Raw genomic sequence first — 144,179 nt, forward strand, 5'->3', positions numbered from 1 at the left:
ATGATACAAAACTACTCAAGATAGTTAAGTCCCAGGCAGACTGCGAAGAGCTGCAAAAGGATCTCTTAAAACTGGGTGACTGGGCAACAAAATGGCAGATGAAATTCAATGTTGATAAATGCAAAGTAATGCCCATTGGAAAACATAATCCCAACTGTACATACAAAATGATGGGGTCTAAGTTAGCTGTTACCACTCAAGAAAGAGATCTTGGAGTCATTGTGGATAGTTCTCTGAAAACATCCACTTAATGTGCAGCGGCAGTCAAAAAAGTGAACAGAATGTTGGGAATCATTAAGAAAGGGATAGATAATAAGACAGAAAATATCATATTGTCTCTATATAAATCCATGGTATGCCCACATCTTGAATACTGTGTGCAGATATGATCGCCCCATCTCAAAAAAGATATATTGGAATTGGAAAAGGTTCAGAAAAGGGCAACAAAAATGATTAGGGGTATGGAATGGCTGCCATATGAGGAGAGATTAAGACTGGGATTTTTCAGCTTGGAAAAGAGACGACTAAGGGGGGATATGATAGATGTCTATAAAATCATGACGGATGTAGAGAAAGTAAATAAGGAAGTGTTATTTACTCCTTCTCATAACACAAGGACTAGGGGTCACCAAATGAAATTAATAGGCAGCAGGTTTAAAACAAACAAAAGGAAATATTTCTTCACACAACGCACAGACAACCTGTGGAAGTCCTTGCCAGAGAATGTAATGAAGGCCATGACTATAACAGGGTTAAAAAAAGAACTAGATAAATTCATGGAGGATAGGTCTATCAGTGGCTACTAGCCAGGATGGGCAGGGATGGTGTCCCTAGCCTCTGTTTGCCAGAAGCTGGGAATGGACGACAGGGGATGGATCACTTGATGATTACCTGTTCTGTTCATTCCCTCTGGGGCACCTGGCATTGGCCACTGTCAGAAGACAGGATACTGGGCAAGATGGACCTTTGGGCTGACTCAGTATGGCCATTCTTATGATCTTATATGACCTGAGTTGGTTTAGTTCCTCCACATTGTACCTACTCAGAGCTCATGTATTCCCAATGAGAAATTTCAGCATACTAAAACCACCCTGCTTTTGATGTGCAATAGGATTTTGAAACTGCTGAGGCTGAGCCAGTGGCCTTCCAGTGCTCACCTGTCATGTCTTACAGATTACTGGTTGAACAATGCGTCGGTAACACAAAACTGAACTGTGTGCGCAAAACACAGATCAGGCTGATAAACATCATAACCGCCCAAACCTTTTCTAATGTTTGGATCGTTGTGACATGGAATAACATTGTAAAGTGATTACCTGTGTGTTACATATTGAAGGTCCCATGGGAAATGAGCGAAACTATATTTGTTGCCTCCTGTGAATCAATGGTCCAGGTCTTTTTGAAGTAAACCTTACTGTTGTTCAGATGTTTGTTGTGCTCTAGATCTCAGAGGTGTTTTTTTGTTGTTTTTAATTTGAAAACTACAGCTTTCCTTGTTAGGTCTTTCTAGGTCTCTTGATATATCTCGACTTGATATCATTGTGGCAGTTATATATCCTAACGCTCAACTACCACATTGTGGTCTTACACATTTCTGTAGTCCAGGTTTGTAGAATTATTCCGGTATGTTGTAAAAAAGTGTCCAAGCAAGGCTCTGGGCTTCGGAATTGAGCCCAACACTTTGTGGTTGGCTGTATTTGAATCCTGACTATCCAATCACTGCACCTACCGCCATGTCATTTGGCAGATACTATACTTCTCATTAAAGGATTTGACTACATGTCACATCACAGAGGAAGGCTCTGATGATGTCTATTTGCTCATAGTTGTTTTGAGAGTGCTATTCCAGCAAAGACAAATAGTTACAAAATGTCTCTACCTAGAGCGAGCTAATCTACCGATATTGCGTAACTATTTCTAAAGCCCTGTCATCATGGTATCTAAATGTCTATTTGTGTCCAGACTGGATAAAACTAGGATATGCACCACATCTCTACTAAACATTTCCAATGCTTTTAACTGAGGATTTAAAACGGCAAAATCCTTCAAAAACATACCTGCTTAATTTTCAGTAAAATTGTTTTTTCCCCTTGGGATCGGAATATCCTGGGAGTAAATCGTGCATAAGTCACCCATGTGCAGCAGCTTGAGATGAACTGCTAAGCTGTATGTCTTTTTAAAACATGAGACCACTTGTTTTCTTTTTTTAAGAAATCTTGGAACTAAAGGAGCCAAGGGCTGCTTACCCTGCTGTACGCCAGGTGCAGTATGGCTGGATACAGCACAAGCCTTTTCTCCACTTCTTCCCATTCACATTCCTAAGTTCTGACGTGAAGGGGTGTCCGGTGGCTGTGAAGGTTTCCCACTCAAGCATGCTGTTAATTCTTTGGCCCCATTGAATACACTTCATACTTTGTGAAATGTCTGGTCGTTCAGTGATGTGGATCATTGGAGCAGAGAAAGTGAAACTCATTTCACTGGGGGGACTTTAACAGCCATATAAGCGGAAGGTCATGCTGATCAGACTTTGATTTGAATTGGTGAAGAGTAGTAACTAATCCAATAAGCCACCAAGGCCCTGTAGAACATAGTCTTAAATCAAGCCTTTGCATGTGTGACTGAAAAGAATTAACACTAGGAGATCATAAGGAGTGCTCTGCCATATATAATTTTACCTGACCAGTGCATCAATTAATATAATCTGGTGAATATCAAGCTCTCAGACATATACTGCACTTGCCTTCGTGCTATGAATGTGCTCGACTAAAAATAAACAATTTAAAATGGAGGTGTTTCATTTCCAATGGGAATTTGTTGTGCTGGCTGGCTGTGTCCTGCGAATCAAATGAAACAGCAGCCTCCATCAGTGAATGAATAGCATTGGGGCAGTGCTGTTGTTTATATATTTCTGAAACCAAGTAAGAGCTGTTTTTTCCACAGAAATGGGAAAATAGGACTCCCAATAAATGACTGTCCTTTACCCAGCTGCTTTCAGACACAATATTCTGTGCCTTACAACTCAGCCTAACATACTATTAATGTTAACATTATTTTCAATATAGTGTATGAGATTTAAAAATTAAATTGCTCCAGCAGGCAGTTTAAACCCAGAATGTAAGTTTTGTATAGAAAAAAAAAATCACACACAATTTAAGGTGTCTAGAAATGTTGTAATGATTCAAATAAAATCCAAGGGGCACATCTGAAAACACCCCCTGGCAGAGCTGGCTCCTCAAGGCATTCAGTCAGGGCCGGCTCCAGGCACCAGGCAACCAAGCACATGCTTGGGGCGGCACCTGGTAAGGAGTGGCCAATCTTGGAGTGGCGGGGGGCAGCGCGGCGCGGCATTCCGCGGGGGGGGGGCACTCCGGCGGCGTGGCGCTCGGCGGGGGGGCGGCGCGTGGCACGGCGCTCGGGGGGGGGTTCCGGCGGCACGGGGTGCGGCGCTTGGGGGGGGGGGCGGGCTCCGGTGGCGCGGTGCTCGGTGGGGGGGGGCTCGGCGGGGCGGCGCTTTTTTTTGCTGCTTGGGGCAGCAAAAAAGTTAGAGCCGGCCCTGCATTCAGTGAAGGGGCTTAGCGGGTTAGGTGACTCTCAATGTGTGCAGATCTGTTCAATTGTGGCAGCTGAAGGGTGAGAGGCAGCAGCTGTTGCAGGTGAGCCAAACAACAACCAGGCTGAATCCATAATGCCAGTGTCAAGGTTCTCTCAGCAAGAAGTTTTTCTGTGCATAATTTGTAGGTTTACCATCTCTGACTGCTGTAATTTTCCCCAACTGCTGAGAGAAAAATTATAGCTCTGGCTTCCAAGTCCATAAGTCTGTTGTGTTGCTTCTCATTCTCTGCTAGGATCCGGTACCATCTGCTGCAGCAGGTACCTTCTTCAAGATCCACTGTATCAAGAATGTTGTCTCAGTCACACGTGATCAAACTGTAACTAAATGCCATCAAAAACTACATCATAAACTACAAAAGTGATACCTTCTTAATACCAGCAGATCACAAAAAGAAGGCATAGCTGTAGGCTGCACTGCTACAACTGGGTCCTTGTGGGGAAACCCATATGCCCAGGCAGAGTCCCACTGAAGTCAAAAGCAAGCGTTAGTCTGCCATGCACATCCTGTTGCAGGATTGATGCCTTAAGATTTTTTTGGGAGGTACATTGTTTGATACATAATACATCTGACAAACACACTGCTGCTGAAATCTGAATCAGGCACAAATAGGATCACAGGGACAAATTAATCCATGTGTAACGCTGGCGATTTCAGTGGTGTCACCCCAAGGATGCTGGCTCTGAGTCTGCTGCTCAAAACCTCCATTTCACTCCTTCCTACTGTGCCCTGTTTGGATCCAAGTTCTTCTCCTCAAGGGACATAAAACAGCAAGATAATGGGGGTCTATTTCTTTTATTTGTGGGTTTAGATTTTTAAAGTGTGGCCTCATCAGAGCTTGAGGTCCATGTACAAAGCTGTTAAAAATACACATCCAGTGCACCCAATGGCCACATAAATAGTCCTTCCCACCAACTCAATAGTCACTCTCAATCCACTCAGCCAACCCCCCCAGAAAGAGCCTGGGAAAAGAGACAGGCCTTGTGCCACCCTCTGAAAGTCAACACTCTCTGGCTCTTTTGGACCAGTGGATTCCAAAGTTAAGAATCTTTTACTTTCGCCTTACATTTAAATCTGGGGGATGTTAGCTTGACCTCTTCTACCTCCATGGGATGCATGGTGCATCATGCATATCGATGCTCAAGTCTAAATAATAATTGCACTGCTATGATGCCTTCCTTCTGAGGATGTCAGAGCACCACACAATTATTGATGAATTATGCCACACAACACCCCATAGATGGGAAGCTTATCCCTATTTCACAGATAAGTAAACAGGCATAACTGAGGTGCCACACTGAGTGGCAGAGTCAATAACTGAATCCAGGAGTCCTGAATTCCCAGCTATAATCACTAGACAGCAATGCCTATCGTGTTTGAAAAGGGGAAATTGGCCCCTTTCAGTTAGTACCAGATTTCACATGTTGCCAGAACAAAGCTTAAGGTTGTAAAAGTAGTAGAAAGCCATAGATTGACATTATCAATGGAGGGACAGGTGAAATGTATGCCCCTGTATCACCACCCATCCTTTCTCTGTCTTGCATGTTTAGATTGTAGGCTCTTTGGGGTAGATATTATGCCTTCCATAATGGAGTCCTGATCTGAGCTGGGACCTCTAGGTGCTACCATAATACAAGTAATAAAAGATGATAATTTAATGTACATACAGAATGATCCTGCATTAGCTGAGGATGTACAAGGTGGTCTGATAGACCAGTGGTTCCCAAATTGGTCTGTAGAATCACTGCTGGCTGACAGAACACGTGTTAGTGGCTCTTGGGGAGCTGGCTATGTTACGATCTGCTTCCAGCTTTTTGCCAAAGTGTACAGGATTTTCTTTGCCAGGAACAGATTGATTCTATAGACAGTTTCCATATCTGACATCCATGTTTGTGTTTAAAAAATGTATATTGACTTTACCTCAGAAAATAGCCTTTGTAGAATTTATTTTTAGGAGGTTTTACAATGCTACAGCAGTGGGGAAAACTAGAATTATTTAGCTGTGACTGGAGAAGAGTTAGAGAAGATGGAAATGCCTCATCTTCTAAAAGGCATGATGACAATGCCTAAGTCCTTCCTTTTTACCTTGTCCCATAATGTAAGAATAAAGGAGGTCACTCAATGAAATTGATAACTAGGAAGCTTGAAAAATAGATACATGAATGTAACTATTTTTCATGCAGTTTGCAGACATCCAGTGGAATTTTCACTGCTGCAAGAGGTCATTGAGGGCCCTCCAACATTGAGCAGAGTGTTACTGTTGATGCCAATGGGAGCTGAATCAGGCCCCAAGTAAATATTGTGGCTGGATTTTAGAAGGCCGGGATAATTTTTTGACCTTTGCTGACATTGCTGGTCATGAAAACTGAGATCGGGTAGTCAAATCAGATGCTTCAGGGCGCCTAAAGTGAGTGACGGCAGTTGTTAAGCAGGAACTAGGGCTGGTCCACACTAACCCCCCAGTTCGAACTAAGATATGCAACTTCAGCTACGTGAATAACGTAGTTGAAGTCGAAGTCTCTTAGTTCGAACTACAAGGTACTTACCGCAAGTCCACATGCGGCAAGCAGGCTCCCCTGTCGACTCCGCATACTCCTCTCGCGGAGCAGGAGTGTCGACGGCGAGCACTTCCAGGATCGATTTATCGTGTCTAGACAAGACATGATAAATTGATCCCAGAAGATCGATTGCTTACTGCCGAACCCAGAGGTAAGTATAGACGTACCCCTACTTTCCCCTGCCCACTCCCAACATCCAGATGGCATTGTGTAATTGGTTATATTTATTATGCAGGATGTTCTTCTTAAGCATCAGATACTGACCACTGCCAGGAGCAAGATCCCAGACTTACTGGACCGCTGGCCTGATGTGCATGGAAAAGCCTATATTTTTCCATTTGGAGTTACTCATCTTCCAGGAATGTGACTGAGCAATGTCCAACTACAGCTAGAAGGAAAAGTCAATTTTCTCCTTCCAACAGCACCCTACCAAACACTCTGTTCTAGATTAAATAAAGTAGGCATGAAGTAAGACTAGGTAGAAGTTTAATATTTTTACCTCTAAACAGAGATTTTAAAATTAGTCTCCCCATCACTGTAATTAATCCATGAATTTTAGTGCAGTCTCTCCCATTGGATTTAAGGGATTTAAATTTAGGGATTTAAACCATGATAAACAATGGACTTTCAAATCTCAACAGAACAGCTCTGATGGTCTTTCACTAGCTGGTCCCTGTAAACAAGGAGCAGCTGCAGGGATGCTATGTGAGTTTCAGAGCAGTCCATCGTGATCATTATGGCCCTGATCCTGCAAACATTTAAACATGTGCATAACTTTATTCACAGGAGTAGACCCATTAAAGTCAGTAGGATTATTCATGTGAACAAAGTTATGCACACAGGTGTCTACAGGACTGGAGTTTATGGAGTGAAAATTGCAAAGAATAAGGATAATTGCAAAGAATAAGGATTTGTTGCTAAAATTATGGAGAGAGCGAGAGCACTGTGTCATTTAAATGTGGCTGTGAGAGGGCCTGAAATACACTGGTATTTGAGTGGAGAATTTAAAAACCTTAAAGTTATGAGCTATCCTTAGGTTCTCAATTAATATTGTGTTAACTGACATTATGTTCTCTTTTGAGAATTAGAATAGTTCCAGGCATTTTGTCTACTATAAATGAATTTCCAAAGAAGGAGAAATACTCACTGTACTCTCTCAATGCATTTACATGCATGAATGTTGTCATTTATTATTTAAAAAAAATGATTTTTAACATGAGTTGAAGCAGACTGACTTGGGTCCCTGCTGAGCAGTCTGAGTATTTAGATGAGATGGTTGGAAAGCATCTACACCCTGTTGTTGGCATGAGTAGTCCTTTGAATCTTCCTCATTAGGCCCTTAATACATGACCTAATACCTGGGTTCTGGTGGCTTAGAGAGGCTCGCAGTGCTCTTTAACACAGCAAAGGACACAGGTAAAACAACAGCTGCATGGGCCCAGGTAGTAGAACTATAACTTTACAGCTCGCTCCACCTTAATCTCCTAAGGAATAAGTAGTTCTTTGACTGGCGTCCAGCATGATGATAGGCTGGGAGTAGGGTTTTAGGCTGCTGCAGGTGATGCTTGCACATGCAAGGTTCTTCCACTAGATGGCAAGCGAAGCGTTTTGAAACTAAAACTGGCAGAGGTGGAAAACAGCTGGGATCTGGGGAAATTCCTTGACTTGCACTGTGTAAACCCAAACAACCTGATTCTGCTGTAAATATCCCAACGTGGAAGATCATAATAAATAATAACCTGGCAAAATGCTGCCCCCAGCTCCATAGATCTGAAGGGTGTCAGCAATTTCAGGGCTGAAAGCATCTCTGCGCCTGCATTTCTCCATGCGTCTGTGGCTTAGCCGTGTATTTCAGTGTGCATTTACCATCCGGCTCAGGATGATCCGAGTTGTTTCATTAAGGGTTCACGGGTGTTAGAACAGGAGACAGCTGCTGCTTTCAAAAGGGATGGCTGCTCCTGATCAGCCAGGGAGAATGTTTGTCAGGGTTTCAGGGTTCTCCGCCCTCGGGTGGTTTGACAGGTGAATTGAAGCGTGAACCGCCCGTCTGGTGAAGTTGGCCAGCGAGTGGGAATTCCTGCTGCAGCACATCTCGCAGGTGAGTGGGTCTGACACTTTCATCCCGGATAGCAAAGACAGACAGACACCGATCCACTCGCCTCCCCCTGCCCCAGATGCGCAGTGACATTATCTAACCACACAGCGCCCCCCCCCCACACACACACACTGCCCTTACACGCCGCCTTGCACTGATTGAATCGGAGTCACTTCTCATTTCCCCTCGAGCGCCTACACACGCCCGAAGGCAGGGCCTGGGCAACGACCAGAGGAGGGTGTTTTTTGCCCACGTACACAGTAACAAAATCTGGCATGAAGCAAGGGAGAGGGGGGCCTAGAAGCTGTTCTTCAGCAGCATCTTGATACCACCAACAAAGGACATGAGTCTGGGTTCTGAGGATTTCGTGTGTGTGTGTGTGTGTGTGTGTGTGTGTGTGTGTGTGTGTGTGTGTGTGAGAGAGAGAGAGAGAGAGAGAGAGAGAATTTCATTCTCCTCCCATTCCATGGCTTCACCAGTCTCTTTGCCTATTCTCGGGTGTGTTGCTTTCTGAGCACCAGTGAAACAACTTCTGTCATTCCTTTCACTCCCCAGAAGCTAAGCAGCCGCCCTGGACACAGTGGGCGCATGTGAGGTTTGGCTATCTTGGCTGGCTTGTCTAGGGATGGCAACAAAGCAACGTGCTGGATTGTTTCAGGCTGACACGTGTCTGCTGCTGTTTTCCTGAGCCTTGAGGAGCCGCGCGCTTTGCAGCACACGGGGGAGCGCTCTGGACGGCGGGTGGCTCTTTGCTAGTGGTCAGCACTAAGCTCCTGGACAGAGAAGGGGCAGAGGCGAGGGAAGCATCCGCGGAGCTGATGGGCCATCCGAAGAGAATAGTCAAGACGCAGCCGCTTGGCGTCCTAGCTCTCACCAAGAAGCCAGCCCAGGGGTGCAGGGTGGGGGAGTTGCTTGCTTGATTTTGGGGCAAGACATTCAGCCCTGATCGGGCTGCGGATTTCCCTGCCTGCTGCTGGAGCTGGGCAAGGCAGAGACGCAGGGAGGACTGAAATTGTTTCCAAACCTGTGTAGGAAGCAAGATTGAACTGTCGGAGAAAGCTGAAGGCTGTTGTTTTTGTGGGTCGGTGTGTGTGTGTGTGTGTGTGTGTGTGCGTGTGTGTCTGGTATTATTTGACACCCACTACGCATCCGGAGAGAGTTTTTTTTGGCTTTGGCATACCCACTCCCCCTTACAAAAAAAAAAAAAAGAGACTTGTCTGTTTTGTTTTTCAAAGGATGCTTCGTACCCTTTGCTGTAGGAACCTGCCCTCCGGCTTTGATCTCACGGCTCTGGATCGAGAAGGACCAGCGACTAAGCTGCCGCCACCAGATAGTTTTGTGCAGAGCTCTGGGCTCTTCTAGCTGAAGGGGACTCAACACTTGCCCTTACTGCATAATAAGCGAGGAGCTTCTTTCCCGTGTCTGCTTAGCCGGGTACTGTTTTGGGGGTAGGTGTGTTTGGTTCCCACCCATCGATCTAGAATGAACCCTTAAAAATACACCAGGACTGCCCCTGCTCGCCTGCGGATCGGGGACTCCTGCCCGAGCGCATCGCCTCTCTGAACTGCGGAGAGAAGAAGGGGGGTCAATTGTATTTATCTTGATCGCCCAGCAAGTGGAGAGATTGCTTTTTTTCTGCTGCACTGATTGGAAACACCACTGGTCGATGCTCTCCCTAGGTGGTGATGCTGAGGGAAGGAGACAGGGAGAGCAGGAAACATGAGCCTGCAAGAGAAGAGAGATCAGGGCTGAAGCCTTTGCTCCAGCATTGTGTGTGCGCGTTCCCCCGGCAGACTGACTATTAGCTGCGCAGGGTGCACATGAGAGCAAAGATCCATCCTTCCCCCCTTCTCTGACCTCTCGAGGAACCTCTCCGGCGGTGGAGGAGACCTGCGAACTACACCCTGCCATGCTCCCCCTGAAATAACCTCCCAGGCACCGAGGGATCCATCCGAAGGAAGGGGATCAGAGGGCAAACGCCAGCCATCATAACCTTAAGCAAATATTAGCTCTGCTGCTGCTGCTGTTGCGCCTCTATCTGGGGGAGCTGAATCCAGAAAAAGGCTTTATCCTCCTCGCAGGGCTGGGTCCTTAGCAAGGGGGGGGGAGACAAGGGGGGTTTATTTGCTGATGATCGGAAGTTACTGACAATAAGCACCTTCATCTCTCCAAAGGCGGAGAGAGAGAGAGGAGGAGGAGGAGGAGAGACGGGGGAAGAGGAGAGCTGATGCCTAAGGGAGCCACTCGGAGGAGGCAGACCAAGCAGTATCTCAACTTCTCATCTTTGTTTATCAGCGCGAAGCGAGATCGCTGGAAATCTGCGGGGGTTTATAACTGGATCATTCCCATGTCAAGGCTGCGGCTGGGGATTTTGCTCCATTAACTTGAAGCCACTGGCCTCCCCCCTTCCTCACTCAGCGATGTATTCACTGCTCTCAGCCTGCACTTGCTTGTAAGGATTATGACATTAAAATTTTTTTGGGGGGGTAAACTTTCATCTTTTAAGGCTCCGGTTGCATTTTCCTTGCAATCAGGTGATCATTGAGACCCGAGCCTTTCCTAACCAAAGCATCGATCTGTGTTATTAACAATAATGATGATGATAATAATAGCCATTTCACGGCATCATTTGATCTTTTGTTGCTTTTTTTCTTCTCTCCAGATGTTTACATTCCCTGCTGCTGTGCTTTCAGGTACAGGTATGTGTCCTTTCTGTCTTCTCTCCCTTTGGGTTGGAAAAAGAAACAAAGGAGGCGTGTTGATCTCTTTGAGTGTCAGGCAGTTTTGCAAAGGGGTTTCACCCCCCCTCCCCAGTTTTATAGTTTGATTAAAATGATCACCACGCCAGACAGTGGAGTGTCACTTGCTCTGGAAACCAGCTGCACCTCCGGCTAAACCTCATTTCAATGACTACTTCTGTTAATCCACTGTAGGAACAAATTATCTTTAATTTCTCTTACCTCCCCCCATCCCCTTTTCAAATGGCCACAGCTCGATTGTGGATGCCAGTAGCCTACATTAAAAGGATTCTCTGGAGTGCATTAGCCTGGCTAATGATGTGAGCGGAGTGTTGGACTCTACTACTTGCAAAATGTGGATGGATGCATGTGTAGTGGAATAGCAGGCGCTAGATCTCCTTTTCCTAGGGAACTTACACGAAGTGATACTGAAAAAACACGAGTGTCCTTAGCCAGAAAAAGGAGGCTTCTTGCTCGCCCTATCTCCCCCACCCCCCAATCATTCAGTAGAAAGCCACCCAAGCAAGATCCTGCCTTCGAGCTGCAGAAATGAAACAATTCGAAAGTCACTGGGAGCGAGACTTCTGCCGTCTCGTGAAACTGACAGACAGGCGGAATAGAGATGGGGGGGGAGTCTGAAATTCGGGGTGGAGTGAGTTGAATCACATTTTCCACGACAACAAAAATACGGTTTAAAAACAATGTGGTTTGCTTGGACATAGTTTTCGCTGGTGTAAATGCAACACGTGCGTCTGGAGAGGACACACCCGGGATCTCGAGTGTTTCAGAGTTGGCAAAGCAGGTGCTCCAGTTTTGGGAACCCTTCCGTCTTGCCCGGCCCTGCTGGTGTGCCCTGGGCTGGGTTCCCACTCGCATTCTGAGGAGCTGCCGTGTAAACCGGTGGCGGTTCCAGTCCTTCCGCACCCCTAGGGTCAGTGCCCATGCAAGATGGCCAGGAATGCACCTGTTCTTCCAGGGTTCTCTGGCAGCATTTGAGGTGGGGAGGAACGGATCCTGTGCAAACGGATTAAAGTGTCTGAAATACGACCAGTGCCTCGGGCCAAATTTGAAAACTTTGCCATATCCACTCCCCCCCCCCCGAAAATTGCAGCTACATTATAAAAACAAAAGAACTCCTTATTTCAGCACAGCAGCCTCCTAGTCAAGAGAGGGGATCTACAGCTGTAAATTACTTTGTGGTTGTTGGAAGGCGTTTGCTGTATTTCTCCAGTTCAATCCCCCCCCCCCCCCCCAAGAGGCTGGACAGGCAGGACAATCAGCGATTGCACCCTTCGCACTAAGAAGACATTTTTGAGATTGTGTGGTAACTGAAGTTAATCAACCCTTCATTCCGTCCCCCCCTCCCAGCCCCCTTGTTGCTTTTAGTGAATCAGAAGAAGTTTGGCTCACTGCCTGGAAAGCACTTGCTAAAATCTGATCTCTTACTTCAACAGCCTTAAAACTTGGGAAGTTATTGGCATTTATACAGTTGGAGCTTGCAGGCTTCCAGAGCAATAAAATAATGAAGAAAAAAAAAAGAGAAAGTTCTGTACTCTCTTACTATTAGAACCATACTTTTTAGATTTAGTGCTGATTTTGCAGCATTTTGCAAGAAGATCTGACACTGGGATTTACTCTGAGGTATCTTCTTCTACCACTTTTCTATGGTGGTGAATCAAACTGGTTGTTATAACAAGAGCCAAACTATTATGGCTTGTAGTGTGGGAAGCCAAAACGTTAGGTTAGTCATACTCAAGGGCCTGAAAGAGAGTGTTTACAATATTAATGGTAGATAAAAAGATGTGAATGCAGTGAGTTTTTATTGCCCATTTTGTTACACTTTCTCTCTAGATTTATTCATGAGATTACATGTTTAGAGCCTGAATGGGAAAGAGGGATTATAGGATTTCTTTTCTAATGATCGGTTTGGGTAAGAGTTAACCTTTGGTGAACTAAAGTAAATTAATGCATCTGTTATGCTTAATATTTGTTTTGCTTAAAAAGCTGTGTGTTGGGAGATTATAGGAATGTCCCAAATGAATTATATTCCAAGGCCTACTTTTGCCATCCTCTATAAATTAAGATCAGTGAGTTGACCTACATATTAATGATTAGAATTATGATCCATGGTTCCTGAATATTACCTGGTGGCTTAGCAGTCAGTGGTTACAGCAATTTTAGCACCTGCTAGAATGTGGTTTTTACTTTTCTACTGAACTAGTACTTAAACAGTGCAGCATATCAAAATAAGACATATGAAGCCAGATGAGATTTTAGCTCATTCCATGACTAAAATCTTCCCTCTGCAGTAAATTTCTAGACAATAGAAGCAGATTACAAATCACCATAACGATCTATAAATTACTAGCAGTGGGAAATTAGGCTCAATTTTTTGGACTGTCATATCAATGTGCTATTGCTAGTTAGTTTAGCTTCATATTGTGTGGTGTCTGAAATGGGTATCCAGTGTCTTAGAAGAGTTGGGGATCAATAAATAGAGGAATTAAGGGAGTTAAGATAACTCAATAGTTTTCAGGAGCAGGTGGGATTTATTCTGAACCCTCAGAGAAAACACTATGGACAAAGATCTGTCTTTCATCATAGTCAGCTTGCTAAGACTAGAAGGATTTATCAAGTGAAGGTATGCGTACATGGTACCAATGTTTAACAGGGACATCCTGGGTCAGCACGTGTCATTTTCAACATAAATACCATTGGGCTAGTTAGAAAAGTACCCCACTGGCAGCAACCTATTGGTACTAGAGCTGGGCCTTAAGCACAAATGAGCCCTTTGGTACCCATGATTTTGGGGACTATATGGAGAGGAGCATTTTGAGCAAACCAACCCTCCCTCTTCCCCAGCAGGCTGGAAGGAAGGCAGCTCACTGTCTAGCCTCTTCCCCTTTTGGTGGCAAGTTCATCTGGTTTCCTTGTCTAGCTTCTTGGGACCATCCCCCCTTTGCTTGGGGCCATTCAAATCCAAAATCCAGCCTTACATAGTACACACAGTAGATGCCTTCATGAATACGGAAGATAGGTTTTATTTATCCGTGGTATTTATAAGGAATCTATCTCCATGATATCTAAGATCTATGTGTATCAGTTATGTTGAGCATTCAGCACCTCCCCAGTTTACTTCCTCCCTGTCTCTCTCTATTTCCAGGAACAGTCTGAGTTGGCTAGGCTCTTCACTTTTGTGACCTTGTAGATTAGGACCAAGGTTTTGAATAGAGTCTGGAAGTCCATGGGGAGTCAGTGGAGCGCCTGGAGCAAGGCGGCTATATTTGGGCACATTGTTTAAGAGGAAGGCTTCTGCGTGCTACATGAGTTGTAGCTTCTGTTTCTCCTAAAGCTGTTCTTGTGGGCACAGTTATTGTCTGGGTTGTTGTAAAGTGAGACATAGAAAAATGTTGTTTCCACACATTCATGGGCCAGATCCTGTGGTCTGGCTGAGCTGAGCATAGCAGACATCGGAGGTACGGTTCTGCCAACATGGTGTGTAGATTAGCTTTGCAATGCCCCATTCCTGTGGTGGCTGGGTGTGGGGCTGGTCCCCAGGCATAATTTAGAGCAGGCTGCACTTACTTGTTCTGGCTACCCAAGAGGCAGGAACTGCTGCCATTGATCTGCATAGGGTCATGCTTTTCCCCTTGGCCATGCCCCCTATGCCAGGAGCAGGGTATGTGTTTTACGGAGTCTATACCCAGGCTTTAGGCCACCAGGGGGTCACTCTTGCACTGCATGATCTGGCTGAAGCTAGATATACTAGCTCTGTGGCTAGAATCTACTGCCACATCACATTAGGGGATCTAACTCATTGTGCTTGTTTTTGTCCTGGATACTGATGATGATTGTCCTTTGTCTGTACGAAGAAGCACATGTACAAACTAGGCCAACTTTACCCAATGCTTCAGCAAGTCTCTCTCCTTGCCTACATCCCCCCACCTATCCCTTCATTCCCAACCTGTGCAAACAGACACCCAGCCCTTTCCTTCTTCTCTTCCCCCCCGCCCACTCATCGCATGCACAGCTTCTACCTGAAGAGCTGGCCCTGCAGTCTGGTGTGTGCTGCTAGAGGCAGGTGGGTAGAGCTCTTAGGACTCAGCCACAGACTTCAAAACAGCCACTAAAATCAGCCTGGATTTGAAGTATGTTTATGGGTCCAGTGTCTCTCCATTCCCCAGAACAAAGCACTACATGCTATTGGAGAGGTGAGGTTACCGCTTCCCATTAATGTGTAGCAGTAGTTTCTGGAGGTGTCTGTGTTACTGGACCGTAAAATGATCACTCAGCTTGGACAGTGGAAGTAGCACGGTCAGTTTCACTCTTTGGTTCTCATGCACTGATGCAACATCCCTGTACTTGCCTCTGCCTCCAGCCTCACAGGTGTGCTCTGAAATGAGAGTAAAACACGTGGATGAAAACATCTGTATTCAGATTAGATGTCATAAACCTCCTTCCACCCCGGTTCCCTTTTCCTCCACAGTGGGACTGTGACTGTGCTTTTACTCCAGCTCAGCTCCCCCTACCCTTGTACAAATGCGCAAGGGAGAGTTGATAAAAGTGGCAGCTTGAGAGACCAGAGAGAACAAAGGGTGTGTTTGGGAAACTTCGGATCCTCATCCAAGTCATCAGTCTGGGTTCAACCCCATGCTGGGGAGTTTTCTATTTCCATTCTGTGGTTGTGCTTTCTTTTTATACATCCCTACCCCAGAGGGAAAGATCTTACTCACTGCCAGGGATTTTGTGGTCTGCTGAGTCATTCCACCTATCTACAGACAGTGACATTCTGAATCCACCTCTCTCAATCCACATAGTCCTTGGCGCTCACGATTTTATGGACAAACAGAGCGCAGGGTGCCTGTATGAAAACCTGCCATGCTCATTTGGAATTAGGGAGGTCATAAATAAGCCACTGCTGCTTGACCAATGACATCGGTCTAATTACTTTGTGCTCTGACATAGTTGTTCATTCTATTAGTGGAGGGGAGTAAGATGTGAAACTGAAATCAACATTCCTTGAATTAAGATACGTACAACATCACTTGTGTACAGATAAGAAAATAGACTTTAAAAAGGACTTGTAACTGATTTGAACAGCAGACTTATCCAGACTCATAGATCTTCCTGAGAAGTGTGGAATGGTATTTGTCCTCTGACACGTGTATCTACTTACCACTATGTAAAAAGGAGTAATGAAAGCCTCCCTCTCAGTATCTTTTTTTGATGAAGAGGCTTCCAGTTCACTCCTCAGTCTCCTTTCCCCCACCTCTTGCAGGAGCTTCTGCATTTGCAGGTTGCCAGTTTTGACCAAAGGCTCCAAAGTTGATGTACCTTGTGGCTAATGTGATCTCAAATGTATGTGACACAGCAATGTTTTCACAGCTCTCAGGGGGTCAGTGCGCCATCTTCTTTCACTTTCTGATTCAAAATGAATCATATTTTTCTTTGTACATTTAAGATGTTGGGGTAAAGACTGTTCCAAACATGGCACAAAGCATGGTCAGCACAGACACCTCATTTTCTTGCAAAGAAATTAGTTGCCACCCAAATTCTTGTTCCAGGCGTCTTGAAAGAAACACGCACTTAAATTCATTCAGGATTTTGTAACTGGTTATTTTCGATATTGCAAGTGCTGACACTGCTGTACGGCTCTGGCCAGAAAAGCAGAACTGCCGTGCTCATGCTCGAATTTTTGAAGGATCTGCTATGCTTATATCATTGTGGTTATTATTTATCATTATTTTCAAGTGTCGGAAGTGTGCTAGGTGCCTCAGAAACAAGGAAAGACTCAGCCCTGCCCTGAGCTTGCAATTGAAATTGGGTGAGACACAATAAGGGTAAAATTCACCCCATGCAGGGTCAGGCACAAAGTCTGTGTACCAAGTGATGCATAGGCCTTGCAACGGCCATCTGCACAGTGGTGACTATCACCCTGATAGAAAAGGGGGAAGGAGAAGGAAGAGAAGGGTTACAATAATACCATCTTGATGGTTCAGTTGAATGAGTGTTTTTGCCTTCACCTCTCACAGGGCAAAGTGAGGTGTTAGAAGTCATTTAAATGAGGGGAGAGAGGTACCTTATTGAACAAGTGTGAGGTGGGTATTCTATTCATAAGGGTAGCATAGAAGAATGGACAGGGATAAGAACAAATGAAAAAGGGGGGTATCCAGGCTGGCACCCTTGGTGGAATGGAGGGGGGCTGGCACCCTTGGTGGAATGACAGCTTGTCACTTCATGCCTACTGCAAGTCCAGTCTTAATTTACTCAGTAGCTGCCTCACATACTGTGGAACAAGCTAAGAATGTGCTTCCCACACAATGCCTGACGTGTGAACGTGCACACCCTGGAACAGCCTCTTGCCAAGATTTGACTAAACTACATTGGAAGCATTTGGAAGGGTGCAGGGTCAGGTAAGGGGCTGGCCAGACAGATCATAAGGCAGTATGTTCCTGGGGGTTCCCTTGCAGGTACAGATAAATAACATTAAAGAGCTAATCCAATATGTAAAGTATAAACAATGTAAATTTCTCCTGATGTTTCCCTCAGACCATTCCTCAGTGGTTTGTTTAATTGTATGGTGAGATAGACGGCTACAGCACAACTTAATAATTATCGCAGAATCCCACCAATTAGTGCTAATGACCAGGAGACTCATTGCTAATTAAAAAAGTTTGCATATTAATAAGTAAGTGTGTTTATGGGGAGGGGGGAACAACATGAAAATCAAGGAAACTGTGTCACTATAATTGCTTATTCATGTTGTGACAGGAGCATTTTGGTTTTAATTATGATAATTCTTCCTGGTACCCTAAAAATGTACTGTAGTGAAGATTGTAAAAGTAATGGCATTTCAATAACATGAGTCCGCATGACACCATTGTCTATTAAATCTTTGCTGCTAAGACTGCCATCATCATGGCAGTAAAGGTGGTTTTTGGGAGGCCTGTGAAGCACAAAAAGGACCAAATTTGCAGATTGACAACATAAGATCGAGCCAGGCTGTGATCTAAAATATTTTATTTTCGAGGAACAGTTGATGTTGCAAAGCTTCCATCCTTACTGCAGCATCGCAGTGTGGCCTTTTCAGTCTTCTGGAGTGTAATTCTGGCATGTGAGCAAAAGAGATGGACACTCCCATCAGCACTGGGGAACTGAAGTTAGGGGAAAGACTCCCATTGAGCTGAAAGTCATTGTAGGTGCTACACCTGCTCCTGATCCCCTCTGCACATTTTTGTTGGTTTACAATCACATTTTCTTCTTGTAGTTTTTTTTAAATTGCTTTTTCTTCTCCCTTGTTCCTTCCTGAAAGACCCACAAAAGCAACAAGGAAACTGATTATACAAGGGAAACAGTGAAACTGACTATATACAACTTGCTGTCAAATGCACAAAGTAAAGTAACCGGGCCCCTTCCCCCAAGAAAAAACATTTTTTTGCTCTCATCTCTTCCAGCGATAGGAACCATACATGTTACTTCCAGGAACAATAGATTTAAAAATGTTCAGATAGTAGTGTGATTTTTAAGTTGATGTTGTCCCTTTAAAACATAGGCTACTGCGCACTACATGTGTGAAGATAAATACACGTATCAAGAGCTTCTGATATGATCACTCCAAACTGTCTACTTGATTCGGCAAACACCTGTGTAAGTAACTGTAGGCATGGTACTCACATGTGTAAAGTTACTCACATGCATGTGTTTGCAGGATTGGAGCCTTTGGGCATAAAGTATGGTTCAACTTTGAAATGTGACTGTGAAAATGGCATTTTTCAGATCTGCTCTAGGCATGTGTTCAGAGTTGTAACTGCATCAGTTTATTTAAAAACTTATAAAACTTGTTTATACAATCTTATTTTTGTCACAGCTTTTTGCTCTTGCTAGCTCTGTAGAACTAACATGACTATGCAATAGCGAATTGCATACTATGGTATAATTGGTTAGGTGAAGGGAATGGGACAAGTGTCACTGAGGGCATAATTTGCCTGGCAGAACCTTTTTACTGGTTATAATGCACAAGAAGGAAAGAACCCAGGTCATCTGTGTGATTCCTGGTAGAGTTTGCAGGGTTAACAATTAGTCAAAAAGAATAAAAATGCTTTTTGCTTGTAAATTGAGCACAATGGACACTGAACTCATTGACAGAGGACAAACAGAAACCACTGGTGCTCTTTTTACTGTGTCCCTGCTTAGAGTAGAAGCTTGCTTAAGGTCTGATCCTGGCTCTTCAAGCAGCACTCCCCCTGAAGTCACTAGGAATTTGCAATGCTGATCAGTAGCTATAAAAGGCCTTTTTTTCTTTTCTCCTGTGTTGGATTTTATATCGTTGATTGATCACACAGTAACACCAGGTCCAGCCAGAATTTACGCAGGTCTGGGACTAACTCAGCCTACCTGGTACCAGTTAATATAAATACTGAGGATTAGGCATCCAAAGAAATGACTGGAAAAAAGACAGTCTAAGTCTGCCAAAGTACTTTCCTATTGGCATTCAGTGGCCTCGCTATAGCATGAAGAGGGAAATAAAGGAGACCAGTGAGAGGAAAGACTAGACTTACTGTCATGGTCTGCATCTTTTCCTTTGTAATAGTTCCTTCCAGTGATCAGAGTCTGCACTGCGTGGGAGCAGACATGCCAATCATCCTGGTTTGGGAAGGGGAGGTTCACAAATTTGTGAACTCCTGGAGCCGTCCCACCTGCTTGCCTTCGCTGCTGTCATTTCTCCCACTTGGCATGCTGCTGTCGATGCCTGAGAGCAGAACTCTGCTGGCACACAGAACAGGTAGGCACCTAACTGCCTGATTTTCCCATGCAAACTGGAATTGAAACTAAAATTAAAAAATTATGCAGCAGATATAGTCAAATTAGAAAAAGCATCTCCTGAATAGATGTAGTAATACTCTTTAGCGTACTTGGTAATATGCCTTGTTTATTATGGAGATTTTATTATGATCAGATGCAAAGTTCCATTCTTTTCAAATGGAAGATGTGTTACTGTGACACCAGTATACTAGGAAATGCATTGTATTTCTTTAGTACATTAGCTACAGTGTCATTATAGTTGTTACCAAGTCTCACAACATCCTAGAATAGAAGGCTACATACTATGTTCTGTGCAGATTTTGCCCAGTGTCTTTAAAGCTCATTCATGATGGTGATCTTTGTGAATAGTTACGCAGGCAAACTTTCCTTAGTGAGCAGGTATGAATTTCAAAGTTAAGCAAAGGAGATTTTAGGCTGAGTCTGGTGAAATCTTCTGAGCTGTGGGATGTATTAGATTGTGGAGGAGTCTCATTGTGCAGGAGACATTTAAAACTGTACTGGACAAAGCAAAGCACAATAAAATACACTGTAGGGAACAATCCTGCTTTGGAAGGGGAACAGAGCAGATGATCTAATAGGTCTTTCTCTTCTCTATGAATGTTGTCCAACAATTTCTAGGAAAAGAGAGAGTCCAACTCCCAATCTTTCTCAGGAATCATTGGCTCAGACATTAGAGACGAGAGGTCAGTTTCTTTGCTAAACATACTGTGACAAATTTTCAGAAAGTTGAGGCTCGCTTGAAAGTGCAACAAATGAGCATCTACTTGCAGGTATGTGAGCAGAACCCACTGTGGGACACAGAAAGGACCAGATTGTATCTGGACAGGTGCACCCAGGGAGGTGAGCGCAGTTCTGACCAAAAGCCAGACACAGTCCCAGTCTTTGCATTGGGGGGCACATGGAGTGTTCCAGGTTAGTGTTGATAGTGTCACTAACCTCTCAAAAGGAGGCAGTTGGGCTATGGCCCATTTCTCTCTGTCCCTGCTAATGCCCACTGCAAAGGTGCATGTCTGCTGCTTTCAAAGGGGGTAACAGCAGCTGTGCCTCCCCTCCCTTCTCCTATCCCCCCCACATCATGTCTGCTGGGACTCTGACTGGGGCAGTGCTGCTCCATGCAACCCCCTACTAAGGGCTGTGCCTTAAAGGGATTGTTCATCTGAGACAGGGCAATTTGGGAGGCAGTGCTGTCTTATGGTTAGAGCAAGAGACCAGGGTTCTGTTCCAGACTCTGCCCCTGACTTGCGGTCTGACTTTAATTAAGTCATTTAAAGGCCTATTCTGGGAGGAGGTGAGCCTGCTGTACTCTACTGATTTCAGCGGGAGTTGAAGGGGCTCAGCACATGTCAAGTTTGGGTCACTTCACCTTTCTGTGCCTCAGTTTCCTGATATGTAAAGGGACCTGGCTTTATACACATATATAGCATTACTGTGAGGCTCATTATGTCTGGGGACATGTGTATCTAGTTGTCATCCAGGGGAAACCTCCAGCTCCACTTCTTGAACATTGCTTTTTTGTTTTGTGGTGAAATGCACTCTATAGAAACATCAGATTACAGGAGCAATTTTAAACCAAAAATTGCGCCTAGTGCCAATGACAGGATAAGAAGCAGCTGAGGAAAAACATGCTTAAAAATGAACATCAGGAAGTACTTTACCACAGCAAAAACCATCTCTGCATGGAATGGGCTACTGGGGACTGTTGATAAGACCAAGATTCAAGGGTCATTCAATAAACAATTAGATGACATCATAGAGAGGAAGCAGCATTTAAAATGGAAAGGATCCTAATGTGCTAAATGATTCTTCTGATAACCACGTTATAATAAAAGGGATACTGAGATTAATTAATGCTAAATCTCTGTGGAATTCCAATGGAATTGCATAAAGCAGCTATAGAAATACCAGAACGAAGGAATTAATAATGGTTTGCACTTCCTACATGGCATTACCATCACTGCTTATTCCTCTGAGATCTCTTCCTTCTATTGTAAATCGCAACTGTCTTCTCCTCTTCCCCAAGTCCCATTGTTGGCTTCTTTCTTAAGATCAGTTTGTTGGTGTTTCCAGTGTCCTTTGGGATATCCTGTACATTTCTTAGGCAAAGTCCTAAATCCTTCTTAGTCCTGCTTTGAGCGGGGGATTGGACTAGATGTCCTCCTGAGGTCTCTTCCAACCCTAATCTTCTATGATTCAATGAGTCTATGAAAGACAGATTTACATTAAAATATGGGGAGGAATTAAGGCATTATTAGATAGAAAGAAATGTATGGGTACATGCATGCTGGATGGCCTGAAGGAGTGATAATGGGATATAGAAGAGGGTCTCAGATACCATGCTGTTGGGTGCAACCTGCATGATGGGTGAAGTGATAGAAGAATCTTTTACCACCAACCTATTGATCTGAATCCTGCCCAGGTTGGTAGTGACCTCCTAGTTGGTGGTTTATGTGAAATTAACTGCACATGGGGAAGGGGTTTCTCAGCATATTTTGTATTCAACAGGTGTGATAAAAACACGAATCCCTAACTGTTGGCACTGATTGTTTCGCTTTCTCTGCCTGGATGAATGTAACATCAGACTTTTGGGGTGAATACTTGCATTTATGAGTTCAAAACTCAGTTTACATTAGCATTATCTGATAGTCACTTAAAATGTGTTGTTGCCATAAGCATAGGAACCTGTGAACTTGTTTGTGGAATATTAGCTGAAAGTAAAAATGAAAGGGGTAAAGAAAACACCCAGTCAAAAAGAATTACATTTTTTATTTGAGTTAATATTCACAGACTTTGTGTTGAGTTATTTGTCTAGCCGTAAGTGTTATATTTTCATCTGTACAGCTGCTTGGTATGTTGTTTATTGCTCCATCTATGATAGGTATGCACATAAACCTTTCAGTAATATGTTAACCCTGATACTAGTTGGGGTAGCACAATTCTAAAAAAATTGCTCCACAGTGAGATGTGAAACTAAAGAATTAGCAAAACCCTTTTAATGTATATTCAAACCGCGTCCCAGTTCTGCTCTCAGGTACATCAGTGTAAATCTGATAGCAAATGGTGTTCCTCCACATTTACACCAGTGTAACTGAAAGCAGAAATTAACCCTTTAAACTGCATAGGAAAGGTCTTAAGGAGAAAGTACCGTATGGGTGGCTTTAGACACTAAATGTGATGTTGTACTGTAAATTGCATGGTGCAATTTGGTATTGACTATCTGTAAAATAAATTATGATGTATGTAGTGCAGGCTTCTGACCCTGTGGTCGTGACCTTATGTTGATTGGCAAGACTTCCTACCAGCTGAGATCAGAATAGTAAACAGCCCCATAGCAATCAATATATAGATAAACCTGAAATTCTAATTGTTGGTGCCTTTGATAGGAATACAGTTTTAGGTTGTGTACACACAACATTTTATCCAAAAGAGCAGGCAGTTTTGTTATTAACGTATGTTGGAATGACGTGTAAAATTCAGGATCTAATTTTCCATTGTGTTACTACTAGTTTTTTGCCAGTAAAACTCCATTGAAATTGCTGACAAAAACTGGTGTAATGCAGTGGAAAACGAGGCACTTAAATGTTATTAAAATAATTGTATCTGTCAACACAAATCACATATTTCAAATTTACAAAGAACATCACAGGTGCAGGTCTAGCCAGTATCATGACACAACACCAATGGTATACTGGGATGTAAATCACAATCTCTAAAGACCAGACATTCAGAATTTCCAGTAGCTATACTGTACATTTAGTGAGGCTGAAATAGCACTATCTCTGACCTGGAATTCAAAAAAACTTTTGCTGTACTGTAGGCCCAAGTTACTGATTTTCATTAGAGAGATCACTTTAGGGCCAGAGTTTCAAAGGTATTTTGGTACATAAAGATGCAGATAGGCGTATAGTGTGATATTCAAAGCACATTGAAATCAATGGGAGTTAGGCACTAACCTACTTAGCACTTTTGAAAATCCCACTAGGTGTCTAAATATCTTTGAAAATCTGGTCCCAAATGCCAGCCAGCTCTCTGAAGATCACAGCTTGGTAAGGGCTGAGTTAGGTTCTGGTCTAAAGTCTCATTGTCCCTCCTTGTATCATTACTTAACATGGATTGTATGTTATTATTAGTGCTTTTATTTGTGTTACATGAGCACCCCAACTGACACTGGGGTTCCTTTGTGCCAGGCACTGTACAAATACTTGGTAATGAACAATTTTTGTCACCACCAGCTTAACATCTAAATAGATAAGGCAGGCAAAGGGTGGGAGGGGAAATGGAGGCCCCAAGATTTGCCATCAGTTGCACAGCAGGTCAGGAGCAGATCTAGGGGCAGAACTCAGGTATCCTGATTCCCAGTCTAGTGCTCTATCCACTCACTGGCCAACACTGCCTGTCAACTATTCAGTGCAAGGATCTTGTCTTCTACATAAGGTTTATATACCACATATCCTATGGGGCTGTAGCAATAAAATGTAACAAAACAAACAGTTAACACTGAAACTCCACCACACAGGCAACCATTGGTGGAAACTAATGCAACAGAACATAACATGAGGAAATGTTAGGATCTATACTGTCTGCCTATAGGATTTAGTTGTGCCAAATAACATATAAATATATACTACAACTACTTGTGGCCTTCAGGGATAAAGTGATTAGAATAACATGCACTTAGGAGATGCAGTGTGTATAGGGAATTAAGAAGCTCAGAATAATGGAAAATCCATCTCCAGGTCAGCTCACAGTAGCTGGTTCAAAGCCAATTCAGAGCCATAAGCACCTGGTATTTTGAAACTAGACAAGTAAACAGAGGATGCCCTTTCTTTCCATGCTCTGCTTCTGCCTCAATCGGTTACAGGTAGTGACAAACTGCCTATTCTTTTACATGTCTCGACTTACTTGCAACCCAAGGTTCAGATTCTGGTTGGCCATGCAAGGATACTCAGCACTGTGATGAGTATGGTAGAAATGCCTAGATAGATAGACTCCCTTCCCCTTGCAATCCTAGTCCTTGTGCTCCCCCAGTGGAAGGGACAGGGAGAATATAGCACTGAGTAAAACCCTCCAAGGCTGTGGTCTTGCCCTCTTCTGCACTGGTCAGCACAGCAGGGCTGGCACAGGTGGTAGGAGAGAGAGCTCATGTTGTCCCCGCTTAGTGTGCACTGAGCCAATGTCCATGGAGGATCTTTGGCTGAGTCACCCAGAAGAACACAGGTAACTCCGGGTGAGGTGATGTGCCTCCATCCCCACCTCGTCCAGCCTGCATTGCCCTGAATATTAGGTAGCAATGATCAGTCTGACACTGTTTTGCAAGTCATGAGCCTATGAAAAATGTTGAAGGGGATAACCATGATGTGATTTTAAATTGGTCTAATGCTTTCCATTGTTTGTAACCCCTTCTCATAGGCTTGAAAATAACAGGTTCCACTGGCAGTCTGGTTTTTAATTAACTGGTGTTCCCTCTGGTGACTGTGCAGGGAGGATGGTCAGAGATAAACAGTTGCTTTTGCATTTTTGTTAGATTTACCCATTTTATTTTTCAGTTACTGAGTGACTTGTTCCATAAATGAAAACTAGTTGTTTAGGATCCATTCTCTATCAGATTTATCAGTTAGACATTTGACAATTGAGCTTAATCTGCTTGAGTGTGGGGGACTAGATGGTCCAGGCAATTGGTAAAGGTCTATGGTGCCTTTAACCACCTGTCAGTTTCAATCAAGCCCAAGTTGGCAAGGACTGAAAGTTGTTACCATCTGATGGCTGTTTGGGGAGCACATGAAATGAGCATGTGAAATCAGTCCAGTTTCTAGTGGTCAAGTGCCAATACCACAAAAACACACCTTGCAGTCCTCTTGGCAGCTTCATCAGACACCAGTGACTGATGGGACAATGGAGACAGAAATCCTCTCTCCTCCCTGGAACTGCCCCTCCAGGGCACGGTTTAGTTACGCTGACAATGTAGGGGAAATTTCCATTGCTACTGTGCCTATTCTGTGGACAGAGAACTCCAGTCTCCAGCCTGTGCCATGCCAGCAGCTTTTCTGGCAGTGAACCCACCCCCCCCCCCAAATCTTTAATCTTCTTGAGTGTGTCTCCTCTAGTAGCTATGCTGTCTTGCCCAAAGTTGTCCCCTGAGCCTGTCGTCACAAAACGTTAGATACGTGTTCCATTTAACTATTTCTTTTGAAATAAAGCATCCTCTGAAGAATATCGTTATCTTTTTCCTATAAAGTAGCTTCTGCTGAAGGTTTGACTATGTTCCCTGGGTCTGATAGGGAGTTCACTTGCCAGAGGACAATGACATTTCTTCAGCCATCCAGTTTTGCATTTGAATATCAAGTTTCTGATAATAGTGTATGAAGCTCTATAGGACAGAACGAAGCTAAGGATAGACGTAATCAAATCTCGTGCTTACAAGTGAAAGCTGATCGCCGGCTGGAGTCAGCAAGGAATTTTCTACACTGTCAGCAGCCCCGTGCCATTGGCAAGTTTTTGCTTTCCTCTGAATAATCAGGTATTGGGTGTGTCAGGAAGCCAGATACTGGGCTCGAAGGACATGATCCATTATGGTGTATCTGGTATTCTGCACACGTCCTGAGCTTCCTATACCCTTTCTTAGCTGTTTCAAATCTGTATTGAGTTTATTTTCTAATTCCCACTGATGGTTTTTGGATCGTGTTGACCACATAGGAATGGCATTAGAAATATTCTTTGCTTTACCTACTCAGCTCGGCTAGGGGCTGGGCGACATTTTCTATTTCATGAGATGTTTATATTTACTCATTAAATTTCCTAGTTACTGTCTATGAGGGAGGGATACAAGCAGCTTGTTATTTCAGAAAGGCTCTGAAGTTGGCATAATTACAGCTCTGTGTTTCTGTGGCAAGCTCACTATTGAAATTGCTTAATGATGACTTGTGCTCCATGCCATCCATCCGTCCATCTATCTCCATATCCGCCATTCTCAGCCCACTGGAGGGCAAAGGCCTTTTCAGCTCAGCTTTCCTCCATCTTGTTGAAAGCTCTGGCGGGAGTCTGGCCACACTTGGCCAGCGCGGGTTGGCGAGGGGTAGATGTGGATAGCCAAGTCCGCCTTCATCACCGACTTTACCATCATGATTAAACATGCCAGGGATTGTTGTCCCGGATGGCATCGCTTAGAGGTTCTTTGTTGGACTTGTTGCCACTGACCCATTGACTATGAGGTAGTGTCTCTAGCTTCTGGGTCACTTGTGCTTTATTACTGTGATCAAAATCTTTTGAGAGGAGTTAAATAGATAAAATAATGTGCGATGTCGGCAAAGAACTTGCTTTTATGTCATTTAAGTTGAATAAATAGCTTATGAGAGTTTAATCTACATTTGGATTTATACAAAAATGTAATTTACTTGTGAAGTTTTTATTTCTTTCCGGGAGTCCGATTTCCCCAGCGTGCACCAAAATCCATTCCTGCCAAGAAGTTGAATAACACCCAAGTTAGGTAATGGGTTTTCACTTCTAAAGAAATATGTGTTAACTATGACACAGAGTCCGTGCTGGCTTCAGCTAGCTGAGCTGCTACATTAGTTTAGCAGCAAGTGTGGATAGATGGAGATCAACATGCATTCCCAGACCGACCGGTGAATTTTTCTTCTTGTCTAATTGTGCATATCACTGTTCACCTAGGGAGATCCTGTACTAGGCTCTGGTATGCATATGTAAGTAGAATTTGTCTCACCTAACAGACATCTTAGATAAGAAGTGGGATATGGGTCTGTGACCAAAGGCGAGGTATACTACAAAGTCCAGAAAAGACAGTCACAGGTACAAGTATTCCAGGAAGAAGTGGTTGTGATGGAAACTTTGTGAACCCTCTTAGATACTCTGGGTCAAATTCAGAGCCAGCATAATAAGTTGCACCTTTGCCATGCTGTCACATCTGCTCACAGTTTGTCTGAATTTAACTCCCAGGGGAAAGTAAGTTAATTAGCAAGAATCCACTTGCAATGCCTGGAAGAGCAGTGGCTAGTGACAGAGAAAGCAAAGCAGGTTATGTGGGTTTCAGACTACCCTGAATATTGGCAAGCAAAAATTAAATATATTGGCCAAGATTTTTAAAAGTGGCTAGTGATTTTGGGGGACACTATATAGAAATTGCCTTCTGAAAATCAGGCCCCTTTAAGATGCCTGAAGTTGGGTGTCCAAACAACGAGACACCCCAAATCACTAGTCACTAAAATCTTGCCCCCCAATGTGAAAGATGTGAAATTCCATTTGTCCAGCATTTGTGGCGCAAAAGTTTCTATGCGATCATACAGCCAATAGCAATCGTTACAAACCTGAATAAGACACAAACCATGGTTTTCACGGGTTTCATTAGCTAGTCTCATGCACTCGTTTCAGATCCAGAATGCAGACTGCAAGTTCAGTTTGGATTAAACACAACCGACAGTTTTATACCGTGCCTTTGATAGGGCTTAATATTAGTCAGTGTTTTGGCACAGTCTTTAGAACATTAATGGGATAAAGGGAGAATAGTCCATTCCGATGAGTATCATCACAGCTTAACAACTCAGGATTTTACTTCTGGAGTGTAGACTTTATTACTGACTTTAAAACTTTATAAACCCCAATGATCATTGAAGCCTATTAACTTCAGGGGAGGCAATAAACTTGACATGATGCTGTCAGATTTAAAGCTATTTTGTTAACTGATACAGAGAGCTTTTACCTTTACTTTGTTTCATTAGCAAGGCAGTCGTGTGAAATAGCCTGGATTACACAGAGAGTTTGGAAGTAGGTTTTAATGCTTTTCCCACTAGTTCACTGCCCGAATTCACAGTTATCTTTTTACAACTGTCCAGTGGCTGGTATGAAAAGAGTTGGTGATCACAGTTCACTTCCCAGAAGTTATCAGGACAGCTGCATCACTTGGTTCCCTTTATGACAATCTCCATAGAAATGAACTACCTTTAGAGTAGGCCTCTGGCTAAGGCATATTGGCTGGGCAATGCAGGGGAACTTGCCCTGTATTTGTTGTGTGGATGAATGGAGGGCTTCATTCTCCAGAGCTTTTAATCTAGCACCTTTCACCAGCACTAATTGCACTGAAAGGAAAGAAAGGAATGGAACAGTAGAGGAGAAAAGAAAAGGAGTGCATACGTAAAGGAGGAGCTGCTAGGTGTATTTTGTTCAAACTACCAAGTATGGGACTCGGCAGAGGTCTTGGTGAGAATGTGGATGTAAAGCTGTTGAGCTGAATCCTTGCATAGAAAACTAAACTCTCAGAAACAGTGACTTGTTGTGGCTGGAATTTCAGAACCCCTTAAACGTGCACACACAGGGCCAAATCTGTTCCTGATGCAGCTGCAGAAACATCAGTGGTGTTTTCATCAGGGATGAACTTGGTTATTGGCTGAAAATAAATGGAACTGGCAGGATGTAAGTCTGCCGAGTGTCCGTGTATTTTTGAAACATTGGAATTGGGAGTCTGAATGGCACTGATGTGAAGGCAGCAGCTAGATCAGCTGAGATACCACTCTGACTTTATAGACGAGGAGAGGATACGTCCTGGTAGGAGATGAGGAGGAGCATAATGGGTAGAAAATCAGCAGCTCTGCCCAGGTCATGAAAAGAGTGTTAATCTGAAGTTGTCTAATTTATTTGTCTTCCTTGAAGGTCTCTAGGTGAGATCTGAGTTAGGGAGATTGTTTTAGAGCAAGGGACTTTTCTGTAGTGTTTAGGATGTACCTAGTCTCTGGTAAGACTGTGTAAGTGGTCTGTATCGATACTGAGTTAGCCAGAAATCGCCATACTGAAACGGAACATGGTGAGCCTCTGTTTGCACAATTAACAAGGTCCCTTCCCTCCTGAAAGCTGAACAGTTTATTGATTTCTTTGGCCGGCCCACCCCTGCCTATTCAGAAATAATGACCCTTTCAGCCCAACTCTAAATCATCTCAGCCTGACTCATCCGTAAGCCCTCTTATCTTTTTGGGTTGTTGTTGATATTTACGCTTGTGAAGGTTTATGATCTGTGTCAGCACTGGCTGCTGAAATGCTTTATTTATCCGTACACTGGGCCACACAAGGAGCTTCCTTATTCTAGTGTCATGTTCAGGATGCTGTAGTTAAGGTTGTGTCAGTACTCCTGTGTAAAACCTTGCTATTCAGGGGTTTGCAACTCAGTGGGAAAAAAAAGCCATAACCTGGCACATTTCCAAAACCCCAACAACCCCACTGGCCATTTATGTGTAATTAGATGGGCTATGTGCTTCTGCCAGGGAAGAAAGAAGACATCACCCTCTTTGGATTTGACTGTTAAGGTGCTTATTAATGTCCTTATATCTATATTAGGAGATGAAAGATTTGCAGGTCAGGTATAATGTGGACTGGGAGTCTTTCCTAATGGTAAAAATGTCTGTTCAAAGCAAAACAGTCCTTTTACCGTGAATGGATCATGCACAGGGATTTCTGAAAACTGCATCAGATTTGGAAGATCACAGTCGTATAGAACATACACAGCACGTATCTGCGCTGGCTCACGGTGTACACCTGCACTGGTCCAAAAGACTACCGGCTCTGTCCATAGAACTCAAACCACAGAGCTGCAATTGTCAATAAAAGACTGTAGCTAGTTTGTTTATGTAGCAGCCTGTTTAAAAAAAAGTCTAATCTTGATAGACCCGAGCAGCCTCAGTGGAGCTTTTACAGTCTGTTGGGTTCATTATACATGGTTTCAAAAACACCTTCACATAGTCCCCTCTGGACTTGGCTAGTTAGAATATTCTAATCAGTGTTGTATTTAGCTCGCAGGAGACGATGTGGAGTCTGTAGTAGTACAGATGAGAATGCCAGCTGGGTTTCTGTTCTCAGCCCTGCCTTGCTTCTTTCTATGGGCTGTCCTGACAAGTAGTGCCCCGTGGGAGGAATCTTGGAGAGGGGTCATTACCGTGCTATGGACAGTAGGTGATGTGGTATATAAATGAGATCTATTATCCTCTTATGCAGGAGCTTGTGAGCTTATAAACTGGAGATTTCTTGATAACAAAGGGAGTGTGGGATAAACAGGAGAGAGGTTTTAAATGGATTTCAGAATAACTTCTTTGCAGGAGAAAAACTTTCTCAGCTGCTTTGCTTGCAGCTGTGAGGAAAGGGTTGGATACAATGAGAAAGGAAAGTGCTTAGGGAACACTGAAGTTGGGAGATTTTTTTATTGCCATGGCTTTGCTGCTGGTCAGTTTGCCAGGGAGTCAGTGGTACTGTGAGATTAAAGGTTGACAAGCGAAAATGAGAATGCTCATGTATCACATTATTCCAGGACACTGGGTTTGCATTCATCTCAGGTGATCTTTGTTTAAGCAAAGTTTATTGAGGCTGCCGGCTATGCCACTCATCGCTGGGGCTCAGATCCTCAAAAGGATTTAGGAGCTCTGAGAGTTTGAGGATCTAAGAGCTGCATTGAACAGCACTACAATATTGCCTGGTTGAACCCTTTGATTTAAGGATGCTGCAGGACATACTATTATCCCATTATGGAACCAGGGGCCTTTAAAGAAGAAATGTGAACCTAGAAAGAAAACTGAAAAAGTGCTGAGGTACAGGGTGGAGGGGGGTGGGTCAGCATTCCATGTTAAGTAACTGTTCTAAAATTCTTTTTCTCCTTGGTGAAATCCTCTCCTAGGTAACGGGCATTCCAGAATGCATCTTTCTTTGCCATCACTGATACCATTCTCCTCATGGGCTGCTGATAATACCAGCGATGTCACAGATCAGCTCTGCTTCCAACTCTGACTGGATAGAGGGGTCAAATAAACTAGCCAGGATTACTTAGTGGGATTCCCAATCCAAGCAATCAGTGTCATGGGTGAACTTGCCACTTGACCAAACTTGAAGTAAATGGCTAACTGAAGTTATATCAAGTCCTGCTAGAGTGATTAGAAGCAGAATAAAAGAGGTAGATATCAGCACTGCCCAGATAGGTAACCATGCTAATTTGTAGTGGACCGCCTACTCTCTACACCTGCAGACCACTAACCAGCGGGATTAATAACACCAGGCATATCACAGAATGATGCTTTTGGGGGGATGTCATTAGAGGGTTTCACAGAAAGGAAAAATGTCTTTAAGGAGATAAGTGAAAACTAACTTTTGGGCTGAATGCCGCTCCCTCCATGTCAAAGCTCGTTAGTGAGGCCATTCAGCGCAGATTTCTGGACTTACCTCCATTTCCTTTTTAGTTTTGAAGTTCCCCTCTGACAGTGCAAGGCAGGGGGAAGAGAGGGGCATGAGATCTCAACAGAAGGTGGTTTGTGAGTTGGCGAGGTTCAAGGCTTGGGCTCAGTAACTTTTTCTATCAGATGGAGAGACTCTTAGGTGCTGTGTTTGAAATAGAGACTTTGGGTACGGTATACCAAGCCAATTTCACGGATCTTACATGGAATTGTGTGGGCTCAGAACTTTTGAAAACTGGGCCCATTTTTAGATGCCTTAATGTGGATTTAGGGGCCCAAATTTAAGGTATGTTGGAAAATCTTGGCCATACAGTGAAAATGTGTTTTCACCACCCAAAAATTGGGTGGTGAAATTTTGCTCTTCTTGGCCCCTGGCAGCCTGTTGAATCTGTCATACCTGGTCACCCCAGTGGCCTCATTCACCAATAGCCACTGCTTTATATTCTGTTAAACATCCATCTCTAGTTCTTTTACTCTTTGGCCCTGGCTTCCAAGTGGGATTGTATTAAGGAACCCAACTCAAAACAAAGAGAATATTATTAACTTCTAGTACATTTCAGTTTTGCTAAATGCAACATCCCCAGGTAAGTTGATATGAAGAGATTTATTTGAAAAAGTAGGTAGTCTCTCTCAAATGGAAACCAAATCTATCCATCTCCTACTTCACCAGGGTTACCTTGGTGAGATACTGGGATGTATAGAGCAGTCCGGAGAGCATCTTCAGCCTTTGGGTTTCATAGAGGACGTTGTGAAAAGCAAACTAAACAAAGCATAAAAAAAGTAGAAAATATTCATTTTCAGGGATGGGAGGGAGGAAGTTTTGCATCTTATGCTTCAAAAACCGTCTCTGAAATTCCATGTCCTAGGAGTAGCATGTAGAGCTGGGCCAGGGAAAGGTGTTTCCCCATGTCACTGTTAGAGTGCCCATTGGAGTGATGTATGGGACATAACTGTTATGGTCGAGGATGCTCCGTGGGGACAGAGTGGAGTGAACTGAGCCTGAAGGGGACAATGTTTTGGAAGGAAACACACTGGACATTGACAAAGCATGTGGCTGAAAGGGATGAATGCTGACGAACATCACAGGGGATGCCCACCTCTTTGGCTATGCAGCAGGCTGCACACACTGAAAGGCAAGAGCTTCTGATAAATTATGGTACGTATCTCTTTATACGTTGCCTCTTCATTCCTGGCAGTTTTCACCCCGGCTTCTTTCTATTCAGTTGTCTGCCCCATGGGACCTTTCCTCTGCCAGACGGTAGTACCTCCTGGGTTTGGGGAGGGAGGCGGTATCTGGTGTCTGCTGTTCCTGGGAGCTGACTTTCGGCAGGGTCCCTTTGGAGGAGACTGATTCTGCTGTGCCCCCATCCTCCACGCATTAAGGACGGGGGGAGTGAGCATCTCAAAGTTATTCCCAACCCTTAACCTCCCATGTCTGCTCAGTGCTATGCCACTGAACCATGGGCCGGATTTTTGCTGGGTGGAGAGCAGGGCAGATGCATGCCTTGCCCCCTTCATTCCTCCTTAAATGCCCCTCACTGAGGTGAGCCTAGTTTACACTTGTCAGGAACTTTATTTTTATTTATTTAGTTTTTCCTTTAATTGAAAAGTTTGGAGCATTTTGGGTCACTTAAACCACATCCTTTCCTTCTCCAGCAATACCCAGTCACTGATTTATTGATAGAATTATTAGAGTTGAGGGAAAGCCAAAGGATCTTGAAGTTTTTCTGGGTGGTACCGCGTAGTGTGTTGCAGATACAGTGAACAAATGAAAATTAGAAGGAGAAGAAAATACAGGCTGTGTCTGGGAAGTTATTTGGCATTTAAAGGCAGGGAATAGGTTGACTGTGGTTTGCCATGCATTCCCGCTACAGATAAATCTAGTTGTGAGTCTGCTGGATCTTCTTTGGGTATGGTTCTGTTCCCTTCCTTCTGTCAAAGGCTTTGTTTTCCCTTTCCCCTCGCTCAGCTATTGTATGATCTCCCTTTTGTTTTCTGATTCTGGCCCCAGGCAGATTTCACAACATCCTCATAAAAGTTGTACCACTGGCCCTGAAAGGCGGTACCAAGTCCAACCCCAGTTAGTCACATATGAGGAGGGCATTGTGGGAGCAAGCTGAAGGGCAGGTACTGTCTTTTGCTGTGTATTTGTACAGCGCCTAGCACGTTGCAGCCTTGATTTTCACTAGGGCCTCTAGGATCTACTGTTATATAAACAAAAGTGCTTTGCTGGGAGTCAAGGGTGCATACCTCTTTTAACAACCGGGCCCAAGAGGAACAAGCATAGCTTCATGACCATCTAACAGAGAGGGAAGGAGTTTCTTCTGTTGTTACCTGGTTCTTGAGGAGCCAGGACGAATCTAATAAGACCATGAGGCCATCTCACAGTCAGATGGAAGACACTTTTAGGGCAAGGTCAGAGCTATGGCCTCAGTGTTTCCATCTCCTTTCCACCATCTCTTCTCTGGACTGAACTTCAGCTAATTGTTTTTCATCCAGGTGCTTATCTCTCACAGAGACTAATGTTTATGTGCTGGTGATGGTAGTATCAGCAGAAGATGAGGACATCTGGGTGTCTTCAGTGTATCGGCAGTTCTGGAGCCACCAGATTAGTTTAGAGTACTGAATCAGAATGAGATTGATTTGGGGGATAAAAGTGAGAGCAGCAGCTCAACTAGATTAGCCTTTGGCCAAGGTTAAATACACTGAGTGTGTGTGTGTGTGTGTGTGTGTGTACTTCTCTCAGCAGATTATATATACAATTGCAGGAGTCTGCATCGAAAATCTCCCTGCTGCTGGCTCACTTGGAAATTCATGTTCAGGGACCCATCTGCAGTATAGATCATATGTTATACACTTTATTTAGCTGGATTGAGTTGAGAGGAAGAGTCATTAAAGAGTGCGCCTATGGCCCAGTAAGCAGCTGTATTCTCACTCGTCTCCTTTAGTTTCCTTTTGCTCTCTCTCCAGGATTGGTTCCTCCTTTACTCTCCATTATCCCATGGTGCTGATGTTTAATGTTAAAGGGAGAGTCTACTCAGGGTCATGTCTGTGCACGGGGACTTCCCCTTTTGCTCCATATCACTCATACCATAAGCACATTGCCTAACCACAGCTTTACCAATGAACCGGGGGCCTTCCTCAGGCATATTTCACAACATCCTCATAAAAGTTGTACCACTGTCCCTGAAAGACGGTACCAAGTCCAACTCCAGATAGTCACATATGGGGAAGGCATTGTGTGAGCAAGCTGAAGGACAGGCACTGGCTTGTGCTGTGTATTTGTACTGTGCCTAGCATATTGCAGCCTTGATCTTGACTAGGGCCTCTAGGATCTACTATTATATATACAAAAGTAATAAATAAATAACCAGCAGGTTGAGAAACCCCCTATCAATTGATAATTGGGTGATATAACTTTGAGAGAGGAAGGATGGCCTAGTGGCTAGTGGACTGGCTAAGGACATGCGATTCAAGTCTCTGCTCCTCCATGGATTTCCTGTGTGACCTTGGTCAAATCACCTAGCCTCTCTGCCTCATTTCCCCACCTGGGGGATAACAGCACTGCCCTGCCTCCCCAGGGATGTTGTGAGGAGAAATACATTAAGAGATACTGATGAAATACATTAAGAGATCTACTGATGAAATACTCGGTATAAGCAATAGGCAGGATAATGGCTGAGAATCCAGAATTCAGGTAACCACAGTCATGAATATTAAATACTTCGGAAAAATGTGAAACAGAATTAACCTAAAATTAAGAGCGGACCAAAAGTATTTGCTAGCATTTCTTTGCCATGCAAGTCATCATCGTCTTTTTTTTTTTTAAAGCTACCAGATACTGCAGCATACTGCTGTCAAAATGCACGTATAATTTGCAGTTATTTAATATTATTGTTTAATATTTGTATTACGCTGGCACCATGATCCACACCCAAGGTCAGGGTCCCATTGTGCTAGGCACTGAACGTACACATGCAAAGAGACAGACCCTGTTGCAAAGAACTCATCTAAATAGGTAAGACAAAGAGTGAGGCAGTGGTATTTTTGGTGAGGGACTGAGCCACAGGGAGATCAAGTGTCACATAGCGGCTGTGACAGAGCGATGATTTGAATGGAAGAGTGCCTTACCAACACGAGTATTTTTCCTCCCACAAATAAAGAGTACGAATATACTTGGGTTCAGAGTGACCCAAACTGACGGCATTATTATTTATTTATCCCCAAAATGCGTCAGGCGCTTTACAGTGATAAAATGAAATAACTCCTTGCCCCCAAAGAGTTTACAATCCAGGGTCCTGATCCTGTAAATGCTTGCTGTGTAGAGCAGTGCTAACTAGCATGAGTAGTTTAAGTCAATGGAACTGCTCTCAGTAGTCAGGTAAATGTTCAGTAGGAAGTGTTGGTAGGTCCTATGCGATGGAGAAGACACACAAGCGAGGCTATAACATGAACCAAGGAGGGGAGGGGTGAGAAAATGTTGCTGGTTATAGAAAGGATTTTAATACTACTGTTTCAGAGTTTAAATGATTAAGGGCAGGCAATCCTAAAAGTAGATTTAAAAGAATCAATAATGGAGACAGGGGGGTGGGGGTCGGAGAAATAAGGGATGGGAATGACAATTGAATTATCAGTGGAATAATTGTAAATTAATAGTTGCATGAAATTGTTCCTGCACTTTCAAGAAGTCCCCTAAGCTGCCTGCAGGTTTTGTTAAATGGATTAACACTCCTGTTTCTGGTCACAGCCATTTCCTCATATTTTTGCATTAGGCAAATTTTATTGAACCCTTGATTGAATGAATGACACCTGAAATAAACTCCTATTGGTTGTGCTCTCAGATGTACCTGCTTAAGTTGTAATGCAGTCAGGTCTCCAAGCTAAGTAGGGTTGGGTTTGGTCAGGATTTGAACAGGAGGCTTCCAGGGGAAAGTAAGTGCTGTCAGAGGATTACAATCTGATGCTCTAACAGCTTGTGACTAAAGACTTGAAGAGTAAGACTAGTAACCTCCATGTTCTGGCCCAATTCTTCTTGGGGTAATTACCTACATGAATTTCCCCTGCAATTTCAGCTGGAAATAGTGTTCTTAAATTCATGCCCCAAACTGGTCTGTAATATTGCTGTGCATTGCTAAACAATTGCAATGTTTTATGCTAGAGGTGGCTGCATTTCAATGGTGGGTGCAATTTCTGTGTATACTTTGGAAAGCACTGAAAGATTCTGTGGGATGAAAGAAGCCTAGATATGCAAGTGTAAGATTACAGTCGTTGTGCCTCTACTGCAGATGTCCACTTTTGTGGAAGGAAATTGGTATCTTATGGCTCTCTCTTGTTCTTTCTCTTCTCTGTTTTTGTGGTTGTTTCTTGAGTATTTCTTAAATCCCATCTTCCCACATTTCTTGTTTTTGCTCTCCTCCTCGCAAAGATTGTGTGCTGTGGCATTAATCGTTTCCTCTGAGAAGGAAGCCATCAATGTTGCTTATGATTTAGCTAGAGAGAGTTGATCTAGTATAGTAAATGACACAGAGAGAGTGAAGGACCTGGTTTAAGCATGAAACTTCTGAACTTCCATCCTGGTAATACATGGTGCTACTGTACTAGCAGCAGGTCGATGATAATTAAGAGGTCGTTGTAGAATATGGGCCCAAATACTCTCTTGTTCCAAGACCCACTTGGCATGGAGCTGTCAGAGAGCCAGTTATGATTCTTTAACTCTCTGGGCTGATTTGCCTTAGCATAGGCCAGAGCAGTCTAGAGGCTGCTCTAATGTACAGCCCCCAAATGACCTTACAGTACCTGAGGATTGTTGAAGTACACTGTGCTCCAGCCACAGCTGCTCCTCCCCCACAAACACATCCCTTATGAGGGCTTCTGGGTGCTGGCATAGGAGCCAGCTAGAAACACTCCAGTGCTGGTCCTAAATGCTAAGCTTTTAGAGTGGTCGTTACAGCACCTGTCCCAGATGAGTGACCGCCAGTTGGAAAAGTCATCTTTGCTGAAACGGAATGAAAAAGGCAAATTATTAGCCTGTTGTGTCCCTGAACAATGGGAAATCATGTATTAAATTGGAATAATATTAGTTTTACCATTTGGTGCAGATATTTCATTTTAATTTGGTTCCTTTTGTAACTATATCTGATTACAATTCACTTAGCACATATTGTTCCCTTGCTCTGAAAAAGCAGGGGAGCTCAGCTGCAATATGAACAAGTGACTGGGAATCAGGAGATGATCTGCCTAAGGTCACACACCTCTCTGTGCCTCAGTTTCTCCATCTATAAAGAGTGGGGATAATGATACTCTGATATTTACCCACCTTCATAAAATGGTCTGAGATGCATGGACAGTGCTATGGGAGGTATTTTGATTGTGAACATTCACTGTTTAGGAAAAGAGTTTGTGCTGAGGCTAGGTCTCATAAGGGCGGCACAGTTTTGTTTTCCCTTGTACGTTATTGTTTTCCATTATACATGTGTGTATGTGCTGAGATAGGGATAAACCATTCTCATGCTTCAGGCTTTCAGCTGATTGCCATGGAGATCAGGAAGGGGAATCACAATTCTCCCTCCCATCCCTAAACAAACAGCTCGGAACAATTGGCTGAGTGCACTGTGGGGTTCCACTTCCCTGAAGCATCAGGCAGTGGCAGAGAATTTTGGATTTTGAGAGTCAATGCTTTAACTGGCCTGGTAATTCCTAGGAGTGAATGATTCCTCAGATTGTTCAGCAAGGGAATATGAATCCTCTCTTAGGGTAATGGGTTAGGATTTTCTGAACTAGATTATTAATATAACTGAACAGATTCAAATCCAGAGAACCTGAGTCTGGAAGTAATTTAGTGCTGAAGCACAGGAGGGGAGGGAAGGGGTAATAGTATTTAGAATTCGGGCATGTTCCGTTTTCTCAGTGAATACTTCACTTAGTCCTAATATGCAGAAACACAGATGGGTGGTTTGTACAGAAGTGTCTTTTCTGGAGTAAACTTTGCTGTGGTTCCATGGCCCAGCCTGCTGTGAGCATGTTGTGGTGTCATCCGGACCCCCATTAGTGTAGCAGTCACGTAGGTCTCATTACGATTTATCCGTTATGGCTTGTGTGTGGAACAAGGCTGAACAGCTGTGAACAGAACAGACATTTGGCATGTCCCCTTGTGCACTGCTGCTGTTAGAGCAGTCCATAGCCAGAACGCACACTGGTAAGTGGCTCCTAGACAGCATGCCCTAATAGGGGTCCAGTTCACCCCACCAGCCCCTGCCCCAAACTCATGGAAATGATCTTTGTATGGGAAACTCATTGGGGCTCAGAGGGAGGGGAATCCCTCCCCCAGTTCGTGGGCCTGGCATAGGACCGCTGTGGAGCTCCTTAGTGCAGATATTCCAGAGCCTCCCTAAGCCCTGTGCATCCTGTATGTGTGAGTCTGTGGCCTTCGCATATGGGTCTGGCAACAAGGTGTCACCTCCCAGAGGGTCCTCATCTTTCAGGGCATGCTACACCTCTCACCTTTTCCCTTCAGCTTTTGGAGAGGGGAGGGCCATGCGTGTTTGGACATGGCTGGTGTTACTACTTATTTGGGGCCAGTTTTGTTCTAGGTGGATGGTTTGGGTTGGGTAGATCTTACATTTTGTGTTTTATTATGGAGTTATTTTTGTCTGTGTCCATTTTAATTATTGTAAAGCACCTAGAGCTCCGGATAGATGCTTGCAAAGTATATTTGTGAACTAGGCCTCTGTAGTCTTTATGTCAGTTGGCCCATTTCACTCATAGGAAATATTCTCCCCTCTCCCCCCCCCACACACAATAAAAAGAAACAAAATTATTTTAAGATGGCGCAGGTACTCAAAGAGGGTGAAATCCCAGCCCCATTGAAGTCAATGGGAGTTTTGTCACTGACTTCAGCAGAGCCAGGATTTCACTGGGAATTGGGCACATATGTATCTTAAATTCGTAGCTGACTTGTTATCATCACGAGTCACCGCTGATTTGGTTTGAAGAAGACCATTAGAATTTTGGACAGTACTAATACCATGAGGAGGAGACCCTAGAGCAGGAATTGAAGACGACAGCCCTACAGCTGCCTTTCCAGAGCCCTTCACAAGCCCTCTAGTATAAAAGGTGCGTTGGGGGTCAGGTGGCAGTACCTAGCCCTGCAGAGATAGGCAGGCAGGGACATGCTGTGTAACTTAAACAGGCCCTCAAGGCAGTCTAAATTACACCAGGAGGTATAATTGGGGGGACAAAGGCAGCTCAGAGCCCCCTGTGCTGTGAGTTCTGTGCTGTGCCTCTCAGAGCACAGTGTCTCTCTCTCTCTCTCGGTCTTTACAATAGCTGCTTTCAGAAGAAGTTTTGTGCTGCTTACGTAAATCAATCTTACTTTCTTAACCTCACTGGATTATACGAACCAGAGCAGAGGCATGGCAGCATTGTTCAGTTATCTAGGCAAAACAGAACTCATTGCTGGAAATGTACAAACAGGTGGCAAATCGGTGTGAATTGAAACCTCTTAAAAGAAGATCTCATCCATTCAGGAAGGTGTAATTTTTTTTCTCCCTCACAAAACTCCTAAGCACCTGAAGGAATTTTGCTACATTGTTATTAAATATATAATAACAATAGTAAATAACTTAGATCTTATATAACCAAATTAATTGAGCAGGGACCAAGCATTGAAAAATTTCAGCCCTAATGGGGAATGTTTTGGAAAGTTCTGGTCATATAAAAACAGGGGGTTATAATGGAAACTGTTGCACAACCTTAATGATAGAGGGAGCTTGCAATAAAATAGGCATGTGTGATAGATCTTCAGAGCTGCAGAAAAATCACATGCTTTCTCTTACTGTGTGTTTTTGATCAGCTATCACAATCCAGATTTGATTTGCCTGGCAAATGTTTTGATTCTTGGAGGAGAAAATTGGAGGTAACCTTCTATTTTTGAGCTGGCATGTACTACATGGTCACTATTTGGCACCAATAGCAGCAGGCCTAAGAAGCTTAGACCCATGTGGGTGGCTGTATAGACACTAGTGTGGAGGGGCCATAGTACGCGGTGGATGACCATCCCATCTCTTCACTGCAGAAGAGAGGACCAGGGTGAGCTGCAGAACTAAATAAACACTTTGACTCTTTCAGTCCAGTTTATTCTTACGTACTTTCCAGTAAAAAAAAAAAAAAAAAAAGAAATATTAGTGCAGTAGTAAATAGGTACTTTGTACATTGTGGAGAATTCAGTGCAGAGCATTGGAGCGATCTTGGAGCTCTTAAAACTAGACTATTCAAATTCTGTCTGGCCAGTTTAACAGCTACAGACTTAACTCTTTGCAATATCTTGTAGTTCGAGGCAGACACACACATAAGCACTGGATAAGCCTGAAATGACCTTGTGAAACCAACATGGGAATTTAATCCATTTCAGTAAACAAGAGGGAATTCTGCTTTTTTTTTTTTTTTTTTTTTTCCTTTTTGAAATCTCTTCTATCTTTTCCTGCTTACCATCTGTTCTTATTCTGATGTTCTTTATTATCTTGGAAACATTTCTCTTTTGCTTTTTATATAATCCTATTTTATTTGAGCTAACTTTTTTTAATTAAATGAGAGGTATTGATTTAATTTCTCAAGAAACACAGGACAAATCCCGTGAGATGGATTTTCAGGTGATGTAAATCAGCCTAGTTGCATTGTAGTCAATGAATCTACATTGATTTACACCTGTTGAGGATTTGGGATCACATATTTTTCTGGCTAGATAAACTTAGATTAGAGCTTGGTGAATGTTTTTGAGCAAATACTTTATTCACTGATAAACGCAGTTTTGGATTTGACCCAAACTATCGGAGTGGGACACAAATTTGCTGAATAGTTTTGGCCTCACACTCCAAAAAATGTTGGGGGCTAATTTCACAAAGGGACTTAGGTACAATTTGCAAGACAAGAGAAGGAGGTCAGACTAGATCAGGGGTTGACAACATTTGGCACGTGGCTCGCCAGGGTAAGCACCCTGGCGGGCCGGGCTAGTTTATTTACCTGCTGACGCGGCAGGTTCGGCCGATCGTGGCCCCCACTCGCCGCGGTTTGCCGGCCCGGGCCAATGGGGGCAGCGGGAAGCGGCGCGAGCGAGGGATGTACTGGCCGCGGCTTTTCGCTGCCCCCATTGGCCTGGGACAGCGAACTGCGGCCAGTGGGGGTCACGATCGGCCGAACCTGCCGCGTCAGCAGGTAAATAAACTGGCCCATCCCATCAGGGTGCTTACCCTGGCGAGCCATGTGCCAAACGTTGCCGACCCCTGGACTAGATGATCACAATGGTCCCGTCTGGCCTTGGAATTTATGAAGGTACTGGTGGGTGCCCCCTCCCCCCATACCCTATAGCACCATGTTTAGAGTATTCACCTGGGATGTGGGTTGGAGACCCAGGTTCAAGTCCCCATTCAGCCTGATTTAGAGCAGGGACTTGAACTTGGGTCTCCCACATGGCAAGTGAATGCCCTAATTGCTGGAGGGAGGAAGTGTCTCTGTCTCCTGTTGAAGTTGTTCCACTCTGTATAAAACATTTAAATAATCTTTGGGCCAGAGAGAGAGACTCTATAGCTCAGTGGTAGGCGGACACCTGGGTTCCAGTCCCTGCTTCAGTGGACTATTTATTAATTTTAGGTGTCTCACTTTGGGTTTCAAAAATGGACATACTCAAAATTAGTTGACACTTCTGTGGCTTAGGTTCCCCATTTGCCACTTTTGAGATATAAATACTTCCCTATGTAATCACCGGGGTGTTGTAAAAGTTAAGGGACAGATATGCAGGAGAGCTGTGACACCCACAGTTCCATTTGAAGCCAAAAGGAGCTGCAGGTGCTAAGCACCTCTGCAAGATCGGGCCCTGAATTCATTAATGATGACTCCAAGGTGCTCAGCTATCACAGCAAGGATTATAATTACAATAACATACCAATGTCTTGTGAAAATAAATATCTTATTGCTAATACCTTCAGGAGGAGACGCAAAGCCAAAGAAACTGCAGGATTAAATTGGAATTATAATGGATGTCAGTGTAGGGTTAAGTCATTGGTAGAAAAATGTACAGGGGAAATGGATTTGGGTGCCACTTTAAGCTTAGATTTTGCAGTGGGCTACAAGAAACCATCCTAAAATAAAGCTGCCTGCATTAAGATTTAATCCGTGAGCACTAAGCCAGTTGCCACAATAGACAACTTGATCCCAATCTTGCTTCCCTTAACATTAATGGCAAAAATTCTCATTGACTGCAGTGGGCAGGATCAAGCCCTCACAGGCCAGGTGATGAAGGCCATATAAGTACCTTGCTAGAGAGGTGGATGCTTATTGCACTGGGTGCATAAGTGCAGCAGAGAGGAAAAGAATGCACTTGTAAAAGTAGCCAACCAAATGCTACCAATTGAACTTTCAAGGGCAGAACATGTGCCAAAGTTTATGTAGCATCAGAAAGCTGTTATGAATGACCTTATGCCACTGAGCTAATTCACGGTGCTGGATCTGTTGTGAATATTGGCTGGGGGCCATTGCAAGGAAGTTTTTGCCAGTAACAGTGAATGTCAGCGGGACCACCCAGTTCTAGCGGGGACGACTTAAAAAAGGAAAGAGGATTGTGAAAGGGAAAAAAAGGAAGCTAAAATCAAGACTCTACCACTGAACTCTCTGCATGTGGAGCCCATGTGCAGGGGAGGGCTTGATTATGCCCTTCCTAATCTGGAGCCAACCAGTATTGTATTAACAGCTTCAGCACAATAAAACAAATTAACCCCTGATGTAAATGAAGTCGGTGAGGTCTCACAATAGGTGAGCTTGACCCAATGGGCTAGAAAAAGAAAAGTATTGGAATGAAGTCACTAGTCTGTTAGAGCATCTGTACTTCAGCCTGGGAAACAAAGGGCAAGCAAATCCAATGAATAAGTGGTCCTTGTTGTACACCTTTAAAAGTTGGTTTGATAATCATTGAGCCATGAAGGAGCATTGCTGAGAGGTCACATCCAGCTGGAGGAGAAATACCGATGAAAGGCACAACAAGCCCTGAAACAAATAGTCATTTGTTGTCCAGTGATTTTTTTTCAGTATTCTCCCCCTGTAAAATCATTTTAGCCCTAACTATCCCTTAATGAAAGTCACATTTTACTTCATAAACTTTCTCTTTTGCTTGACTGAATTTAGTGCTTGTGAGTTCCTGGGTTGAAACCCTGGAGAATCAAATTTGTCTACAGGACAGGGAGCAGGGGTGCAAGCTGCACATCTTCTCCTGACCCACAGAGACCACCTATGTAGCTAAGATGGTAGGGCCATCTCTATGTCCTTACAGTCCTTGACCCAGCTACTGAGACTATCAACAACTCTGTAGATTAGTAATACAGGTGTAATGGACACCTGTTCTCTAGGCTCATTTTCTATAGACTTCAACAGGCAAGATATAGTGACAATTTCATTAATAGCTTGGATTCAAACCAGTGACTTAAAGATGGAAGCCTTTGTAACGTTTTGGCATCATGCAATGTTTTGTTTGCATGGTTATAATCTGTAGGCAGCATGATTTTCAACCTGTGACACAGAAAGAGAGAGACTCAGGCAGAGAGATGTAGGCATAGAGAACTGACTTTACTGGTAATATGATCCGCACACAAAGAGAACTGCATCACAGCTGACAATAAGCATTTATCTGAGATTTAACTCCTGTATATTCAGATAAACAGAACAAGCAAAATAATCTGTAATAATTCTATCTGATAACTTCCCAAAATATTAGAAGCTGCTTGTCTGAACACAAGTTATGTAAACCATCTAGGCCCTGTTTTTTCACAATTTTCATATGAAAAACATTTTTTTTAAAATATGTGAATTCATTCAAGAGTAAAATCTTGCTCTTTCTATTGCTGAACCTTTTCCTTGTATTAAAGGGTTACAGTTAAAATTTCACCCTGTAACAAACACTGCATTTTCACATGCTTGTCTCTGCTGACAAGTAATCCCATTCAAAGAGAAACTACCTTTTCATCTGCAACAATTGCCTCTTTTTTTTTTTGTGTGGAAAAGGGCAAAATAATTGGAGTTCAAATCACAAAACATTTCAATTTCCTCAAAACTGGCACAAATGTCATTTTTGGGCATCAGTTGGGCATTTTATATCTGACACCTTCTGATCTCATTTTGACATGATGCTTAATATATCATGGTGTGTGAAATGAACACAGAAGGACATATTGCTTTAACAGAAATAGGATGTAAAGTGCTGCATGGCTTGGAAAGTCACCTCAAGTAGATGCTGGGCTATTTGGCCAAATGCTAACCACATTTCTAAAAAAAATTGCCTAATTCAGGGAGACCCAGAGTGTGTCCTGAAGGCCACATACAGCCCATAGTGTTCTGATATGCAGCCACTCCTAACTTTGAATGAGAAGGGGAGATGCACTTAGAATGCAGGTCCCATCATGCAAAGCAACATCTTAATCCAAGTGTGTGTTATGTGGCTGAGTTGTGTCTCACCTCTTCTGAACCCTAGAATATCCATCACTGGGGTATTTCTGAGGGGAGACAGGTTTGACCCTATAGTCATCCTTCTTCCTTCTCTCTTTCAGCTCCAGCTCTAAATTCATTTTAGTTAGAATGCATTAGCAAAGAGTTTTTCAGTGAACATCACTGAATTTCGCCTCGTGCAGCAACTCAAAGCACTCCAATCAATTCTGTAACTGGTAAGCTGAAAAAGAAATTAGATTGCAACTGTACTTAATTTCAGAAAGCATCAACGTAAGAGCTGTAAAAGCTTGAGCGAGAGGTACATTGCATAGCTGAGCTTCCTCTAGGCTTGTTGTGTAGAAGGCAGCTTGGGCAGCACCCCCAAGGCAGATATACTGGGATTCTTCCCAGTGAAGCCGAGTGCTACGATAGGCCATATAAAGTGCAGTGCTCACTGTAAGTGGCCTGAGGTTGCAGTGACAGCAGTTCCTGTTCCTGTGGCAGGTGAGGCGCAGAGCTGTGCCAGCATTTTGCATAGAAGCTCACCAAAATAGCGCTTGGTGCTATCTGAATGGTCCTTGAACGCAGACTGAGCTTTGGTTCCCAAAGCTACTCTCCTCCCCCATCATCACAGCACCTCCTCCATACCGCAGTTCTCTCCTCTCTCCACAAGCCCCTGGTCCCCTGCCCCAATACTGCCTTGCATGTCTCTGGTTGCCAGGATGCCTGCTTCTGCTGCCTTAGTTCTGAGTAGCTGCCTCTGTGCCTTCAGGAGGTGTCTGGCAGCCTCTCCTGCAGCAGGTTCTTATGGGGACTTCTAGTTCTTAAATGGGCTTATATGTAGGAAAGGAGACCAGGATGTGCCTCTCCTTCCAAATAGCCTAGTGGGAGCAGGGCAACACGTTAGTTCCATCCATTGTCTCCTGAATTCAGAAAGGGATTGACCATATTCCCTGCAGATGAGACTAGACTAGGGAACCTCGGGAGGCATGGATAGAGCACCTCTCTTCCAAGCATCTCCAAACACCCTGCAAAGGTGGGCAAGCAGCACTATTATCCCTGGTTGCAAAGATGGGGACCTTGAGGCATAGCGAGATTAAGTGACTTATCTAAAATCATGAGGCAAGTGGCACCAAGAGTCAGGAAGAGAAGCCAGGACTTCTGATGACCAGTCTTGCTCTGAACTGCATGTTTTCTACCTTGGTTTGTTCTACACCTAGAATATTTTGGACCATTCACCTCATAATCTGTTCCATCAGTGGAACTAAAAATTACTAGAAAGGTTTGGAAGAATAGAGTCTCAGAAAGATTTGAACGAGTGTCTTTAAAATATAAGGCAGATACATTAGCCACCATGCTACACAGTCTTTGAACAACAGCCCTGGGAATCCACAGGTATTCTTTTAGCCACCAGAGGGCACCATAAATGTGCTAAACCTACCTTATATGAATGACTATGGCTTTTATTCTAAATGCTATAATGCTTTTAAGGCCAAATAAATGTTCCCCAGTTCAGACCAAGTCCTAGCTGGAAGATACATTTAGTGAAAATGAGACTTTGTTTGCGGTGTGTTTTTGCTTCTTCAACAGCAGCTGTTGTTGGTGGGAGGGCTGTATGGGGATGGGGAGGGGTTATTGTTCTGTTTGCAGGTGGGATAGGAGGAGACCAAAGTAGGAATGGGCATGGGAAGAGAGAGGAGGAGAGCCACTGGAACTCTGCTCATCCACAAAGTTTGATGGGTTAAAATGACCCTGGGGTTTCAGTGAGTAGGGTCTGTGCAAAAGCACTAGAAAAAGAATATCCCACTGCATGGCATTGTCAGAGTAATTTAGCAGTCTGCATTTGTATAGAGGAGGCAGGGCTGCCTGTTGGCTAGAGTAGGCGGTCTGAGAGTGGACTTCTGGGGCTGGTTTCTCAGTTGTACTTGAGGAATGCTGGCTAAGCCTTGTGAGTGTGTGTGCGCGTAGGAACCCTTTGTGTATTCCTGATGCTGGACCTGACTGTACTGGCCTGATGGCCAGCATAAATTAAAGCAAACTCAGGGCTGCTTTTATACCGTGTCAGCTCGACATGGCTGTTGGAGGTAGGGATGCAATGACCTTGCCCCCTTTCCCTTGACTTGCACCCACCCCCTTGGCCAGGAGCCGGGTTTGAAGGATTTCCCAACAGAATGAGAATTCACTGGGTGGAGCCACAGGCTTCTCAGGGCAGATTTGCACTGGCATAGCAGTACACAGCTTCCCTAATAGACCTGAGAACTGGACCCTATGGCTGTGTTCATAGGTCTACCATTGACTCATTTGGGCAAATAGTTCATCCCTTCTGTGCCTTTGGTTTTTTCCTTTTATCCAATGCTCCTAATCTGTGGCACTACTAGACATAGGGCATGCCTATGCTTCGAGCTGGAGGTGTGATTTCCAGCTCCAGGAGACATGCCTGCACTAGTTCTGATCGAGTCAGCATGTGTAACCATGGTGGCATGGGCAGCAATAAGGGCCAGCTGCCCGGTGTACGTCCCTAGCATCTTGAATGGGTACGTACTTGGGGATGCCAACCCCTCCTGCCATTTGTGCTGCCATGGCAACATTTCTATTTTAGGGCACTAGCTCGCTCAGAGCTAGTTGTGAGTGTTTCCTTGATCTGGAAATTATGCCTCTAGCTTGAAGTGCAGACATACCCTTAGTTAGCTGATATTTGTGAAGAGCTGTGAAATTCTCAGAGGAAAATGCCCCAAATGCTTTTATCAACACACAAGTTGTATTGGTAAAATAAGTTCTAAATAGAGCTGGTTGGATTTTTTTTCCCCCAAGGACAATGTTGGCTTTTTGGTGGGGAAAAAAATCAAAACCACCAAAATATTTCAGATGAAAAAATGAAATAGTTTGATTTGAAAATGCCTCATGGGAGTTGGAGTTTGGGTGTCTCATGCTACTTATTAGGCTGGACTCCCTGATATAACTTCATCACTCATGATGCACCATGTTCTACCCTCTTGGAGAGGAGAGGCAGTGCATTGTGGGAATATCATGGATGTGACATGTCATGCAAGATGAAGTCTGGCTGGGGACTGGCTGATACAGGAGAATGGGGACATGAGTTCACCACAGCAGTCTATCCAAATAGAAATATGACAGGCTTTGGCTGAAAATGCCTCTGTTTTGGCTGTTCAGTTTTTTAACCCGAAAAATAGAAATTCTCCATGGAAAGCAGATATTTTCACTAAAACAGCATAGCCTCATCAGAAACCCAGTTTTCCATTGACAAACAGTTTTGATGGCAGATTTTTGACCAGCCTTGGTTTTTAAATAGATTTACTAAGTGGGTGCAGTTGAGGTACAGCCACCCCATACTTACTGTGCAGTATAGACCTGCATAGAGAGTTGCTGAGCAGTGCTCTCGTCTCTGAGCCCCTGCTGTGATTTTGAATACATTTGCTTCTTTCTGTCACATTAATTTCCCAATGTGCTTCCAAGCACAAAGAAGCGAATATGTCATTGTTAGCTCAAGACACATCCAATCCAGTCCCACTTCTAACTAGGTTGTATAACCTGAACCTAACAACATCCTGGCTGGCAATTGACTTTGCAATAAAGAAGAGGAAACAGCAGCAAATAAATGGTGCACTATGTTTCAACATATGCCTAAAATATCCACTCTGGAGGTGGTCTTGCAAATATTTCTAATTGTAATTGACATAGGGGAATTTTGCCAAAACCATGGAAGCAAAGGACCTATTATTAGCTACCTTTACAAACCTGGGAAAGAGCCATCTTGGATATCCTCTTGTTGACCTTATTAACTTTCATGTCTTTAGAAGGTCACAGAGAAAATCATTAATATTCAGTTGGTTCAGTGGATGAAAGGTAATAAGTATTTCCTGCTTATCAGAGTGGGTTTTGAAAGGACTTTGAATCACTTGATTTGTTTATCTTTTGAAATCAATAAGGCCCTTACTAAGAGGGATTTTGTATTTTTATTTTAAATTTGGGAAAGGCGTATGATCTGTTATCTAATGAGGTTTGGGGCCTCTGTTAAACTGTATGATACAAAGCAAAAAGTCAGGAAATTCCAAAGTCCAGCTTCCAACAGCAGTGTTAATTTGGCCATGTTGGGGTCTCGTATATCTCCTAACACTTCATGACACCAACAATAGCATTAAACGGAAAATTAAAAATAGAAAATTCAATATTTGTAGAAAATACAGGGTGCTGGATTAAAGACCAGATCTTGTACACGATTGGGCATAATTATTAGGACTTCAGTGGCATTACTTACCTGCTTAAACATGTGCATAGGTGTTTGCAGACTCATGACATAAATGTGTGCAGGACTGAGCCCCAGTGTTGCAATCAGAATGGTGATTTTGTTGCACTTCTTGGCTATTTCCTTGATTTTTCTTAACTGTGAAACTTTAACGTTGCATTAACACAGATTTTTTTCATTTAATATGAACATGATCTAATCCTTAAAATTCTTCTTAAAATTAATTACTAATTCTAAAAGCTACTTTAAAAAAAAAAGGATTTTTATTTAAGTGGACTGCACAAAGCATGTGAGAAGATACTGTAGTGTACAATCCCTTGTTGTCTGGAGATGGATAAGATGTCATCTCTAGTTTCTGTGATTGTTTGCTTGAAATCAGGTTTGGGTTGAGTGGCCACAGTCTGGGTCTTTAGACAGGTAAAACAAAAGAAGCAGCTCTACTCATGGGTGAAGAGAGACATTTCCCATGTTCAGAAATGCACACATTTCTGGTGGAGCATTTGGGATACATCACTCATTTAAAATGCTCACTGGTTTTCTAGCAGGGATATTATTTAATCCCACACATAAACTTTTATACTGCTAGTTGTATTTTTACAATGGCTTTGTAGCTGTATATCATTACATCTTTCAGTAATAATAGGACTGTTAAATATGTATGGGACTGCTTAAAAAGAAAAATAATGCAACAATAAAATATGAAATCTGAACTTGATACTGTCCTTTAGTTACTAAGATTTTATTGAATATAAACAATTATTGACAATACAGTTGGTTGGAAGGACATACTGCTAGTTACTATGAGTGGCTGAAGTTCCCCTTCATGGAGAGCATATTAGTAGAAAACTATTATTAGACAGTTTTGCACCCTAATCATGCAAAATGAAATAAACACAAAATTCACAACACAATGGTGGAGGGTATATACTGTGGCTACATATTCCCTATGTCATAGGGAATCATCTTCCAGTCTTCTGGGATTGTCCCAAATTGAAAGGTTTCTGGCCTGATGTTAGAAAATGATGTAAGAGTAATTTCAGTCGCTATCTCCCCATTCATTCCTATTATTACAATGTTAGGAAAATGTCCTGATTTGCCAAAATTAAACAAGGGTTTAGAATTTTTTGTCACTGCAGACAATAGTGCAGTTTGGCCTGATCCTTCAAACACTTACACGTGAACTTACCTTTATGCACGTGAGCAGCCCTACTGAGGGGTCTGCTCATTTAACTTTGGGCCTGAGCCAAAGTCCAAAGTGGGAAAGGATCCCACTGATACCATGGGGTTAAGAACAAGCCCTATACATGTTAGCAGGCACAGGGCCTATGGTTGCCAAACCAAATAACATTTGTGGAAATGTGGTTGATGAGAAGAAAAGAAAAGAGAAACATTCTTTTAAATGTGATGTTTCAATATACAGCAATAATAGATATTAATTAAAATGCTTATGTTTTCAAGAGTAGCTGGTAACACAGAGATATGTTTCCATTCTCCTGTTTGTTTGTAACTGCAATAAGTATACTTCCCCCCCCCCCCCCCCCCCAAAAAAAAAAAAAAAAGACACTTGTCTTTAGGTGACCCGCGGGACTGAGCTTTGGTTACCATACATCAGCAGGCCAATATTACTGATTCACTCTTCTGGAGACTTATGCAATGGAATCTCTAGTATGGTATGCGAGTATAGGTTTCATTTGATTAAATGAACAATATGTGACATATTGATTGTTGATTATATTGCTATTCAGTGCTATGGATTCAACCTAAACTGGCACAGCTAATTCACCCTGGCCTTGATTCAGCAAAGCATCCCTTTTCAATAAAGCAATTAGGCACACGCTTATCTGTAAACTGATGCTTAAATTCCAGTGATTTCAGTGATTAAGTGCTTTGCTGAATCAGGGCCCGTGTGTCCAAGGGGGAGAGCAGGTAGGGCTATCTCTGCTTACTCTCTGACAGGGCTTCTGCCCCAGGAGAGCAGTTTTAAAGGTATGTCTTCACTGCACTTAACTCGAGTTATCTACGGTCAAATCAACTCCTCTTGAATTAGCTCATGTGAGAATGCCCCTCTGGGAAGCAACACTTCAGCTGCACAGAGTGTGTGTAAGCTGCTGTAAATTGTGTAGCCCCCTCCCTGAGATGTGGCTCAAGCCTCCTGCCTGGGGCTGGCTGTGTTTATGGGGAGCGTCTTCTCTCCGCACATGTCTTGAGTCCTCGTCAGTTCTCTTCAGTGACACCTGGTACCTGCACCCAAGGTACCTTTTCACTGAGACCATGACACACAATGTGCTGTCCCTTAGGAAAATGAATAGTGCTACCACTGCCAGCAAGGAATATAAATCCCTGTACACAAGAAACAATGAGGTACATCACCACAAACCCCAGCAAAGAAATGTAACACCCAAAAATAACAATATGACAAAGGGGGACTTTACCGGGACCATGAAAATAGGCTCCGGGGAGGAAAGGGTTAGGATTAACTAATCTTTAACCTCAACAACTCAATATGTTTCCCACCTCCCAACACGCTCAGCACTTTCCAACCCCTAGCTACCTCCCGGGCACCTTGCCAGCAGATGGCACGCTGAGATTGAGTGCATTGGCCAGCTTACACAAAAAGGGCCCCCTTAAGTGTCTTGGCCCCTGGGTGGGGCAGAATTCCTCCCTGGCCTGCAGTCCCTGGAGGGCACAGCTGGCTCTCAGTAACTGGTACGAGATTGGATCTCTGTCATTCTTGATGCTGGTTTCTGCAGGGCTGGCACTGCCTGACCCATGCACTAGATCCCCCAGCAGTTCAAAGATCCCCTTTGTGGGGAATGGGAGTTAATCAGAGACTCCCTTAGCTGTTCTGCTTCTCTTGCAGTTCCCAAGATCAAAACTAAAACTAAATCTACACTATCTGTCTGTATCAGGCTGAGCCATGTCACCCATGAGGAAGCCTTCCTATTGGCCTCATACGGAGTATTTAGTCCATTCTGTCCCCACCCCGGACTCTAGCAAGCATGAAATGGTAATCCACAGAGTAGGACCCCTCCTAGAGGCTCAGCCCAAATAGGGGTTACAGTTGTACTATACCCTGCTGTAGCCTATACCCACTGATGGGCAGGCCAACTCAAGATAAAAGCACCAGCCTGCTCAGATTAAGGATTTGTATGGATGGATGGGACTCAAATTAATTCTGCAATGAAGATAAGCCCTAAATTGTGGGAAGCCCTGCTGAAGGAGGCTACACCAGAGGCAAGCCACTTAACTTCTTTTGGTTGCGGTTTTCAGGGGTGGCAGGTTTGTATATTTTATGGTGGTGCCCAGAATGAGTCCCAGTCTCACCCTCCACATCTGATATTGGTACACATAACAGAATTAATGGGGTAGGGCCGAGGGGTTTGGACTATGGGAGGGGGCTCAGGGCTGGGGCAGTAGGTTGAGGTGTGGGGGGTATGAGGGCTCGGGCTGGGGATGAAGGGTTGTGGGTGTAGGAGGGGCTCAGGGCTGGGGCAGAGGGTCTCTGTGTGGGGGGTGAGGGCTCTGGCTGATGCTGGGATGAGGGGTTTGGGGTGTGGGAGGGGCTGGGGCAGTGGGTTGGGGTGCTGGGTGAGGGCTGCGGGGTAGGTTGTGGATGAGGGGTTCACAGTGCAGGAGGGGGCTCAGGGCTAGGGCAGAGGGTTAGGGTATGGGGGTGAGGGCTCTGGCTGGGGTGTAGGCTCTGGGGATGAGGAGTTCAGGATGCAGGCAGGCTGCCCAGGGGCTGGAGCCAGAGAGGAGGACTCCCCAGTCCCCCCCAGCGCACTCCCCAGCAGCAGCACACTCACCTGGCACCGTTAGGGCACGTGCTCCTAGGGGCCAGGCCCTTCTCAGGTCCAGGAAGCCCCCTCGCCTCCCCTGTGGTGGGTGCCGGGGTGGGAAGGAAGGGCTGCCATCATGTGTGCGCCTCCTCCCTCCGCAGGTGGTGGCTGCTGCCGGCACTGCTCCCTTTTGTAGCCGGCAGCGGCCGACAAGGGAGCGCAGCGTGGAGCAGCAGGGCAGACACCCACTGCCCAGGGTGAAGACAGGGATGTTCCCAGGGAGGTGCGTGGGGGCGGTAGGCAGGGCCAAGGGAGAGACCCGGGCCCAAATATTGGTGGAGCTGGGCCCCCAGACTCTGAATTTGCTAGAGCATGGGCACCACGGGACCATATAACTCACTGCCCCTGGCAGTTTCCCCATCATTCCAGGAGTGCCATGAAGGTTAATTAGCTGAAGAGTACTATGAAAATATTAATTTAAAACCCAATTTTGCACTCTACTAATATGCAGACTGATCCTTACACCCATGCAGAGTCTTATTACAACCAATATGACTCCATACATGCACAAGGGTCTGCCCCTGCAGTTCAGATTGCAGGGACAGTGCCCAAGTATTGTCGTCATTAGGCATATAGATGACCTTAAATCTGGATTTAATTCATCTGGTATTTTGTATTTATTAGACACATCTCCTAGCTTCCTCTTCTAAATTTGAGAGAAGAACTCTGCTCTAAGGGGATAACAACAGAGGCCCTAATCCTTCAAAGATTTATGCATGTACTTTAATTTTAAACTCACTGACTAATCCCATTGATTATAGGACTATCAATACGACTACCCACAGTGCATAAAATAACTCATATGTGCAAGTCTCTGCAGGATCAGGGCCTATAATACTCCCAGTGAGCTGTACACATAGTTCAAGGAGACTGGGAAGGAGTTATGGTCCTTCTGGACATGTGAGTTTGTGGGCTAGTGAATAGGGGGAAACACTACTTATGTAGAAATCAAACTTAGCCAGGGTAAAGCAGGGGTGAGACTATGCCAATATAATAGGTATTTTTGTGTGATGGTACAGTCCAAGTGAGGCTTGGCAAATCTGTGGCCTTTGTGACTGGAAGCCTCCCTCCAAAAACCCCCAAATCCCACCTTTTTATTTTTTCTAGAAAAATCTGCAACTCATTAACATGTGGTGAAAGCAATGCAATCTTGATTGCAAAATCTCTTTTAAATCTTAATATTATGGAGTCAAAGTCTTAACTGCAAAGCCCCTTGTTTTTGTGGTGTGAGGCAGAGCGTCAACATTATTTGAACATCTCTTTTTTGGTACACCTCTACCCCGATATAACGCTGTCCTCGGGAGCCAAAAAATCTTACCGCGTTATAGGTGAAACCGCGTTATATCGAACTTCCTTTGATCAGCTGGAGTGCGCAGCTCCCTCCTCTTCCATCCCTCCCCCCCGGAGCACTGCTTTACCGCGTTATATCTGAATTCATGTTATATTGGGTCGCGTTATATCTGGGTAGAGGTAGTTTAATTTCCTTTGTTAGAAGTTTCATTTGGGTGAGTGGGGTGGGGAAGAATAATAAGAAGGGGAAATTGGCTATTGACAGTGCAGGTCTAATCTTGCTCATTTTTACTCTCACACGTAGCCCCAATGATTTGGGTGAGTATGATTAGCAGGACTTGATTAGTTCAGGGTGGGAAGCTGCTTTAACCTTGTGTACTGTATAGCATGTGGATGAGCCTGCTATTTCTGCTGTTAGTCTTTAATCTGCAGGACGTTGCTTCTTGCTGTTCCATTTTCTGAGAGTGGGAATTATTGCTATTGTAGTTGAATAATTCCTTCATTGAGTTTGTCACCTTGAATGTGTTGATAGACAATCACTATGTCTCCTTGAGTCTTCTCTTCTGCAGTCTGTATACGTTAAACGTCCCCAATCTCTTCTTGGTTCTCTTATCTGAACACTTGGGATACAAATATCATGATTCCAATGTTTAACAAGGGCTGTAAAGTCGATCCTGCATTCTATAGACCCATGACCTTCATTGATGTGGCAGCTACATTGAATAAAAGTTTTTGTTGATTAAGTTGCTCAGTGAGGGGCTGAGTTTTGAGGACGGATGGACTATTTTAAAATTTTTTCCCTCCTGCTTACTGATCAGTGTCTTGTGTCTTTTCACCAACTTGATAGATGCGCAAGTATTTGAAAGTAAATGCTCTTTTCAGGTTCTGACTTTCCGGTAGCATTTGACTCTACAGCGAGAAACCTGCATTGTTGCAAGATGATGGAAGAAGGGACTGAAGTGGTCTGGGTTTGCTTTGTGTGGCCATCCATTCCTGTATGTGTCCCAGATTGGAATGGGACAGAATTGGGGCTTACCTACCCCTTTTCCTTTGTGAGTGGCATCCCTCTGTGCATACTTGCTCCTTTTCTCTTTGATTTATACATGAATTCTACTGTTTCCAAGCTAGAAGGACCAGAATTTTATGGCCCAAATATATTAGGCACAGAAGTAGCATTTCCCCTTTGGCTGAAAATCACCCCATTGTAGAAGTGCAGCACAGTGCCTGATCATCACTAACATCCCACTTGTGTCCTCTTTTGCTGTGACTCTCACCCCACATGTAGATGGTCCACAGTTTAGTTCATTAGATCCCACCGACACCAGAGAATTTAGCCAATAAACATTGTTTGCCTTGGCCAAACTAAAACTGCACCAATGTAAAGTAGGGTTTTTTAGTAGCTCAAGAGTTCTATGTGTCTTTTGCTTGGTGGATGACAATATGCCAGACTCTCTTAATTTATTATCATTTGAGGGTAATCTGCCATTGAAATATAGTCTAAGTCTCATGGGTAGAATCAAACAAAAGGTAAAAAAGGCTCCTCTGAGTATCATTAGATTTAGATACCAGATTGATTTCTATTTTTTGCCAGCTACTTCTCAGGTATTTGAAACTTGAATTAATACAGGTAATTAATGTCTGGGGCTGAAGTTTTAAAGGGGCCTTGATGATACTTCCACTCTGAAACCCATTCAGAAAGGCCTACTAAAGAAAGTTCTTGGTTGACTAGTCGTCTGATTTATACTGAGTTGGGATGTCTCTAACTGGGGGCAGAAATTGGTCTGTGCTTTGGCAAATATGGGAAAATGTAAGCTAAAGCTGGATGCTAGATCTCCAGAAAGGTGTCTGCTGCCAAAGGGAGTTGTTAGTTCTTTAAAGCTTCAGTTAACTAAAGTTAATTCTGCTCAAAGAGCCAAAGGCCATAAAAATAGTGGAAAATGGCGAAGCAGAGGAACCCTGCTGATAATCGTTCATTCTGGAAAGCCTGCTCTTGCCCTCTGGTCCACGTGGCCTTGTTCTCAGATGGCCAGCTCAGGCAGATACACAGGAATAGACCTTATGCAATCAACTGACTCTGCTACTCAGAAAAGCAGATTTTTCTAACTCAACAGATTTTTCTCTGAGTGTGTATTTAGAGCCAGATCTATTGACTGTAGTGACAAAAATAGGGTTTTTCTTCCTTTTTAATGAAGTTGGCAGAACCAGCACAGCTATTGGAGCTGGAGCTGGGATTCTTCCTTCTGCATTATCAGAGTTGTTTACTGTGTTCCAATTACAGACCCAATCACTCAGACTTGTGTAAGCCTTTTGGCAGTGGTGGAGCCTACCCAGGTGTCAGTGAGCGCATCATTTGAAGACCGTGGCATTGTGCAGGTTTAAATCAGGACAGAATTGAGCCTGCAGGAGCTTTTATTACTGAGAATGATACATGAGAAGAATGAAACCCAGTTTCTTTGTCAGCACCTAGGTAGAACTTTTCTTGGAGCACTTGAACCTGCAGCCTTTATCCACATGACCACCAGTGAAGTCAAGCCACAGTAGACTATTACTGTGTGATTCGCTCTTTGGCAGGCTTGGTTTGTTGTTTTCGTAGGCAAGATGCTGTATCTGTTTCATGGTCTATTGTCTCTCTCTTTTCATCAGATGTTCCTTGCCGAGGAGAATGTGGATTTTCGGATACACGTGGAGAATCAGACACGAGCAAGGGACGATGTGAGCAGGAAGCAGCTTAGACTCTACCAGCTGTACAGCAGGACGAGTGGGAAACACATCCAAGTTCTAGGCAGGAGGATCAGTGCTAAGGGGGAAGATGGAGACAAATATGGTAAGAATATTAACCATAACCCATCCAGGGTCAATATAGAGGTTTGAAATGAATTTGTGAGAACAAATGGAAAGATGGATCACAGCCTTGCACTAGAACAGGCTTCCTGTATCTTAGCTTATGCAAGGGGCGCATCAGAAAAATGAAGCTGTGAAATTGAATTGGAAAACCTGTTTGTTCCTGAAACCCTCTGAGATGTCCTTGGCAAAGATGCTTTCGATCAACTTGATGCAGACCCCTCACTAGCAGGGATTTAGAATTGGATACTGTAAGGTACTGAGTGCCTCTCTCACTCAAATAAATTGGAGTCAACAGACATTTCAGCGTCTTGCAGGATGAGATCCAGGGAATCAAAGAGCCCATCATTTTAGTTTCCTGTGAGTGCACCACTCAGTCTAGCAAAATACACAACTGCATCCTATCAAAAGGAAGATAGAAGTGTTTTATGAAACTTCATCTGTGTAATCCTATTTCTTTCTCTTTTCTGAACACTGCATGTTGTGCCTCATTGACTGTTGCCCTATGGTTTGGCCCATTGGTTGATATTCACTGCAGAAATTCATGAACATATATTGTCTCTGACTGTGTATGATGTACATACGAGCATTGGAATGTGGGGTGAAGGGGAAACTTTTTTGAAAATAATTCTCTCAGGGAACTGCAAACATTAACGTGCAGTACATGCCTGGCATAGAGGTGTGCACACAGGGACGGCCTCTGCCAGTGTGCAAGGAGCATGTAAAGCGGGGCAGGTTAAGGCCTGTGTGCCACTGGAGAAATAGTTCAGAAATAGCTGATCTTTGTGAAAATGACCCTTCTGGTATTGCCAAAGCCCTAGTTAGTTCTACAGCATGCCCTTTACATAGCTAAGAAAGGCCAGGTGGGTCGGCTTCTGGATGCTGCCTTTGCTTTTCCAACATTTCTAAGTAATGTGGGGTGGAGAAGACCATTTGGTTGCTGATTTTAGGCCATTAGGCTGCTTTTGTCATGCTGTCCCTTTTGTGCCTGCACAGTCATCACAAGTGTCCTCCTAGGCCCCAGGATGGGAAATACATTCCAGAAGAGGAGGATGCTGAGGTCCCATAGGGAACAGTGCAGTGGCCAGGAGGGCCAAACCTGGACCTGCACCAAGTGACTGGCAGCATGGAGCCCTGCCTTTTGGGGGGTCCCCCCCTGTCATGCGCTGAGGTGCTCCTCCCTCAATGATCTGCTGCAGCCCACCCACCTTGGAAGCCCAGTCCACTCCCTACCACCCTTGTTGTGACCCACTCCCAGTAATGACAGCCCCCCCAACCCATCTATTCCAGTTACTAAAACCCTCTTGCATCATCCTAATAACAAGCCTCCCTGACCAGCTGCAAACCCCTCCCACCTCTAGATGGGCTGTAAGGGTTGTGGAAACCTGCTCACCATCACACATGGCACAGGGACACTCAAAGCATGATAATCCATGTGGCAGTGAGTGGGGGCCTTAGATGCAGGATGTGGCCCCTGTGATAATGGAGCGGAGATATGTCAGAGTCAGGGATGTGAAGAACCATCTGTGCAACAGCCAACGCTGACTACCAAGGCGACGGCATAGAATGAATTATTTTCCAGAAATGCCTCCAGAGGCTTTGTTAAGGTGTCACCTCTGATCAGGATCCGGGATAGACCTAACGCAGGACCCTGGATCTGAACACTCTTGAACTTTGGATCCAGATCTGAAAGTTGTTGGTTAGGTGTATCTCTAACACAGAGTCTGGAGGACATCTTTGTCTCACACCTGTTGGTTGACCCTTTCTCCTGCTCCACATCCTCTCTTCTTCCTCCTTTTGGAGTATAATTTTCATCATTTCTGAATCTGGCCCACTGAGTCAGTCAGGATTAGATTTTTGGGAATCCCTGATTCCCAATCCCATGCTTGTTCCTCTGGAGCATGCTGCCTGTCTTGGACTATGCTGCCTTTCATAGGGTGAAACTCTCTTCCACCTGATCCATTGGTCAACACAGAAAGAGGCAATAACATTGGCAATGGATGTAAAAGAGAGTCACAGTGTTGCAGGGAGAGTGGGAGCCTGTCTGAGAAATTGCAACAAAGAAAAAGGTGCCCGAGCGTATGAAATAGCTCCAAAGGCTTCTGGCACAAGTCTAGAGAAGAAGGAAGTGTGTGGGAATCACAACTGGAACAAGGTATAATATAGTGTGTTTTCCACAGGCACCTCCAAACACTGAAGAATTACTTAAAAGAGGATGCAGGCTGGTGGGTAGGTGGGGGCAGTCTTCCCTAACCTGGGAGTTTGAACCCTTTCATCTGCCTCTTCCAGATGACACTCGAACTCCTCAGCTGCTGTGTCACTCTTTAGATGGGAGGGTGGTTTAGGGCTTAGTCTTCAAGTGAAGAGATGACCTTTCTTTCTGAATATCCAGCATCCAACTAATTCATTACAAGGATGGAGAGGGTTTTATTTGGGTTTTCAGGGAAGGGAGAGTTGGCTGATTTATTGCAGGCCTTACTGACTTGTGCAAACTTTCTTTGCCTCTTGGCTAAAGAGGATGCACAGAAATGGAGTCAAAATGAGGTCCCAGGCAGTGCTGTGGTGATTTCAGAGCTCATAGACTCATAGATCACTACAGCACAATTTCATGCAGCTTCAGATCAGTAAAATAACAAACTGTAATGTGTATTAGACCAGTGGTTCTCAAAGCCGGTCCCCTGCTTGTTCAGGGAAAGCCCCTGGTGGACCGGGCTGGTTTGTTTACCTGCCGTGTCCACAGGTTCAGCCGATCGCAGCTCCCACTGGCCGCGGTTTGCTGCTCCAGGCCAATGGGGGCTGCGGGAAGGGTGACCAGCACATCCCTCAGCCCGCGCCCCTTCCCGCAGCCTCCACTGGCCTGGAGCGGCGAACCGCGGCCAGTGGGAGCTGCGATCGGCCGAACCTGAGGACACGACAGGCAAACAAACTGGCCCGGCCAGCCAGGAACTTTCCTTGAACAAGCGGCGGACCGGCTTTGAGAACCACTGCATTAGACAGCTGCTGTAGGAAGAAACCAAGATCTAAACAGAGGAAGTATGGCAGCTTAACCACCTGATATGGGTGTACATATGCCATTTGTAAGGACAAATACAAGTTCTGAGGTCCATAAAATAGCTAATATAATAATCTGGGGATTCAATTTTGGGTTTGTGCAAAGCAGCCTTTGCTCTGAGGCCAGGATCTGGCCCCAGGTGTCTGATTTATTAAACAGAAAATTAAGTCTGTTAATAGAATTAATTGAGTCAGTTTAATCCTTTTAGTCAGATGGATTTTATCCCTTCTCAAACATATGAAAATCCATTTGAACAGAAGTCAATTATCAGACTAAATTAAATCTAATAACAATGCCTACTGCTTTCAGAAACACTAATTAATCTAAATATACTTACCTATCTCACTAGGGGGATGGTGAGACTTAATTGCTGTTCCTAAATTGGTCTGATATCCTCAGATAAAAGGCGATATATGCAAAAATACTGTCTCTTAACCTATTTAATGAAAAGACTGACAATCTATTTACAGATTACACGTTTATTTTGGACCTTTTAATCTATTCTGATGTAGTTTGCTCTGGCCCAGAAAAAAACAATATTCTTGTTACAAACTTATTACTACTTTACCAGGTGTCTAAGTGGTTCTTTTCATTCACAAAATGAAATGGGCTGGAAGGGGGTGGGGGGAGGGAAGAAGGACTTAGAATAAAAAGGTTCCATCTCAGATAAATGGTACAGATAGGCGAGATAGAGATCAGTGACCTGAAACACTAGAGCCTTTCATTTATTTTCATTTCACAAAAGGCAGAAGACATTCTATACTGTTTGTTCACTATCTTTGTGTCCGGTTCACTTGGTTGGATGTAGCTCTCTAGGATGGGTGAAGGCACTTTGGCTCATTTGTACTTCACAGCTGTGTGGTTTTGTTCTAAAGTATATTTGTCACAGTCTAAGGTTGTACCGCAGGGTGTGTGTGTGTGTTTAAAGTTATATCCAGGAGAAGTGATTTCCCTGCCCTTCACTGTTGTGTGGCATGCTTTGCACCAGTTGACCCCTTGGCTGGTGCGTTCCTCCCCAGAGATGGCAGTATTTCAGTGGTGGGTGACTTATGGCCGGATCAAAGCCTTGCACCACTTAAGCCATAAAAATAGAGGCTTAAGTGAGACCTTGTGTTGGCCCTCTGTCCTGGGATTAATTTTACCCATAGTGAGTAAATTGCTTTGGGATTCTTACGGATGGAAGGTGTTATATATAGGTTTATTATTATTATTTTATTATAATTTGTTATTAGAGGGTATTTTTCTCTAAAGCACAATCATGCCAGTATTGCATTAGTGTGACCCTTGTCAAAATTTTCCACAGGAATGACCCCAACACTCCAGTTTACAATAGTGTTTTGGGCTAGTGTGGTAATCTCCTTTATAATTGGGGACAGCATCAAAAGTGAGGAGCCCCCCATCCTAAACTGTCTTTCAGTTTCAAAGCCCTTCATCTTTAGACTTCCAGCCTCTCTGAGGACCTGATCCCAAGCCCATTAAAGTCCATTGAAAGACTCTCGCTGACCTTCTTGGGTTTTGGATCAAGCCCTAGTTGCCTGTGAGAAAAGATGGGCTATACATTGTTGACAGAATATTAACAAGTCTGGGCCCTGGCAGATCCTGGCGGGAAATTCCAGAGACAAGGAGAATATCCTGTGTCAGTAGCTCCCCCTGCTTATCAAGGAGGATCATCTCTAGTGTCTCCACTCACATCAGCTATGGCATTATGACCCAGGGAGAGAGTCAGTCTCTCCGGTAGTCAGGTCTTGAACCTTAAAGGTTAAATCTGGCACTGGTATACCACCTGGAATCTTATGGGGAGCCAGAGCAACTCTGAGTATCGGTGCTATGTCCCCTGTGTGATGGACCACTCAGCTGTGATCACTGCATTCAGTACTAGCTTGAGCTTCCAGTTGGTGCTGGTGTACAAGCCCATGTAGAGCATTTTATATCAGTATAGACATCAGACACAATCCTTCCCTGATGGAGACTTCCATTTGTGGAGTAGGTGGGCTCAGTGCTGGGGGGTGGGAAGGGTATGGAAATAGCCTCCTGTATTTGCTGAATTCCTTCTTAGGTTTTAGTCAGCCTGTGCTTTCTGAAATTAACGAGCTAATGTAGCAGTTCTTTGGGCTTGGCAGGCTGACAGCTAGCCTAGAACTCTCTCAACTCATTTCACTAATGACTCCCATTTGTTCTCTCTCAAAGCCTGGAAACAATGCAAAATACCAGTGCCATTGTTCCATGTCTAGCAAGTCATTCCTTCCCCTCCATATCTCTGGTACCTTAAAAGCAAGTTGCCTTGGGAAAACCCATTAACCCTTTCCCTTCCTACTGTAGAGTATACTGATTGTGGTTCCCTTGGGAAGGGGAGGAAGAAAAACAAACCTCCTTTCAGTGCCCGGAAGGCACAGAGTAAAAGTGTTTACCTATAAGCAAGGGGGAGATATTCCAAGCAGTTACTGTGGCTAGTTAAACATAGACATCTTTCCACAAGCATCAGTTACAAGCATGATATTTAGAAATCTGCTTTGTTTCCCAGGTACATGCAAAAGGACCTGTCTATCACGGTACAGATCCTCAGAAACCCCGAATGAATTGTGATTTGCTCTGTAATTTATTCAGTCAAAACATCAGGATGGCTGTTTCCTATTTAAACTACGTATTGCTGCCCCCAGTCTCTTGCCATTACAGTTTTGACACGACAACAAGACAAATAATTTTTCAAAAAGACCTTTTATCTTCGAAACCATTTATTTTCGCTTACTTGGCCTGGGGGCAGAGCTGACCTCAGCGTAGCGATGATCATTCACCATGGCAGCTGTACAGTCATACAGGGCTGTGTGATTGGGCTAAGCCAGGGACGCCTTCGCTGTCCAGCTGCTGTGTTGTCTCCCCCCCCATACCCCCCAACATCTCCTTATCATTCTCTGTGTGTGATTGTCTCCCCTTCTAATTTGGGTGGAGCAGGCGTCCAGTGGCAAAGTTTTCCTTTGAAAGCAGGCAAGGATACGCCACGAGTGACAGAGCAGCTGGATGAATTAGAAACATTGTGAACAGACTGGCTGCTTTGTTGAACCACTAATAGTAACTCTGTAGCCAAGCCTCCCAGGGTTCTGTGGGCTATGAGAGAGCTGGGTGATAGTCACCTTAGATTCTATTCTGGAAGGTTCAGCAACTATTTTAAATATATTGTAATTGTCTTATTTGAGCCATCTGTACATTTAAGGGGTGTGTGTGTGTGTGTGTGGGTGTACGCATGTGTTTGCTGTGATCTGCATTTGTGCCCAGGTGGTGGGAGCTCTATTCAGGAAAGATGAGGAATAAAAAAACCAAAACCAAGGCTATGAAAATCTGTTTCAACCAGTGAATTTTCAGCAGGCCCTTCCACATACATACACAATATTTGTGACTCCAAAGTCTAGCATACAATGAGTGAACAATGGTTAATTGTATTTCTGACTGCCCAGGTGCAGTCCACCTGTTTTGTGTGCAAATGTAGATGTGAGCCTTGATTTTTCCCTTCCTCCCCTCCCCCCAAAAGTGGGTTCCTCACTTCTGAGCTCAACTGGAGAAACTTTAAACAGTCCTGCTTTTCAAAGTGCGGGTGCTCAGTGCTTTCTGAAAATCAGAAACCCTTTTAAGGTGTCTCTAGTTGGATAGCCAAAAATGGAGGCACACAAAATTGGTAGTCATTTTTGAAAATGTACCTACAGATATATTAGGTCACCACAAATAGTGAAAGTGCAGTGTTTAGAGATCCCCCTGAGAATTTGGCCTGTAAAGTTTTAACATGGGGAGTGCCAATGAAAGATCTTTATTTTCATACAAGTTATTAAAGGGTTTTCCTGTTGGTTAACTCTGTGTGTGTGTGTGTGTGTGTGTTTATAATTCTATACTGTGATTTAAGTGTTCCCATTAGAAATGTAGAATAGGAAATAGGATCCCATCTGTGAGCAATTTAAGAGGAAGTGAGACAATGGAGTCAATTGCTATTCCAGTTTAGATAATCAATACAAATATTATTAGTATAGTGATTTATCTTTCCAGGCACTTTATGAAAATGTGAATGCCAGACCCTGAAGACAAGGCAATATAACATTATCTGTTCCTGCTTTCCTGTGATTAGGCCTTCCTTCCACAAAGCTTGTGCAGCTGCCTTTCTACATGTTCTTCTCTAGCTGTGGTGAAACATCGGAGAAACAAAGTTAGGGTTCTTTCTCTTTTTTCTGATTCTGAGAGGAGGTCTTGGTAGATACTGTGTGTGTTGGTACAAAAGTGACGTTATCATTTTATGCAAGAGCTGTACAGTGGCGTATCAGCCAATTAATGGGAGCCTCCAAAATCTTGGGGACAATCTTTTTCATTGTTTTAAGCTTTGGTATTTTCAGGGTCACAAAAGAATGATTCTCCAGTATAAAGGCAGAGAGCACTTAAATCTTGTGTTTATTGAGTTCTGGTGAGTCTTTCTACCTAGGTATTTATATCAAGCCTAGAACTGTGGTATCTGACTGATTTTCTTTATGCTAAATCATTTGAGACAGTGCAGAATTGAAGTAGGTTCTTGTAATTGCTGGGACATGGCTAAACGTGCCCTGAAAATAGAGCTGGCCAACATTTGTGGAATGAGAAGGTTTTAGCCCCCAAATGGCCTTTTTTCCAAAAATGATTTTTTTCTAAATAAATGATTGAGGTCAACATTTTTTACTTTTGTGAAACTTGTAGTGCCTTTTTTCTGGAAAAAAAAGAAAAGGGGGGCGGGGCAGGGAGATTTGTATCAAAATAATACCTAACAAGTTATTAAAATGTTCCTTTTACCAGAAACCTGCTCTTCCCTAAATGAAAAATGTCATTGATTATTTGGATAACGGTTTCAATAAAAAATTTCCCCTACAATTTTTAAAAATTTTTAAAAAAATGAAAAATTGTTTCAAATCCTTTTGAAATGAAAACAACTTTGAAAAATGTTGGAATTTCATGGAAACAGATTTTCATGTTTTAAGAGAGGAAGGATGAGCAGTGGCTAGGATGGTATGTGGGATCCAAGAGTCCTAAGTTTAATTCCAAGCTTTGAAACAGACTTCCTGTGTGACCTTGGGCAAGTCACTTACTCTTGCTGTATCTCAATTCCCCATCTGTACAGTTATCCTCATTGTGAAGATAAATATAAAAAATTATAAGGTGGTCAGATACTCTGGTAATGGGGGATGTGTCATAGTTTAGGCAGAACTAGCTATTTGCTGTTTCTGATGCTGAGAGATCAGTCCTATTTGTAGGCCATGATAGTAATAATATCTTATACTCACAGTGCCTTTCATTCCATAGAATCTCACAGCATTTAATGTGGGAATCTCTACAGCCACCTCTTGTATGAAACTCAGCCAATATTTTAACAATGCACAGCAACAGTGCACAGCAGTTTGGGACAGGAAGTTAAAAAGAATACTGTCCCCTCTTGGAACTGCAAAACTGATTTATCTAGGCAGAAAGGTAAAAAGCATGAAGCCATTCACTGCATCTCTTAAGGGGAGGAATAACCAATGTGTGTTTCTTAGAAATTTGGAAGAATTCAAAAAGGGAGTTGAAAATATCCCCTCTGCGCCCCCTCCCCATGACTGTCTGTGGTTTGAACTAAATATTGTCCTATAAGCATTCAGCAACCACTAGCTTCACGTCCTTCCAATGCTGGCATTCCAGACTGCCTGCCAAGGAGGACACGTGTAGGATGTCTGCAGTCTCCAAAGAGTTCCCAAGATATAGAAGGCAAATCAGAAACAAAGGGGCTAAGAGGGCCTAGAGAACGAACATTCATTTCTTGCAGCACACGAAGAGGGTCTGAGGGATGGAAGGAGATGACAGCATGGTCTGTGGCTTGCTCTGCAGGAACATCCATCTAATGATCTACGTCAGCTGTAGGGGGAAAATACGCTCCAGCCATAATGTGTTTTCAGAACTCTTGCACTAGACAGTGTGTGCTTTGATCCTGACACGCAAGCTGGTAGCCTCTGAACATGTCTCTAACTGAATGCTCCCAACTCTGGTTGCAAATGGGTCTCTACTCTGTGTACACTATGGGCGAGATCCTCAAAGGCATTTAGGTGTCTAACTCCATTGAAATCAATGGGAGTTAGGTGCCTAATACCTGACTAATAGATACTCTGTAATACAGTACGTAACTAAGCAGAATCCCCACATAATGCATTAGGGGATGGTGCAACTTAGTTTGCAGAATGGCTCTGTATTGCACTAATCTTCTCCTGGTATCCTTTACAACTAGGAGACTGGAATTAGTGTCAACAAAACTTTCTGCTCCTCTGCATTCCCAGGTGCCAGAAAATACGGGTACTCCTACCTCTCTAATAAAAAGAGGGTTTATGCTATAGACACATACATATTGTCATGCAGCCCTACCTCACTGTAATTGTAATGAGCTCAGCTGTGTCCGCCTCAGAATCTTCTTTCAGGAAGCAATTCTCAGTATATCACAACTGGCTGGCAGTTGTTTTGGCTGGAAGGGGATGGGACCAGGTGGTGCATCATCCTACAGCCTTTTTAGTTCTTTGTCACCTGTCCAGCAGTGTTTGTTCTTGATCTTAGAACTGGGATTGGGCAAAGGAAGTGGAAGGGATGTTGGGCCCCCAAGGTTGTGGATCAGTATTATGGGTTGATCTAGACAGGAGTTTTGCTTAGATGTATGTCCAATGAATATAGCAAATGGGAGGTGAATAAACTTGGGATCCAGGCTTCAAGATGGCATAGTTGTGTTTTGTTTTGTCTTTAATGGCTTTCAGGAATGGATGGGAGAGGAAATCAGCAGCAGCTGGAGAAGAGTTAGGGTAGGGGAGTTGAAGGAGCAGGTGAGAATCAGCCAGACCTGCCTGTGATCCCATTGAAGATTGGAGAGTAGGTGAGGAACCCTGAGCATGGCAAAGCAGAGGGGAATGGCTAAGTGTCGAACTGGAAGCATGCACAGATAAGGGTTAGGAATGAAATCAAGATATAAAAAAGCCTTACTTTTTGGCAGTGTGTCTGCTTGTGCACCAGTGGTGTTGTGAGACCTGTACTGTGCTGTGGTTCTCACTCCTGAAATATGGGTGTGAGGGGGCATATTGCCACGAGCCACAGAACAGCAGACGCTGATATACTGTTCTTGTACTGTCTATACACAGAGTTTGGGAAATGTTCCAAAAGATTCCATTTACCGCAGCCTACACTGCAACCCAGACCTCCACTTACTTAAAGAAAAAGGTTTCAAAATAGTTGTGGTGAATTATGAAGCAATTCAGAGGCATTTTTAATTCTTAGTTTAAAATGATGTACCCAAATACAGGCAGTGGGTCAGATCCCCAGCTAGTGTGAATCGGCCTGGTTCCATTGACTCCAGTGGATCTGTACCAGTTTACACCAGGTGAGACTCTCACCCAAGCTTTCTTTGCCTATGAAACCATAGTTCTAACAGTAACAGCAGCGTGGCAGCTCCAAAGAAGAGCATGTGCGAGTTAAAGGCCTTTGGATGCACCTTTTTATCACAACTGAGGTCTGGTTCTCCTCTGACCTCCACCAGTGAAACTTCATTGACTTCAGTGGTGCAGCTCCTGATTTACACCCAGGTGGGTGAGAGAAGAGTCAGGCCCCAAATGCCTGATAGCAGTGATACTTCTTGTATCTTACACCTTCAATAAGACCTTGCATTTCAGACCATTTTAGCCAGTGGGAAGCAAAGCAACACTATTAAATTTTAGCCTGTGGTATAACTCATTGTAGTGGGGTCGCTGTGATTTAGTGCTGGCTTTTAGTTGCCCAGTGACACCTGATCAGGAGTTGCCTTTATTTTATTTGCTTCTCCATCTACATTTTTAATTGATTGTTACAGGTTACATTTTCACTGGTGACCCATTAGCAGACAGCTAGCCAAAAACATATTGATTTTACACCTATTAATTTGGGGATACCGACAATGAAATCTAAAAGCCTTGTAGCCCCTAGGAAAATCAATCCAACTGGGAGGGGGGCATGGCACTGGGAGGTAATTGTGCTTATTTCTCTAGTTGCCTGCCTTGTATGTTATACTTGTCACCCTGAAGCACTAAAAGCTTTGCCATTACCTGTCAACAAATAAACGACTACAGCCTGTTTATAAGCCCCTGTAGTGAGAAAATGTTCATTTTCTGGCCTCCAAATCTTGCTCCTTGGTTTTTATGGCATTTTATTGGGAAATCCGGCCAAGTCACGGTGGCACAAGGTGTGATCCCTGACCGACATAGCTGTGTTGGCAAAAGTCCCCCGGTAGATGCAGTTAGATCGGCAAACTGAGCTTTTGCCAGGATAGCGTTGCTTGTGGGTGACAGAATATCCTATGCCAGCAAAAAATGTAGTTTTGCTGGTATAAGCTGTGTCCTCACTGGGAGTGCTTTGCTGGTATCGTATACCTGTATACTAGTATAGAGTACTGGCCAAGCACTCCCACTGTAGACCTCGGTCTCTGGAACAGAAATCTTTAGCTTGTACTTAAGTAGACCTTGTCCCAGCATAGGGCCCAAGCCTGCTGCCTTTACGCGCATGAGTAGCTCCATTGACTTCAAGCTTTAAGGAGCTGACGCCAATTTATGAACTGTTTTGTTGATATTGTCTGGGATTTTGTTTTGTCTTTTTTTTTTTATTATTATTATTACCAGAGGTGCCTTTCCCCCAAAGCAAGACTTCATCAGCTCCTCCCTGTGGGTTCTACTTGGAGGAAGCAGTTTTAAGCTGTGGCAGAGGGTCTGTAGGAACTTCTCTGGCAAGGCTTCCCTAAGTAAGCGCTACAAATTGGCACATGCCAGGGTGTCCTGGCTATGTCCACTCCCTGCCCAGCACTGTCCATCTTGTTGCTTCTCTGCCTAACCTTGAATCTCTTATTTCATCTTAAAGCCCTTTGCAGTGAGGGCTTGTACACATTACCACTTATGTCGGTATAACCTATGTCGCTCAGGGGTGTGAATTAGCCACCTCCCTGAATGACATAAGTTACACTTAGTGTAAGTTACACTTACACTAAGTGCTGGTGTGGAAGCACTATGTTGGTGGGAGAGCTACTTCCGCTGACATAGCTACTGTCTCACACAGAATGGTTTTACTGTGCCGATAGGAGAGAGCTGTAGCACTTTTAGTGTAGACTAGCCCTGAATGAGAAATCTGTGAGGTCTCACAACACCTTGTGAGGTAGGTAGGGCTGTGTATTCAGGGTTCATAGGCACCCGAATAAATATGAAAATCTTGTTTCTATGTGTTTGTTCTTCCTGGACTATATTTTTCCTCAGAGATCAAAATAATGAGTTTCTGGTCTTAAATATTTCCACCACCTAGGAACTGAAATACCATGAGAAGGTCAGCTCTCGTGTTCTCTTGATCCACACATAGCCCCCTGAGGCATAGAACCTGAAAATCATAAACCGATACTTGAAGAAAACAATTGCAAACCTAATTTAGACTGCAAACTGTAGAAGAAGGGACTTGGTCACCTTCCTTGTCTGTAAAACAGTTAGTGTAGCATATCAGTGTATGCTGATCTATAAGAATACCTGCATGCACCCGTACCGCGAACTATGTAGGTAGGTATCGGTATCTCATTTTACTGATGGCTATAGACGAAGGCCCAATGAGAGAAGTGACTTGCCTAAAGCTTTGTCTGCATGAGAATGTTGGGAAGAAACAGACTTGAGCTAAATCAATATAGCACACTTTAACCAATACAAAGGAGCAACTTTCTTGTGTAGACAAGACACACAGTCATATAGTTGTTGGCCATACCGCCTTGGAGTGATGCTTTGCTCCCTCTAGTGGTGACTAGGCCAACTAGAGTTTGATGAGCCTGCTATAGCCTGGGCTAACAGAGGGGAATCTTTTAGCTCAGGCAGCAGAGGTTCATGTGTTAAGATTGAGACGTTGCAGGTTTGAGCCCGACTGCTGATATCCCCCTTCCATTCCCCCGTGGTGTTGGTGTTTCAGTCACTGGCAGGGCTGGAAATAAGGCTGAGGGCTCGCATTCCTCTTCTAACCACCCTGATCCAGTGTCTGTTTTCCACCTCTGACTACTATAAGCCTAGGATTCTATTGTCCTAAATTGTCAGCAATACTGTTCCTGCTCCCACTGAAGTCAATGGTGAAACTTTGGCTGACTTAATTGGGGCCACTAGTAGCACTATTATGTTGGTCTGTCCTTTTTTTGCAGCGGTTTGTAACTTCCTACCGATTTTGCATTTTGTAAAAATAGAGGGGGAAAAAGGGAAAATTCTCCACTTTGTCCTGCACATCTCTGCTGAACATTTTGCCTTTTGCCTGAGCATGGGGTGTGCATTCAAGTCGGTAGACGCTCTTCATGGAAAATGAGTATATAGTCTGTAGTATAAGTGCATCTCCAGTAGGGGTAAAAGGTCTGCAATGTGGATTAGAGAGGCACATTTTACTCACAGGCACAGTGACTGATGCTTTATAATCTTCATTCATTCCTCAAGGACTTAACTCCTCTACATGGCCCTTTGGGTGACAGACATTTCTTGGCCTGATTGAAACTCTTTGGATCCCTCCCCAAACTCTCTGGGTTGCCTTAGAATTTCCGCTGTGTCTCCTATTGATCCTGTTCTCTCAGAGCTAACTTTGCAAATGTGACTTTCAGCTACAAACCATCTTCTTGCAGTTTGACCCAGCTAAAACCGATATCTGTCTCTCAGTCTCTCAGCAGGAAGAGACTGAGGGGAGACAGCAAATTTCGGCTCCTAGAGCTAAATTGCTGTGCTCTTTAGCTGCAACCTGCGTTAAACTAATTGACGACCGGCTTTAAATATAACCCCTGATCAATCAGATTCATTGATTTATTTCCCCCCTCCCCCTTACCAAGTGCTAAGCAGCTTCCAACCTGGCTCCCTCCCCAAGAATTGCAAACCCCATCCACTGTGTAATAAAAAGGATGGGATATTTTGACAGTGCTACAATCTTATCAGCATGCTGGGGAGGAAGGAATCTCCTATATTCATATGAATGTTTGGCAACTAAGAAAAGCCTCACTCAACAACAACAACAACAACAAAAGCTGATCCATTTTCTCCGGATGTCTTTGAAAGAGGCTTACCTTAGAGACAGACTAGAGAAAGGCTATTGATTTTGTTTGACCTCCAAACAGACTGCGGTCAGTATGATATTTTCCCTGTTGGAAATGAAGCAGGGCTGTGAATTTCAGTGTCAGCGTTTGTATTGTAGCTGTGCTTTGGAGCTTTGGGTTCTTTCTCAATAAATGTCAAGTGGTGAGGAAAAGTAACACTGGAATACTCTCTGGATCTACCTCTCCTTCCTCTCTCTCCGCCAAATTGCTAGTTAAATATGACACATGTTGGGACTAGAATAACATTTAGCGGTCCCATCCACTGAGTCCCAATGCAGGTTAGCGGGTTGAGCCATGAACATGAGTGACATTTTTAATTCCCGTCTTGCTTTTTCCAGGGCCATGCCAGGCTCCTTTTCAAGCTATTAATTTCTCTTCTGCACCAGTGCTCATTATAACACCTGGTGTTAGGAAAGATGCTGCAGATTTACTGATCAGGAGGATGCAACCCTGCTGCAATCTTTATTTTTTCCCTTCGGTGGAGCCTCACTAGCATTGGCCATATGGTAGATCTTGTATATTTTCCTCTCTCTCTCCCCCTCCTTTGATTATCCCCTTCCTGTATACAATAACAAACTCTCTAAGGAGCACCTTCCTGGTCTTATTAAACTCCCCCTGAGATTCTCTGCCTTTAAATGGGAAAGCCTTCCTAATTTGCACTTAGTATCCTGCAATTAAACCAAGTATCCTATTTTTACCTCCTGTGGTACAGTGTGAAAATACAGCTAGCATTATATTTGTTAAAGAATCATATGGCTTCTTGGTAGATCTTTGCCATGAGAGGTTTCATTAAATCAACATGCTTGTTCCTTGACAACAGTCTATTGAGAGGGAGTAGTTTAGAAGAATGGAAATACATCTTGGACTACAATATTGCAACAGACCATTAAGTGAAGGTTTTGGTCAACAAAACATTTAGACTTAAAGAGCAGGGCATTTTTTTTAAAGTCACAAGCTCTCGAATGTCAGTTTCAAATTCTCCTCAGACTCTCTTTGAGATGAGGTATATTAATCTACAGATCTAACTGCACCGAGTCCTTCCCTATGTTATCTCCCCAACAATAATGCCTTATGCATGTTATGTTTTTGCTACTTTCCCCAACTCTATGGCAACAGTGACGTGCATAAGTTTGCTGATTTCAGCATGGGACACAGATCAAAGAATAGCCAAGTAAACCAGTGCAGATTGAGTCAGGGTGTTGGCAGAGGGTTTGTGATAGTCAAACTTCCCCATCCTGAGGACCCCTGTTGGTACTAGCACATGAAGTTTCTAATTGCAGCACATGCCTCGGTTCCAGTTCAAGTGGACAGCAGTTCAAATCAGCTCCAAAACCTATTCTGTCTCATTTAGAAAAATGAGTAGTCCGCATTGTCAGCGCTCAGCTAGCATGCACATTTGAACTACCTTTTAGGTCAGGGTGAAGGTCGCTGATATGAAAGTGTAAGACAGCCTGCATTGTGACTGCCTGCAGCCTATGTGGTCTGCTGACAATTATATATCGGTTTCCAACTATAGTGCTTAATTTCCCAGAGTGAAATAGCCCTCCACCTCCCTAAAAAATAATGAATGATGGAATACGTATTCAGATAGCGTGAGCCAAGTTGAGCTGAGATTACAGCCTGTGTTATGTATGTAACTATAGTGACTCCCCAGAGGAGGGCTTTAAGGGTCCCACAGAATCTTTGTTTTTAGCCTCAAACTAAACTTTTTTTCATACTTCAGAATATTCAGTGACATCAACCTGATTCCTTTGCAAACACCTCCAATAGTTATGGGGAAGAGAGAGCAGGGTTGGCTGTAGCCCTTGCACAAACATACAGGAAAGCAGCCAACAGAGGGAGATTATGAGAGGTGATTGAATAGCTCTTAAAAAAAGGGCAAGTCTGCCTAAAGCTGTGCTGCTTTGCTGAACCGAACAGCATATGCCCTGAGAGATTCCATGCGCTGAGGAGTCAGTTGGGGGTGGCTTCAAGATTCACATTTCCAAACCTCCACCATTGCACAAGCAAGTTTTGGATATGAATCTCTTTGTGTGTGCAGATGGGCATTTGTATCTGAAAACTGGGTGATAGTATATCGAACTACCCAGTGTGCCCATGTAAAATCTCCAGGCACAGTTACCAAGGCCTCTTGGAAATGGGTCCCATATGGTTATATTGTCCTGTCAGACAGAACATGGGAAACACAGGCAAATAAACATATGTTTGCTGAAAGTTCACTTCCCCAAGTTGCTCTTCTGAATCCCCACATTATACAGTGCTTGGTAACTGTATTCATTGTCCATTATTCTTTGTTTACTGATAATACAGTAAAAAGTATCCATCTAGTGGGAGGAATAAGGGAAAAATTTGCAGTCCGACCTTGGCCAAGTCAGTTGACTTGTTCTTTACTCGAGGGATGTTATGAGATTTCATTAATTAACACACAGAAGCACGCTAAGATCCTTGAATGACAGGGGATGTGTCCGTACAAAGCATTATTATGAGGTTCTCTAAAACGCCAATACAGAATGTTACTATATTGCAATACCTTTCACAAGACATCCACAGTACATCAGAATGAAAAACCCGGGAATAAGATGTTCTTTTCTTTAATTTCTAAATTGAAGACTGAGCAAGTGAAAAGCCTAGATGTTCTTGTGTATTAAATGCTCATAAGCCATTTCTATAAGCTGGGTACCAAAGTCCCTTTGATTCTCAGAGGTAATTGTACTTTTTAATTAGCTGAAAAAATCCTCAGCCTAGGATCTTGCTATATAAATTATAATTAACCCCTTGGCACTGGAAGTTGAGATTTCCTGCCCCGAAGCACTAATGCAAAACGCATTAGCAGCACTTAACGTCAAGCACTCTAGACCACCAGTGCCAAAGGGTCATTTTGCTACCCAATAAATACTGCTTGCACTTGGAAGTCCAGTAGGAAAATGGCAAAGAAGCTGTGGAAACTTGAGGGAATTGCGGAAGACAGGGTTTGAGGATGTTTGACCTGCTGCTTTGAGAGCTGCAAATGCCACAGCAGGAAGGACAACATTGAAAAACCTGGTGAGGAGATGAGAGCGACTTGTCACGGAGAGTGGTTTTTCTTAGCGGACATGGCTGGTTGACTCGCCTTGAGAATGGCCCTGGGAATGCACAATTCATACACCTAGAGTGAAATAATTGTCTGTTGCCGAGACGGAGAAATTGCCAGACACACTTGGCTGTGCCTGTTGTATATAGAGCACACTAGCAGCAGGGGTTTGGCCACCCACTGTTCTCATTCACTGGCATCCTGTCTTTCTGTTTCCTGTTCATCCTTGCACATTTGGGGATGAATTTTAACTCTTCAAATTGGAGGGGGCCTGAAGCAGAGCACCACGTCTGAGGGATTGGGATAAACACCCCAAATATTCTCTGAAACCTTGAGTCTCCAGTTATAACTCTCCCTTCTGTCCCCATGCCACCCCCACCCCCAAACCACCTTTGCTCATCGCTCACTAAGAACCTTTCTTGGAGAAGGGAGAAGCCTGGTAGTCTGCTGCTCCCTCTCTCTGGTGAGTGTTCTACTGATTTAGGATGAACTGATGGCCAGTTCACTCTTCTTTCAGCATCCTAGTCTCTTCGGGAGCCAGTAATGAAGATTGTGGTTGCTGCTTCTTTCAAATTAACTGGTTCATCTGCTTCCCCTGAACATTCAGGTTGTGAAGTTGTTATTCACTTCCCCCACAAAAGCTCTTGTATAGTGCTGTTGGCATAGATTACCTGCCATGTTCCATCCCCAGAAACAGTTTCATTTCAGCGTTGGCTAAAGTGATTTTGATTCAGATTCTCTGTAAACCATGTAGGGTTCCTAGAGGAATGCATTTAAAAATATACAGACTTATTCTAAAAGGACTCACTGTTGCTCCATCCTCTGCAGGTTCAGAAGATCGTGATCCAGTTGAACCTGTGCAGTTCCATTGTGTTAAAGGCAGAGTGGGATGTGAGGACAGTTGAGTGCAGGTGGTCCACCCACTCGCCATAGACTTCAGCATGTGGGTGTGTTAGGGAAGATCTGCAGCTGTGAAAATCACCAATCATTTGACCCTGCAGAAGTCACCAGAACCAGCAGCAATAGCAGTTGCGGAGTGTCTCCACTGCTGTTACATGGCCTGGAAGGAGGATTCCTTCCCCCTGCTCTTGTGGAGAAGTCCAGTGAACAGCCCTGCTCCTTGGAATTGCAAACTAGGTCAGAGATTTGGCTGTCAGGGCTGCATTTTTAAAATACAACTCGCCTATTTATAAAACCTCCTTGGGGTGGGGAAGAGACGCACAGAGGTGAGCTGAAAGGCAGGAGGGGAGTTCCGGAGCAGGGAACCTCCCACACTGCAACCGCACAGTTTGCCAGTGTGCCCCAGCTGTGCACAATATGAGCAGGTGAAAATGTGATCATGACTCTATCTATAATGCATTCACCCCACAGTGCACTCTCACATCTGTTACAGAGATATTTTTACACTGGTAGCCTCAGCTACATTTCAGCTGCTGAGGGCATCTTCACTTGTCTCTGCTTAAAGATCACAAAAGGGGATAAAATAACTGGGGATAATGAGGTGGCACAATAAAGGAGGAGAGAACCTGCTCCAGGGCAGTACAGCAGAGTGCTGGAGAAGGCATGTATTTCTGAGGTTGCTTTTTAAAGTGAATTATCTGCTGGTGAAAGGTTTTGGGTTAAGAGCCCTGGAGTCTGAAAGAACTGTTTATCCATGGAAGGACAGGCATAGCCTGGGCCTCGGCATTGCCAGCTTCTCACACCCTGTCTCCCGTTGTTGTGCCTTCCCTTGCTTTGAGGATAATTCCCTCTGTGAGGACTCATTTAGGTTCACTTGCAACCTCCAAAGGGTCACCTTAGTACCAAAATTTTGCCGAGCAAAAGATCAATAAGCATAAATAATAATAAAACATCAATATTTACTCAAATGAAAGGGCCACATTTTGCTCTAACTTGCTGCCCATGCAATTGAATTGGTTTCAGCTGGGTCACACGGTGTGTAAATCAGGGCAGAATTTGGGCCTTTATTGAAAAATCCTTCACCTACAAGTGTCAAGTAGAGCTGAGCCCAAATCAAAACCCTGATCCAATCCCCACCCTGCCACCCAGAATGTCACGGAAGTTCAGAGGTGAAGGCAGATTTTCTCTGGTTTTGGTGGCTTTGGCCAGTCTCTGGGATAGATAGGATACATAGCAAACAACATACGCAGGTATTGTACTATCAATGTCCAGCATCTAAACCCAAAGAAAGAACCCCAGAGATCACTGAATTCTTTTACATTTTATAGAAACATTGGTCATGCCTCGATAGTTAAAGATGGGTTGACTTTTGCACTTAATAGCAGGGATTCACTCTCTATTATGTATAAAGACTACAGTATATCCTCTGCTAAATTTTAGCACTTATTATCTGAGTACTGAATTAATGTGCTGAGAATCCTTAAGATTGAGTTAAAATTAGATTTAAAAGGGGTCCTTTCAGAAATTTAGCATCCTGTATCAGACCTTTTTTGTCCCAGATGATCTCAGTAATGAAGTAATCTTCAAAATTTCCATACAATTAAAATTCATCAAAAGACACTCAAACAATCATAACTCTGTCTTGTAGTGACCCCACAAGGGCAAAAATATGAACAAAATAATGTCTTTAAAAATCAATGTTCTCTAATGTGGGACAACAGATGCTAAAATTCATTAATTGTAATTGCATGGTTATTGCACAGTGCCAGAGGGCAGAGCTAAGGTTGTTTGGGTGCCTGTTTTTGTTGTTGTTGCTGTTTTTAGTGTACTGAGAGAGAATTTATTTTTACCAGGTGAATAGAATAGAGCAGCTTCCACTAAAATAAGAATTTGATTCAGCTGGAAATACCCATAATGTTCCAAACTATGCAAGTCCCTAGAGAAGATGGACCTTATGGACCCTGGCTCTGCAGAGGGAAATCTCCTTGCTCTTCCTTTTCGGCCCTTATCCCCAAAATGAACAGAGGGTATGTTATAATTTTTTGTCTGAAGATTACTGTAGCATATGTAGCACTTCACCACTTTCACTTATAATACATTATCCTTTACACGGCAGCAGTGTGAAGGTTAAAGATCAAGGCCGAATATATTTTCATTTACTTTCACATCCATTTGTCATAACAAAGGCTGTTTTTAATTTTAAAAAGTGAAAAAATCCTCCCCACATTCAGTCCAGGCTGCATTAGATTATGTTACTGCCTTTTCTTCCCTGAGTTCCAGAGCCACAAGAATCCTGTTGAAGATACAGTAGCATAGTGCAACTTTCTTTTCAGCATACTTCTCACTTGCTGGGGGGAAAAAAGTTACAATGAGCCCTTTTGAGAAAATGTACAAACACACACATATTCCCATCCGTAAAATTAATCATCATAATTTCAACTTTTATTGGAGGGTACAGAGTAATAAAACCTGCTCACCATACAGAGAAAATAACATCTTTTTATATCAGGCACAGCTTGTCGCCTCAATCCAACCAATACTTTCAATATGCAACAGATTTCTCCTCATTAGCTTCAGTTTGGAGCCTTCACAAACACAACAGTGGGAGCTGGACAGACTGACTTTTTGGAGTATGTAAAGCCATTGTGGTGTTGGCACGCTGAAAGATTTATGTGTTTGCGACTCCTCGGTAAGAAGATATAGTGGTGCTAACATCACACCTACTTCATGGCTGGAGATGAGCAGCCAACCACCAAACTTCCAAAGATAGACAGGCAACATAGTTCAGAGAAAATCTGAGATGACATGAATCATTGGGCAGAACTAAAATCACTTTGAGGAAGAAGATTCGTGACGTTTACATAATTGTTGTTCTCTGTTTGTTTATTGTATACATCAGCATTTCTTGGTCTCAGCTGGGATTGGAAACAAAAGAGCCAAAATAGCAAGAACAAAGTTGTTCTCATGGTATTTTTCTACCCCCATGGGGAGCAAGAAGTGCTAATTTGATTTCCAACCCAAGAGATTCAAATAGCTTGCATAAGGTTCTACCAAGCATTTGGGCCCAAATTTTAAGGTCCTTATTTACTGGTCTTCACTGAGACCATGGGCATGTGTGTGAGCAAAGGACATTAGTTTTAGGTGCTTATTGAAGCATAATAGAACTTTTGAGGCTCATCCATCACTACTTCCAGACTCTGAAGCTGGCTGCTTTTCAATCAGTTTTCCTGCCTCTGTAGAAATACTGTCCACTTGAGTAGTATGTGGAGAAGCACGATGCCCTGTTGAGACTGAGGAATTTCAGTTTCTAAATCTTAAGTTTCACTTTCCAGGCCTGTTTCTTAGTCACAGGACAGTTGGAGGTGCTAAAGCTCAATCCAGAGATTGCTTGTTCCTACTTGCCATGCCGACAGATTTTTACAGCTTGTGGCCTATCGCCTCACTGCTGTTCTATTGGATCTTGCTGAAATAAGTGTGTTTAGAATTTTGACACCTGTCTGGTATATTTTTACTTTAGCTGATGGTGAATTAGGTACAAAACATCTGCACGAGTTGCAGGGCTGATTCTTTACGTACTGGCCCCATTATGGTGCACGTACACCTGTGCAAAATGGGTGCAAAAGGCTATCCACTCATAATGGCAACGTTTTGCATTCACTTTGCACGTGAGTAAATGGGTCTGGGGGCTCAAGTCAGTGGACAATCAGGCCTGTAGCATGTGGCTTATAGCTTGAGCATTATCCTCAAAAAATCACTTTTAAAATTGGACCAAATCCGAAGGGCCTTACTTAATTATTATTTTATCCTTGCTTTGGTTAAAGTAATGAGAATTTTGCTCAAGTAGGGCCTGATTAAAGGCTTCAAGTTTTAGCCCATCATGTTTAAGTTCTTCAGAAGCACTGGTGAATAGCGATAGCTTAATGGATGGGTGGAGGGATAGATCATCTGTTTGAAGATCTATGCCATCTTTTGGAAGACAGAGGGGGTGGTTCTGAAAAAGCGTACATCTTTTGGTCCATAATTTTGTAGCTCTTCTCTGTATCCTCATGCTGGGCTGAGATGACAGCTCTCTCGGGGAACACTGAGCCAGATGCATCTCTAGTCTAAGACCATTGACATCCAGTAGAGATACAAGTCAGGTTCATCCCTTGTGTATGTTCTGATATCCGTGGTGCTGACATTTGCATTCTTGTGCTTGTGTCCTTTTATGTTTGAGCCCAAGTAGGAGAGAACATGTTTGGGATTGAAGAACATACTGGTGTATGTTCATCATAGCACTTACTACAGTACTTGAAAGCGCTCCGGTACTATGGTGAAGAGGGTGGTATAAGAACCTGAATAAAATAGAATGGAAAGTCCCATGGTAGAGATAATAGCATACCTTGACACACTCCTCCAGAGAACATCTTGCCCTTGGATGAGACCCTTTGAAGACAAGTTCTTGTAAAATATGGTCAGTGGTTTTCCCTGAGATGAGTTTAGCACAGCTCTTATTGGCTTGTTCAGAGGGAAGGTACCTGTTTAATTTATCTGGGAGAGTTGCTGCCTCAGATCTCCACTGAAGCCAATAAGATGCGTTACTTGTGTGTGAAAGTGTGTGCGGGATTGGGCTCTGACTTGATAAACTCCCACACAAATACAAGTATGAAAAAGTCGAACCTCTTACTTTGCATTGGGATTATGGGTTCCTTAGGGCATCTACAAGAAAATCTCATTGAAACAGACCCTTTTTTTTAGGAATTCTACATCTGATTCAGAATTTCAGGGCCACTCCCTTTAAATTCACCCAGATACAGAACTGGACAGTATATTATTGGGTAAAGTCATGATAAAAAATATCAGCCCAAATCTTGGCGTCCGATGCACATTGTGATTGCTTTTTACCACTGGAGTGGCACAAATCAGCAGGAATGAACCAGTGGATCTGCCCCTGGTTTTCTAACTTAACGTACACTTTGTATTAATTTTATAATTTAAGAGTGCTAAATATAATGGGTGTAGGCAAGGGCTATGCACTCGGTACTTCAATCACTTGTAGCAGTTTTACGCCAGGGTCACTCCACTGACTTCACCAGAGTTATTCCTGATTTGTACTGGAGTAAGTGAGATGAGAATCGGGTCATATAGGCTTTACCATCTGGGATGATAAATTTTGAGAAATATGCAAATATACAAATACGATTTCAATATGTGCGCAGCATAGATTCTCTCACTTGTTCAGGGCCTGCAGATTTTATTGCTCCCCACAGACTTTACATAATGTTGGCATGCTTCCCTCTTCATTATGTCATAAATGTTAAGTGGAGACAGGGTCATTCTATCATATGTTGTGGTCATGTAATAGGATTCAACTTTTCTTGGGGCAAACTGTGTTTGAACAAATTTCAACTATTCTAAGCATGGATGTACATATGAATCCTTCCTTAGCAATCCTGGGTTTTTCATCAGAAGATATGGTCTTACAAGAAAGTAAATCTTATTTTCTACAGCTGTCATGAGGGAGAGCTAGACATGGTAGATGAGGTTTGTGGAAAGCACACTCCATCTTCGCTCTCTGCTTTAGATGAACTGAACTGGAAAGCTGCTCTCCCTTGCCGAAGTTGTGGTCAAAGTCAGACAGCCTCAACCTGAATTTATCTGTAAATCACTTACATTCGTTAACTGCAAAGGGTTTTGTGTGTTCTCCTCTAAAAATTGTTTCACCGAATTAGTAATAATTCAAGATGCTAACCAGAAAAATGTGAGATCAGGGGTCAGATTCTGGTCCCTGTGAGGGACTCTGCTGGTAAAGCAGGTTTAACCTGCCAGCTGAAGATATGTGTAAATCTCTGGCTTGCATAGATTGCTCCATGCTCCTCTTCCGCATGGCTCCTGATTCAGGGGTTGTTACTAGGGAAAGTGGGCATGGCTGCAGCATCCCTGCATTCTGGCCAAATCTGCCAACCCTTTGAAGGATATTGCAACAGGTGCTACTCAGAGCCACCTTGAAGCTCAAGTTGTGCTCAAGAGTCCATAAGTTAGGGAGCCACATTTGCCATCTGAACTCCAGGTGCTGATCATTTTACTGGGAGGGCCTAATAGAAGAATTGAGGTCAAAAGAGCTAATTCAATCCTAGGTTTCAAAAACAGGAGAATCTCAAGTAGGAGTAGAGAGGTTATTTTACCTCTGTATTTGGTACTGATGCAACCACGGCTGGAATCCTTTGTTCAGTTCTGGTGTCCACAGTTCAAGTAGGATGTTGATAAACTGAAGAAGGTTCAGAGAAGACCTGCAAGACTGATTAAAGGATTGGAAAATGCCTTGCAGCAATAGACTCAAAGAGCTCAGTCTATTTAGCTTAACAAAGAGAAGGTTAAGGGGTGACTTGATCACAGTCTGTAAGTACCTAGATGGGGAGCAAATATTTAATGATGGTCCCCTTCAATCTAACAGAGAAAAGTATAACATGATCCAGTGGATGGAAGTTGAAACTAGACAAATTTAGACTGAAAATAAAACATATATTTTTAACTGTGAGAGTAGTTAGTCATTGGAACAATTTACCAAGGGTCATGATGGATTCTCCATCTCTGGCACTTTTTAAATCCAAGTGGATGTTTTTCTAAAAGATCTGCTCTAGGAATTATTTTGGGGATGTTCTCTGGACTGTGATGTACAAGAGGTCAGAATAGATGGTCATAATGGTCCATTCTGGACTTAGAATTTATGAATCTATGAGAGAGACTCCTCAGACATCTGGGTTTGGGATAATCTTATTCCCATTGAAGTCAATAGCAAAATTGTTGACTTCAGTGAGCAGGTTGAGACCCTTTGTGGGTGCTTAAAGTCAGATCTTGATGAGAAACATATTTGCAAGAAGCCCAGTCCCCTCATCTCTGCTCCAACCAACTTTTCTCCCTATATTGCTAAACTTCTCTGAATCTCCTTTGCCTTCTCTTAGTGAAACTGGACAGAACTTAAGGTTTTATGATATAGGCAAGCCAAGCCTTGGCCTTTTCCATTGCCCCCTATATCTTCATTCTACCTTTCTGGCTCCCATCCTCCTACTCAAGGGAAATATTTGAAAGATAAGTTGGCATATTTTCTACCACTTTCAAATATCTCCCTGACTTAATGTTTTCTTAGCTGGAAGATAGCTTTTCAACATATATAATCCTTTTCACCTAGACATGTGAGGAATTCCACTTTCTTCCAGTGGGAGTTCTCAGGAAGGTTTAGGTTAAATGGGCCAATAAGAGAAAAGCATGTAGCAGAAGATTTTACCCTCTAAAGAATTTTTTTTTAAATATGTCAGAATATCTAACTGTCAAAGAATTTAAACAATAATACCTGATCTACAGACTGGAGTGCAGTGCTTAGTAATATAAAGATTGCAATCTCCCTACAGCGCACCTAGAGATTAATTGGGTTCAAAGCAATATGTCATGCAGGGCCGTCTAGCTGAAAAGTACAGCAGGGGAGAAACCTACAATTCTCTCTTACTGATTCCCACAGAAAATCTAGGAAAAATTCCCCTACAAATTACCTCCACCTGTTTGTGGAGACATAGAAACTTTATCCAAGAGGTATCTAAAGAAAATTTGCATTCAAGCATTTCACTGAATGTTTGTGGTGATCGAAAATTGTTACTGTCTCATGCTTGTTTGTCTGGCCTATGTGCAATGAGCTGGTAACATCAGTCCTGGTTCTGGTGGATATGTGTCCATATCACAGAAACCATCATTGTGACTGGTAGTGTCAGCAGAGAGATCAAGGCTGGAATAGGCCATCAAGACTGAATTGGCTTCTCAACTTCTAGAAATTGGGCGGCCAAATTCTGCCCTTGGTTATACCATGGGAAATCAGGAGTAGCCCCACTGACTTCCATGAGGTTACATCATTGTAACTGAGAAAAAGATTTGGCCTGGTGCCAATCATTGAGACACACGGGCAAGGCAGTGTATAGAAGTTTATGCAATTATCTGTGCTTGGTCCACATGATGGCCAAACTCCCACTGATTTCTCTGGAAGCAGGACAGAGCTTTGGTGGGTTGTCAATCCAGCATGTATCATGATCCCTAAAAAGAATACAAATAATTAAAAAACTCAAGCATGAGAAAGAATCACAGCTGTAAATCCACCTGCAGTTAGCTTCCTAAACAATAATTTGTATCTCACCCGGATAAAAGTTTAATTTCAGCTAATAACGTTTTAACAACTGAGGAGTACAAGGCCAATATTTTCAAAAGTGAGCGCCTAACGTAAGGCTTCTAAGTCCATATACCGGCACCTAAATAAACCTGACCTGACTTTTGAAACTGCTGAACACCTGTCAGCTCCCAATGAATTCAATGAGAGCGGCTGAGTGCTCAGCAATTTTGAAAATCAGGCCCCTTATTTAGGGTCCTAAATATACACTCAGGAGCCGAACTATAGGCCCCCACTTCTTAAAATCTTGGCTGAAATAACTGCTTCTAGAATTTGAGAACCCCTTTGTGGGTTTTGTTGGGGGCCTGTTTTTATTGGTATAAATGTCTCTCTTGATATTTTCCTGTCAAAGCTGCTGCTCTCAGTTTCTGTTTTGGGTACTAGTGCATGATGATGTGAGGGCACAGACATAACCTTCTGCAGCCTAGGGAGAGTAGGAGAAAAGGTAAGTTCAATTTATTTCTAAAATTATTACATTATTTTACTAGATCTTTAAACTTTATTTAAATTCTTTATTTGGCAAAAAAGAGGGGGTATCATATTTTAATTAGTAGCCGTGTCAAAGGAGAGCTAGATTAATTATTGGAAATTACTCTGTCCAGATGGTTTTAATTTTCACAGCAGGGAACCGGCCTCTTGTGAAGGTGATATTTTTCAAATTAAAATCAGCCTGGATATTACTCATACATGTTGTAGTTTGAAGGTGACATGGTGTGTCCTCTGCTTTCTAACCTACGCTGCGTTCACGTCTGTGTTCTGCCCTAGTGAAACAATCCTTTGGATTAAAAAGGTGTAGGTTGCTTATCTCCAAAATTAAAGCCATCAGAGGGGTAATAGGTGACTGAAGGAACTGGTAATGGGATATGAAGTCTTTTCATTGTTAGGTTGCCCTTTTGAATTCTCAAACCAAAGTGACCAAGAGTTGTTACCTGATGGTCAGCATCACACTTAGTAGTTTTAACAGAGGCTCCGAGAACTGAATGGACACAGAGAATGAATTACTTTCTAGCCCACAGAGGCAGTGCTTCCAGAAGAAGGTTGAGGCATGCTGTCGATGCGGAGGTATTGCTGTTGCCTATGTCCACCCTGGTCTGTAGATAAATGGAGGACTTCAGTCTCCAGAGCTTCCACGTATGCTATTTTCTGGTCCCCTAATTGTTCACATATCTGGGCAGGGTTCCTCTGAGGGGTGTCCAAACCAACTCCTTGGACACCTTCTTGGAGCAGTGGGCATTATCTGGGGTTCCCTGCCTGGTGTCCCCTTCTGGATCCCTTGTTTTGACCATGTGACCTGCACCCCTGTCCTTGTTTGTTCTTTTTTGTCTCCCACAATGTCAATTTCTGGTTTCCTTGGCCCCTCCCTGACCAAATGGGGTGGGTCTTGGTGCCCACCCTCTCAGTTGAGGGGGGGTGTCCAAATAATCAGCAGTAGGTTGACCCACCAGCCCCAGTGATCAAGTAGGTTGGTACATTTCTTAGACACTGAAATATATATAATACACATACATGTTATATCCATCTGCTGTTAGACACTTAAACAATAATTCCTCTCTGCCTTGATATAGGTTTAATTTCACAGGATACCCTTTTAACAAATGAAGAATCTAAATAAATGTAAGCATCTGTTGAACATTTGGTAATCGTAAGAATCAAAATACCAAAAATCTCATCTCTGTCTGAGCTGCAGAAGGAAATCTCCATTGAGGGTTAAAGTTTTGTAATATTTACACTGCTGAAAAAGCCAAATTCTGACTTTACAAGTGGGAAAAATATTAATGTGCTTAAATGAAACAAACTCCTATTTCTATCCCCTTGGTAAATCCTTACAGTGAACATATTTGATCTTAGAGGGTTTTACAGTTCTGAAATATGAAGGTCAAAAAGAATGTGACTTTCTGTAGCACAGATCAAACATTCTTCAATGTTTGGCCATAGCTGTATTTTTAGGGTAAGATTTAGTTTGTATGAATTTCCAGTACAGGGCCCGGGTTTCCATGCACTGACATTTAGACATTCTCAGATTATATTTCTATCATGTCCGCTTTCTATTCTGAGCTCTAGAGATGGGCCTGGGCCAAAAGGCCAGATCGGAACACCCCAAACTTTTTGGGAGGATGTTTTGGCTTTAACCTTGGTCCTGATCTGAATGTTGCAGCTGGCCCCTAACTCTGTAATGAAACAAAATGAAATTCTGGATCCAAATGCCTCCCCATTGTGGGGGTGGTTGTAGCGATGAGTTGCAGGCCTGGATGCCAATTTTGGCCCATCTCTGACAAAAAACCTGTGACATGGCAAGTGGCATATTAACTCAGGACTGCACAGAGACAAAAACCATCCTCCACCATGGAGGCAGGGCCAGGGAAACTCTGCACTCCAACACGGTGACCAGGTTAGATTGTGTAAGGCATTAAATGCCCACCCTGTCACGGGCAGGGTTCTAGGCTCTGCCCCACAGGATTTTCACAATGGTAGTTGGTGGGCTCCTGAGTATGCCAGGGGATGCATACAGGACTTTTAAAGAGCCAGCGTCCTCATCAAAAAAGGCACCAAAGCAATGGGTACAAATTTGCTCCCTATTATTGGTTTCAGTGAAATTGCCACACCCTGACGGGGCCATGAAAACCAACTGCCCTTTTGTCTGTCTCGGTTAGGGTTGGCACACCACACGTTGGCCTGTGGTAAAGAATTTAGTTTTCACTTTGCTGTTAATGGCACCATTCCTGAGAACGTAATTCACATGACATTTTACGGGGGGACTCCCCTCCCTACACAATAATAATAATAATATAACTTTGTTAATCTGGGCAGTAAAAGTGTGTGTGTGTAAATTCTCAATTACACTGATGTAAATCTGGGGTAATCAGATGAAGTCAGTAGCATTATTTTAGATTTTATACCAGTGTAACCAAGAGCAGAATTCAGCCTGTGGTAAGGTGTGTGGGTTGGTCGGTTGTGTATGTGTGGTGTTTTTCTCTCCCCCCGCCCCCATATGGACTGTGTCTTCATTTAGTGATCCAGGTGGACATAGGAGAACTTCTTGACTTACTTCATTCATGCTATGACTTGGTCTGACTGTGATGGTAAATGCCTTTCTTTCTTCTTCCTTTTACAAGCCCAGCTTCTAGTGGAAACAGACACATTTGGCAGTCAAGTCCGGATCAAAGGGAAAGAGACAGACTTTTACCTTTGCATGAACAGGAAAGGCAAGCTAGTGGGGAAGGTAAGTGTTTCCTATTAATTCATTTGTAACATGAGCATTACCTTTAGCAGTGACTGCGAAGCCGTAATGATGTGTTCCGAACTTTGCCTGTCAACCCCAAATGAAAAGCAGGACTTGAGGAATGTGGAATTTTTAAAGCAGTCCATCCCTTTACCAACCCTTCCCCCACAATAAAATAAAGCAGCCAACCACCGGGATTTTATTACTGATGCCTTGGGTATGCACAGGTTTCCATTTTACAGTTGCATAGATTGACAAAAGATGTATGCATCTCAAAAACAATTGAGCACTCGCATTACATGATATAAATCTCTTTTACCTTGGTGGTAAAAAAAAAAAAATGTTAGGAACATGTTAGGGAGGTTAGCAGTGTAGTGCCTGTTTTAATAACAAGAGTCAGAATATACTGTAGCAAAACTAATATTGGAATCTGAACATCTTATTAGGGCTGGGCCCCATGGTTCTAGCATTACAGGAATATTTTATTACTTTGGATCCCAGCACAATAGAAGCATGTAACAAATTACACATATTTGCCTGTGTAGCTTAAAGTCTTTGCTGAAGTCATATTTTTTTTAATGCATTAACTTGTTTTTGTAACTTACATGGATTCTTTGTATTGCTGGTGAATCCAAAGTTAAATAATTGGGCAGGAGGCTGTCAAAGTTAAATACCATCAAACGCACATAAAAAGCACTCACCCTGTGTACCACATGAATTAAAACACTGGCTATCCCTGTGGCAGTGAAAAAGGGAAGCTGAGTTTTTTGCTTTGAGTCAACAAAGACACTGAAAGCCATATTCCCAAATAGAAACCAGGTGTCATAGCCACTCTGGTGAGATGTTATGTACTACGGTGGTCCCAGGAGTGACACTTGGGGGGAGGGGGGAGTCTTTTCATAGGGTGCTCTCCTGTATCTTTACTCATGCAAGTAAAGGCTACTTTAAAGACTGATGTCTACACTACCTCGGTAAGTTGACCTAAGCTACGCAACTCCAGCTACGTGAATAACGTAGCCGGAGTTGACGTAGCTTAGGTTGACTTATGCGGGGTCCTCACTATGCTGGGTTGATGGGAGACATTTTCCTATTGACTTACCTTACTCTTCTCGTTTGGGGTAGAATACCGGGGTCGACTGGAGAGCGATCTGTGGTCGATCTGACAGGTCTTCACTAGACCCGCTAAATCAACTCTGATGTATCGATCCCCAGAGTGTCAATCCGGAGGGTAGTGTAGACATAATTTTCAAAAGCACCCATTAATTCTGGGTGCCCAACCTAAGACGTTGACAACCTGATTATCTGAAGTGCTGCGCACTGGGATTCCATTTTAAATCAATGGGATTTGTAAATCAGACCTAGATGCTGGATTCACCATTGCCCTTCACCTTGAGAGGAAGGATCATTCAGTGGTTAAGGCCCTGGCCTGGGATTTAGCAGAACCACATTTGATTCTCTGTTCTGGCACAGATGTGTTGTGTGACTTTGGAGAAGTAACACGAGGCCATAATTTTTAAGGTATTTAATCGCCTAAAGATAGGTGCTTAGTGGGATCTTCAAAAGCTCCTAAGGGCCAATGGGTGTTAGGTACCTACGTGCTTCTGAAAATCCTACTTGGCACCTATCTGTATCTTTAGGTGCCTAAATACCTTTAAAAATCTGGCCCTTAGCCTCTCTGTGTCTCAGTTCCCCATCTGCATGGTGAGGATAACAACATTGTCCTGCTCACGGGGAGTCTTGTGGGGATAAATACGTTAATGGCTGTGAGGTGTTGAGATACCACAGCCGTGAGGGCTGTGTAAGAATCTATGGTAGATACATGTAAAGTGACTGTGAAACTCCACCATTCTGCTTCAGTGGTGTTTACACTGGTGAAAATGACCATACATAGTGCAGGCAGCAACCAATGAGCCGTAGGGATCTTAAGTGGGATACCCAGAAACAGGCTTGTCAGATGCCACTTTTGAAAATTTAGGCCTAAGTCTTTTTCAGAACCAGTCCCTCAATTTGGCTCATTGGGTGTGAGTCAGGACAATTATTTAGCTTGTTCTCTTCATGTAATGTGATGTTTCAGTTTCTCTCAATGTGCTTTTCATGATGTTAAGCTGGCAAACAGCTCATTTTAAAATAAATCTTTTCTTGTAAATATCATATCTGAGCCTTCCTGCCTCACGCCGGTAAAGACCCAGATTGCTGACAAGTTCATAAAACATGCCGCCTTGAGCAGGAGGGGGCACTGAACATTCAGTTTGGAAGGAAAATGTTCCAGACGCGTTGCCCATATTAACAGCTTCTCAAGAGCACAAACGAAAATAACAGCATGTCTTCTTGATACCAAAGAGTGTGGTTTTAATTAGTATCATAGTTTCAGCTCTTTTTGTGGCAAGAGTTTGAGGGAGTGCTTTTTAGACTGAATGCTCTAAACAGCTAGTAAGCCCCAAGGAAAACGTTAGATAAAAATTCATGCCTGGGCTAATGCAAATCTCGAAGTACATTCTGAGAGGAAATACGAAGCACACGATGATCATTTTGCAGTTGCCCCAGCATGTCCATCTGGCAATAGTGGAAATTTGAGGCAAAACTGGTTCTTTTTCTCTACTCGTTTCCTATTGCCTTACACTGCATAATCCATAACAATACCAACAGATGCCATCTGGCTTTGTTCTCCTCCTCAGTCAGCATTTTTGGATTCTCCCCAGTTGAAAACCTGCTTTGAATTTAGTTCTTTTTTGTTTCCCATAATCACCTACAAAGGGTATTACAAATCGGAGCAGGTTGTTGTTATTCGCAGCTGGAACGTCTGACGAAAGTGACCATTTCAGAAACTGGGCTCGTTTCCTACCTTGGAGCTAGTTATGTTGCAGGCAAACAGATTAATCCTCAGGGTTCAAAAGAGCAGCCTTCATTTTTCTTTTTCATCGACTCATTTACATCTGTGCCAGCTCTTCTGAGTCAAGGCTTCCAATGGCGCTTTCTCAGCAGCTCAAAATCTGGTGTTTGCAGTATTGGTCTCCCTTCCTTGTTTCAGAGGGGTAGCCGTGTTAGTCTGTATCAGCAAAAACAGCGAGGAGTCCTTGTGGCACCTTAGAGACTAACACGTTTATTTGGGCATAAGTTTTCATGGGTTAAACCCACTTTTAGCCCATGAAAGCTTATGCCAAAATAAATCTGTTAGTCTCTAAGGTGCCACAAGGACTCCTCACTGTTTTTCCTTTCTTGTTAGTTATTCTTTGTGACTTCACAGCTAACGTTGGCCAAAGGTCTGAAAAGTGTCACAGGCAGGATTCTAACTCTGTTGTCACTGCAGGCCGCTTCTGGGTTTTCCAAGATGCTGACCCACTACCTCCTAAGTCCAATGTATGAAAACTGGAGACTAGGCAAGTGCTGGAAAGGGAATGATTGTTTTTCTGTTACAAGTGACCTGCGCAGCAGAAAAGCAAATTGAATTGTGCATGCTTTCTAGTTGCTGCTTGATGTTGTGTAAAGAAGGCCTAATCGGGTTTTTATTTGGTTGGTTGGTTTCAAATATTTGTTTTCTGCTTTAGTTATTTGTTTATTTTACCTTAGAAACAGCATGTCTTAATTTTCCTGTTTTTACTAGAGGTGTCTGTGGCCTGCTGACGAGCTAAGTGGGATTATGGCATCACAAGGAGAGAGCAATTTAGGTGGAAGGGAATTGTTAGTTTTGTTTAAAACTTTGTTTTCTGTTTGTTTTTTGTTAATGCCCATTTATCTCAGGCTTCTGACCCACACTTGGGAGAAGAGCGCTCTATGTGAAAGATTTAACACTCCGGCCCATACAAATGAAAGCTGAGAAAGTTTCAATTCCAGTTCTCTCATCAGCTAATTTTAGTAATCTCTCCTAGTTTTGGGATTTTCATATTAAATAAATCTAGTTTCCTATGTGTTCCAGACAGGATGATAACCAATGGATAATATCCATTATTTGTTCTGACTGGTTTTCTCTCTCACCAGTGTGCACACTGGTGTATGTGTATGCACATGCACCCCTTCTCTTTCAGACTGACTGTTAGTTGTAATGACACAGTAGCATCAGAGACACTCTGATTTACATCAGTTGACAATCTGGCCCAATTATTTTAGATGCTGCTTAATTCCATGCCTTGTGGCTAACCGGATGCTTAAGGGTTCAATGTTTTTGCTATAATTGAATTTTCTGTGTGAGAGAGGTGAGTCCTAGTAGTCTGTGTGCAGGATCTCCTGAATTCTAACCCTGACTCTGACAGTGCACACTGGAGCAGAAGATGTAATTTCCAGCTTTGGGAGATATATCCATGCTAGCTTTGATTGAGCTAAAAATACCTGTGTAGTCCTGGCAGTGTGAGTGGCGGGATGAACTGGCAGCCCCAAATACTTGCCTATGTTTTCAGACAGGGCCATCCTGGGGGCAGGTACCCACTCTCACCGCCTGTGGGCTCGATCAGAGCTAGCACAGGTATGTCAATCTGAGCTGGAAATTACACCTCCAATGACTCCCACTGGGGCTTCAGACAAGTCGTTTTTCTTTCTGCTTCAGTTGCTCTAGCTCAGAAATGGAGACACTAATACGTATAACATAGGAGCTTTATGAGACAATGTTGGTAAGGGACTTTGAAGTTAAGTGCTAAGTAATATTCTGTGTGCAATAAGGACTACAAAATCTTTACAGCAGGGCATGGCAGACAGTCATGCAAGCCAATCGCTGTTGGTTTGTACACCGCTAAGCATATTGGAGGTGTTGTGTTGGTGCTGAGAACTTGAATTTTCATTTCAAAATGAGCATTGTAGACAAGGCTCATCACGCCAGGCTCCACCAGCTTGCTACCCAGTGTTTCTTCTGCTGCAGAATTAGGTGCTATATAGAATTTGGGGACACTGATGTTTCCCCTTTGTTCCCCCATAAGGAAGTCCATGCAGCGGTCCATGGTTATGCAGCATACACGTGATTGGTTAGCCATATGAATGTCACCCTGGGAACAGAATTCATGAGTTGGGCAGTGCATCTCCTGGAACTCACAGACAGCATGGGTTCATGTTCTAGAATCTCCCATGAACAACAGCCTGGGTCCATTCTATCTGCACCACTGTAAGGCATCTAGTTTCTGCTCCGTTCCAACAGGTACCTGTCCCCAACTGGTGCCCTAGCTGCCCTCCCCCATCCCCTCCTAATCTGAGGTGTCTTCTGGAAGATGGTGGTCTGACTTCCTCCTCCCACTTCCTCTCTGGGACAGAGGCCCCATCATGTGTTGTTCAGGGGTGATGGGTAGCCCTTCCACTCATTTTACAGCTTCCGGGAAGCTGTCAAATGAAACCACTGTGTTCCCCCATCCCAAATCTGTAAGAATCTCTGGGGTGGGAGCTCTCCCATCAGGCACTTACTCAAGCTCCAGTGGCAGCTAACTCTACAAAACACCCATTGACAAAAGCTACTAAGGGCCTCAGAATTTGGCCGAGTGGGAATTCTGCCTGAGTAAGGAATAAGTAGATACCTCAGGATTTGGCTCCCTTTCAGCAAGTGGGGTTTGGGATTGTATGACATTGTGGGCTAAAAAGAAAATGTAAGGTCATGCCCTAACAAAATCTCAGACCAATTACATTAACTCAGCTATTTACTAAGAATACAACATATAATAAGGTGCAACATATCCGTATTGTACAGTTCGCTGTTGTGCGCCAAACTAGCACTCTAACTTTTACCATAGCGCTCTGAGTTTTCTTTTAAAAACCACAAGGACTTGAAATTCAAACTCCCCAGGAAATCACCTTAATATTTTCAATATTTCTTGAGATAAGTTTGGAATTTTAAGGGTTTTCTTTTATTTCCCCTTTCTGTATCTTTTATGGACAATTTCCACCTCCTACCCCCTGTTCCTATTAAAGGGTATAAAATGCAGCCACTTGAATGGTCTGAACTTAAACTCACTCTACAATAAAAACAGATGAAGCAAAGTTTTACACTACATTCAGGCCTATACTAGGAAGGCTTTGCCAGTATCGCTCTACTGGTATATTATACTGCCAAAGTGTTCTTAGCGTGGATGCAGCTTATAGTGGCAAAACTCACAGTTTTGCTAGAATAGCTTATTTCAGCCCCCTGAGCAAAATAAGCAATACTAGCAAAAATCTAGTTTGCTGATCTAACTCTGTCTGCATTAGGGGTTTTGCCTGCACAGTTGGTCAGAGATCACACCCCATCATAGCCCTGACCGACACAGCTATGCCAGCAAAAGAAGTTTGTAATGTAGACCTGGCCTAAGAAACTTACCATTTTCTTGTGGCTTTCCAAACCAATTTAATGTTACCAGCATGTTGCTAATACCATATGGGAAGGATCTCTGTATTTTTGCAAACTGTTGCTTGATGCCAAAGACTGTTTTGGCAGAGCTTTATCACTGACTCCTGCCAGCAGTGGTCTTTAGGGGAAAGTAATAATTTGGGGTTGTTTACATTACAGCAAATGTAATGGGGGTTTCTTGAAGTGTGTGTGTGTGTGTGTGTGTGTGTTAAAATGGGAAGGTTGGGGAAAAAATAAATCCAACGGCATCAAAGAGTGAAGGTGTTGGTTATTGTCCAGGTATGCAGTCCTGGTTTACAGGAAACGGGGTGTCTTCTTTTACAAGAACTTCAGTGGAACTCTCCATGCAGGGTGGGAAAACCCCTGCAGGACAAAAGGAATTTTTTAAGGGCCAGGACTATCTGGTGGGAAATACGGGATGGAGTTCTTAAAAGCACTCAGCACTGGCCTACCTGCACCAGAGGGAGTCTTACTACTGACTTCTTTGGGAGCCTTGGGAAAACCCACCCATAAAGCACAGATTAAATAAAAACACTATGTCACGGTAACATTAAGGGTCTGATTTAAATAGAGATGAAGAAAGATTCCAAGGTAAGGTTGGAACTGTGCCCTTAACTCACCTGAATGTGCCTATGCAGCACGCATGGTGCATGATTCCCCTCTGCATGTCTGCACTTCAGATCTCTTCTCTGCAAAGGGATTCTCTGTTGCCAGTCAGTGTGAGTTCTGAGCATGGACCAAATGCAGAGGGTGCCACAGAGAGCTGCGGGGCCGATAAAAAGGTGCGCATGTGGCAGTGGAGAATTCTGCCCGTAGACCTAGAGCTGTATCGAACTCTGCCCATATGCTTTGCAGGGGTTTGTTGGGCAAACATTTTCCTCCCAGTTCAATGTGCATCAGATTTGCCCCCCTGAGTTTGGGATTAAAACTGACCCCAAACTTCAAAACGATGTGATAATCAAAACTATCAGATTTCACTTGGCTTTGGGTCAGAACTGCGAATTTCACAAGGTTTTGACATTAAACAGTCAGTTTTACCAGGTTCACTCAGTCCTGGACCCAGGCTCATTCAAAAGCCCCATAAACCCTAGCAATTCCTGGGCTTAGCACTGAGCTTGCTACAAAACCAGAACCAAGGAGTGTTTGATGGAATCTGAACTTTAATCTCATACATTTTTTTCAAAGCTTTCTTTTGTCATGAACTGTCCTGACTGGCACTTCCTTCAGAGGCCAGGCTTGGCAGGGTTTTAAATTACCTGGCTTTTGTGAGTTTCAGTCAGGGCCCTGTAGTGTGATTCTTCATATTCAATGAGATTTGTTCTTTAAGTGAGCTGCTCCTGGCCCCTCTCCCTCCTCCTTTCCTTTCTACACTGTCTTTACACTTCTCTTCCTTTCCCATTTTAATTATCTGTGTAGACACCCCAAATGCCCTTGAACTCTGAGGAACTTTGGATGTAGAACTCAACTGCAATATTGCTAACTCAGACTGTTCAAAGATCATGAATCTGGCTTCCCAAAACCATGAGATTGGCTTAAAAATGTTGAGATTTGAACAAAAAATATTTGTTTTTTTTCTTCTTACTCAGGTCGCATTTTCAGACTTTCCTCTGCAGCCATGAGGGCAAGAAATGTACTTTTTTTTTTTTTTTTTTTGGTCAAAATAAAAGTGAAATTCTCAAGCAATCACTTGATTCCAGAAGCTTATGATAAGCTCATGAGAATTGGCAACACTATGAACTTCATAGTTTCCCCCAGTCTGAGCTGAATGCTTGGGTAGTTAATAAGTGCTCTGCCTTCTCTCCAATCAGCCTGATTTCTGAATGCTTCTAAACATTACACACCTCCCACCCCACCCAAGTTCTACTGGAGCATTTTGTGTATCCAGAACAATCAGAATTAAATTGGAATGTTTCTTTCATTGATCACATGCTAGCTCAAGGTACTGTACATCCCAAAAGTGAGGTGACATAGTACATTGCAGTGACTCCTCCAAAATGGTAGGAATTTATACAAATAAACTGGATCTTTAGGGTATTAACATTTGCAAGTAGCAGTGGTTCTTGTCATGGATCTATATTTTCAACCATCTTTTTGTCAGAACAGCTCTGATGTTGGCTATACAGTTGGATGAAGAGAAGGAGGTTGTTTGAGGCACAAGGAGGTGGAGTATTTCTGAGTATAAGGGGCAGTGTGGAAAGAGGCATGAAGATGAGAAGTGAAGATACAAACAGAGCATGTAAGAGGGATGCTTGTAAGGAAATGAGAGCAGAGATCTCGACAGAGGCAAGGCTGTGCTGGGTCACAGAGGGGAAATCTTTGAGCACTCTGATGCAGAAGGTGAGATGAAGTATGTGGAAGGATTCCAGGAGAGGAGTCACATTGTCAGACTGTCGGGAGGAGAAGAGCAAGGGAAAGACAAGGAGAGACCAAGATGTGGACAAGGGTTTTAATGGCCAGGATGTGGGAGAAAGGTTGGATTTTTTTGCAAGGATGTAGAGGAAGAAGCAGCAGGACATGGGAGGAGCCTGGATGTGGAAAGAGAGGAGATAGGGAGAGCAATGGCGGTGATATTGGTAGAAGTGGGTGAGGCAGAGCATGGGAGGAAAGAAGAGGAAGTTTGAATCTGAGATGACCACGGGATTTCTAGGGGGAGGTATCATAGAAGCACTCGGGTACACACGATAATGGTACAAGTCAGAAGAGAGTGAGAAATCTTGCTATTCTATGTAATAAATGAACATATTGGCATAAGCAGCTAAAAGTTGCTTTAATTCCATTGGTGCCCAGACTCTGCCCTGGGACGAATATCTGTGACTCTTTTAAACCAATTGGTGCCAAGGCTCTGATGGCCCAGTTTAGCTGACAATCTATAATAATCATGCCATGGGTTGTGAAAAGAATAGCATGCTGGATTTACATATGTAGTCTCACTTGCGTTCACCGATCTATGGAGCATTTAGTTTGTAATATTCAGAGGATATGTATTGTGCACACATTTTTAGTGTTCATTCTGTCTGGTTTTGGTCACAGATTTCATACATGGAAGTTATTAAGCATATGTAAACACCCCCTTAGTTGATGCAATTGGATTCAAATTTGGCTACTTTGCCAGGTAGAACGTTTTCAATGTTAGACACTGTCAGCCTGACATGTATAACAATAATGTAAATATTTAAGATCTGAGCTAAGCTGCTTTACATTACGTTCAGTTTATATTGCCTTCAAAGCACTGCAGGTTAATACAGATACTCTTGGGCAGACTGGGGGCAGGAATTTTTTTACTTCAGCCAAACTATGGGCAAAATTTTCCTCCTGGGTTCCATATTTTGGGTTGCTTATCTGCAGTCTGGAACTCAGCATTGGGTTTTATGAATGCGGCTTTCTTTGATTTCAGTGGGAACCCTTCATGTGGAACTGAATTTGCAATATAACAGCACACAGGGCAATGTACAGGGCAGCTCAATGGTCTAAAGATAGTCTGAATCACATTTTAAGTGCATATCAAAGTCTCTGCCTATCCTAGGTGTTTCAATTTTTTTTTAATTGAGTTTTCACTCTAAGCTAGAGCTAAATATCCCTATTGACAGTCATTTACTCTGTTATTTTTTTTTAAAAAATATTGGCATTGGAATGAGAAGTGACGTACATCAGATTATATAAGAAGGAAACATTTTCATACACTGTGGTTACAGAGTCCACTTCCCAAAGCAAGAGCAGTACAACTGGCCACCAAGCAGAGTGAACTATGCAAGTTACTTAGGGCCCAGTCCAGATCCTTTGGAAGTCATTAGAAAGACTCAGGTTAACTTTGCTGGGAGATGGATCTAGCGCATAGTACGAGTTTTAGGGGATCTTTAATAATGTAGAAAAAGTAGTAAACAGGAAATAAAAACGAATAGGAATAATAAAAGGTAGGAAGAAGGGGAAGAAAGAGAGAGGGAGCTCCTGCAAAGCTGTAGCACAGATCTGAGTTGGGGAGCACAGCCCAGGGGGAGGTGGGAAACTGTTTGTAAAGCTTAGCTTGGAAGCTCAAAGCAGTTGTTCTTTCCTTCTTTCTCTCTCTCTTGTCGCTATGTTGTTTTAGTTTCTTTAGCTTTATCTGTGCATCATACTCTTCCTGTTTGAGAGACGCTGGAAGGCATCTTTTCATGCTTTGCTTGTGAGAGAGGTCCAGATATCAGCTGCTTGGGAACACCAGCTCACTGGGGCCTGATCTTGCTCCCATTGAAGTCCATGATAAAATTCCCATTGATTTTGACAGGAAAACGATCAAGGGAAGGCTGCTGGTAGGGACATAATGGGCCAAATCCTCAGATGGTATAAATCAGCATATACTCTGACTCCAGTTCACACCAGCTGAGGAACTGACCCATTGATTCTTCAGTTCTAGTCCATTGCTAGTCTTCAGTCAGTTGAGTAGCAAGGGATAAATATTTTGATCTCCGTTTTCTGTTTTATTCTGATGTCTGTTGTGCTGATTTCTAAGGAATTTCCTTAGCAAGCTCAATATTGTCCTCGGATAGAGTTTTTAAGTGTTCATTTCCTATCTCAGGTTGAAATTTGCTTGCAGGCTAAATCTCACAGTATCATTCCTTTACCTCTGCCTCTTTTATTGATCTGCAATCGGAAGCTGGCTGAAAAGCCTTTTAAGAGAAAATATTTGATCTCAAAACATTTGAGTTAATTTAATATCTTCATATGCTCAGGGAGCAACTTTCACTGTAAATTCCTAATGGTCTGGCCCTCATATTTTTCTTAGGCAGCAGCTGAGTATGTTGTACCCTTACCATGGCTGTGATTCTGAAAAGCTTCTTCTGAATGCCTCTTCTTTCTGTTGGTGCAGGTGCATGGTTCCTGTTTAATGCAGACCATCTCTGCATCCAGGAGAGCATTGGGGTAGGGTTGGGAGGATATTTTAGCCGCTAAGGAAGACTATTTTGCCCATGTTGAAAAAGGATATTCCTGTTCTTTCAGATCAAATATTGAGATTAAATTATTTACTACAAATTCAATCAATCCCTTTCAGGATGGAGACATTCACCCCTGAGCAATGGGCAGTGCAAGACACAGTTTAAGTGGAATGGAAGGGTTGCATAAGTCTTGCATTGGGTCCCTGCACAGGCGTGAATTTCACCCACCCAGGCACGTGGGTTTCCTGACCAGATAATCACCATATTCTCCCAAGCACAATTTTTGTTTCTTCTTTGTATTTAAGCATCTTCCAGGTTTTCTGATCTCCCCCCCCCCAGAATGCAAATGAAACTATTTGGTGACACTGGGTAAATACTGTGACGCATTAACTTGTAGGAAACAGGCAGAACAAAGCACTTCTCTATCACCTTCCAGAAGAGGCAGCTAATGAGACACAGGTTGTGGTGAACCTCACTGTTGTCCATGGACTGCTTCTGCTTGGCTCTCTGGAGTGTTCTTGGAAAGTGAAGTGAGGGTCTCTTACGAGAGAGTAATTTAGAAGGGAGAAATTTAATTTACCATCTAACCACTGCAAAAAATAACTCAGTTGGTGAGGCAATTGCAAGGCTACTTTTAAGCACAGAATATATTGCTAAAAAATAGGATTTGTCCTAGGCAATTTCCTATGTTGTATTTTGTTATGTAAAGAAAGGTGGTAGGTTTTTGTAAAAGGTGATAAAGCGCTTGCATTTGCTATACACCTCCATGTCAACAGAAAGAACTTTGTCATTTACAGACTGGATCAGCTGTTGACATTATTTTTTAAGAAAGGTACCCAATTCGGTTGCGGGATTATTTCCTTTCTTCATCCTATGAGCTGAAACGCACAGATCTGCGACTGCCCTGCAGACAATCAGTAACTGCCTATGCTGAGGCTAAACCCTACCCTGATATAAACTCAGGTGCCAATCATGTCACTAGGATGTTAAGTTGTAATTTGTCCCTTTCTGCATAGGATTGTGTTACTGTAAATGGAATCTTATAATGTACAAAGCCAATTTCTATGTTTATTCAGTATGAAGCCTAGGATTTGCCAGACCAGACCACTGGTCCGCTGAAGCCAATGTTCTGCCTCTGGTCATAATCAATACCTGATGCTTCAAAAAAAGTGCCGTACACCCCACCCCATCAATATATTTAGCCAAATAGGTCATGTTCTATGTGGCTGGGTGGAAATTACTTCCCTACCCTTGAAGGTAATCATTTTACATCCTGAAGCATGAGACTCAATTAGATCTATTATGTTAGCATACATAGATACAGATGTTAAGGGTCATGAAATTATCCTGACCTTTTGCAACCCAGCTAGGGTGTTTGATTTGATGGACTCCTGAAGGAGTGATTTCCACAGTTGACTACACTCTGTATAAAATCAGAAGTATTTCACTTCATTTACTCCTTCTGAATTTTGAATTAATTAATTACGTAAAGTTTCTATTTATGGCACAGGGCAAAAGAAGGAAGTGACTAGTTTTATTATTATTGATTATAGGAACCCTTAGCACTCAATTAGAATGCCTCCCCTTCATACTTCTGAATTCAGCAATCAAGTTCACCTGCAAGACTCCTTTCCAAGTGAAGCAATCCTAGATTTGCTCTTTCACATACATACATCCTATCATACTGCTAATAATACCTGCCATGATGTTAGAAAGGATGACCTTGTGATAGAGGTGATGGACTGGGAGTAGGTCCTGACTTTGCCCCAGACTGCTCTGTGTGACCCTAGGCAAATCACTTAACTGTTATGTGCCTCAGTTTCTCCATCAATAAAATGGGTTTAATTATACTTACCTAGCTCACAAGGGTGCTAGGTGACTTAATTTGTAAATATTAGTGAAAAATTTGAGATCTTCGGATCCATTGAGATCCTTAAGTAAAAGGAGAGTTAAAAAAAAAAAAAAAGTAACCATCTTTTCCTTCTCCGGACCTCTTCATTTTATTCTGTACTTTCCTTAAGATGTGGTGATCAAGACTGGACACAGTACTTCAGTGCTCCCGGTATGGGTGTGTATATCCCCCAATGCATATGCACAAATCAGGAGTGTACATGCACACATACAGCTGTGCTTGTGTGCACTATGAGTGTGTGTGTGTGTGTGTGTGTGTGTGTGTGCGCGCATGACTATTTTAAAAAGTGGGCCCCAAATCAATATGTGCTCTTGTTCAAAATAACATCTTCGCACCATACTTTATATCAGGGGTCGGCAACCTTTCAGAAGTAGTGTGCCGAGTCTTCATTTATTCACTCTGGTTTAAGTTTTCGCGTGCCAGTAATACATTTTAACATTTTTAAAAGGTCTCTTTCTATAAGTCTATTATATATAAGTAAACTATTGTTGTATGTAAAATAAATAAGATTTTTAAAATGTTTAAGAAGCTTCATTTAAAATTAAATTAAAATGCAGAGCCCCCCAGACCGGTGGCCAGGACCTGGGCAGTGTGAGTGCCACTGAAAATCAGCTCGCGTGCCACCTTCGGCACGCATGCCATAGGTTGCCTACCCCTGCTTTATATTATTTTCCATTGCCTTTGTAAGGCAGTTAGACATCCTATATATATATCATTAACTACTGCAGTGCACTGGCGGTCATCTTTATTGAACTGTCTGCCATGACTCCCAAGTATTTTCCTCCGAGGACTCTGCAAGTTCAGAGGCCAGTAAATTGGAGAAAGTGTTTGTGAAATCGAGTAACTCTTGGCATACAGTTACAGATGTATATGGTCTGATTTACAGTGCTGTGCAGCAGCTGAAATTGCATTGCATCAAGAAGGATCTTTGTGGTTATGGTTTCAGGATTCCTTGGCATAAATTCAGAATGCAGAACACTGGAGATGTTCATGAGAGGTCTACCCCATTACTTCACATAAAGGGCAAGAACATGGCTTGGGTCTCGTCTGCCTGCAGCCTTGCGCTTGGATTTCTCAAGCTGCTGGAGGGCAAGCCCTTCAAGAGCAGCCTCTGAGAATCTGGTGGTAGGATCAGCCATAGCGACCTACTTGGGAGCAGTGGCAGATTAACGCCCAGGTCCATGGGGCCCAGGTCCACAGGGTCCATGGCCAGGGATCCCAGCCAATTTGCCCCTCCCCCCAGCAGGAGTGCCAGAACCTGGGTAGACGTGTGGGTGGGGGGGAGGGCACTGGAACTGGGGCCCTTCCCCCTGCTCCTCCTCTTCCCCTGAAGCAGGAGCCGAGCAGTGGTAAGAGCTGCCCAGGGAGCCAGGTTCACTGTGAGGAGTCCCGGACCCTCCACGTGCCCTGGGTGAGGGCCAGGGTGAACACGAGCAGCTGCCAGTCCATGTCCCCACCCCCCAGGGCATGCTGCTGCCAGTGGGACCCGAGGTGGGGGCTCCAGTCCAGCCTCCTGCCCCCTCCCTGGGGCCTGACCAATGCTCTGCAAAGAGGGGAAGCCCTGCCCCGGCTAGGTCACAGGCAGCAAGGAACTGGGGCAGGGAGGACTCCTCCCGTGCAGCTCCCACTGCTACTGGCCCGGCCTCAGCAGCTGCCACACTCCGCCCAGGCTCACTCAGTGCCTGTGCCCAGCTCCTCTTGCCAGGTCCCTCTTGCTCCCAGTGACAGGTTGCCACTTCTGCCACCTGGGCTGTGTGCCCAAGGCAGCAACCACATGCAGCACCACTCCTCCTGTTGCCTCTGGCCTGAAACTTGCTGTTTGGGGGGTGGGGGAACAATATCCCCTCACCCCCCAAACTACACCCATGCTGCCGCCACTTCGCACCTGCCTGAGGCTACTACACCTATCTTAAAAAGTGTGGAAGCATGGCCCTCCTGAGCCTTCAGTGCTGGCACCTCTGGGCCCCCAGGGTGTGGAGGACCCAAATGTTCTTTGTGCCCAAGGCCCCAATAAATCTTAATCTGCCTCTGCCTGGGAGCTGCTCCACTATCATGCAGTTCTCACCCATCCTGCTTGTCACACTGCTGGGACTTTCCAAGCTGTGAATGAGTTATGGGGTGAGCCCTTTAAGAGATATCCACTTCCTTTCCTGCCACAGCCAAGAGATGCCATGGCTTCAACTTGGCTTGGGCCTACCCTTCCCCTACTGAGATTTTCTGTTCTGGGTGGGGTGAGCCCTTTGACATCCCTCCAGCTTTTGGCTCCTTCACTAAATTTCTCCTAGTGTGCCGAGGAGTAGGACCCTTGCAGAAAACCATGGGTCACTGTGCAGATTCTGTACAGAGAGCCCTACGTTTTCAAAAGTGATAAGTGATTTTCGGTGCCTCAGGTTTTGGTTCTTAACTTTAGACACCTGGGGCCTGGCTGTCAGAAAGTGCTGAGCCCCTTTTTAAGGCTTCTCAAATTGAGCACCCAAGAATGGAGGCACTGTTTAATTCATTGTCAATTATTACAATAGCAACCAAAATCACTAGTCACTTTGAAAATGTAGACCATGTGTGTGATCTAATTATGTTTGGAAGGATTGGATTTTTATCTGTAAATGTCAGTAAACATGGATTTCACTGTGTACACACAAACCTACGAGAAATATTTCTGTTGATAATTGAAATTTACAGATAAGCAAAGTAAGAAGGATGCTGCTTGAGAACTCATTAGAGTTCGATTTAACGATTTTAACTTTGTATATGTTGATATGTGATGTGGACAATTTTTGTTCCAACAATTCTAAAGCTTTAACTTTTTGAATCTCGAAGTCCACTGTCATTAAATAATTATTGGCTGATCCCATATAATTTCCCACAACTGAACATTTAAACAGATAAAAATAGACAAAATAATTAAAACTAAACATCAATATTATCCATCAAAATTACACAAAAATACAAATCAAATTCTGCCCAGCCAATGTATAATATATAGTATGCTATGAAACCATGTATAATAATGAGGAATCAAAAATACACAATTCCAAAGGAAGCCTTTTGAGTAACAGCTAGACGCAATCATTAATTTACTGACCCTTGCAGTCCCTTCTATACCTATGAGGCTATGATACTGTACCTGTCACATGGGGATGGCATTAGAACAAGAAGCTCAGTGGCAGAGCTGGTCAGGACATGGGGAATTTTCTGCAGAAGATGTCATCATTTCTTTAAAAAAACAAAAATACAAAAACTGAAACGCTTTTGGGTTTCAGCCAAAAAGCAAAGAACCGTTAGTTTTCATTTTTTTGACATGTCCATCTTTTCCACAGAAGGCAAGCACTTTCCCTGAACTTTTTTAATTTAGTCAAACACCCAATTTTCCATTTAAAAAAAAAAAACAGTTTTCACCCAGCTCTGCTCAGGGGTTCTGGGTTCAATGTTTGTGAATCAAAGTTTTCCTCATTTTCAGATGGGTTTGCACCCTCCCAAATATCACTTTGTGATTCAGCTGTGAACAAGCCGCAAGAAGATGATAATCAAAATGGGCACATCATAGTATTTGTCTTGAAACTGTAAATTGTCCCAGTCTCTCTTGAAGGGTGTGAGTCTCACTGAACCTTTCAACAAACATGCTCTCCTAGGTTGTAAAGAAACCTGCAGCTGGGCAAGTTTCATGGGGCCTGTTGTTTGTTATTAGTTGTGAAGCACCGGCAATGTGCTCAGTTGAACAAGACACAAAATGGAGACCATCCTGAAGAGCTTCCAATCCAAGATGGGTGGGATGTCTAACAAAAGCTTTGCACAGCATTACGTGTGAGGCTTACTGAATGAGATAATCTTTTTCAAACAGAGAAACCTTCAAATGATGGGGGCTTCTATCACTGCACCTTGTTATTATCTGAACTGTTCATGCAGGGGTTCTCTTGCTGCAGAAGCCAAGAGAGGTGCAGGATTTGGGGTCCCACAAAGCCTGTCTGCACAGTTGCATTTCTGGAAGCATAAATAAGAATCTGCCTAGCCCTCCCTTTCCCACACAAAGCTGCTCAGGTGGCTTAGTGCCCCAGTTTAATGCGTGGGGAGAGGGGTGCTGTTGCACCTGATAATGCTTTCTCTCAGTCCAGTGGCACAGAGGCTCCTGAGAATTTCCTATGAGCAGGAAGCTGTTAGTGGAAGTAATGCCTAGCTCGGAGAAGCACTTCTGCTACAACAACAAAGAGCCCTTTGATCCTTTCCATTTGGAGAACTTAAAACAAGAAAACAAAACTCCAGTAAGACCAAGTTGGGCTGTAAAAGGAGAGGGGGAGAGAAGGAGCACCAAAGAACTCGGGAGTGTAATTGTAGAAGTAGCAAATGTTTTGGCACTTTGATCTGCTTTGTGTCAGTTCAAGATGTTTCATGTTTAATACCGGAGAGCCATTCACCAAATGCTCTGCACAAACAATACAAGGCTGCCTATTGGTAATTCCAGGGCATTTGGAGAGAGACTGGCTCAAACTCAGCCCTTTTAACTCCACTGAGTTTAGTTACATCAGGGGTAACTTTGGCCTGCTGTGCATAAAAGGATCCATTTACAGAGACACCTCATTGTGAAGTGGTAGCACAGGGCAGATGTTACCTTGCTGAGCCCACTGGATAAAGAAGCTGCAGCCATATGTGTTCATTATCTCATGACCTGGTAGCAATTTTAAAATGTGGGACAGATCTTCAGCTGGTGTGAACTGGAGATGCTCCATTGAAATCAGTGGAGCTATGCCAATTTACCCCAGCTGCGGTTCTGGCTCCTTTAATCCAGCAGGGTTTGTTTTCTCCTCACTGCAGTGCTGTCTCTTGCCTTTATACAAGCATGAGGGATATATGAGAATTTTCTCTGGGAGCTGGAATATAGATCAAGCTTTTTACACAGTAGTTTAATGGAAACTTATCAAAGAATAGCTAACAGTTACCACATCTTTGTGCCTGGATTAGGGATGCGTTTAAAAAAAAAATCACTGAATTAATATCCCAGGAAAGGGTTTTTCTAGTACCTGGTTGTTCTCCCCACTACTGGACTGGGACACTGTCCCTCTTGTAGCCCCAACTGCAAGGATCCAGGTTGCGATCGCTCTTCTCAATGTAGATCACAGAGTGAGTTGGAAGCTGAACCTTCTGACTGGTGCAGGCTCTTGCAGATGGATGCATGCGTGCCAGATGCAAGCAAGAGGAGGCTGCTGCAAATAGTCTCTGCTTTGAGAGGGAAAGGGAGAAGGAAAGCAGAGCAACAGCAGCTAAAACATTTATGCATTAAAGTTTCATTTGCCCACAGGCTCCCCTACAAGAAAATGCCTTTCATGTGGGCATATAGCAATGGACTGCATAGAAAATCACATCCTTGGTGTTAGATGGTGGAGTGTTTGCTTCCAAATCAGCAATGGACTGTAAGGTTGGGTCTCTCTTCACTGAGTCCTGCCCCTGTTGTTTCTGGGAGTTATGTCACAGCTTTAACTAGCATTGGTTGGGAAGATGCTTTTTTTTCACTCATAAAAATTCTACCTGTCAAAGGCAGAATATCTATTTGTGATATATGTGATGTATCAGGCATCTCTCTAGTACCTGATGTATCTATGGGTATGGTAGGATAGCTACTGGGATTGGGAAGATGTTTTGTTTGCATAGATTTTTTTCCCAGCCATCTTTAATGAACATTTTCTCCCCATACACATTTCCTTTGATAGCTTTTGACTGTCTTGTGTAATTACCTGTGATTTATAGTGATGATGTGTAGTGCCTAGGTGCGGTGTGGTGACACTGTGGCCGGGTGTTCGTATCGTATGTCAGGCGGGGAAAAAAACCTCCATAGCATGCCTAAAAAAATGTGCTTGAAAAGATTTGTTCCAAGGAACTGAGATTGCCCGCCTTCATTCTGGAATGACATTCCCGTTGGCGGTTTGTAATAAGAGTTCATTTCTTGGCTTATTTTTACATAAACCTTCAGGCATTTATATTCATTCATGATCGCAAGACTTCTGTCTTATTAATGGGTCCGTGTCAGCAATACAAATGTTTGATAGGAGTATGTTTTGAGGAACTATGAGCAAAGGGATGGTCTGGTGGTTTGGGCACCAGCCTGGGATTTAGGAGGTCTGGGTTTAATTCCCTGCTCCACCACAGATTTCATGTGTGAACTTGAGCAAGCCACTTAAGGCTAAATTCACAAAGGGATGTAGGCACCTACCTGCCACGTTAGGCACCTGGATCCCAGAATCAGGTCCCCCTGGGATTCTTAAACCCCCCACTCATGTGCCCCTGAACCCTGTAGGTGCTTAAACTCTCTTGGCACCTAAATTTTTGCAGTAAAAGTGCTCTAGGTGCCTGTATTTGTGCCTCTGAGCATGCGCATTGCAGCTCCGCACCAGGTGTGTGGATGCCTAAGCCCCAGAGTGATGCACAAACCACAGAAGATGGGCATTCCTCGGCCTAACTCACCTGCACGACTCAGTCCAGTAGGAACTTACACACAGTGGCTGAGGAGGGGGAGAGGAGGAAGTCCCTTATAACATTTAGCCCAGTGGTTAGGACTCACCTAGGATATGGGAGATCCCTGGTTCCAGTCCCCACTCAGGCAGAGAAGGGATTTAAATTGGGATTTGTCACCTTTCCAGGGAGTGCTCTGACCACTGGGCTGTGGGATATTCTTATGGGGGCTCTCTCCTGTTGAAAATCTTCCACTGCGGACAAATAACGAAAGAATAATTGGCCAGAGAGACACCAAGCATGAGAAGGACCCTGTAGCCTGGTGGTTACAGCACTCACTTGGAAGGTGAAAGACCCTGGGATCCAGTCCTCTGTGTCAATGACTTTTTAAAATTATTTATCCACAGTGGAACAGCTTCAAGAGGCGAGCCCCACACCAGTGTGTCCCATATCCCCGGGGTTAGGGCACTTGCCTGAGAGGTGGCAGATTCCTATTCAAATCCTCTCTCCCACTCAGGTGAAAGGGGGACTTGACCTGGTGGTCTCCCACCTCCCAGGTGAGTGCTCCAGCCACTAGGCTCAAAGTTCCAAAGCTGCTGCTTGCAGCAGCATTATAGGCACCTAATGCCAAGAGTGTTTGCAACTTAGGGTACGTCTATACTTACTTCCTGGTCCGGATGTAAGCGATCGATCTTCTGGGATCGATTTATCGCGTCTTGTCTAGATGCGATAAATCGATCCCGGAAGTGCTCGCCGTCGACGCCGGTACTCCAGCTCGGCGAGAGGAGTACGTGGCATTGACGGGGGAGCCTGCCTGCCGTGTCTGGACCCGCGGTAAGTTCGAACTAAGGTATTTCGAATTTGCGTACCTTAGTCCGAAGTGGGGGGTTAGTGTGGACCAGGCCTTAGACTCCCAAGCAGAGGGATGGGCCTCCCCAGGCCCATCTCTGAGGGAGGGGCGGGGCTTAGCATATGCCCCTTAGCTTGCCTTCTCCCATTGGATGCCTTAGGTGAGGAGCCTCCTAGTTGGTTTTTGTGAATCCCATTCCAAGTTTCTCTCTCTCTCCTCATTCATTGTATAAGGAACCCAGGCACCTAACTCAGAGGTTGTGAATCCCAGAGGTTTTGTAGATGGCTAAAAATTAGATGGGGTGACACTCAGTTCCCTATCTGTGCAGTGGGGATAACAGCACTGCCCTACCTTACAGGGGTTTTATGAGGAGAAATGCATTAGTGATTGTGAGGTGCTCAGTTGTTCTAGTGCTAGGGACTGTCCATACATTAAAGAACACATTGTTTGGTGATGTTTTTGAAGACCCACCCACCAATTGTAACTCTTCGTAACCCTGAAACAAACATGCACAAGTAAGGACCCACTCACCCCCAATGTGTTACATCATTTATGGACAGCCTCATATACGTACATATGATAGATAATTTTCTTCCTGAGAGTTGGCGTCTACAGAGCTATGCTGTTTGACACCAGCTGAGGAACTGACATGATAAGTAAAGAGGATATGATAGAGGTCTATAAAATCATGACTGGTGTGGAGAAAGTAAATAAGGAAGTGTTATTTACTCCTTCTCATAACACAAGAACTAGGGGTTACCAAATGAAATTAATAGGCAGCAGGTTTAAAACAAACAAAAGTAGTATTTTTTCATACAACACAGTGTCAACTTGTGGAACTCCTTGCCAGATGATGTTGTGAAGGCAAAGACTATAATAGGGTTCAAAAAAGAAGTAGATAAGTTCATGGAGGATAGGTCCATCAATGGCTATCAGACAGAAGCTTCTATTTGCCAGAAGCTGGGAATGGGCGACAGGGGATGCCTCACTTGATGATTACCTGTTCTGTTCATTCCCTCTGGGGCACCTGGCATTGGCCACTGTCAGAAGACAGGATACTGGGCTAGATGGACCTTTGTCCTGACCCAGTATGGCCATTCTTATGTTCTTAAGTATAAAGTAGTTTGTCAGTATAACTGAGTTACATTGAATGTGTGGGGAGAGGGTGGCAGATCTCCATGAGCTTTTCAGTTACTATCTAAAGAATACAGGAGATAACACTCCAACCCAAGTTATTTTTCTGGCTAAGGAGCATGTCCCAAGGAAGTAATAAAAGTTGAATGGGGCTAGCTTGGGAAAGTGAAATAGCCATAGAACTTGTGTCAGTTCTTGTGAGGAATTGGCCCCAGTAGCCCAACTGTGCGACTGTTTGACAACTATTGTACTTAGCACATTTCACTTCGGAGGCTCTCCAGTCCTTTATGAGCAATCCACGTACAGCAGTAATGCAGCCATCTCTGGGGAGGGTGGTGGTGGCCAGCCAGCACACAAGCACTCTGCACAGTATTAGGCAAAAGACAAAGTAGGATCCTAAGCCTACGTAAAAGGGTGGTGTTTAATGTATAAATGTTATAGATGAAGCTGCCTTTCCTTTTACTGGAAATTAAAGTTTGGGCCTGAACCAAGATCCTGGATCTGAGCCCTTCCAATTCCAGATCTGAACTCAAACTTCAGAAGTAGAACGTCTCTCTCTGGTCTCTACCTGCACTGTGTCCTAGAAAGGTGCCAACCCAGCATGAAATTCACTCCTGTGCTGAGGGTGTGCATCAGGCTTGTGCTACTACATAAGTCCTATTTTGTGGGCTGAAGTAAAATTGAAGTGGTGTGCAGCTTTGTGCCAGTCCCATGCACTGCTGTGAATCTCCCCCTCCCACACTGCATAGCAATGTAATCATGCAAGGGACGCACTGCAGTGTCCAGCTCTCATGTTTTCAGGGATTCTATACATTTAAAGAATCTTTCTCCGAATACATTGCACTACTACTTTGTATTTAGAGTGCATTTTGCCAGCTCAGTATCTATGAAATTAATACATACTGTAACTTGGCAGGATCTCTCCATTGAAGTCTACTTGAGTAGTGTGCAACCCAATATCAGCAGCATATGTTTGGACTAAGAATTTTTTGGAAAAGACAGTCAGTTAGAATAGAGGTTGTTTTTTTTTTTTTTTTCTTTACCCTCAAACAGCTAGTTCTTGCATTTTGACATTTAAACCTGGTTGGGGCCATTTCTCTTTTCTTTCTCCTCCTCTTGAATCTTCTTAAGGGGAGTTCTGTCTCAGGAGGTGGGGGGGGGTAGGAAGGTGAGAGTGTGTGTGGAAGGCGGGAGTTTCAGGACAAATAAGACACCAAGGAGTACTGAACGCATTTTTAGGTTGGGGATTTACTGCTATTTTCTTCTAGAGGTTTAAAATGGAAGCTGCTTGTGATTTAGGAGCATGAATCTGAGGACTGTGCTGCAATTCAGGAAGGCACTTAACCATGTGCTTTATTTTAAGCCTGCACTTAATTTTCATTGACTTCAATGAGACTTAGTCAAAGCTAGGGAAGTTCTGAAGTGCCCTTCCTGAACTGGTGTCTGTACCAAATAGCATTTCTTAGAAGCTTGTCTAGGTATTGTCATAGGAGACTCAGTCAGTCTGGACTGCACTCCAGAAAATCACCATGCTGAGGGTCAAATGCAATGCTGACATCATAACTCTTAGGCCCAAGTTCTCTGCTGAGTGCTTTGGTGTGGTAACTTGGATGGGCATTGAGGTTCTCACTGGAAGAAGGGAAATGGACCCACCTTCCAGACTGAGGATCCTCTCAGCAGATAACTCAGCGTAGGCTCTTTGGCACTAGCACCCTTGCCCCCCGACACCTTCCCAAAAGACTGGAAGTTCTTTGAACTGGTGGAACTTTTAGCTTTTTTGCTACACTAATATCCCCCAACCAACACAGTGCACTGGATGTCAAATCTCTCTTTTCTGACTCCCCAGTTCCTACCCTCTTCTTCTGTGTAAGGGAACTGCATCAATATTGCTGTGTGTTGGACCATCTGCATCCCTGGAGGCGGGCGGTTGGTTGGATGGATTGTCCCTTAGACTACAGAATCTGATTGGAATGAGAGGAGAATAGAGGGAAACCAAAACAATTTTTTGTGCATCAGACACCTTAGACTCCTTCAGGACTCCAGTCATGTATTTTACTGCTTTAATTTCAATATTTCAGCTGACTTCCCAGGAGAATGGTGGGATTTTGTTCAGTTGAAGTGCATTGGAATTGAATTAGCCAGTTCCCTCCCTGTTGTGTCTCCAGTGAAGGCAATGCAGTTACACTAAGTCAGCTTGGCCCCATATTGATGACATGCTCTGGCTTGACAAGAGACATGCTCATATATTCATACAATGAGGGCCTGATACCAATGAGAGTTTTGTCACTGATTTAAATGGGAACAGAACTGGGCCTTAAATGAGTGGCATCTGTTGAAATTAAGGTGACATTTATAAATTACTTTATTAATAATCCCTAAAGGATGAATAGAAATTGCTTTTTCACTAATAGATTATCTCAGGGACAGATTACATGATGTAGAGACCCTTCTATATAAGTGATTTATGTTCTATATTCCCAGTCTATCGGGGTTTATAACAGATGCTATAAAATCATCTGTCTGTCTCTACAACATGCCCTAGCACATATAAGAATGATTTACTTGGAGAAAAGCAATTTCTGTTCGTTATCCATGAATTATCTTAAAGTACGTGTACATGCCACCTTAATTTCACGTTGTTATATGATTTAGTGCCTTCTTTTCCAGGCTAAATTTATTTTTAAGGACCTTATTTGCTTCAAATTAGCCCTGAACCTGGCCTGAAGTAGTATCCTCTCTCCCTACTCTTCATTGCTCTTCTGTAGACTCTGCTGGCATATTTCGAGACATAAACACAGAAAATACCTTTAATAATAATTTTAAAAACCCCAACATTTTCTTCTTTTCATTCCAGTCTCATCCCTGAGTATGTCTAAGTGTTCCACAAGAAAATGACATTGCAGTGCAAGCAGAAAGCCCCAAAATAGATATATTAAAAGTGGTCAAATTTTCATAGCAACAAGGTCATGGGTCAAATCCAGGACCTTTCTGCAAATGTAGGGGAAATGAGCTTTCCAATTCCCTGCTATACCTAATAGCTCAGAAGGAATTTGGTTGGTTCATCAGCACCTAATTTTGTGTGAACTTGAGACTCAGCCACATTAGTGTTTAAATTGTATTAATTGTTGAAAGGTATGTGCCGGGCCCAGTTTTGAGTGAACCGGGGGCTGTTTCTGGCTTCACATTGAAACCTGGTGGAATTCTGCAGTGTCATCTGTTTTCTCGCTGTGGTTTTGACTGAACTCTGAACTCAAAGGATGAGCCCCGGTGAACTGAAACCACTGGGTTTTGCACAGCCCTGCCATTCCTCAAAGCATTTGTAAGCTCAAAATTATAGATGATAAAATATGACCTTTATACTTTCCCAAATATGTAGGATGCTAGTCAGTAGCAGAGCTGGCTTCAACCCCTGTCAATGTGCATGGATTCCTGATTATGTATATTTGGTGGGCAATGTATATTTCTGGGCCTCTTCTCAAACTTTTCCCTCGTATGATTCTGTGTTGCTATTGTAGAATTGTTTATGATCTCCCCTTACCTTCTTAAGGAGACAGGTACTATACAGTTTGTGTAGCAAACAAAAGGCTTTGACAAGATGATATGTTAATGGTTTCAAGTTTAAATGACATAAATGCATCCATGAATAGAAGATCTAAGGGGGAATGGATAGTTCTGGAGATTAGTGATGAATTATGGAGCCTTTCCCCTTTGGTTGCCTCTCTGAATCCAGCCTGGGTTGCAGTGACTCTGAGTTACAGCTGATTTTGGTAGCTCATACAAAATAATTTCGAGATCACAGGTCTAATGAATTCTAAACCAGCTCAGATTGGCTGTGCCTTTCTCTTGACTCAGATTCTGAGATTAACAGCATCTGACAAATTGTACCAAGCTCTGCAACCATTTTCTAGACAAGTGTTTAGAAGGGAGCAGACTGAAGAGTACCAGTTTTACTCTGTGCTCATGTCTCTGGAGGTGAATGGCTGGTGCTATTCCCATCTGTTCCACCTGGCCCATTTTCAGACATACATAGCGATTATTCTGCCAGAGCTCTGTGACCAATCCTTTGCCTCCTGTGATCTGCTGCAGCTTCTGTGCAGTGACATGTTAATTTTATTTTTCTCAGGCATTTGGAGAATTAATTTGCTAAGGACTGAAAGGGCTTTGACTGTTTTTGTTTGTTCATAGGCAATTGTAGTAATAATTCTACGTATAAGTTATTCAGTATAAGCAACTTCTTATATGGTGCTTACCAACCTTTGGAAAGCACTTTGAGGGCTACAGATGAAAAACCCTATATTATTTATTAATTAGTTGTAGCAATCTAATCCAGCTCCCATTGAAGTCAGTGGGAATTTTTCCTTTCGCTTAAGCGAGTTGTGGATTAGGCCCTATATAATGTTCCATATTTTGTTTATGGTTTTGCCCCTTTTTGACATGAGCAGCTAGTTGACGTCTGGGGGCTTGTGGGTGTTCGAATTGGGAGTAGAAAGTGGTGGTAGTCAGGCATTTCTCTGATGCAGTTTTGTATATATACAAAGAATGTATGAAGTCCTGTGTCTTGGAACACAGAAGGAATAAAATAGCAAGAAACAGCTTCTTTTTCTCACAGCACCAAGAGTGCTTTTTTTTTTTTTTTTAGCCTGCACCCTGACCTGAAAAACCTCTACCCAGGGTCAGTGACATGCATTTAGCTGCTCATTCAGGCTGCCTCTCTCACTCTGTTCTTGTCTGACCTCAGTTTCCGAGATCTCTCATCCCCCGACCTTCCCCATCCAAAAGAATGCTCAGTCAAAAGATCCTCCGCAGGTTCACACACACCTTTTGTCTTAGGTGGTACTTACGCTTACAGGTAAGTTAATTGAAGGGTCAGTTCACACCTATCAATCTCAATGGGGTATTAATTCAGCCCATAACAAGGTTTCACCCAGATCATAACACTATTGTGAAGGTCCTGTAAATATTCCCAAAGTTGGGATGGATAGTTATAGTTTTGATGTATTTAGAAAAGAAAAAGAAATTAAAGAAAGACTTGATACAGGAGGCATCATCTGACCTGTGATTTGTTTCATGGACTGTTCCAGTTATTCAGCCATTAAAGGTAAAATAGCAATATATTCTGGCATAGGATTATAGTGTTTGTAGGATTTCCACTTGGCTGAAATACTTAAATATCCTATTATGTGATGCCGTGACTCTTGCAGTGCTGCTGAATGCATTGTATAAATTAGAGATTTGCCTGAATCTAAACCACAGATCAAAATGCTGCTGGAGTTCCAAATCCAGATCTGGTTTAGAATTTTGCAAATGGTCCCAACTGTAAACTGGGCTGAACCAAAACCCTCAATAGCATTAGTCCCAAATGTTGGGATGTTTGGCATCTGAATTTCTAGTAGAAATGCCCCATCCTCCATTATAATGATCGCCCTTGAAAAGGAGGCTTAGAAGACCTTCCTGAGAAAGTGAGCCTAGTGCTCTGAGTACAGGCCTAAGAGTTCCAGTTCTGGCTCTGATGATGGCACCGTCTGGCGCCTGAGTCGCCACAGTAAAGTGATGTAAAGGTAAACTTTTAAAAGTAAGTTCTTTGATGTTTGGGTGTCCATTTTTACTCCAAGATTAAAAATAAAAATAGAGGCCAAAAGTTACGTTCTGCAGTTCGGCACTGAAATAAAGAGCCTGAGACGAGATTTTGAAAAATCGGTACATAAGTAAATAGCCAGATTTTCAAAAATGCTGAGCAACCCAGATGTCCCTTTGATGTCAGTGGGAGATCTAGGCGCTCAGCACCTTTCTGGGGCTCAGCTCCCCATCTCTCCAATGAGAATACCAATCTGCACCTCCCAGGAATCGTATGGCTAGTTAATGTTTGGGTTGCCAATGGGCAGTGCATTAGAAATTAAGGATGAAATTTCAAAAGCACCTTAGTGGGAGAAGTTCCCCATTTTGCATGGGTGTGGTGGGTTCAATGGTGGTTGGGCATCTAACTCCTAAAGCATTTTTGAAAAGAGCAGTCTAAATTCTGGGGGTTGGACTAAATGAATACTTACTTCATGGCAAGCAGGGGTGTAAATCTATTCTGCACTATCCTGCCGCACACTAAGCGTTTTTGTGGACCCTGCTGCTGTGGATTAAAAGTTCCCTAGTGCTCTTTGATCTACCCCGCTTCGAAATGGTAGATTGACACCCCAGCTTGCTGAGAATTTAGGACTTCTCTAAACAAACATTAAGTGTTGTTATTCACCCTGTTCAAGATTCCTGCAAGTAGCTCTTCTGATGTATGCTTCACAGAGGGATATGTTTTATTGGGACAGGCCACAATGGGGGAGGTTTACGAAGTTAGGTGACTACTTGGTATTTGTGTCTTTGAAAATCTCCCTACAAAAACTAGATCCCTGTGTTAGGAGTGTTTTAAAAAAAAAAAAAAAAAAAAAGAAAGAAAACAAAACAAAAGGCACCCTTGAATCAAACAATAGTGTTAATGGTTCATTTTGAATATTTCAACTGATATTCCTTCCCCACCCCCCCTTCCAGCTACTGGACTGCAAGCAGGAGAGAACAGGATCAGATCCTGTAATTGCTCTTTTATGCAAAATTGCTATTTGGCCAAGGGGTTTGCAACTGATTGAAATGAATCTTCTTTCCCTTTTGCAGCCTGATGGCACCAGCAAAGAGTGTGTCTTCATTGAAAAAGTCCTAGAAAACAACTACACAGCACTGATGTCTGCGAAATACTCTGGCTGGTACGTTGGATTTACCAAAAAGGGAAGGCCACGAAAAGGGCCCAAGACCCAGGAAAATCAACAAGATGTGCATTTTATGAAAAGGTACCCAAAGGGTCAAGTGGAGTTACAGAAACCTTTCAAGTATACCACAGTGACCAAGAGGACTAAGAGAATACGACCTACCAACCCCAGTTAAAAGATAGACAAAAACAGTGTCACAATAATAAACCACAAAAAAACTACACCAGAGGAATATTTTTACATTAAAAATAAGGAAGAAGTTCTATTTTTGTACATTGTGTTTAAAAAATAATTAAAAAAATTAAAAAAAATAAAAGACTGGATGGCAAACGCTGGGGGAAGCTGTTAGGGATTTATTGTGACTTGAAAAACAAAATGAACTGCTCTATTTAAATTGACTTCTTGTTGTTGACACATAGGTGCTTATTTCTCTTTTTGGAACGGACAACATTTCAAGCAGATCCCCAGAGGAAAAACAATTAATATTAAATAAAATAAAACCAAAGAAAACCAAAGTTCTTTCCCAAAGTTACTAAGACCCTGCCCCGAAAATCACCAGTTTTGCAGTAATCTATTTATTGTCTGCTGCAAACTGTCCCGAGACAAGATGGTGTGTGCGGCAGTGATTGAGTTTCCGTGGAGTTCTCAATGCATCGATCTTCTGTAACCTTTCTGATGACATAAGGTGTCACGGCTCTGTGATCCTGCATTATGCTCAGTTCTGGAGAATGCTGCTAAATACATTCAAGTGACTAAAAGTGACCTAATACACCAATGATAAGGGAATATTTTAAAACCAGCTATATTATATATATTATATATATATAAGCTATTTATTTCACCTCTCTGTATATTGCAGTTCCATGAACCAAGTATTACTGCCTCAACAATTAAAAAAATTATTTAAAACACATGTACATATTGCTGTAATTTACACTTTTTGATTATTGCTATGAACTTTTATCCTTATATCACAGTGGTAGTCACTCTGTAGTTAAGGTCGGAGCTAGCTTTCCATTATACGCTTGATTTTCAATCCTCCCCCAGTTTTCCCCAATAGAAACCTGTCTTTCGTGGCCTAATGGGCTGAGCACTATGTTGGGAACCAGGAATTCACAGAGTTCTTCCACCACTGAAACTTTGTCCAGACTAAGATTGAAAGCTGTGTTGTTAGATCTTGTTTGTTTGCTCAGTCTAATGGACACTTTCTAAAACTCTAGTTTTATGCTAATCTGCCCCATAGATCTTTGATGTGACCAGTTTAACATACACTAAAGTACACTTGCCTTGTCTTGACTAGAGTTTTAGAAGGCATTATTTGTTTCAGGCTAGCCAATATAGTTTAATATTATACCTTTAAACCCTAGAACCTTGACTTCCTTCATGTCCTTGGGTAAGTCACTTAACATTTCTGGACTCAGTTTCTCCACATGTAAAATGAGGATACCAACCACTTCTCTACCTTACAGGGTGTTGTGAGTATGGACTAGTTAATGGTTTTGTACTGTTTTTGGACAATGAAAACCCTTATGTAAATGATAAATATTGACGAGAAACATTTAGCTACAGAATAGCATACATCAACTAGGGCTGGCAAGCAATTAAAAAAATTAATCGTTATTAATTATGTGATTAAACAATACTAGAATCCCATTTATTTAAATATTTGTGTATGTTTTCTATATTTTCAAATATATTGATTTCAATTACAACACAGAATACAAAGTGTACAGTGCTCATTTTATGTTTTAATTACAAATATTTGCACTGTAAAAAACAAAAGAAATAGTATACTTCAATGCACCTAATACAAGTACCGTAGTGCAATCTCTTTATCATGAAAGTTGAACTTGCAAAAGTAGAATTATGTACAAAAAAAAATGGCATTAAAAATAAAACAATGTAAAACTTTAGAGCCTATAAGTCCACTCAGTCCTACTTCTTGTTCAGCAAATCTCTGATAAATTTGTTTACATTTGCAGGAGATAATGCTGCCCGCTTCTTGTTTACAATGTCACCTGAAAGTGAGAACAGGCGTTTGCATGGCACTGTTGTAGCCGGCGTTGCAAGATATTTACGTGCCAGATGAGCTAACGATTCATATGTCCCTTCATGCTTCAACCACCATTCCAGAGGACATGCATCCATGCTGATAATGGGTTCTGCTTGATAACAATCCAAAGCAGTGCAGCCCAATGCATGCTCATGTTCATTATCTGAGTCAGATGATGCCACCTGCAGAAGGTTGATTTTCTTTTTTGGTGGTTTGGGTTCTGTAGTTTCTGTATTGGAGTGTTGCTCTTTTAAGACTCCTGAAAGCATGCTCCACACCTCGTCCCTCTCAGATTTTGGAAGGCACTTCAGATTCTTAAACTTTGGGTCGAGTGCTGTAGCTATCTTTAGAAATCTCACATTGGTACCTTCTTTGCATTTTGTCAAATCTTCAATAAAAGTATTCTTAAAACAAACCCAACATGTGCTGGGTCATCATCCGAGACTGCTATAACATGAAATATATGGCAGAATGTGGGTAAAACAGAGCAGGAGACATACAATTCTCCCCCCAAGGAGTTCAGTCACAAATTTAATTAATGCATTATTTTTTTCACGAGCATCATCAGCATGGAATCATGTCCTCTGGAATGGTGGCTGAAGCATGAAGGGGCATATGAATGTTTAGCATATCTGGCTCATAAATACCGCAATGCCGGCTACAAAAGTGCCATGTGAATGCCTGTTCTCACTTTCAGGAGACATTGTAAATAAGAAGTGGACAGCATGATCTCCCGTAAGTGTAAACATACTTGTTTGTCTTAGCAATTGGCTGAACAAGAAGTAGGACTGAGTGGACTTGTAGGCTCTGAAGTTTTACATTGTTTTGTTTTTAAGTGCAGTTATATAAGAAAAAAAATCTACATTTGCAAGTTGCACTTTCACAATAAAGAGATTGCACTACAGTACTTGTCTGAGGTGAATTGAAAAATACTATTTTTTATCATTTTTACAATGAAAATATTTGTAATAAAATGAGCACTGTACACTTTGTATTCTGCGTTGTAACTGAAATCAATATATTTGAAAACAGAAAAACATTCAAAATATTTAATACATTTCAATTAGTATTCTATTGTTTAACAGCATGATTAAAACTGCAATTAATCACAATTAATTTTTTGAGCTAGTGGTGTGAGTTAACTGCAATTAATTGACATCCCTAGTATCAACCTGTTCAACTCCCGTCAGAGTAGACGGGAACCATAAATATTAGGATTCCAAGCCAATACCTTTGGCCAAAATCACAACCAAACCAGAATGACCTGACAACCTATCTTCCAATGAATCTGCTATGAATTGTTGTATTGTTAGTATGACAGTAGCACCTCCAACCCTCAGCCAAACTCAGGACCCTCTGTGCTATGCACTAGAGACAGTGCCTGCCTTGAAGAGCTTCCAGTCTAAATAGATGAGACAGAAAAAGTTTAGGAAGAGAAGCAGAGAGACTAGGTGATTTGCTCCAGGTCACACAGTAAGTCAGATCTGGGACTAGAACACAGGTCTTCTGTCTCCCAATCTACTGCATTGTACTACCAAGCCTGTTGTTTGCAGGTAATAGGGGTGAAAGTAACTTAAAGGACTTACTGGTACCCTGGAGTCCTGAGCGGGGGGGGCCTCAGCCGGAAGAGGCATGGTCTCAACTGGAAGAGGCGGGGCCTTTCAAGATTTAAAGACCCTGGGGCTCCACATAGGCCGGAGGTCTGGGACCTTGAAATCCCCACCTGAGCCCGGCTTCCGGAGCTCTAGCAGTGATTTAAAGGGCCCGGGGCTCCCCACAGCGGCCGGAGCCCCGGGCCCTTTAAATCACCGCTGGAGAAGCCAGTCCAGTCCGGCACAGTGTACTGGCTCTTACCGGTACGCCGTACCAGCTTACTTTCACCTCTGGCAGGTAACTATGTACTAAGCACCATACAGCTAACAGTTTCTTTACTCTAGCAACCACTTGGGTTTGTACTCCAACTGTTTGTATGTGTTTTGGGGTGGGTGAGAGTCCCATTAAAACAAACAAACCCCAAACCCTCCCCCAGCGGGATGTGGATCTAGGGTCTGCTGTATCAATGTGGGTCCAGCCCACCTGACCCTTCCAGCAGCTAGAACTGCCTTGAGGGGTTGAGAGCCCTCTAAAAACCTCCCCCCATACCTGTACCACCACTCACAGAAGGCATCTGTGTAGTAGGAGTACGTCTCTGGACTGTGGAGGAAACTGAATCCAGTGTTGCCAACCCCAAATGTTCAAAAATCATGAGATTGCCTTAAAATCATTAGATTTTTAAAAAGGCTGAATTCAGGCTTCTTTTGTCTTGGTCTTCTGGCTTCGGAACCATTAGGTTCACAATTCCCAGCTTTTCTTCACTACCAAGAGCCTTCAAATCTTTCTATTTTTTAAAAATGGAAGCTGATATTCTCATGCTTTTCACAGAACAGCTGGGGCTATCAGCACATAGCATGAGGCCCACAAGAATTGACAAACCAACGTACATGTGCCAGGAAGAGGAGTTCTGAAGGAAGATGCTGAAACAGCTTTCTCTGGGGTTGTGCAGGACAAAGCTATTACAGAGACTAAGTATAGGTGGCAGCAGCACTGGGGCACCACAGCTCTAGCCCACCCCCAGCAGCCTCGGTTTCTGTTTGGGGTGGGGTGGGGTGGGGAGATTAGTCTCTCCCTTGTAGCAGCAGTAGCATACTTGCAGATTGGTCAAAGAGTGTATGTGGGGGTCCTTTGGATTTGGCTTCAGTTGTGATTTGTGTGGTGAAGGAGTTGGGGAAGGTTCAGTGGGATTTTTTGACAAGTACTGGGTGTAAATTTGCATGGGTTGGTTTATCCAGGGTGACTGGGAGGATGGTCCCCCAGGTAAATAGAGATTTATAATTGTCTTTTCTTTGAGGCTTGGTCATGTCACCCAGCATTCTGGTTTTGGGGGCAGGGAGGAAATGGATGGGACCCCCACTTCCTAGGAGAAAATCATAAGGGGGAAAGTTAAAACCATTTGGAGGCTCTAGTCTTGGGCAGGAGGAATATCTTATGGGGATGAGAGACCGTTGGCGAGGGGTGGGGGGAGCGGAACTCCATTAGGATATCCTTTTGTATGAGGGTAAGAGGACCTTCGAACTGCAGCACAGACCTCTACCACTTGAGCTAAAGGACTGGGTTCTTTAGATGGTAGTAGGAGGTGGTTAATCATGTGAACCAGCCACTAGTGGGGAGGCTGACACACACTTTGCCATTGATTACAAAGCTATTTGGCAGGCAGTAGTGAATCAAGATTCCTGGTTTCTCTTCTTGGCTCTGGGAGGGGAGTGTGATCTAGTGGTCACAGCACTAATTTAGGACTCCTGGAAGCTATTTGCATGTTAATAATGGCATGTTAATAATTTGCATTGATATAGTCCTCATTAATTGTATGTCTAGAAGATAGGTATGCAGGAGCAGACTCACTTTAAAGACTCTATGGACATGCACATGGACTTGGCATAGTCATGAGTTCTATTCATAGCTCTACCAAAAGTGACTATGGGCAACCTCACAGATGATCAGTTACCTATCCGTAAAAAGGAGGGAATAATGCTTACCTGTCTCCTATGTTAAGGTCATGAGGCCTTGTTCAGTATGAAAGTTTGTGACATACATGGGATTATTAACACCAGTCAGCGTAAGAGATGAAACAGAACCTCATAGGCTCCTGGTTCCCAGTCCAATGCACTTTAGGACAGAGGGTATGCTGATGGCAGGAGAAAGCAGCAAGAAGATAGAGGTGGAGGAAACATTCACAAAATTGGGAGCCATAGGAGATGCTGGCTTCCAAATATTTTTGAAAATCTGGCCAGTGGGGAACATCCACACTTAACTAGATCTTCATTTTCCTCCTAAGCAGCAATTCTGCTGGAGACATCTGGGTCGCTGCATGTCAGGTTGCTCTGTATTTCTGTACACAGTCTATGGCAACTGATTTTCTTCTGGGTCAGAGGTTTGCAAACAGCCTTTGAAAACTTGATTAAAACATTCTATTTCCCCATTGGCTTGAGGATTATAGAATGGAAGAAAATCTGTGCTTAACATTTCTCTCCTTCAGAAATTCTTCCAACGCCCTTTATGTGAGCTGAGGTTCACTGTGTAGACTGTTACTTTTTAATTTACTTTGTGAAGTGTGATTTGATTACTGTTGTTGAAATAACCTCAGTAGGAAACACAACCACAAGCCATTTGCTGAAGTAATTGATGACAGTAATGTGCCAGAGCTTCAGGTGGGCACATTTTAAATAAATACATTAATTAATTTAATTTAGTAGCAACATTTTTCTGTCCAGAGTCAAGCAAAGGAATGCAGGGATGGATGTAATGGTACAATGTGTGTTATATCTGGTTTTTTTGTCATGAATCTAGCAAGTAATTCAGGATGCTATAGCATTTTCAATGTGTACATCCATCCCAGGTCCCCTGAAGAGAACGCTGAGCCTTTGTTTGGTTCAGACAAATCCCTGATAAGTTTCTCGACCATGTTGAAGAAACCTGTGTTGCAGTTTAGTTGGAACTACCTGATGGTGAGTGCCACATGTGGCATACACACCAGAGATGGATATGTTTCAAGCAAAATCTCACATCCCGGCATCTGCAAGCTCAGGATATGAACTTTGAACTTTGCAGTTGTCCCTTATCTTTATGATGTGGTAAGCTAAACCCAAAGATCCAAACACCCCAAAGACTTTGGGAAAATTTTGGATCTCAGTCCAGATTTGAACTCTGTAGCTTGGGCTCACTCCTTACACTATGTTTAAAAATCATCATCACAAAGGCAAAGAAGGGCAAGATGTGGGTCAGCATGTTTTGCAATTTTTGGCTGCCCTCTAGGCAGGTAAAATCAAATATTGGTTCCCTTCCACTGCCTTGAACTATTCTGTAGGCCCAGGACCAAGATCTCTACTACCAAAGGAATCATTTTAACTCCTCTTCCAATCAGGTACCGATTATTGGCCAAGGTAGATGAGGCAAGCCATTCACAACAACATTATCATGTCCTGTCTTGTACTTCATTTCTCCTTTAAAAGGCAGGCAGTAGCCTGGTCCTTGTACAATGAGTGTTCAAGCTCATAGACAAAATGTTGTTGCACATGTGATCAATTTGCCAGGTAAGTTTGCAACCTCAAAGCTGGGGTTTTCAGTTCCCCAGGCACGAGCTAGTACAGTGCTTCCTGTTCAACAACACGGTATTATTGTTCAGCCTCAGGATTGTTGATGCAAATACAGCTCTCACCTCACTTATCAGCATGGATCCATCTGGCTGCTGCACCTGGTTTATAGTTGGATTGTTGAGTCTAATTTGCCTACTTTCTAAACAGTGGGCTTTTAGCAACTCCTTCCTTCAAGCATAAAAACCATCCCTATCTAGAGAGGAACTTGTCAATACTAAGTTTCAAACTAACCTCATGACTGATGCCTTTCTTCCTTCAATATCATCCACTGAGTTACAGGCTGGCCTGTCAGGATGTACCCATTATTCTTTTGTAGGTTAAAGCAGTGAGATGGCCCATTCCAAGATCAGGGTTGCTGGTTTTCACACTACAGAACTCTGCAGCTACCTGTGTTCTGTTTGATCAAAGTGGAAAGCCACCCAGGCAGAGAGATTGATGCCTTTAAGTTAATCACCTGCATAGCATAGTGTCTGAATCTGATAAGATTCAGGCAGAAGAAATACCATCTGGTATTCTATGCCCCAGACATACAAATGTCAACACAGCAAAGTAGTTTATAAACAGGGTGAGGAACCCCGCAGTATATAATAAGGACAGAAATATCAGGGCCTGTGATAGTGACACTGGGAGTTTTGCCATTGGTTTATTGCAAGTATAATCAGACCATGAGACCATGACTTCATGTACATGGCTTCTGGAGTCAGGATTACAAATATTTTGCTAAAGTATGCCAATCTTTCCATGCCACTGACAGTGGGTATCTTTTCAGGGCATCATATGTAGCTGAGCACAATGGAAGCATAACTTTGTGGTGAATTCTGCAATGTGTTCTACTTCATAGCTGTAAGGACTGTGTTCAATCCATCACCATCTTGTCTGCCAGTCTTGGAATTATTTTAGCTGATTCAGTCTGGTTCAAAATAAGTAGAACTTGATGTAAATCTAGTTCTGATTTAAGCAAATATACAATCTTCATGAGCTGTCTCAGATTGCCTTGCTGGGCATACAACTATACAGGCATGTATAGAGTCTACCACAGAATAATAGTGATGTATTGCTCAGTAGATGGTCACTGATTTTCTGGGCATGTTGGTACATTCTTTGTCTCTCTGCTACCAAATGTACTTCTAGGCTAAACTAATGAAACTGAAACAGCTTTAGCAGACATGTTAGCTTCTTTAATCCAAGAAGGTTTTGCCACCACCAACTCCCAACAATTACATTAGTGTAGCAATACACAAATATGCTCAACAGGGGCTCTCAGTCATTCCCATATCATGACCTGTCCAGCATCCCTCCACCCCTCTAACTGGGACACTCCTCCCATTTACTAATATGGGAAGAGCTGAATGGTCATGACCCTAACAGCTGTCTGTGACTTCTGTCACCAAATTACAAACCCCTGTTCTACCATTAGTTCATTGCCTTCCCCCCACCCTGGTTCATATTCAGATGCTGGAGGCAGGAAGATCCCTGACAAAAATTTGTAACCTATGTAGACCATATAATTTCAAGCAATATTGAGGTGAGACATTAAGCAATAAATGTAATAAATACTACCAATGGTCTAAAGTAGCATGTGATGGTATGGTGGTGTTGGAAGATGGCCCTAAATTCTGTTATGCTGCAAAACAAAACCTATGTTGCTCAAAGATGGGAGACTCCTAAATAGAAATGCTAGTGATTGTTAATTACAACTCACTCAGCTCTTCACTTATTTTCTTCCTGGGTCAGAAGTGAGTGTTCCTTTCATAAATAATTTATATATGTATGCTTCTATCCAGACACGGAGGGACCCCTATTAGTAATGAGAAGGTAGCTCAGACTCTTTTATCTATTCCCTCTGTGGCTTGCATACTAACACTGTCACCAAGAGTTCTGATAAGTGCAAATAATGAGGAAATTTGTGGACATCTGTCTATTAGAAACCGGAAGGAAATCCACCAACACATTTCATGTAAGCCTCCCCGACAACTATTGGATGATTTTCAGTCTTTCCTGGTTATAGATGTACATGGGCTGGGTTCCAAATGGTGACATCAAAGGGGAAAAAAATTGAACACTCTATCTTCAGCTTTTAAAAAAAAATCAGGAATATCAAGTCTGGGTTTGCTGGAAGCCCTGTTGGATATCGCAGGGTATTGCTTTTCGCAGTCTCTCCCAGCTGGGTTAAAGGAATTGGGGTGTTGAACCTTTAAGAGAAGTTTCCTTTTTTCAGAAAGTTACCTAGTCTTTGAAGCTAAATAGGAGTTAACAAAATCGATAGAGTTTTAAGCAGTCTAACGAAAACTCTTTTCCCTTCTCAGTTCCTCAACACTCACTGTCTTGAGATACCCTTATTTCACTAACTCTCCCATCACCCTGGGATCCTCCAAGGTAGACAAAGCCTGAATTTTTAATGGAAAAAGAAGCAGAATCATCTCAACCTCCCCTCATCCCTCTTGGCAAGTCACTTCTGGCTTAACACTAGTTTGATTTTCAGAGCACCCTCCAGTCCCGTTGAAGTCAACAGGAGTTACAGATGCTCAACACCTTTGATAATTAGGCCACTGGACTGTGACTCCAACAGTCCCTCATTGGAGCAATGTGGGGATTGCAATGGCCAGCTCTATTTAGGGTGAAACAATGCCCAAATGACGTCTTGTTGTCACTTCTCTGATGCCATCCCAACTGGGCTGACACTTAGCAAGGATGATGTTTCTTCAGCAAAGGCAGCCGGGTGAAAGCAGCTAGGTTGAACCTCCTCTCCCTTCTCCTGTGATAAAGCAGATGGTAGGATCAGGTACTAGTTAAATGACATGTGTGTGTTAGGGTGAAAAATGGAAGTAGCAAGACTATGGGTTGGGTAATAAGTAACTCTGTGTTTTCTCCTATAGTGAGGGATAAGTTGCAACTTGTTTGAGGGTATTGGTGTTGTCCTGTGCCATAGTTGAACAAACATTGTTTTATCGGTATATTTAACAGTTACACTTAGAGATGAGCCAAGCTTGAAGTCCTGTATCAAGATAGACACTTCCGCCATGTTCAGATATGTTGCTTCCAGTGTTGTGGTTGGATCCATTTCTAGGCACAATGTTACAGAAAATCAAAGTGAAAGGTTAGGAAAATAACAACTTTGTTTATAAAGCATTATCTAAGACCCTTCCTGATGCATCCCATCATGTTACATCCATTAATGTTAGTTTGTCACTGAGACAAACACAGAGGTGTTGTGTGATTTATAAGGCTGTTTATAACCCATTTTGAGGTAGATCACTATTAAAAGGTGAGTAGCATAACCAGGGATGGGTGAAATGTTGCAGATAAAATAAAAAACAACCTGAGCCTTCATCCCCAGCTGGAATCAAGTGACTTTTCTTTCCCAGTTTTTCATTTTTATTTGTGCAGTCCCTGGTGCTGCCCAGGACAGCAGTGGAAGTGCCATTTCACATCAGAGCTTTAGTTTCTGGGAGGTTGCAGGTGCTACTTGGGGCATATGACTGCATTTGCACCAATCAGAAAGTAAAACAGTGTTGGCTGGGATTTCTGAAAGATCCTAAGAGAATAACCTGTCTACCCAGCAGACAAACAGTGCAAACCTTTCCACTCCTTCAGGGAACTGTTTCTGCTGAGAGCCAGCAGAATGTTGTGGAGAATGTGGAGCTTAAATGTTCTTTACAGTAGTGGCAGGCTGTGGGGTTATGACCATCTTTGCTTAAGAGATTTCAAAAGGATAAAAGCAGCCTCCTATCCTAAGGGTCGAAAATCAACTTAAATTAACAACATACTTGCCACTTTCACAGGCACACGTCCTTGAGGAGCTGGAAATTCTGGCGCATGCAAATGGATGAAAACACATGTCCTTTGGTGACTGTTTTTCATTGATTCCTTCGTGCCATGACATGTTTTGGATGGCACAGCCAGTAGCGAATGCTCCTGATTCTAAAGGGTTGGCTCAGACAGCTGGCTCTGTGGCACAAGAGCTCAAGCGAGGCTTTTGCTCTCAGGGCCAGCGGCTTTCAGACCAGGCTTCTGTTCAGAGAGGCAGCTTGGGGGACCTTGGTCTCCAAGCACCCCCTGCTGGCTCTTGAGGAACAAGAGCAGCATTGAATGTGCAGGAACAGCTTCCTCACTCTTCATCTGGCTAAAGATTCCAGGGCAATAGCTTGGTCTGTACAGGGAACAAGAGGAGACATGAGCTTTTCAAAGCACTTCAGGGGACTTAAGCCACCCATCTTCCATTAAAGCCAATGAATGACGGATGGTTAAATCTCTTGCGCTGCCTTGAAAGTTTCAGCCAAAGTTTATAACAGAGAATGGCCATGGAAGCTTTGGGCAGAAATCTTTGGAGAGTTTTGTTAACATGGCTTCATCCATCAAGCTGATCCTTGTTTTTGCTGGGGTGGTTCCTAATGTTACAGGAAAAGGAAAAACAGCTAAATCAGTGATTTGCATTGAGAAGTGGTTGTAGCAAACATTGCCGAAGGTGCTCACTCTGTTAGGGTGCATTAATCCCTAGAGCTGGCTATGTTTGAATCAGACATACCACTCCATGGAAGGTAAAATGCCATTTCCTCTGGGTTCAGACAGTTTGGAGAGGGAAGAATGCAATACGTGGCTGGGCTGTCTGCATGATCAAAAGTGTTACCGGACTCTGCCACACAATGTGCAATTTTTAAACCAGCTCCCAATTAGACCTCCTTGCTAATACCATGTTCATTCCTGGGAGACTGCCCTTTGAGAGCTGTTATGACTTTGTGATTGTGCACATACCTTTATGTGCTTTCATTCTTAATCCCCTTTTCTCAGAAGCCAAAAGGTCTCCCAGCCAAAAAGGAAATCAAAACCTTTTGTTGGCTGGTTCGTAAGAAATGAGGGTGGGATGAGGGTTGTAGCAGGATCTTAATTAGCCATTGTAAATAACAAGAGCAGTAGTGCCTGCCACCATATATCGCCGTGGGTTGTGATATTGTCAGACCACACAACGGTAGGTGAATGGGCAGCACAATGGCAGATGAAATTTGCTGTTGACAAATGCAAGGCAATGCATACTGGAAGGGGTCCTTTGAACTAGGCCTATATATTGTTGGGTTCTAAATGAACTGTAATCACTTAGGAAAAAGACCTGGGGGGTTATATTAGAGGGCTCAACAAAAACCACTGCACAGTCAGAAAAGCAAACAAACTATTAGGATGGCTAAAGAATGGGATCTAAAAATACTGAAAAGATTATAATGCCAGTGTATAAATCAATAGTACATCCTCCCTAAAATACTGTGTTCTGCTCTGGACTTCTGATCTCAGAAAGGATATAGTGGAAAGAGGAGTTCAGACACTGACAATGAAAATGATTAGAGGCCTAGAAAGACTGCCCTATCAAGAGGTATTGAAAAGACTGGGGCTGTATTGTTTAGAGAGGAGAAAGTACTGAATAGTCTAGAAAAAGTAAATTGGGGTCTCCTATTCACCCTCTCTCCTAATATACAGACCAGGGGAAATTCAATGAAACAGTAAGGCAGCAAAGTTTTAAAACTGATAAAAGAGAGTAGTTTTAACATCATTATTAACAACCCATGGAACTCATTGCTACACGGTATCATTGAGGCCAAGAATTTAGTAGGACACAAACAAGAAATAGATGTTTATGGGGCCAGGATTTCCCCCCTTCTGTCTTCAGGCCCTGGTAATATGATCATTCCAATATTGCACAGAGCTTTGGAGAATTCATCTTCGGCATTAATCATGGGTCTAACACGAATGCCAAGAGTATTAGCAGGAAGGGACATTGTAGCAGGGTAGATGGTCCCTAAAATGAAATCAGGCTCAACTCTCCTGTGCCAGACCAGGTGTGCCCTAGTTTGGTGTAATGAGGAGGTCAGGGCTGCCCCTGGAGAATTACATGAGACACAGAGGTAAATTGGGGGATCACCTACAAACTTCCCCAGGCTAGATAGCCATGACCAGAGGGGGCTGAAGGCTTTGAGCTGAAGTGGGAGATGCCTGCTGGCTCTCTGAGGTGGACAGCTGAAACTGGAGGGCCGTAGAGGGCAGAAGATTGGGGAATGATGGAGGGGTGAGCCTGCTGATGTCCCCAGGGAAGAACTGGAACGGAAGGAAACAGGTCAGAAAAGCACCCCCACTGGACAGGCTGGGGAGTGACATGCTGAGAGATGCTGGGGTCATGCCGGAGAGTCGGGGGCCTGGCGAGAGATGCTGGAGCTGTACTTGGTGTTGATGGACTGTTGGGACTTGAAACAGTGAGTGTTCTTGTTAGACTGTGCTGGGAAATTGTAGTATTGCTGTGGGAATTTTTGTCAGAAATTAACTCCTCAAAGGACTGTTTACCTTCAATGAAAATGTATGTGGAGTTACTGAGGAGTCCAGTAGAAAGGGGAAACTAAGGCAGATGCATCAGTTGTGCCACGGTCTTCCACAGCAGGGTGTCCTGGGAACGGGCCAGTGTATCACAGACATAATAAGGAAAGATTAATGGGAAAAGCTTGTGGGGTGAATTTAGCACCAGCTTTCTGACAATGAAGAGTTTGTATTACCAGGGTCTAAAGACAGATGGCATGTGAACCTGGACCCATAGACATCAATGGGAGCTTTGCTATTGATTTCTATGCAGTCAGGATACCCCCAAGGTTTGTATTTAGGGTGGATGCTCCTCAGCACCACATTTGCCATGTGAATAGATTCATTCCTCCTTGTTCTACTCTGTGATGTTGCATATGAATTGGCACTGCAGTACATTCTTGTGGCTCAAACCCATGTAAAACTGGACTGAAGAAAGCACTGGATGGTGTCTAGCTAGAAACAATCCTGCTCCAGGAGATGAGGACTGACTGACCTAGGAGATCTTTTCCATCTCTACTTTCTATGACCTAGTCATTTCCAGAACACCAGCCACAATGTAGAAGTCGCAAATTGTAAAGTTCAGCATAAGGCGCCTACAGCGGCCCCTCAGTGCTATTCTCCTGCAGAAAGACAGTCAGGTTGATCTGTTGATGTAATCCCACAAAGCCAAGTGCAATGTCTCTGCTCACATGGAATTCCTTTCCTTAAGAATTTGAAACCCCCACATAGCGGATTCCACACCACATACTTCCAGTCTCCCTCTGGTAGCTGTTTTCTCCTCAGTGAGAGCTCCATTCTCTCTTTACGAACCGCATCTTACATTTCTATTAGCACCTTTTATAAGGAAGGACCCCAAAGCACTTTGCACCCACAATGTACACAAGGCAGTTCCCTTGCCTTTGAAAGGCAGCCGGCTCCGGGGCATGGCCGCTGTTCAAGTGGCGTGCCGTAATGCTGCACAACAGTTTAGAACTGGAGGCAAACAATAATTCTTGGCACTTGCATAGCCCACTGCAGCTTGCGGTCTCCAAGTTCTTCTCCAACAGTCATTTATTCAGCACCCAGGCCAGGCAGAGCAGTATAATTAGCACCGTGGCATGGGTGGGTAAATTGAAGGTGTGCTTCTCTGTGGATCGCTAACATTTGCTGGAAAGCTTTTGTTTAACATAAAGCATTTGCAGCCTGATCCTGCAAACGCCTCACACTGGGAAGCTGGGCTTTTGAGTTGGCCAGAGGAAGTGCATGCCCAATTCCTATTCAATAGAGCTTAAACCAAGTTCCCGACAGGAATCAGACCCTTTGTTAAGGACCTCCAAGTGAGTGCCATGTGATTCTTCAGTACGCATCAAGAAAATCTGCTGTAGTGTGTGTGTCTGAGGTGAGTGAGAGTCCTTGGAGGCACTCAGGGGAAAGGGCAAAGTTCACTGATCTGAGATCCAATGCAGGAGACACACAATGCAGAGGTGTATATGTTATCTGGTGTAATCATTGTATTGCTGTTATTGATTACGCATTTAGTTGTATTATTGCAGTGCCTAGGAGTTCCCAGCATGGACCAGGACCATTGTGTTTACTTTCTACCATTTAAAGGTGTGAAATCCGAATAGTAAAAACTTTGTTTCAATATTATGTTTCTCTAAACACATACCCCCCCCAAAAATAAACACGGCTCCCCAACTGGCCTTGCTCCTATAAGGTGGACCCTGGCCCTGCTCCTTGCTGGGTGACATGTGCAACCTGGGTCAGCTGACAGCTCGCAGGGAATCTGTGCTGCAGTGAGCTGTTTGAAAAAGTAAGTCAACTTGGTGAACAAACTGAAATCCTCCCCTTAGATTGTGGGTCCAAAAATCCTGAAGTCTTCACTCCACTTTTCCTGAGTCCGTTGAAATCCATTGGACCTTTGCCTCAGTAAGGACTGAGCAAAATCTGAAAAAGGGTCCCAGGATCCATCCCTTTCCTAAATACAAACTTCGCTTTTTCTTTTGGTTTTAGTCCTTTGCAGGTCACCTGGAAAGTGGGTCACACATTCCAATGGGATGGCTCCATTTCCTAACTACTCACCAGTCTCCCCTTTTTAATGTATAGGTGGCTTCCGTGTAGCAGTGTATTGTGAAGAAGCCAGGAACAGGATTTTGTGACTGGGTGCATACCTTTACGGTATGTGCTTCATTAAACACCTTTCCAAGAAAGCCAAGGGGTTTGCAAACCAGAACGGAAATCAAAGCCTGTTTTGGCTCCTTCACAACCAGACGAAACAGGGCTGTGCTGTCCTGCTATGCACCAAAGAAAACCTTTGGCAACACGTGGCAAGAGTGTCAGTTAAGCATGAAGCACCTGGAACAGCCTCAATGTAAGTGGCAATCATTTATAAAGATAGCTTGCTCCCTATTCTGGTAAAGAGTTAATAAGTCACTTCAATGGCAGTTGCCCGGTGTCATGGGGAATTTCAGTGAGAAGAGAGCCAAAGTTATCTGGTCTGGAGGATTATGAGAACACCTTCTGGACAAGATGTAAGATAATGAGCCTGACCAGTTATGATCATTAAATGCTCCAGGAGCGTGGTAACTCAGGTATCCAGAACCCAGCCTAATTTGAGTAATCTTTACATTCTATCTACTTGACATTTCCCCTGCAGTTAGATGCAGTATTGTTTGCATCAATTGTTATGTAGCCTTACTATCATGTTCCATTCCAGAGGTAGCTGTATTTTAGTGGCAAGTGAAGTCATGCCTATACTGGGGGGCTGATCCTGCAGTCAGAAGTGTCTAGATGGACTTTGCACTCACATGAAACCTATTGACCATCCACTTACATGGAGTTGATTGCAGGATCTGGACCACAGCTCGTCAAGTACTTAGGCAACCTTTGGAGTTACGTACAGGTAAGTCACTGGGCCACATTCAACCTAGTTTAACACAGTGAGGTCAATGGAGTTACACCAGGCCTGAATTTGGCCCATTATCTTTAACCAGCTGTCTTGCAAATGATGCTTAATCCTTTCCCGCTAAACCTTTTCTCCAATATTAAATGTCTATAAATAAAAAAAAAAAAAAAGTTAAGCCAAATCTTTCTCCAACTGCTGGCAAAACCTAAACAATTTCAGCAAAGTATGTACTGGGGGTGTGTAAGGATCACATTGTCTTAGGACACAAACCAAAACCACGATGAGTTTTGTGCTAATTATTTTTCTGGGCAAACAAATTAAACAAGCAGCGCTGTCGATTTGTAAATTGCAGTCACATCATGATGTTTACTATTAGGCCTTAAATCAGTGAATTTCCAGTATCAGAAACATTTTCATTACAATCAGTTACATGCTGTGGGTGGGGATCTGTGCCAGGCATTAAAAATGGTCCCATTTGTCAGATGAGTGTTCCCAAATATGACCCCCAAACTTCTTTGGTATGTCCAGGACTTCCACTGAGAACAGAGAGACATGTGGAATGATCACCATAGGGACCTACAGAGATGGCCAAGAGAGGCAGTCAGTGGGGTGACAGCAGGAGTGAGCTGCTGGTCTTCCTTTCCCACTTCCCTAGGCTCTGAAATGGGACCTTTGCATCAGTAGCTATTTTCACGGTTACCCAAACAAGGAATGAACGAGAGCCTGTTCCTGACTGGAGAGAGGGAAGGTCTGACCCAAGGAGCCCTCTGGGCATAGATAATCAAGAGTATCAGGCACAGAGGACTTTCAGGATCAGGCCTGTACATTTCTGCTGAGGACCTTGATGCCTTGGCCTAAAAACAGCACTGAGGGGGCTGATCTTGCAAGGTATGGAGCATCTTCAGTCCCTGATTATGATGGGAATCAAGGGCATGCAGCCCCTCACTGGATGTGGTCCTAAATGAGAAGAAGTTTTGTAACAGCCTTATTCAGGAGGGGTGAAATCCTGGCCCCTCCTTTGTGGGTCCATCCCATGCACAGAGCTCTCCTGTCATGGATCTGATGCAGTGTGGACCGCCTGTGCACTACGGAGCATAGCTTCATAGATACTCCATGTACATTCTTGTGCATAGGGGTGAGGAGTGAGCCAGGAGGGCAGAGGGAGGAAGTGACAGTGGAGGGCCTGCTTCTGAGACAGATCCTTTAATCCATCTACCAGCATGTCTGTATGTGTATGGGGGAATGGCTAGGGCTGCAGAGGCCACCTCATCCACTAGAGTGGAATAGTGGCTGTGAGTGGCATTTACCCTCCCCTTCCCTTGGGGAGTTCCCCAGCACAAGGCCCAGTAACTTGGCCTAGGTCCTGGAAAGAGGATTTTGGTTTAGCTGAACATGGAGGGCAGGCTTCTATACCCTTGCCCTTACCACTGAGTCCTTAAGGGCAAGCCCTATGAAATTTAACAGGGATGAAATGAAGAGGGTTCTTGAGAGATTAAATAGGGTTTTCTAGAAACGTACAGAATTTAATACTGATTTAATGAAGTCCTTTTCTATAGGTTTTTTTGAACCACCTTATAGAATTCGATAGCAGGGATGGAGTTGTCTACTCGGTTCTGCAGGATGGTCCCCAAACCCTGGAAAACACATCACATTATATGAAATCCTCTGGGAGTCAGCCAGAAGGGTGTGGCCATATAATAATTGGAATATAATAAAGGGACTCATTTGTAAAGCTAGATTTCTGGAGTCTCTCGTAAAGCCAAAGGCAAGTGGCAATTTCTCTGGGTGAACTCTTCCAGCTTGCCTTCCCTCTGCACTCTCAGGATAGCCTCCCCCAGCCTCCAGAGATATCTGCACTGCACATCGGAACTCTCTGTCGGAAACTCCCCTGCCTCAGAGGTGCAGCCGTAGTGACAGCATCGCTGCTAAAGCGTGTGCTGTGAAAGCTCAGGCCCGCCGTCCCTTCCTGCCTTGTCAGACATCCTGCCCTTCACCAAACACATCTGTGGCATCTCAGTGGTTGTGCTCAGACCCATCTGTGTACACATGGCTTTAATGCCTCCTAAAAGTGGTTTTCTGGCTTCACAGAAGCATGGCTGCCAACCAGCGAATGGGGTTTGGTGGGCAGCTACCATAACATTGCTTCTGCTTCCTCTCCCGTCAGAACTCCCTCCGGTGTGACAGCAATAACACACGGCTGCTACAGTCCTTACACATGGTCACCTATTGATGCTGTGCTGTGTTCCAAGAGCGAATACCTGAAGAGCAGTGAAAAGAAGACACAGAATTTGTGGGCAGCTGAGCTGGCAAGGAGCAGCCCGGCAGAGTGTCAGTACCTTAAAAAAATGTTTCCTAATGTAAAAAATGTGCAACTACTGTGACAGATGAATCCATTCATTCTTATTCGCCTTCTTTCTTACCTCATCACGACAGCTCAAGCACTTTTTCCTGAACTGTGGTTTAAAAATAAATCAAGGGCTATGTCCACTTGGTTCAGAAATATTTACGAACAGCCAGGTTCTCCCTCAGTCACACTGGTGTAAATTTGGAGTAGTCCAACAGGTGTCATTGGAGTTACTCCAGATTTACACTGGTTTTACTAACCATGGATGTCAATGGAGTTTTTCCACATGTGCAAGTATGTAACAGAGCTCAGACTCTGGCGCTAATTGATCTTTAACTGAGATTTGTAAAACATAAAGTATTTTTGTATCCTAGTGTCACAAAGTGAAATAACTGGGCAACTGTAATGCAGGAGCGAATAAGCAAATGTGGGATTTGAATGGAAACGGAGAGCAAGAATGTTAAGAAGTGGTTATAGGAGGGTGTCGGGACACCTGGGTTCTGTCTCTGATTCATTGGGTGACCTTGGACAAATCATTGTTGGCCAGGGAAGTGGAAGACTAAAGCCTAGCTCTCCAAACCAGGTCTCTTGTGCTGTAGCGTACCTAATTACTGCTCAGCATCCAGGCCGTCTTAACAGTTATATTTAATAGGAACATGGCATCTGTTATAATATCCTGCTCTACTATTTGCTATTGTTGTCAGCCTCAGATGAAGCCTCTAGGTCAGAAGTTGAATCCGTGGGTTGACCTTTGCGGGTGTCCATGATTAAACTATTGTTCAAAAAACGTGAATGATCTTGGTAAAAACCAAACTCCAAATGGCAGATAACTAGTTAAGTGGCTGTGCATTACAGCTGGTTTGGAAATGATTCTTTCTGCCTGAAAACGTTGTTTTTTGTCAAATATTTTCTTTGAAAGTTTTCAGATTTTCCAAAAAAAAATATTCTTTTCAGTTTAAAACCAAAAAAATCAGTTTTCAGTAGCTGACAACTGAAAAAAACTGATGACAATGAATTTTGTTCATAAACATGTCTGTTTAATTGAAAAATGGATGGAAAATGTTCAAGCAGCTGTGGTGTGGATTAACTTTTGCAATTAGCTTCTAAACTGTGAAGTAAGTTTCATCAACCTTGTGAAATATTTATGGCTTAACATTGCTGCAATCACTGGCTGACAGAAAAACAAATGATATAACTCTGGGGGCAGGAACCTTTGCTACTGTATATGAGTGTAGATCCACTGAAGTCAACAGAGAGACAGTGATATGCACCAGCTGAAGGTCTGACCCTTAACGTCCATACTAATAGAGCAGTTCTCTACAGCAGGGGTTCTCCATGGCCAACCTGTGCCACAACAACTGGTTTTCAACATATAAAAGCCTGGGACGGCGTTAAGGAGTACCAAGCATGGCAATTGACTGGGACCCCATGACAAAGATGCTCCCACGAAACTATGTTGCTCAGGATTCGGCTTCAGCACCAGGTGGCAGGGCTCAGGGCCCTGGGCTTCAGCGCCATGCGATGGGGCTTTGGCTTTCTGCCCTGGGCCCCATGAGTCTAATGCTGGCCCTGCTTGATGGACCCCCTGAAACCTGCTTGCAGCCCCCCCAGGGGGCCCTGGACCCCTTGTTGAGAACCACTGCTCTACAGTGAGAACACAAACTGTGAGATGGCCTGTGTGTTTAAGCGGTTCATACTTAACACAGGTACATCTATGACAGTATATAGGTGGGTAGATAGGTGAGTATACAAGTATTTGGTGTGATGTACACAGTTAAGCAGTTTATTATAAAGCTTGCCTTCAATATACAGATAGGTAGTTAACACATTCCTGTTGTACAAAGGCAGTTTTAAGAAGTCCAGTGTTCGCTATTGTAGTAGGCAACATAGTGTGTTTTCATGCTATTGTGTTGAGTAGGCTCTACTCACAATCTGGATTTTACAGGTAGGTGTGAGATCACAGGTGTTCAAGAAGAACCATGGCACTGGACCAATACACTGATTACCCCCTTGTGGTACTAACTGCCCCTCCCCCCCAATTATCCCCCTGCCTCCACAATAAATTAATAACATCTAAATCCCCTCCCCAAGCAGAGTTTTAAACCCAAAAAGGGAGACAAGCCAGAGACTCTATGAAATCCACTAGGGACTTCCCTAATTGCAGTTTTATGTGGAAGGCGCTCAGATACTGTGGTGGAAGGAGGCAGTATAAAACCCTTAAGTAGACAGATCAATAGATAAACAGCACCTGTGCACATGGGCTGGATCACTTCTGTTCCATTAGAAGGCCCTGAAGCTCTACTGGGTCTGACAATTCCACCTCCACCCTGCTATGCTCAGAGGTCAGGGGTGAAATCCCAGCCCCATTGAAGTCAATGGGAGTTTTGCCCTAGACTTTTAGACGGTGCTCTGTAACTTCCCTTAGTTCTACACATGCTGGATACTTCCAGAAATGCACTTTCTGTGTTGTGGCTACCAGGAGGCTGCCCATTGAAGTCCACTTGCTGTCGCCCCCTACAGGAACGTGTATTTCAAAGTCAATGGGGCTATTACATTTGTACTTACTTCCCCCGTAGTAAGTGAGCTGGCTGGTTTGGGTCCTTATTTTGGATAGTGCCTTTCAGACAAAGTCTATCCCAAAATGTTTTACAGAATTAAATAACAAATACTAGCAATGGGGCTGAGAAATTCAGAGTCGCAGGCAAGGGAGAAAGGAGACAGTGAGTCACTGAACCGGAGATATGCTAAGGCTATTCAAACAATGGAAGATGCAGAGGAGAAGGGAAGAAATGGAGACAATTTCTTGTTAACAGTGCAATTCTGCAGACACCTCAGAGGGCGTAGCTAAACTTTTAAACGTGAAAAAAGCATGAATGAACAAACACAGCTTAATAGTGCTGGGCTGAGGGACCCACTGGCTACGTCACTGGCTTGAGATGCAGGAGCCCTGGTTCTAGATCCAGCTATACCACCAACTTGCTGTGTGACCTCAGTCAAGTCGCGTCACCCCCTGTGCTAAGATTTCCCTTCCCGTCTTTTATCTTGCTTATCTGTTTAGACTGCAAATTCCTTGGGGGAGGGACTGTCTCTTACTAATTGTTTGTACAGCTCCTAGCACAGAGCCTTCATCTCATTTGGGATCTCTGTGTGCTACCATAAGGTAAATAATATTTTTTTAAAAATGTGGAATGAAATCCCAAAGAAATGAATTACTAAGAAAGTGCTGGAATCTGTATTCTGTAAGAAGACAAAACTCCCCAGACTTGACTCGCCTGCATAAAATGTATCTGGGTCTTTGCTGTCTGCCCGATTTATTTCTGCTGCTGAACAGCCTCTAGTCCAAATGCAGCCTGAACTTGGCATTGGCACACTCCAAATGAATATTTGAACAAATGTTCACCAGCAAATTGTCTTGCAGCAACCTCACTCTAGGTGGCAAGCATGGGTGCGGTGAGCGTGGTGTATGTTTGGGAACGTGTCCCTTTTTAACTCCTAAGCAGGGAGGGTAAAGAGTGGGGGAAGGTTTTCCAACCAAGAGAAAATCATCTGAACAGGCTCCAGTGTGTGTTGTTTTGTTGTTAACCAAAATATCCGTTGGCTAGTGAAGCCTGGGAAAAGAGTGAAACGTGAAACAAATGAGAGAGGAAATTTGAGGGGAAATAAAACCAAAAATAAAAGACCTTAATTATGATTGCAATTTTGTTGATATGAAAATTAGACATGTACAAATTAGGTAGGAAATATCCAGTTTCTTTAAGGGGAGTGTTGGAGTCCGTCCTAACCTTATAAAGGGAACTCTGAGGTCACCCCAGGGAGAGTGTGAAGTAACTGTTCAGTGATGTGTTGACTTTAATGCAGGAAAGAAGTCTGCTGCTGAGAGCAATATTAATTCTGTTGTCTGCATTTGGTCTCCAGTCATTTCTCAGCATCTTCCCTTGTCTGTGACTTGCAAAGGCTGGATTTAAAGTGGTAGGTGGACGACAAAGTGTCATGCAAGGCTTTCCTTGGGCCTACATGCTCTTCTGCATGGGAATTAGTTGGTGGACAATCAATCTTGTACCAAGAGTGTTGTTGAGCTCTGGCAGCGTGCTTGGTGTTGTACAAAACAGAGGAGACATGGTCCCTCTTGCAAGGATTTACAGTCTAAGGAGAAGATTTACAATTTAAAAACTGAAATCTGCTTGCCCTGAGTTAGTGATCTGGGCTGCATGAACAGCCTTAAAGAAAAAGTAGATGCATGCATTTTTATAGCTCTTAATAGGTTCAAAGCAGTGCAGACAGTAAGTAATGAATCTTCACAAGATTCCTGTGAAGTTAGCTGGAGATGTTCTTTGGAGAACCAGAGACAGAAAGGTGAAGTAAGTCACCCAACACTGCACAATGAGCCATTGTCAAAGCCAGCCCAGGACTTCTTGTCTCCCAGGTGCATATGCTTTCCTGCAGACCACAGGTAGTCCATAATGTAGACTTATGGGTACAAAAAGATACCTGAAAGTATACGGCCAGTTTTTTTAAAATGGCCTTTAATTTTGACTGCATCAAAACTAGGTCATGTATTTATCTAAATATAGACCAGGGGGCCCATGTTAGGGACTCATGTTAGGAAAAATAAATGGCTTCACTTTCAGAAGTTGAGCACCCAAAGCCGGAGGCCCCTGAACTTATGGCCAGATTCTGGTTCCCTTACTTTCCTAGCCAAGCAACTTATTTCATATGAAGTCCCATTGACTGGAAGGTGCCACTCAGTTTGAATAAAGGTATCAGAGACTGACCCTTCAAGGCCACTTTTGAAAATTAGGCCCTGAACTTCTAACTATCCTTCCCATTATATCAGTGGTGCTTTTATTAGGTTTGGAGAATCTTTCAAGATTTTTTGGGAGAAGACCATTGAGATGGGAATATTACAGTCATTCTAGGCACTCTGTCATCACTGAAAACAGCAGTCATGAGACTGTGTGGCCTCATGGCTAGCGCATTAAACTGGAATGCAAGGGACCTGGGTCACTGGCCACTGGCTGATCTTGGGCAAGTCACTTCCCCTGTCTATGCCTCAGTTTCCCCATCTGTAAAATGGGGATAGTGACCTCCTTTCTAAAGTACTTAGAGATCTGCTATTACAGTTAAGAATTATTATTATTGCTATTGAAAATTAGAGTTCCTATCAGCCTCCCCTGAACAAAATCAGGCTGAAGCCAAATAGTAAATGAGCTGGTACCCCATACCTACTGCCTGTCATTTGCTATTAGAGTATGGTTTTGCTTGATCTGTGGCACTGGCGTGGGACACTGTCCAGTAACTTAGTTATTCCATCTGATTGGACCTAGCTGCTGTGATAAGCACATTTGTTGCGACCAGCAGATCTTCTGTTGCATCAGACCAAGTCCTTCTTTTCCTGCTGTCAGCCTGCTTCCATTCTGCCTTTATGTTGGCTGGCACTGTCCTTTTCAACTGCTCAAGAGTAAAGTTATCGGGTGACCTATTGCGCTTGGCGTACAGTTGATTTATGGTGGGCAGGGGAATATGCAGCAGAGTTCCCTCAGGTAGAGTCCCTGGTTAGAGGCGTTTCTACATCTATTAGCCTGCAACCAGAGGAGAATGCAAGTGAGTTGTACAGAAAGAGCATTCCCTGCCCTCCTTCATGGGCTGTGCATCAATGGCAGATTCCCTAAGCAGAGCTCCCTGTATTGTGGGTTCCCTGGCTCAGTGTGGATGGAGTTCAGTCACCTGGTGTGGTGTGCCAGTGTTATAGGACATGGATCATGCTAGGTGAGAAGGCTCTGCTGTGCTGCAGAAGCCTCTTATCTGGTGTATATTCCACTTCTGCCATAACGCTGCGGGCACTTGCATACCCAGACCACAGGCCAGATTTTTAATGTCCCGTTCTGCCTACTCATAGCTTTGAATGTTTCCATGATTGCCAGAGAGCCACAAGCGCAAATCCATCAGAAACATCTCTGGAGGCAGCGTGAGCAACGAAGCGCTCTGACATAATTTCCACTAGCTTGCCTGAAAGTACCAATCTAGCAAGTGGGGCACAGAAACTAATTAGCCCCTAAGCCTATAAAGGTACAGTGATAGGGATACAACTCTGGAGCTGGGCCACGAGGCAAAGTCACGTTAAAGATAATCACTTTTGCTAGGAGAGCGATGTACAGAAGTAGAAAAAGGAAATGCCTCAGGATGGTTCAAGCAGATCTGGAATTACATTGCCATTGAAAAGATGGCTGTCAGGCTGGGAAGCAGAGAGCGCTCTTTAAGATCTGTGTGACCCAAGGACTTTTTGATGCCAACTGGCAGAGGGTTGCAGGGATACCCTGGGTCTGGTATTTACATTCTAGTTCACCTAAGAGTGTTGTGTGAGGTGTCCATTGAAAGCCTGTGTCACACTGATCATCATAGCCTTTGCGAACTATATGTGGAGATAATATGTAAGGAGATAGGTACATATCCGAAGGTCTCATAGTTAGAGGCAGGTCACCAAGAGGTAACATGCCTTAAGTCGGGTCCCACCAAACAGAACATGGGAGGCACTAATCTCCCTGGCTAACCTTTGTGTCTTGCAATAGAAGTCTATTTGCACACTGATTGTGAGGTCTTCAGGGAAAGAGATTAATAGGATGAGGGTGAACTGTGGGGGAGGGAAAGCCTGTTTACAGGTGAAGCACAAAGACCTGGTCTGTTATATCTAGGAGTGCAGAAAGATGTCCTGACATCCTTCATCTGGGGGGAGACAAGTTGCCAGCAGGTTTGGTCTCATGAAAAGAGGATTTCAGCTGTCCTGGCTGAAAAACCCTGTGAGAAGGATTTGGGGTAAGTAGTCCCATATTAGGCAAGAGGGCATCTTGTTAAATTTAAGCTCTAGAAGGCATGTTATGATTTTATATGCAACCTTTTGTTTCCATTAATCCTCCTTGCTATCATTTGAATCTCTGTTCTTTGTTAAATACACACAGCCTTGTTTTCACTATAAATCTATCTAAGTGCTGTGTGTTAAGCAGACCTGGAGTTTAGAGCTGCGGGATACTGTTTCTCTGGGTGTTGTGTGTCTGGTAACTCTGTGAGTGTCCAGTGGACCAGGGGCTGGACACTCCAGGGGATGCTTGGACAGGGGCAGCTCTATGTTTTTTGCTGCCCCAAGCATGGCAGTCAGGTGGCCTTCGGCGGCATGCCTGCGGGCGGTCTGCGGTCACACGGATTCGGCAGTGTTTCTGCGGGTGATCTGCCAGTCCTGCGCCTTTGCGAAGCCGCGGGACTGGCAGACCTCCTGCAGGCATGCCACTGAAGGCCGCCTGACTGTTGCCCTCACAGCATCTGGCAGGCTGCCCTCTGCGGCTTACCGCCCCAGACATGCACTTGCTGCGCTGGTGCCTGGAGCTGCCCCTGTGCTTGGAGGTCTCAGAGGTCAGAGAGTATTTATCGCTAACCTGCGTGAGGGACAGCAGAGCCTATGTACACTGCATGTTGTCAAGGAGCTGACTGCTGGTTGGCACAAACCAGGCTTCCTCAGGCCAAGGGCAGGTGGTAGTGAGGTACCTCACAACTGTGGGTACCCCCAGGGAACGTCACAACCCAAGTATATCATTAGGGAAAGAGAGGAAGGCCTGGAATATTCTAGGAAATCTATATTTGGTTTCCCCTTGCAGTGTACTCTCAAATGGGACTTAATTAGGCCCTCAATTCCTCATGAATGGTACAAACCCCTCAAATCAAACAAATACCAACAAAATCAGCCAAACCAAACCCAAAAACATCTCTGCATTTCGGGAGGCACTAGTAGCAAACATCACGCAAAGCTGTTGCTCCATGAGAATGGGGTTCTTCTCCAATGCATCTATGTCATTAACTCACCTGTGCTGGAAGAACCCCAAAGTAGGGCAGTATATCACTTGTTAGGCACTCAGGAGTTTGTCATTTGTGGTGCTGCTTAGAATAAATGGACTGGCTCCAGTCTCATTTTTGCCACTGACTTTCTGCATGATCTTAGTTAAGCCATTTAGATTCTTTGTGCTAGAGTTTCCAGACCTGTGAAATGAGGACACTAATAGTTACATTCCATTGTGAAGTGCTTTGATATTTTCAGATTAAAGGTTTCCATAAGGATAAAATATTTTTATCCTCCTATTTAAAATAATGTGTCATTTCCTGTGTACCATGTATTCCATGCCCTGGCTGTAATAAATAAGACACACAAGTCTCTTCATACGCCTAGTCAATAGAGAGCTGTCTGCTTACATGTGATTTCACACATTTTTTTCAGCTAGCTCAGCAATCCAAATGCAAAATCCTGCAACCAGGGACATAGAGTTTATTTCTGACAATCCCCAAAGAGGTTTTTATCCATAAACCAATGAATGGATTACACTCATCCATAGATGACAGGTGTTTTTTCCATCTGTGACAGACATAATATGGAAAACCTCCATTTAATAAGTGATCCAAGAATAATTCAATACAAGTGAGTAATATAAGTTAAGTAAAATGAAGAATATTTAACTGTTTCAGGGAAGCATGTGCAAGAAGAGAGCTAAAGCCAATGGGTATTGCATATACAATATTGTGAGGAGGAGAGAGTAGCATTTTGTGGCATGCATCTTCAGTGACAGATAAATCATACTTTATCTAACATTGTGGCCTGCAATTCCTGAGATTTCAGCTGGCAATATATGCACCTGGCTTTCCCCTCACTGAGAAGCATGCTGCAAGCATGACTGCAAAATGTTGGCCAGAGGTTAGAGATGGGTTTGAGTTTCAAATGTCACAGCAGATCTGATCTTCCCTGTGGTAAATCAAATGCAAGTCCCACAAAAGGAAGGAGAGATCTTGGGGTGCTCCAGGGAGAGAAAGGGGAGCTCTCCCTGTATCATTAGCAAAGGAGGTGAAGCTGTCCTTCACTCTACTCCCCCACAATTTAACCCCTGATTGGATCATCCAGGGGTTTGGTTTGGGCCCATATCTCCACAACACCAACAGTAAAAAACAATTCATAATTAATGTGTGATCATTGATAAATAGCACGGTTGGGTTGCATGACATTTGTCAGGAGTTTTACCCTGTTATGTGTTTATCAATATACTGCTGGTGCGAGGTACTGAAGGACAGTCCTGGACAGGGCCGGCTCTAGGCACCAGCAAACCAAGCACATGCTTGGGGCGGCACATTTTCAGGGGCGGCAAAAACCTAGAGCCAGCCCTTGCAGCAGTAGCGCGTCATGCACAGGGGGCACTCTGGGGCCACTGTGGTGCACGCCACGGGGGAGCAGTGCCTGCACCTTGTGGCTGGACCGGGCAGGCTCCAAACGGGGGACACTTGGGCTGGGGGCCGCCCTGCGGGGCACATGGAGCTGCCTGCAGGTGCCGCAGGGCGGCTGCCCCCCAGTGCTGCAGCGGGGCTGGGCGAAGCATCCCAAGCCGCCTAGGGACTGCAGCAGGGTGGCCAGAAGCAGCATCAGCAGCGGGGCCATAGAGGGCGGGGCTCTGCCATGTGGGGCCCGCGTCCCGCTCCCCGGGGCTCCGCTCCCTCTGGGGCTACCCTGCCCTGGCTCCTCACCCCCCTGCTGGGGCAGTCCCCCGGCTCTGCACTCCCGGGTCCCGGCTAGTCCTGGAGGCGGGAGCCGTGGCTGGAGGGACCCTGGGCTGAGGTGCGGCCCGGGATCCAGCTGCTTACCCCAACCCTGCCAGCGCTGGACTGGCTGGAGGCGAGGGGGGAGCGGGCGGAGTCAGCGCTGGTGGTGGGGAGCCCACAGCTGGGGCGGCAGGGCGTGCGGGTGGGGTGGGGTGGGGGGGGAGAGCCCAGGGGTGGGGCGGCAGGGAGTGCG

At 43.5% G+C, this 144,179-nt stretch overlaps 1 protein-coding gene across 1 annotated transcript; it reads left to right on the forward strand.

Moving 5' to 3' along the window:
* The first annotated feature begins 8,798 nt into the window (after nt 1-8,798).
* FGF18 (fibroblast growth factor 18) lies at nt 8,799-116,436 on the forward strand. Its single transcript, XM_034780410.1, has 5 exons — nt 8,799-10,715; nt 10,926-10,962; nt 57,537-57,717; nt 87,174-87,280; nt 115,468-116,436. Exons 1-5 carry the CDS (start codon nt 10,684-10,686, stop codon nt 115,732-115,734), a joined length of 624 nt encoding a protein of 207 aa, XP_034636301.1. The 5' UTR covers nt 8,799-10,683; the 3' UTR covers nt 115,735-116,436.
* Nucleotides 116,437-144,179: the final 27,743 nt, after the last annotated feature.

This window comes from Trachemys scripta, chromosome 8 (assembly GCF_013100865.1).
Source record: "Trachemys scripta elegans isolate TJP31775 chromosome 8, CAS_Tse_1.0, whole genome shotgun sequence".
Taxonomy (NCBI): Eukaryota; Metazoa; Chordata; order Testudines; family Emydidae; genus Trachemys; species Trachemys scripta.

Excerpts from the sequence above, each read along its gene's own strand:
- FGF18 (XM_034780410.1), top strand. The coding sequence starts at position 10,684 with ATGTATTCACTGCTCTCAGCCTGCACTTGCTT. Across the intron at positions 10,716-10,925 it reads CTCTCAGCCTGCACTTGCTT|ATGTTTACATTCCCTGCTGC; the intron begins GTAAGGATTATG and ends TCTTCTCTCCAG. Across the intron at positions 10,963-57,536 it reads TGCTGTGCTTTCAGGTACAG|ATGTTCCTTGCCGAGGAGAA; the intron begins GTATGTGTCCTT and ends TCTTTTCATCAG.